This window comes from Cryptomeria japonica, chromosome 4 (assembly GCF_030272615.1).
Source record: "Cryptomeria japonica chromosome 4, Sugi_1.0, whole genome shotgun sequence".
Classification (NCBI taxonomy): domain Eukaryota; kingdom Viridiplantae; phylum Streptophyta; class Pinopsida; order Cupressales; family Cupressaceae; genus Cryptomeria; species Cryptomeria japonica.
The window spans coordinates 260,762,775-260,892,194 of record NC_081408.1 but is presented as its reverse complement, the minus strand read 5'-3'; the positions used below and the strand labels follow the sequence as shown (position 1 = coordinate 260,892,194).

At 34.8% G+C, this 129,420-nt stretch overlaps 1 protein-coding gene and 2 pseudogenes across 1 annotated transcript; 2 read left to right on the top strand and 1 right to left on the bottom strand.

Annotated features, from left to right (window-relative positions):
- Window positions 1-24,406: 24,406 nt before the first annotated feature.
- On the bottom strand, window positions 24,407-26,636 carry LOC131065446 (indole-3-acetic acid-amido synthetase GH3.5-like). The gene is made up of 4 exons (XM_057999952.1): window positions 26,323-26,636; window positions 26,097-26,198; window positions 25,205-26,007; window positions 24,407-25,002 (listed from the first exon to the last, which is right to left on the bottom strand). The coding sequence occupies exons 1-4, from the start codon at window positions 26,634-26,636 to the stop codon at window positions 24,407-24,409; spliced, it is 1,815 nt and encodes a 604-aa protein (XP_057855935.1).
- Window positions 26,637-35,054: 8,418 nt separating this feature from the next.
- On the top strand, window positions 35,055-36,072 carry LOC131065445 (indole-3-acetic acid-amido synthetase GH3.6-like; annotated as a pseudogene).
- A 16,519-nt stretch (window positions 36,073-52,591) lies between these two features.
- Window positions 52,592-69,055, top strand: LOC131065444 (indole-3-acetic acid-amido synthetase GH3.6-like; annotated as a pseudogene).
- Window positions 69,056-129,420: the final 60,365 nt, after the last annotated feature.

Here is a 129,420-nt window from a genome sequence, read left to right as displayed (position 1 = left end):
TTCTTATATGCAATCATTTTAGAATAACCATCCCAAGATAGCCAAGCACAAGAAAAAGAAAATGAAAGCCGCCAAAATAATAGATGAATATTCCATCCAAAAAGAGAAATAAATACCATGCATGGAGTAATCATTACAGTATCCATCCAAAATGAAGAAATCCCATACATCAAAAAACATGGTAGGCACCACCCCCAAGATTGCACATTCGAATGCCTTACATCAGAAAAGTGCTAACACATACTCATGCTTAGCATGATGTATGTGAAGAGCACCATCCCAAATGCAAGACAACCCAATATACCACCTCAGAGGGGTGCCAACCGAACTATTAATTGTAAATTACCCCCAAACAAGATGCTATAATAACAGAGGGGTCTACCTCCAAATAATTTGACTGAACATCAATTGCAGTGTTGGGAAGGAAATCAACAATATCATTAATCTCTCTATAACAATGAGAAATAGTGTACGAGTTAAAAAAATGTAATTGTTTAGGAATATGATCCAAGAGGTATTGTAATTGCCATGAGGAGAAATTCTTGTTAGAAACAAGATGGAAAGTTATCATAGAGTCACCTTCAATGATGATATCCATTATATCTAGGGACAAAGTTAGATCCAATCCAAAAGATAAAGCACCAAATTCAGCTACATTATTAGACCCAATGTCAATAAACTTACAAGAAGCCTTAGATATTTGATTTGTAGTCAATAATAACGGCACCAATCCTGGATTTCCCAGGATTACCTTTAGAAGCATCATCATAGTGAAGTTTAAATTTACAAAGAGGGGGAGGAATCCATTTAGCATTCATTCTTTTAGTAATAGAGGACAAACCCATAGACACTGACCCATGAGAGGGGATAACATGGAGGGCCTTCCAATTCCTATTCACCCTATTATCCCAATGGGAAAAGGAAAAAAGATTATCCAAATTCTTATAAATGAAAGAGAGTGCAACTTCAGATATCAAAGATTCAATTTTACCCAATACATCTTCTAGATTTAAAGAATTCTTCTTGAAGATTGTATTATTTCTCTCAAGCCAAATATTCTAGAAAATAATAGGAGCTATCGTCCAAAGACATACTTAAAATGAGGAAGAGAATAGTAATGACCAAGACATGAACTGGAATAGCAGATTAGGGCAGAGAACAAAATACCAACCAGGCTTGTTGAAGAGCCAATACCAACAGTCTGAGGCAAAGGAAAAGTGAACAAATAAATGTTCTGAAGATTCCATAAAGAAACAACAAAACACACAAGGAAAGACAATTGTAATACCCAATCTATCAAACCTCATCCCAGTAAGAACTCTGTCTTGGACTGCAAGCCTTACGAAATCTCCATCTTTTGGGAGAACAACGCAATGCCAAAAAAGCTTTGGAGGCCATAAAAAAACCAAAGAAGGGGGGGATAAAGACAAATAACCATCATTGACTATGTAAGATCCCGACACAATTTTAGTCCAAATAAACTCATCATCACAATCTTGAAAAATAATTTGTCTAACCTTAAGCTCATTAACAAAGGCCTCTTTAAGATATAAATCCACTGAAATGGAATCAATGAATTTCCGTTGTGCCACTGGGAAGGGGCTTGTTCTATCAATAAGAAAATAATCTTCCACAAATAGGCCACACCAAGATTTAAGTATGTCTATTAACAAAGACCAATCATGAATACTAAGCATAGATGCATAGCCATTCCAAACATCATCCCAAAACCTCTCATTTCTCCCACTATGAACTACCCATGATAGTTGGGGAAGAATGAATGACCGACAACTAGCCATAAAACTCCAAATCGCAAAACCTTTAGGAAGTGAGGATGCAGTAAAAATTATCTCCATAAAACTCCAAATCGCAAAACCTTTTGAAAGAACAAAGTAGTAAACCCATCAGGGCCCGACACCTTTTCCAAGGACATAGAAAAGACAACCTCTCTCAATTCAGAGCTCGTAAAAGGGGCCATTAGCATTCTATTATCTTACATGGAAAGTAAAGGGGGAATAGAATCAACAAAGTTACTATCCAAGGTCACATAATCCTTTGTAAGCAAAGGTTTGAAGTACCTAACCACCTTTAAAGCAATTGAGTCCTCATCTGTCAAACAATTACCAACAAAAGTATATATGCATGAAATCCTATTTTGTTGTCTTTTCAATTTAGTTGAGGAATGAAAGAATTTAGTATTCCTATCTCCCTTAGCTAACGAAAGGTCCCTAGACTTTTGCCTCCAATTAGACTCTTCACGAGCTAGAATCACCTCCAATTGGTCTTTCAAAAATTTATGTTTACCAAAGGAAGAAGAATCCATTCCATTAGAAATGAAAAAATTATTCAAATCCTTAATTTCACCTTGAATCCTAGCCTTCTCCCCAAAAATATTTTAAAATGAAGAAGATTCCATTCTCTAATCCGACTATCTAGAAAAGCAATTTTTTGACCATCTGAAACATCCAAGATCCTTCCACAAAGCGAGTAGAAATACACCAATCTCTTAAAAGAGGAAAAAATGACTTATCCCTAATCCACGTAGGTTTGAACTTAAAGGGAAGTTTGTGAGGAGCTTTATCCTCAAGGATGGAGAACAAGATTGGAAAGTGGTCCAACTCAACATTAGGGAGAACTAAAGAAAAAAATACCAATTCATTATCAAACCAATTTTAAGACACCAAAAGATGATCCAATCTCTCTGCAATTTGAGAAAAATCTTTTCTCATATTATTCCAAGTAAAAGGGCCATTCTGAGTTTTACAATAAACAAGGCACATATTGCCAATAAACTGACTAAAATCATCAATCATATGTATGTTGGGAAGAATACTCCCAACTTTCTCATCAAGGCTTGAAATTATATTAAAATCACCTCCAAAAATCAATAAGTTTCCCTTGAGAGTTGAAGCAATCAAAACCAATCTATCCCACAACCTCCTTTTATCCAAAATAGACATAGGCCCATAGATATTAAAAATACAGAACTTAACATTGAAAAAATTACTTGTAACCAACCCTAACATCCAGTTTGAAGTAGAAGCAACCAAAGAAAAAACTACACTAAAATCATTTCAAAGGAACACAAGGCCCCCCAAAGCCCCATTAGAAGAAGAAGCATAAAACTTCTACACTTTCCAGGAGGAAAACAAATATTCAGCAGATGACAAAGATAACTTGGTTTTTTGTAACATCAAAATCTCACACTTCATTAAATCCAATTGGGATTTAATCAAGCATCATTTTTTAGGGGTGTTTAAGCCCCTAACATTCCATGATATGACCCTCAATAACCTCGAGGGGAAAATGAGGTTTCCCTCTTCCCACAGTTATCAATCTAAGAGGTCTTCCCCTCATTAGAATCATTATGAATATTCCTCTTAGAAGCTAGAGACTTAGTCAGAGGCTAGCTAAAAACCTTATTTTTTGTACTCTTCCACTTCAAAGGATTTAAAGGTGAGATAAGAGTTGATTGAATCCCAACATCAATCTCCTATTGGGTCTTAAAATGTTTAGGTTTTCTACCCCTCCAAGATGGGGAAGTGAAAGGAGACCCTATTGAAAGAGGAGTTTGAACCAAGGGAGATTTGTCTATGTCAAGTTTGTTCTGCATAATAGAAGAAGGAACCTTTTCTATATCAACCTCCTTATCCAAAGAGAGCACATCAAAAGGGTTTATAGAAGGAGGAATGGAGATATCCTTTTTTAGTTTAACTAAATCATTGTCAATGGAATCAATCACTTTATCTGTCATTTCAGAATCTAAAATAATATTATTTTTGTTCACCAAGTTCTGAACTTGAGCAATAAGATGTGCCTCTAGGGAAAGAGGAGGCATGTCCAAACCCAGATTATTGCAAAGAGTAGCTGAGCCAATCATGAGTTCAACATGATTAGGAGAGGCTCCACCCTCAAGAGACCCCCCTCTATCACAACCCAACTTTAAGGAAATTTTAACTATTGGAGGGGGAAAATTCACTCCTGGATCTAGTATTGGATTATTCAAACCAACCTCAAAACAAATAGGAAGAGAAAAAGAAGTGATGTCCACAGTTCCAGAAGAGCTACACCCCCCAAATGCATATCTTGACCAACATTCAAGATAAAGTTCTTGTTAGTAACTATGGAACTAACTCCACCATAGTCAACCTCGAAATTCACAGATTTATCCAAAGATGTAGAAGACAAAGGATGCACAAAACCCCCTTTAGGACCATTAGAGATGTTATAAGATTTTAAAAAACTCTCCATATCCTGCTAGGAAAGAGATTCCAAATTAGTAAAATCCTTCTCCATATCAATAGGAGAAGACTTCCCATCCACGAAATAAGCATTGAGAAAAGAAGTCCCTTTTAACCAAAAAAAAAAGAGTAGAATCCATGACAATAGAGGATTTGCCAAACCAGTCATTATCTTTGAGGATATCTTGTCATTAGATACCATCTACAAATTTTATGTTACAAGGGGCTGATTAAGTTTAGGGTTAATCGACACACAAATTTTCAAAAGGAAATGATCATCATAAAAAACCAAATGCGACAATAAAAATTTCCCAAAAGAGTCTCCAATTTTTTTAAGAATAACAGACTCAACAAGCTCAAAGGGTAATTTTGGCAACTTGAACCAGGTGGCGCCTTGCTTAAAAGTATTAGAAGAAGGCACAAAAAAAGGTTTACAGAACTTGACAAAGATGAAATTAGTCTCTAACCAGAAAAAAGGGACTTCCATAGCCTTATTTCTGGCTTCCTCCGAAACAAAGACAACAATAAAGGAGCTAGCTAACATAACTTGAAAAAATAGAGTGCCAAACCATCTATCATGAATCATCTGTTGTAATTTAGAAAGATTAACATTCCCTCCCCAAACATGAATGACAACTACAAGAGAGTGAAGATCACAAGCTTTTTTCCCAAAATAATTAACTGTTAAATCTATCAAAGGAACCAAAAACCACACTGTATCCCCTGAGCTAGGGTTAGCACCCACAAAGTTATGAATATCACCTGAATTGCCCATGGTATTCACCTTCAATGGCCCCCGAGTCCGCAAGATCAACGACGACTGCTTATCATTGGTGGGCCTCATAGGAGAAGAAGCCCTAGATTCATGAGATAGACCTAACAAAACCTTGCAAACGTCATTCACCCCCTTTTGGTAATTAGTGTTTGAAGCAGCCAGAACCCTCACATGTACACTAATAATGTCCTTCCATGATTTTTTTTTATCAACCCCAACCCTACCATGCCTACGACGAGAGGATGATTTACCCCTATTCCATTGTCAAGGGTTCACGTTCCTGTTCGTTTTCTGAAACTGTCGACCATTGTCCCTTGAATGGAAGAAACCCCAAAAGTACTTGGAGACTAATCAGAGGGCTGCATCATTATGGTCCCCGTTCTGCACATTATACTGCGGTGCCACCATATCAACCCACTTTCCATCATGGAATACCCACTGCAGGGAGTGCTCAATTTATAGACTGAAGGAATCCAAATCATCAAAATCCTCAAAATCTTCATTTTCCCACTGTTTTGTCTGCCCTTTTTCCTTCATTGCAAAAAATTGTAGACCAACAAAGAAATTTGGAATATATTTGTTATTTAATTCTATTTGTATGTAATATTATATTACAGTTATATTTATTATATTTTATGAATTACAAATTATTAAAAATCATTCCATTTTTTAAATTTTTATATAATATAAATTTATTAAATATATTTTTAACATAAGATAATGGAATTATATATTTAAGTCTTTTTTTTTTTCAACTAAACATTAAATAGAATGATATTACAATAAGCTTGCAATATTCCTCCTCTTCCTTCTTCTTCCTCCTCCTCCACATCCTCTCCATACTCCTCTCCCTTCCTTCTTCCTCTTCCACATCCTCTCCTCCTTCTCCTTGTCCTCTTTCCTCTCCATCCTGCTCTCCATCCCCCATGGATTTTAAATCTTGGTGGCAATATCAACAATGGATATACTTCACCATCACACCATGGGGTTAAACTCTTATTTAATTTTAGTTATAGATAATATAATATTGTAAATATAGTTATATTTTCTTTTTTGAAATTATATAAGAAAAATTAAATTTAAATTAAACATATAATATTAAATTATTTTTAGTTTAGTCATCAAAAAAAGGGTTAGAATTATTATTTCAAGGTGATTGAATCCTCAAGCAATTAAAAATTAAATAATAATAAGAAATCATAAAATCTAATTTAAAATATTAAGTGAAATAAAACAATAAAAATGAGTTTACTTTTGACATATATGTTCATATATAAAAGAATACAAGTCTAGACCATCCAAATGAGATTTAGATTCTTCTTAGACTCTATTCTTTTGTACCCAATTTATATACATTTGCATGGGTTATCATCCTATTACCATTTTATCCAATGGGAGGATTGGATTCAATTAAACGAAGCAACAAAAGCAATAACTATTTGGATACTCAAAAACTACGTAGTTGAATCTTGATAGCAAATCATAATTTGACTTGCTATGAAAAATATCTCCTACATATCAATTGATATCTCTTTTAAACAAGCAACATCATTTATTAAATAACCTACCAATTCACTAACTCTACAGCCGACCCTTTTCTTACGAGAGATAATAACAAAGCTGATAAAACTGATATTATCTTGCTTGTTTTTTCTTCGATGTCTCCAAGAGTTGTGGTCCAGTATATCTGAAACATGATCTCTTTTTCTTTCAATCTGATCCATGTCAGCTAACACTACACAAAAATTTTATGGTGATGGCATGAACACAAGCCTGTTTGTGATGGAATTTGATGGTTACCTTTCTCTATTTTGTGAGAATTTGTTACTTAACTATTTTTTAATTGGAAGCATCATTCATTATTAAATGTCTGGTTAGTAATGAGGTTATGTCATTGATGATGTAGTAGAAGAAGTGTTTGTCAAGAAGTGACATATATTTAATTCTATCAAAATTTTAAACTATATAAAGTTATGAGGTTATGTCTTTGTGTTCTAAGGTACTAAAAGCAATTGAAGCTCTGGCTGGTAATAAAGTTATGTCATTCATGACATACTAGAAGTCGTGTTTGTAAAGAATTCATATATATTTGATATCTGTTATAGTTGAATCTATATATGAAGGTATGCTACAATTTACCATTTAATATATATACATTCAAATAAAACTAGAACACATGTTAGATCTTCTGGTGCTCATATGGTGCCATAATATTTGTTGACAAAATGTCTTTGAATATGAGAATATTAAATAACACAACAAAGCATATATGTATCTATATATTACTTATGTGTATACCTTCTATTTAATTTTTTTTAGTAAGTTGATTCCTTGGTAAGATATTTTGACTATTGTATATATTAAGTTAATTATGTGCGTGTTTTTTTTTCTAGTGTTTTTAGGAGTGTCATTAGTCTTTTGAGTTTATATTTACAACTTGTTTTGTTCACTATTATGCAAAATATAAAAATAGGTTTCCTAATCATCTTTCTTCTATACAAATGGTAGGTGATCAAGTATGTATATATAACATTTTTGTAAATTTATTTAATTTTAATAGATATTTTTCATCAAAAATAAAAATACAATATCATACTTTTAAAGATTTTAACTTTTAAAGATATGACCGAATAAGATTTGAATTTCTAATAATTTTAAAGAATTAATTTTCTTTGTTGGAACAGTTCAACAAAAAAATCTTAAATAACTAATTTTCTTTTTTGAGCATACTTTATAAAAAAAATATGAATAATTTTAACAAATTCTTTTTCTTTACTTATATATAACTAAAAATTATTTCTAATTTAAATATAAACTTAAAAATCATTTCAAATTTAAATATATACTTACCAACAATGTGATTCATTATAAAACCCAAAATAGTAATATCTATAAAATTTAATTATTTATAAAAGTATTTTTTTTAAATCCACTCCATAAAACCTTATACTAAATAAATGCCCTATCCTAAAATAAATGCCACCTTGTATAGAAATGCAAGCATAAGCATCATCTATGGGTGATGTCCCAAGAGTGTGAGGCCACTTTCAAAGCTATGAATCAATCATTGGTGTCCGCTCCTACCTCTGTTGTATCCATGCTTGTTCCCATTGCTCTAGTTTATCCATGCACATGCTTCATCTTCTCTATTGTTTCCACCCACTTTGGGGACCACAAACGAACCTTGCCCCAAAATGTATAGGTTTTTATTGCTCCCTCCTTGGAGCCACCCCTCATTGCTTCCTTTCCTAATGTTCCTCCATTTTCCTAGCCCAATGAAATGTTGCATACATGGGTTGTGTTTGGTGTAGCTTTATTTTATTTTCCTATTTCACAACCTCTTTTGCATCAAAGTTTTATTGGGGCTATCAATCTTATTATCATTGATTGGAAGCCTTCACCTCCACAAAACCCCAAGTGGAAGTTTGAGTAGGGCCCCATTCCTGAGTTTCATCTTTGGAAGTCAGCTACGACACCTTTAGTTTATGTTTCTTTGCCTATTTTAGTGTTTGTTTCTTTATCTACTTTTGTTTAAATTTTGAGGAGGTTCCACCTTCTCCATTGTTTATCTCCATCCGTCTTCTAAAGTTCAATGGTGTGACTACTATTTCTTGACCACAAGATAGGTCACCTACCTCTTCAATTGAGGGGCATTTGCTTGACTCTTTAGAGGATATTCTTGCACTATCCATTATCTTTACACGATCATTGAATCTCTCTACTTAGGAACTTTTCCATGAGAATGTGGAAGTTGCATCATCCTTTTCTCTTACTATTGGTGATGTGCTCGGTGCTTCCCTCATTGTTCTTACTCTTTGAGTTTATCCCCTCTTCCCATATGATCAAGATTGGGAGGATGATGACCTATTGGCAGACAACTTGTAGGACAATAGCTCATTTTCTTTATCTTCTATATTAGAGTGTGCATGTCTATGTTCCCCCATGCTTAGTTTATATGTTTGTTCCCTCTCAAAAGACTCGTGTTACTCCATTGGTGCTTGGAAAAGGGAGGTTATTTGTATTTATGTATTTGTTCTCTCCTAGAGGACCTAACTTTCTTTTTTGGTACTTGAAAATAGGAGATTATTTGTTGTATCTTGATTCTTGATATCAAGGACAATGCAAAGTGTTGTGGGAATTTTGGCTATCTTTCATGTTGACTCAATTTTTATTTATCTTTATTTTAATGTGATTTCTTCATATGGTTTGCAAAGTTTGACACCATGCTGAAATATTCATATGCAGCTATATACATTGTCTCATCTTACTGCTATGGGTTGTAATGGTGAATTAGTAAATCTCCTTGTACCTTGGTGTTTTGGTTGATGTTGTGGGTCTTATTTGTCATTCATCGAAGATGATATTCCATGAAAACATCTCATATGTTGACATGACTCAGCATCTATTTTCTTTAGAATGACATGCGTATCATGCATACCATTCTAATGAGGGCTTTTATATCACTACATCTCTAGATTTCATTTTTGCATTTGCATCATGATTATCTTATTATATTTATATATTGAACTTTTTATTTGTTGCCTTTGTGTGGGCCAATCCACTTGATTATCTATTGCCTTTATGGGGACAATCCACTTGATCTTTATTATATATTTCCTTTCTAGGGGCCAATCCACTTGATCCTTATTATATATCACCTTTGTAGGGGCCAATCAACTTGATTTGTCACCTTTGTGGGGGCCAAACCACTTGATCTTTATTTTTATCAGCTTTGTGGGGGACAATCCACTTGATCTCCTTCCTTTTGTGGGGGCCAAACAACTATCTATCTAAAGTCACTCTATCATATGGCTATCTAGCAGAACACAACTTGCTACCCATGCCGATGCAATCTTTTTATCTTAAAGATTTCTATATTGTTATCTCAATGATCAGTCATATTATTTTATTGTATTTTTTTATTTTTCATCTAATATGTTTGTGTACAACTAACATGTTTTTGATGAAATATCCTAGCAACATCTTACAAAGGTTTGGGTATCTTCCCTAGGGGTAGCTCGACATGGTTAGAGAATCCTACTTCCCCTTCATTTCTTAGTAAAATCTCTCTACATTATCTCACATCTTGTGATAATAATATGCTCGCTAAAGTGAGAGAGAAATGTAGTATCATAAATTACACCCCATACGATTTCATGCTACATAAGTGCCTTCACTTTAGATTGAATGAAGACCTTCTTCACCTCTTTGTGTTTTTTCTTATGTGGCTTTCTGCATCACCCACTATTTTGGCCTTTTGTCCAACTTCATTGACTGTATGACTCATGGACATCAATGCACCATGAAGACAACTACATATCACACTAATGTCTAGCAAATCTGTAGTTTGCAAGTGGCCATTTGGGTGTTACACCTATGAATAGCAGAGTTTGTAACACCCCTCTCAGTGACCAATGACATTGGTTTCACTTCCAACATACATATATTCCCTCGTTGGCTTTGTTTTAACTCTCTAGAAACTCATTTCAAGCCTCTCTAGCTTCAAGATCATTTTAAGTGTTCACTATTCATGCCATTGAAGCTATCTAGTCTTAATTTCCAATATTCTTGTCTCTTCTTTATGCTTGAGGCTCTCATTATTCTTGTGATTTGAGGAGGATTTGGTGCATCATCCTCTTAACTTGGAAAGCTCTTGGGTTTGGCTGTGGAAGCAGAGTTCTTTCCTCTTCTTTGTTATCTCCATTAGCATTTTTACATCACACTTTATTTTTTATTTCAATATCGGTTTATCCATCAATCTATTTCGTTGTCCGTGGAGGTGGAAACACCAAAATGGGGGTCGAACTATGGTAAACCTCTAAACACAATCCCAATACTTTCCCTCTATTTCTTGTGTGTAGATCTTATTAGCAAAGACATTGTTGGAGGGTTCAATCATGGACTTGTTGTAAGATCATTTTCCTTTCTCCCTTTTATTTATCCTCTTCCATTTCTATAGTCATTTCATTCTTTCTATTATACATTCATGTATTTTTATTTTATCTAGAACATGTATCTGTCACTTTGAGCTCTTTATACAAAACTCTGTACTCTGCCAATACAGGATGCTAGCACGTCGTGTTGTCATCTAATACCTATAGGAGCATCCTCAAACATAGAGTTGGTGGAGGGCATCAAGAATCCTTTGTGACTTATCTTATTTTATCTACATGGTACTTGATATTCTTTGGCTTTGTACTCATCCAGAGTGGAGAAGTAGACTACTAATACCCTGAGAGGTTATTTTCATATCAATGTGGTTTGCATTTTCCCTTCTATAATATTCCATCCAATCTTTGCAAGGAGATCTTTATTAAAAGGTTTGTTGAATAGGTTGAATATATAAGAATATTGAGAGGGGGGCTGAATCAGTATTCCCATAGAATCTAAAACTTTCCACAACATCTAAACCTTTTACTGATATATAAATTTCATAAATCAAGCTCATAAACTTGAAATAGCAAATATAGAATAAAGAAGAAACACAACCATGAATGAGACACCGGATTTTATATGTGGAAAACCCAAATGGGAAAAACCACAAAGAGTGTTTAGAAAATGGGGTGGCTCACTGCCAAATTACAAAAGTGGCTCATTGTCAGAATGTTCACTGCAATAGATAAAAATGAGCTAGGGAAAGTTGCATCTCCAATTGCATGAGATCATTTCTATATTAAGCTTAGATTACAACCTACAAAACTTAGAGTAGATCCGATAAAGGATTACTATACCATTGTCCATAAATAACTACAACAGATCTAGTAAGGGATTACTGCAACACTAACCATAACTTTGCACGCTCCTTACTTTGACACACAAGACATACACTGCTAAGTCATGCTCTGTACTTCTTATATCTTGCTTCCACACTCTTAACTTACATCTTCTACTAAATGAATACACATATATATAACATAAAGCTTATACACCAGATAGTATGCTGCTCGGATCAACACATTATCCAATAAAGCCTTAACCAAAAATATGATAATAATGTTGACATGCACAAGATCTTCTACACACTTCCTTCACACATTTTATTTACTGATGCATACACCTTAATTATTGAAAAGAAAAGGGGTCTACCAGACCTTACATATAGACCCATAAGCACAAAACTCAAAGCACATCAACTCCTAACTCCAAAATATAGATACCATATATACAACAGATGCCATAACATAAAACATGATAGATACAATTAGATACAACTGATATGACTGATGTCAGAATACACAAATGATACCGAGATAGAATATAAACCAAGATAAGCACAAATCAAGTTTGTGGAGATAAGGATCTTCCAAAAATAACTCTAGTAGATCATTTATGCCTTGGATCATATCTCATACCTTTCTTCCAACAATACTAGAACTAAAATAATAAAATTGTGATACCAAAACTATTTTCAACAGCATACACCATATGGTCCTAACTGGATAACCAAATTTGACATCAATGACAACAATGACAATATTCTAACAATGTCCCCCTTTTTCATTGATGGCAAAACATCCCAAAAAAAGAATAATGCATGAAACTCAAAACTACCCCTTACTCATATGACTGATATCTCTAATACCCTACCTATCTCTATGTCTTCATTTCTTTCCATTCTTGTTTCTCTCTCCCTTTGACAACAATGACAAAGGGTGCCTTCAATTCAAGAATATCAAATAATAAAATGTCAAAACTATATACCAACCCAAAAACAATTCTCAATTGCTCTTCTTATAAAATATTTGCTTGTATTTTTCCTTCACTTCTAGAAGAATCTCTAAAGAATGAACAACCAGTTTGATGCTAACTAATAAACTTATACATTCCACCAACAAGTCAACAACATGAGAAAATTTGTCTAGACAAAATGGATTTTGCTCATATTCAACTGCATGATTAAGTGATACTGAGAAATGTTCCAATTTTGCTTCAATAATCTCCTTAACCTTTCATAAAACACTCACATAATCTTCTCTTTGTCTTTGCAATTTTAACAATTCAGCCTAAAAATAATTCACCTTTTTTTCTTTTCTCTCCATCCTTGTCACTCCAAAAGTAAAATCATTTGCCCAAGGAACACAAGTCTTCTTCAACATCATCAATTTTAGCTTTATGTTTCACTGCAATAGCTGGCCATGAAAGACAATTTCTATACACATTTCTTGAACTAATGATAAAAGCTCTCATTTCTTCTATGCATTTAGATAAGGCCCTCTATACATCATTGTACCTTCTCTAGCATACTCTGCATATTATCACCTTCTTTTTCCAAATCTTCAATATCAACAGGTTGCTCAATCAATTTTTACTCTACAAGATCAAACAACGATTCCAAAAGCACATCACTAACATCCTCAATCTTGATATTATTTCGAACTAAATGATTTATCAGAACATCCTCAATCCTATCTACCTCTGGGTTAAAACACAAAATTGTGTCACGTTTCAGGCCAACTTATTAGCACAATTGAATTCAAGTAATTCTAACTAAAAATTAATTTTAGTCAAACACATGGTCTATAGAGATTCATGATAGCTATCTTATACATCGTCTTTTCCAATTGGAATTGTTTACTAAATGTTTATTTTATACCACTTTGGGTCTATTTACCACAAATATTTTTTTAATTAAAAAACTTGATGTTTCAACAACTCTTATTCTATTTTTCTTTTGAAATGTAAGAATTCCCTTTTATAGATCTATAAGTGAATTTTCCAAAATATATATCTTTTAATATTTTGATTATATTTAATATTTTATTATTTATTTTTATTGAAAGTGGGTCATCAACACTAAAATATAAGGTTGATTATCTTTTGAAGTAAAAATACAACCTTTTTTTTTGTATTTTAAATAATTGCACTAGATAAAAGAGTCTAGGTCAAGATGATATAACTCTTTTCTAATTTGGATAAATAATTAAGAAAAAAGGTGGTGCCAAATGGAAAGAGCTATATTTCAGTACATGCAACTTTTTAAATTTATTGAAAAATGTATATACATAAAAATATTTAAAAATATATTTTTTCACTAATGTTTCAAGTTATCAATATACACAAAAAAATTAAGGAATAAAAGGTATAATTTACTATATAAAGTGTGACGCCTCATGTAACTTCAATTTCAGCATTTTATCAACAACTAAATTATAGTGTTTATTTTATAAGAAAGTATATTCAAATAATTTTTTTAATTTTTAAAAAAATTGCAAACATAAAATACACAAAATAATATACATTTGATTAGTTTACATAATTTCAAAATTCAAAACATATATTTCACTTTCTATTGATTTTAATTAAAAAGTAGAATCAACATTGGCCATTTCCTTTATAAAAGTGTGACATAGCTTTGTGCTTTTACCCCTCTATAGAAGTAAGCCACAACTTTCTAATCTTCCTTATTACATCTTCATTGCCAATGATCTCTAGCAAGTTAGACTCATCATTAGATTCTTTTACTTCTCACTCTACAACAACCAACTCTCCCTTAGCCATAAGAGATTTCGAATCTCCAATTACAACAATGTCTTTCTCCTTCGGATCCTTCTTTTTCTTCTTAGATTTTGAGGCATTGGTAGGCATAGAGTCTCTCATTTTCCACTTTCTAAGGGAAGAACCTTAGCAAAACTGGTAGCAGGGGATATTGGATTGATACTCTAAATATCAAGAAAATATTTGAAATAAATCTCTCTTATCCAATCCATTCAAATACTTAAAGATTTTCCTCACAAACGGGACTCTAGATTCCCATATCATATTTTTTTTAGGCGGAAAGGATCCTAGAAAATACATAGATAAACATTCAAGCAGTGATCCAAATCGGAAGGGATAACCTTGCTCTTTTGACATCTTAATGTTCTCTAGGAATAAATCCCTTTAAAGTTCACACAAGTCAAACACTCTATCTTCCATAACAAGCATATGTGCCATGTATACAACAATAGCCAAAGTGGAACCTTCCCTATTTCTGAAATAAATATTATAAGAAATACCATACACAACATGCCTCACAACAAGATTGTTAATTTTGTTAAAAATCAATGCACTCTAATCACCCATTACATCAGTTAGGGTTTCAACATCTTTATTCTTTATAGACTTCTTAGCCAATACAAACCTGCTATTGCACAAACCAGTAATAACCAAAATAATCTCCTTCATGATTCGATAGGGTTTATCCAACATAATGCAATCATTCTGTACACAACTAAAAAATATTTTGATCAACTCCTCATCATCAAATTGGGGAGACTTAGTCAACAAATTCAATCCTTTATGCTTGAATTCCTTAATCTTCTACAAGTCTACATCACTCAAGCTCTTTTCCTCCTTTTTGATCTTTTTAGGGCTAAATTCATCTAGAAATACCTTCTTGACAATATGAAAATCTCTATCGCTTCATTCTACGAGACTTTGACGATCATCTTGGCTTCCATGATTATTCCCTCTACTCTTCTACTCTTCAACTACTCACAATCTCTTCAAACACTATTAACATGATAAATAAAAATGATTTTTAACTTTGATACTTATCTAGCGAAAAAATATCCTTTAGGGTTTTGCTGCCAAAAAATGTCTTGTCAATGATGTTAGCAAAACATATTGAACTACTAGATAGCTTCTCCAACACAGTCATGTCAGACCAACGAAATGAACCAAAATAGAAGAGAGGACCAAAATATTTTCCTTGAAAACTCCCCTTGAGCTAAGTCAATATGCTCAATTACTGGAGGAAGAGGTGCCTACGTTGGATTTCTTTATAACAAGCTCGCTACCATTGTTCACTTCCTTATTTCTCCAAACCAAAATTTCCTTTTTCTGTAATTCACTAGCCTTTATTAAATTATTCTCTATAAACTCCTTCATATTTCTCTTTTTACACTAATTAGCATAGTGTTCAAATTGCTTGCACATGTAACAATTGATGTTCTTCTACAATAAATTTCTGAATGTATTCTAGATCTACACTAATTACCTTTGTGACCATAACCATTTCATGAATGAAAATATTCATGAAAGTTATTATTCACTTTATTTGTTCCAACCAGATTATGATTCTGACTCATAGTATGATTTCTACAGTATTTTGCCTTATGACCAAATCTCTTGTAATTGTAATACTGAATGCTTCTACACTTTGCAACCTTATGACCAGATTTGTGCATTGAAAACAATGGCCATTAAATGATGGGTACCTTTGTGCATTTGGTTGATGAACCAATGGTTTCTTCACACTCTGATTCTAGATCTTGCCTACATCTTATGATTTCTTCTCCAATTCTACCTTATATTCTTTTCCTTTATCTTTGTCAGTCTGATTTGAACATTCATCGGGTTTAAATCCAAGTCAGGTCTTGTCTAAATGATCTTTTTGCATGTTGATCAATTCTTCCAAGAGCATACTGCTATCAACAACCTTACTCTCTACCTTTAGCTTCTTTAATTTTTGTTCTAGCTTCTCACATTCTCTAGTCTTCAACTTGATTGATTGTTTCAGGGTTTCTTCTATCTTGTTTTTCTCCTTAAGGTTTTGCATTAGATCTTTAATTGTTTCATTTGCCTACTTCAACTTATTGTTAACTTCCTTATGCCTCAATTTGAACTTTCAGATTTGCTCTCTCAACTTCTACACACATTCATTCACTACCTTCACATTCTTTTTCAATTCCTCATTCTAAAATCCAACACTTTCTAGATCTTCAAGGGCTGTCTTCAATTATTCATCCAGCTGATATTCTTCAATCAAACTAATTGATGCCATGATTCAACTAATAAGGATCTCCCTCAAGCAGTTAAGCTTTCAAGCAAGGGACTAAAGCTCTAATACTAAATGTTGAATTGGTTCAATAGAATAGAATACTAAGAGGGGGGGTGAATCAGTATTCTCATAGATTCTAAAACTTTCCACAACTTCTAAACATTTTACTAATATATCAATTTCATCAATTAAGCTCATCAACATGAAATAGAAAATACAAAATAAACAGAAAACACAACCACAAATGGAAGAGTAGATTTTATATGTGGAAAACCCAAATGGGAAAAACCATGAGGAGTGTTAGCTCTGAAGATAATATAACTAGTTATATGGTGTTTACAAAATGGGGTGGCTCACTATCAAATTCTAAAAGTGGCTCACTGCCAGAGATACAAATGAGTTGAGGGAAGTTGCATCTCCAAATGCATGAGATCAATTCTAAATTAAGCTTAGATCAAAACCTATAAAATATACAGTAGATCCGGTAAAGGATTACTATACCACTATCCACAAATACCTACAACAAATTCAATAAAGGATTACTGCAACATTGACCACAACTCTACACATTACTTACTCTACCACACAACACATACTTCGCTGGTTCACAATTTGCACCTTTTCTATCTTGCTTCCACGCACTGTATTTACATATTCTTCTAAATTCATACACACATATATATTAGAAAGATTATATACCAAGATAATATGTCATCCAAGCATAAATAATATGTTTCTTGAATTGAAACATTATCTAACAAAGCCTTAACAAAATATATGATAACAAAGTTGGCCTCCATGAGATCTTCTACACGCTTCTTTCACACATTTTATTTACCAATGCATATACCTTAATTACTAAAATAGAACAAGAGTCTACCAAACCCTTAGATATAGACCCATAAGCATAAAAATCTGAGCACAATAACTCCTAACTCCAAAATATAGATACCATGTATACCACAGATGCCAAAACATAAAACATGATAGATACAATTCGATACAATTAATATGACTGATGTCAGAAAACACAACTAATATCGAGATAGAATATAAACCAAGATAAACACAACTCAAGATTTCAAAGATGAGAATCTTCTGAAAATAACTCCAATAGATCATTTATGCCTTGTATCATATCTCATACCTTTCTTCCAGTAATACTATAACTGCAATACCAAAACTAGAATACCGAAACTGTTTCCAACAGCATACACCATATGGTCCTAACTGGATAACTAGATTTGACATCAATGACAAAAATGACAATATTCCATCAAGGTTAGATTTTTCTGAGCCCAAGACCCCAATAAATTTAGGGCTAGAAAGAGTGTTCCATTTAATGAGAATCTTTCTCTTTTATTCCTCCATTCCCATTCATACGAACTTTTTAGATTTGTTCCACTTTGTCAACTACAAAGTCCAAATTTTGAAGAGGGTAAAATAGATAACAAGGATATTTAGAGGGTAACCTCTAGCAATTAAAATTTTCTAACCTTTCTTAGAACCTTACTTTTCCATCCTACAAGTTTTTTTTGGATTCTTTCAAAAATTATAAACTAGTATTTTTGAGGTAGTTTTATGAATATTTAAGGTGTTATTATTTAATTTTTAAATGGGGATGAAGCCCCATATTTGTGACCTCACCAGTTCATAGCTCCTACTCAAAAATGTTTACCATTTAAAAATAAATACAAACTTTTTGTTGTGTAGAATTGGTGAAAATAGACACTTTTGTACAAATAATTATAACTTATAATTTTAAGAAATAGAAAGTATAAAAATAAAGATGATTTTGTGATCTACTAAAATCCTTGACCAAGAACCCCAATACATAGCATGGACTTCCTCAAGGCACATTTTCAACCTATATAAATGCAAAAAAGAGTTCTACAATATCTTATACTTTATGTCTACACAAATAGCAACAATATCATAGGCCCACTAAATGCAAATACATATACTAATAAATAATAGCAATTAAAGGAAAATATAATAATTGTTATATTTTTATTTAGATATTTCACATACAATATTTACTATTGATAATGACTAATGGTGTGGCATGCCCTCTCTATGGTATAGTGTTAGTAAGGTTATGAGTAGTCATATTTTTGTTACCTTAACTTTGAATTGAGTTAACTAATAACTATTATGCTCTTATTTATATATTTATTTTGACCTATTTGTTATAATTAGGCATGTACGTAACAATATGTGACATCTAATTGATAAATATGATCCATGTTCAATTTGATTATTAATTATTATCATCAAATTGAGTATTGTGATCTTGTTGAAGATTATTGGATGTATCTACCTTGGAGTGAATTGAAAAGATACATCCACAAAGTGGCATATCATGATCAAGTATTTGCATCATATTATCCTACTATATTTTTTAATGTAAAATTTATTTCATTATATTTAAAATACTAAGGTAATGTTTTTCCTCACTTAGGCACGAGATTATACAACTATTTTTATTTCTTACCATCATGTCCACTTATTGGAATTGAAATAAATCCTTCAATCTTATGTGAACTATTACAACCTCATAATATCATTACATCTTTAATCTCATTTAATGAACTAAATAAGTCTATCAATATAACTGTCTTATGATCTTCTTATTTAGGAATAATTTATTTTCTTTGATAATTTATTTTTTCTCAAAGGAACATATGATTTCTTAGACCATTGATCGTTCTTGAACACAATTATGACATGTGATAAATTTTTCCCTTCTATAATCATAGCTATGATTCTTCTGTTCATTTTCATCTTTATATAAATTATTCTTGTTTTGATTATCCTTTTTTCATTCAAACCCCTTTGATTATTTCTTGGCGAGTTTCATTTATTTATTAGAATTATGGTTTGAATTTCTTAATAGTTTTAAGTGTTTGAAGATTTTATTTGTTAAGGAAATAGAATTCAAAGTTTTTCATTATAGAATAGGTTTGGATTTTTTCAAATTTAACTCAACATTAAATCAAATAATAATAGAAGATATTAAATAAAATTCAAGCAATTAAATCTAATATTAAGATTGTCAAGTTAAGAAGCATTCCTCAAATTGACAATCTTAATTCCAAGACTATCAAAGTCTTATTGTGTATATTAAGTAAAAGGTTTTGGGCTCAGCAAAAGAAAAATTACACAAGTGCTCTAAAATTTGGTTCTTTCTTCTTCTAATAATCTAAATTTTTGAAATTGGATTTGGTGAAATTAAAATGTTCAACTAATATTAATCATAAGATTAGATATTTGAATAAGGTGACTAGAGACAATAAATGTTCTCTTCCTCTTTAAAAGTTCCATAAAATTAATATTGATGCTTCTTCATGAGCTAATCTAAGTGCTACTCAGATTGGTGGAATTGGAAGGGAGAGTAATGGGTTAGTTCATAATTTTTTCTCATTACCTATGGGGATTGCTACAAATAATCACATGGTGGCTCAATTTGTCTCAATAGTACAAAGAAAGCTTGTGAGTTAGGTTGGAAAAATGTTACTTGTGAGATGGATCCAAAAATTTTGGTTTCTCTTTTGAATAATGAAATTTTTTCTTAATTTTCTTGGAGATTGGTAGTGTTTATGGGAAAAATTATTCGCTTACCAAGAAATTTTGATTCCATATTTTTTACTTATGTTCCTCAAAAATGGAATGAGGCTACTAACTATTAGGCTAAATGGGCTTATGATGTTGACTATAGGTGGAATGTTATGGGCTGGGGATCTCTTTCTTCAACCAATTCTTCACAATTCTTTTCACTCCATGAAGATTTGGGTTGATAGCTTGATTTTATGTTCTAATTGTCTTAATTTTAATTTAATTTTTTCTCTTATGGAACTTGGTGGGTGTGGTTTTGTAGAAAAAATATTTAAATTTTTATTCTCTAGACTTTATTGACTATTAATGTTGTTTAGAAATATTATATAACACTTTTAGTCTTAACAATTAAAAAAAATTGTAAGATCTAATGAACTTTGCTCAGAATTTGGATAAGGTAAGAAAACTAAAGCTTATAGTGGAGGTCCATCAGCTTAGACTTGTGGACATCTCGAGAGAACTAGGGGGCAAGAAAACTTTTAATTACAAGATCTGACAAGCTTGGATTAGAATCTGCTTCTAATGAAAGTTGAGGTTGTTGGAGCCTTCATGAATTTGTGTTAGGTTTTTTGTTATCTTTTGTAGATTTTATTTGTTGAGAAGTGTAACCAAACTAAGGAATACAGTGGAGGCCCATCAACTTGGACTTGTGGACATCTCAAGAATAATAGGGAGAAAACAAAGTTACAATTGCAAGATCTAATGAACCTGGCTCAAAATATAGATTAGATGGAAGTTGAGGTTGTTGAGGCCTTGAAGAATTTGAATTAGGTTTTTTATTTTTTTTGTTGGCGTCTTGTTTTAAGGGTTTGTCTTTTGGATCCTTTTTGTTGTGGTTAAGTTGTTGTTTGGCTATGTATTTTATGTCTATATCTGTTACTAATCAAGATTTAGGGGCTCCTTCAAAACATGTTTTTCCCTCATTAAAAAGCAATTAAAAAAATTAATCCTCTTTGTCCAAAAAAATATATATGCTCTTTTAATTTTATATTTTTTAAATCATCTAAAATAAAATTCATTTCCTTTCTATAAATTCCTTTGAACTATCCAAAATTCATTATGTGTCTCTAAAAATATTCTATTAAAACTAGAAATACCATGTCAATTTTTACCTATAAGATTTTCTTAAATTAAACATATTATACACGAAATTGTTTTAAAGATCACTATTTTCTAAATTTTTGTTGATGTAAAGAAAATGAATATGGTTAGAGTCACAATATTTTTTCCTCTAAATTAATAAGAAAACCATTTGACATCTTCTGATAGGATTGCTTCAAACTATTGCATTATGTTTTTGATTAGGATAAAACAAGTTTTGATGGGATCCTGAAACCCATGCAACCAGAAAGCTACCAACAAGAAATGAGCTAGACTACTCAACAACAAACAACAAGTTTTAAAAGGACTTGAAACCTTCTGGACTTACAGGCGTCTAGAGCCCAAACCCAAAGACTACGCGAACCAAAATAACTAGTACATCCACATGCAACTGAACATCATCCAATCCTTACACTTAAGACATTACAACACAGGCTAGCACAAACATGTGGTCTAAACCAATAGACACTAGACCAAAAAATACAAGGAACAAGGGTTTTAAAAGGCATCCTTAGCCAACAAGAAGGATTTTCCTAGGCTCCCATAACCTGTAATAGAAGCTCCTAGCCACAAAACACCACATAGCTAAAACCTAGCCAAAAACAAATAATGGCCAAACTAGGCCTTTGAAAACTGCTAGCAACCAGCCAATCCCAAAAAGAAACAAAAACATAGGATTTTTTGAGACTCCCTCAACCTTGAAAGTGAGTTTAAAAGGCTACCACAACCTTCTAAGGCTCAGAAAACAACAACACTACCTATATGCACAATCTAGCTAAGATGGTTTCTATAGGCTCCCACAACCAACAAACCATTCTAGGACATAGTGATAAAACTATGAACCCAGAACCATCTATGAAGAACACTATGAGGGTTAAAACTAGCTTCCTCAACTAGCAGCACAAACTGTAGCAGCCAACAAGCTCCTCCACACTTACTCTCTACCTCAATAGGAGAAAGGGCCACCTCAATAGGATAAGGAGGAACATAGGTTGACAAGAAAGTGGGTTTTACAAGGCTCCCACAACCTACCAAGGCCTAGAAAATAACATCTTGTCCTGAAAGAATAATATGGCCAAGAGTGTTTTTATACGCTCCTACAACCAGCAAACCGTTATGGGAAACAAGGGTAAAACTGTAAACCTAGAACCTTTTGCAAAGAAAACCATGAGGCTTTTGATCAACTCCCTCAACCAACAACATGAACAAAAACAGTTGAGAAAATCTCCAACACCTACTCTCCACCTTAATAGGACATAAAAGAGAGCAACCTAACTTCCCTGAACACCCAAACTCAACCTAGAACCCATGCCGCCACTCCACCTCCATAGGAGAGAAAAAAACCTCATATAAAGATCCATGAGAATGGATAGGAAGAGTGTGAAAAACCCTCACCAAGAAATAAACCAAGAGAGAACAAAGGGTCCACACAAAAAAAGCAACAAGCCATCCAAAACAACCAAACCACCCACAAGAGTGGAAGCCTCACAAAACCTGAGCAAAGAAAAACTCGTAGTAGACCAACCACAAAAATAGAAAACACGAACCCTAAAAGACTAGGTCTTCCATCTCCAAAGTTGCAAAGCATTTTGCTCACTCCCAAAGCAAAGAGCATCCACCAACACAGCCGCACCTTCTTGTAACAAGACATAGTCCTGCCACCAACACCCAAAAAAAAATTGCAGTCCCCAACCCTTGCCAAGGAGATCAAGAAAATTGGAGGAAAAGATCACCTCCATCCCCACCACACCCCGCCCAGATCTTCAAAAAACTACAACCAAAAGCAAATCCAGAGTGTAGGGCTAAACAACAAGCACGGGTTGAAAAGACAAGAGCTTCTCCTAGCTCATCTGCATCATCGTCCTCATCCTCTTCACTTGAGTCGTCACCCAAAAAAACCCTATCTTGTCCATTCCCTACAGCTCGCGTGTTACTGCCCATCTTCACAACTATTGCATTGTGTTATTCATTGTGTATCTCTAAACATAGTTATTAAAATCTAATAAAGGTCCTAGAAACATAACCTTATAAATTTTTTGTCAATTTTTACCTACAATATTCTCTTAACTTAAATATATCATAAAGAAAATTGTTTAAGAGATTCGTATTTTATAAGTTTTCTCTCATGTAAAGAAAATGAATATGGTTAGAGTCACAATATTTGTTCCTCTAAATTAATGAGAAAAGCATTTTATTTGTTCCTCTAAACTCATGAGGTTTTCTTCGAAGAGGTTTTCTTCGAAGAGGTTTTCTTCAAACTACTGCATTGTGTTATTCATTGTGTGTCTCTAAAAATAGTTATTAAAATCTACTAAAGATCCCAAGTCCATAACCTTAGAAATACCATGTCACTTATTACCTAGAAGATTCTCTTAAATATATTATAATACAAAAATTATTGTAGAGATCATTATTTTCTCAATTTTCTCTTAGCAAATGAATATGGTCAGAGTCACAATATTTGTTCCTCTAAACTAACAAAAAAAAACATTTCATAACTTCTATTGAAACTGCTTCAAACTACTTGTTGTGTTATTCATTGTGTATCTCTAAAAAGAGTTATTAATATACACTAAATATCCCAAAACCATAACCTTAAAAATACCATGTCAATTTTTACCAATAAAACTTTCTCAACTTAAATATATTATACAGAAAATAGTTTAAGATATCATTATTTTCTAAATTTTCTCAACTAATAAAACAAACCAATATGATCGGAGTCACAATATTTGTTACTCTAAATTACGTCAAAACCGTTTGACGTCTTCTGATAGGAATGCTTCAAACTACTGCATTGTATTTCATCATATTTAACATCTGCTTCAAATTGTTACATAAACATCGAAATCAAAGCTTTATTCAAAATGAGAAACCCTAATTGTTGAGCGACTATGGGATGCAGATGAAAATTTAGAGAGATTTAGTATGACTTTCCCAGTCTGTGCGTGTAGGAGTCCATTTGGGACACATGGGGCTAAAATAGGAGGCTGTGACTCTAGAATTGAGAAGCTCGAGTATTGGAGCGAACTTCACGCAGCGGGGTGCCTTGTATTGATTGATAGATGCCCCTCGGCTAAGGGCATAATCCATCAACTCATCAAAAGTCCCAATTTCTACTATTTTGATCTCCAGAGGGCCAATGGATTTGTCGGCGGCTCTGCCTTGCCTGTAAACCGAATTTAAACACTCCTCCACAGTGAGACAACACTGCTGCAACACCTCAGCAGGCACTTCCGCATGCCTTGCACTGTTCAGCTCCCAGAACAGAACGTAATGTCCCGGAATGGTAGATACGTCTGCGTAGCTCGTGTACTCAATCACTCGAGCTCCATAACTCTCCAGATGCTCAGTTGCCTTATTCACCGCGTTCTGCAGCTCAACTTCGTCAGTTTTGTCCGAGTCAATGCTCAACATTACATTTTTCCGGCATACGAAGTGAAACTGCGGTGCTGAGTTGTGGAAGCCGGTCACTCTGAGCACGTCTCCCACCCTGTAACGATACAGCCCTGTATCGCAGCAACGAAAAAAATAATATTGATTATTAAGACATGCAAAAATAACTACGTTAATCAATCATTATATAACGCTTTTCATGTTTCTGATATACAGCATGTTCAGATAATCATTATATAACGTTTTTTGCTTCTTAGGTATAGAACCTACTGAGATAATCATTATATAACGCTTTTTATTTTTGTGACAATTTACCTGCGTATGTGGTTACCACAAGTTCATATTCTTCACCTACTTTGACGTCAGCGAGCTCCACCAGCTCTAGCTGATTGTTGATTTTTTCACTGTGATTGTCCCGGCGAAGGGGAAGGAATTCGAAGTAGCCCATATTGGGCATGATTGTGTACGACACATCCCACGGTTTGCTCAGCGGGTGGAGATTGAGGCCGAAGTAGCACTCGGAGGAGGCGTACATTGTGCACAACTGAGGGAGTCCACCGCTGTAAAAATCGAGGGTGGGAATGTACTGTGCCATGGCGCCTGTCACGATCACTTCCAAGTACTTTGTGTTGGGCCAGATCCGCTTGATTATTCCTTCCCATGATGCCTTTGAGCACTCGCTCTCCATGAGATCTGCAAGCTCAGGATTGGGACTCAATATGTTCATCACGACCTTTCTTAATGAAGGGTCGGTCACGTCTTCCTCACTCACGCTTCCCATGCGAATGTCATGGCAAAGTGACCGCCAGTGCTGTTCCAGGAAACGTATTGCTCTGAGCAAGCCTGAGGCGAAGACGGCTCCTGCTCTGAGAACTTGTTTGTTTTGGGCAAGGCCACAGAGGAGCTGAGCGTACATGCTCTGGTGGGAATCGGGGCACAAAATGGCCTCCATGGGGCTGGTGTAGACATTGTAGGGATCAAAAGGCTTTTCTCTGAAGTGCCGGCTCTTGTAGTAGCTCGTTAGAACCGGCCGAGCTACTAATCCGCCAGGAGTCTTGGTTTCAGATTTGATGAAGAGGAAGTACATACCTTTTCCCTTGTCCAGCCCCTTTATGTACCTGCCACACACCATTTACCAACTTTAAAACATGACCCTTTGACATATATGTATCTGTAAATATGAGAATTTGAGGGAGAAAGAACTGACTGGTTCATGACAGGCATGAGAAGGCTGTAAAGAAGCGTTCTCCGGTCTAACTCCTCTTCGATTGTGGGCATCAGCTTGCGTTCTCCAGCGGATGTTCCAGAACTGTTATAGCAAATCGGACAACAGATTTTTAACTTTGAATTGAACTTCCTCTAGAAACATACACATGACGCTATTTGATTCACCTGACCTTTAGGTGAAAAATTAAAATATATCTTTTATTTACCTGGTTAGAAATTCGGAGACTGGATGAGATGACAGAATGGGAGACTTATCCCCGTTAGCAATTCGCACAATATCAGGCAGCAAATCCTCGTATGTAATGACGGGCAAGAGTTTTTTGAAAGAGTCCCTATCAGTGAGACCATTGAGGTCATAGCGCTTTAGGTATTCGGTATTCGCGTTCCTCGTCAAAATCTCAGAAAGCACTTGGGCCTGCACTCGATCAGCATGTATGGTGACATTCTCAATGAACTCCAGAGCTTTCTTATCATTATCGCCGGGGATTACATTGTTGTCAGGAAGCATGGCTTTGGACATCCTGATCTTTTAAAATAGGCCTAGAAATATATCCTAGAGGACTTGGGTGAAGAGGAAAACTAGACTTGAGACTCAAATCCGAGGATGGGATGATGTGAGGAATTGGTAGTAAGGGGGTTGCATTTATAGCTGTATTCGGGCTACCGCGTGGCGTTAGTCCAAAACTTCCTATGGCATATCCAAGATTCCCATGAGATGACATTCGTTTAAAATAGTCGGTGGACAGAAAGATTAAAATTTTAGCTCTAAGATTAAATGAAAAATTTCACCCTTGCTTTTCAAGTTTAAATAGTCTTTAAACGTCAACGGAGGCATTTTCATATTTGCGTGTTGGAATCCAATATTGGAGTGTCATTCCAACAAAATCAAACAAATATGTAGGTGGAAGGAAGATAACGAAATTTCGATCATGAGAGAAGAGGTTGCATGCAACACCACGTCAGGGCGACGACAGACTATCAAATTTAATAGAACACCAATATATTATAAATTAATGTCATTCGATAAAATTATTTATTTTTAATGCAGCCAAATCGGTAGTCGGGACCAGGGCTTAAGTTATTCCAGCAGTAGTGGGCCACACGTGTCGGCTAAGAGAGGTTAACTGCGACTGGGACTCCATTTGTCTCGGCCCTGAGCTTGCCAGCGACCAAAGTAACCTTTTTCATTAAAAATATTTTCTTGCTTGTTTTTTTACGATATCTCCAAGGGTTGTGGTCCCCTTATTTTGAAACACGATTGTATTATTATTACTTACTATTAAGCTGAATAGAATGTTTTATATCCATCAATGTGAATAACTAAATATATTACTGGAAATATTTTATATAATAATAATATATTTTAATTTGTATTGATTCAAAGATTTGAGATTTTTTACTATTTTTTAATGTTTTGATTAGGTAAGCAGGAGAGGGTTTGGACACGGTATAGTTCAGCCATCAAGGTGAAAGAGACAAACAAAAAAGGGAAAAAATTATTAGAAAGTTGAGAACAACAAATCTCACAAGGAGTAAGTCTAATAAAATCAAAAGCTTTTAACTCGAGCAATAATTGGTGAGAAACAAGGGTCTCGACCTTGATCTAAGACTACATTCTGACAACCATGGGGTTCGGATAGGGAGCTTGAAACCTTAAACAAGTACCCTAAGTTGTAACGAGAACAATTGTGAAAGGAGCCAAAAAAGAACCCCAATACAAAGGAGGCATGAATCAGCTACCAATTGTAGTTAAATTAGGAGAATAAAGACACGAGTAAAAATCCAATCTCATAGTAGAAGAGATAGAAATGAACCCATTGAAGCAATGAATGAGGAAGATAACAAACCTAAACCAAAAGTTGTAGAAAATATATAAAGACCTTAGCTGAAAAATCCCACATAAGCCACTTGAGAATGAGAAAAAACCTTTTAGCCACATCCTTTTAACTTAGAGACAAGACCCCAACTAACCCTACTTTTGAAATCACCTCTATATGATCAACAATAGCAAAAAGCTTCACTCTAACAATAGTACTAGCCTGGTCGAAAGCTAAGAGAGAGCATGATCTTACATCACTAAAAGGCCCCAACAACATCAAGAATGAACTCCACCTCTGGGAGATGTTGGAAAGGGGTTTGGTATTGGTCCTCTCATGGAAATCCTAGACCTGCGGGAATTGGAGGTGTTGGTAGGGACCATATTGGTGTTATGCAATTCTTTTTTTTTAGTGGCAATAGGTTTTGGGATGAACAATTAGATGGAAGGTCGAGCTCTCTTATTTTCCTTACAACAGGCTCTTGACTTAAATTGGATTCATGTTATTTGTGAGTTGGATTCGTTGATTTTAGTCTCTCTCCTTGCAAATCTGTATTCTAAGAGCTCTTGTTGGCAACTTTCATCATTGGTTGCCCAAATTCGTCAGATTTCTCGTCGTTTTAGTTCTATCTCTTTTACTCATATTCCTCGGGAGTGGAATAGGGTTTCTGATTTGCTTGCCAAATGGGCATCACATGCTCCTTGTGGGTGAAGTGTCTCTAATTTGGACTCTCTTTCAATAGATAAAGTCGCTCAACTTTTAATTTTTCTTCAAAATGATGTAGGATGATGGTGCTTTATCTATGCTACTACTTCTCATTTTCATATGGACCATTTGATTATGCAAGTTTGTTAGGAGGCCTATTTGGCTCCTTCAGGTTCTTTGGGTGGTTATATCCACTATTATTTGGAAATCTCTCAACTTTGTATCTTGTACTTTGTAATTCTTCTATTTAATATATTTTTAGCTTTTTGCCAAAAGAAATTTAAAAAATGAGTAGAACTAGAGGATTACTACGATACGACCCTTTTCTTACGAGAGATGGTAACAAAGTTGATAAAAATGATACTTTCCTACCTGTTGTTTCTACGATATCTTCAAGGGTTGTGGTCCAGTATATTTGAAACACAATTTATATTTTCTTTTGATCTCATCCATGTTGGTGAACATGCACAAAATGCTTCTTATGATGGTATAAACAGAACCCTGAAATGGAATTTGATGGTTACCTTTCTCTATTTAATGAGGATTTAGTTAACTATATTTAATTGTATTATTCATTATTAAAGCTCTGGTTAGTGATAAGGTTACATCATTCCTGATGTACGGGAAGTGGTGTTTATCAAGAACTGACATATATTTTATATCTGTTATAGTTGAATGTATATATGAAGTTATGCTAAAATTTTCTATTTAATATATGCATTCAAATAAAACTAGAACAAAGGTTAGATCTTTTGGTGCCATAATAATTACTGACAAAAAGCCTTTGAATATGAGAATATTAAATAATGTAACAAAGCAATGAGATTATTAAATTGATTGCATCCAATGTGCAAGGTATATGGGTACCATACATGAAGCTATATTATTTGAATAACCACATTCAATTAAAAAGTGTTGAATTTTAAGTAAAACATTGGCATCAAAATAAGGTATAATAATTATGTTTATAGTAAAATATAAGTTGAATAATATAATGGAAGGTACAACTTTCATATGTAATTTTTTATAAATAAATATTTTAATATTTAAATATTGTTTCATTTTATCTAAAAAAACTTTAAAATATTTTTAATATCAATATTAAAAAGAAAGAGTCTTCAAACATGTAGCGTCATGGTTAAAACATTTTGTTGGTGAAGTGGCTACCAAGGTTCAAATCCTTATTAGGCCACTAAATTCGCATGCCTTGTTCTTTTGTTGGGATGTTGGGTTTGTGGGTTTGATCAAGTGAAGTGTTGGGGATGAGGCCCCTCATTTGTAACCTCACTGGTTCATAGCTCCAAGTCAAAAGTGTTTCAAGGTGTGTCATGCCAGCATCACCTGTCATGTCAAAAAGTTTACTAGGCATAGTATTTAAAAAAAGAAAATAAATTAGGAAAATAATAAATGGTAATTTGATAAAAGTAAATTTAAAATTAGTAAATATAATTTAAAATGAAATGAAATAATTTTAAGCTAAATAAAATACTTTCAATTGATATTTAATGCTGAGAGGCATTCTACAATAGCACTAAGGGGCGGAGTGAAAAGGTGTGAGTGTGTTAATGTTAACTTTTATTTTTTTAAGCAATGTAGATACAATACAATTTAAATATTTTTGTAGTAAATATAATTAAAGTGAAATAAAATAATTTTAAGGTAAATAAATACTTTCAATTGATATATAAGGGGAAAAAAACAATGTAGATACAATATACTTTAAATACTTTTGTTTGTATTAAATATAATTTAACGTGAAATAAAATAATTGTAATGTACATAAAATACTTCCAATTGATATTTCTCTACATTTCTTTAGATAGATGTATTTAAGATATCTATAACAATTAAATATTTATATTGTATTTCTATTAGTTTTATTTCATTTTAAAATTAACAAATGTAGTGAATAATTTGTTTATTTTAATTTAATTTTTTTTAAATTATTTAAAATAACTGTTAAAAGAAATTTATAAAGTTATGCATTTTAATATAACTTATTTTTATAAATATTTGTTACCAAAATACAAATATCCAGATCATAAGATACATAATTTATCAAATTATAAAAAATTATAACATATTTTCATAAACTTTTTATATAATTATAATATATAACATACATTTTAATATAACATATTTTCATAAAAAATTATATATTTAATATATAAGATTCATAATTTATCAAAATACATAGAGATATCTTAACAGACATCTATCTAACTTAAGATAAATTTGATATAAGCATTTCAAATTGAGATAAAAATCAATGTAGACAATTTCATGTTTTCTTAACAATTTATAATTATACACAATTAAATACAGTTAAATAAATAAATCCTCATAAAATAGAGGAAGGTAATCATCAAATCTGATTATGGGCTTCCTTTGTACTATTATTATAATAAACGGTTTGTGCAATGCTACCCGACATGGATAAAGATTGAAAGGAAATAAGATTTTCAAATTTAATCTTGGAGAAACAAGAGGCAAGATGACATATGTTTCATCAACATTGTTTTGGTTGCTCGTACGTACAGGGTTGACAAATAGAGCTGACGCCCATTGTGTGCAAAAAAAAAAAGGTAATAAGTATGATATTTGGAGGGTACCCTATAATATGATAAGGCTTTTTATAAGCAACATACCAAAGTAGGTAGGAATGCAATTTGAATTTTTTTTTTGTTTTTTATAATTCATAGTAACACTATTTATAATGCTTATTGACTTAAAATGTAAATACATGTATACATTCAATTTCTTATGGACAGTGCAATAAAATCAAGCATATAACTATTCTCATAAGATTGCAACAAAGACATATAATAGCTCTAGTTCTATTCAAAAATTTCTATTCTAAAATTATAAGAAATTAATCAATATTCTAAATACAAATTTTGTACACAAATGTGAAGAAAATTAGTACTTAGAATTTTTTCATTTTAAGTTAGTAATTATAATGAACCAACAAATTCATAATTTATTAGTGACCAAAGACATTATGAATGTGTTAAAGTATCTCGCTTAAGATATAAATAGATGAAATTTAAATTAATAAATATTTTGTTTTAAATTAATAGACCAAAAACAAGAACAAAAAATAAACTAAAATATTACATAGTAGAAAAGAAAAGTGTATATCATAATAATAATGTTTGTGGGTTCTATTACCTTGGATGACAATATCATTAGGTAGCAAAAATTTAGTATTTCTTTCATATGAACTAACTATATAAGACACAGTTCTCAAATAAGAAGAAATAAATGTAGTGGACATAACATCAAAATGTCTTTATCCATTCATTTGATGCACTTAATTTATCTAATATACAATACTAACCTACCAAGAAGACTATGATATAGTTGTGGATAAATAAAGGTTTATGAGATTGATATCTAATGGAATGTTGATGGATGGATAATGAGTAAGTGGTTTGATAATAAGAAAATGATTATAAGAACTTTGTCAATCTAATCTCTAGACCTCTTTATGAAGTCATTTCCCTTCAATCTTTTATTGAGTATTCTTATATGACTTTTAGTATCATTAAAAAAAAAAATCTATTGAATATATTATGATCCTTGATGTATAGGTAATTCCAAATTAGGTATGCAATGAGGTTAATTTATAATTTATTTTTAAGAATATGTTTCAATATAAATATGTAATTTCATCTCTTAGAGGAATCTTCCAAATCAATATTCAAAAATATATTATATCAAAATTTATCTTTTTCCTTTTTGTTATCTTCCCACCCAAAATTTTAATGTATTTCAATTTTATAATAAGAACCACATATAATAGATAAATATTAAACGTCTAATATTGAAATGATGAAACAAGTTTATTTCAAAATGAAAGAAATTTGTTGATTGAAAAATTCATTTCATATTTGATATATCTAGTCCTTGCAATAAGCAAGAGAGAACCAATAGATTTTTTGGCATTATCTTTTTCTTTACATTTGCAATTTTAAGTTAAGAGAAGTACAAGTTTTACTAACATTTTACCTTTTTCAAATACAAAAATAGGATGTAGAAATAGAGATGCACAAGAATAATCCTCTTTTACTATACCTACTACTAATGTGCTTGTAGAAACACAACCAAATATTAAGAGGTCTAATGTGTTTCTAAAACATTCAAAATTGTGATCATTGATGATAGACTTAACAATTTTGATAGCGACATTAATTTTTATTGTATGCTTTGTCTTAGCTTTTCATGTACCTTTTATCTTATTTGACAAAGGTGTGATTGTGACATATGTGTTACCATACATTCAACTTGGACCAAAATTTACTCAAATGGTCCAAATCATCTATCAAAATTATTATATGGGATAGTGTACATACACTTAGACTTTGTGGAATACACTTGAAGCCTTTTGTATTCAATTAGAATTGTGAATTATTTTAGTAAATATTGTTGCTCCAAATCTTTTCTAGTCTAATATAATAAATATTAATCTATTATTTTTATATTAATAACAAATTTTAGATGAATATGTTTAGATCATGATTTTATGATAGAATATAAAACATAAAAAATATTTATATTTATATAAAAATTAAAATTTATTAAGAATTATCAAATTATTTAATCCACACAAATTTAAATATATATACGTTGTTGTTAATATAGGGTATCCACACAACCTAATCTAGTGCCCATTTTGGGGCAAGTTGAGGTGAGACTAGTCCCTAAGTGCATTGGGTGATATTCAAGCTTCAGAGGCGAATCCAAGACCAATGGAAAGAAAAACCACAACCCAAACCAACTCTACTATGTGTGTGGACTACAAATTTAAATATGTTATTATTATACAAAATAGCATATAGAAATTGATGGAAAGAAAACTAATTCTATTCATCAGGCAAACATAACTAATAATAATATTGTGGCTTGATAAAGATCAACAAGATTTGGGCTTCCATATAGAAATCCTAGTTAAAGTGGAAAAGGGCACCCTTGTGGGTAAAGACATGGGTTCCTTGGCATTGGATATAGGGATCGGGGAGAAAGTGGTTAAGGAAGTCATGGATGGATAGACTAGTTTCTTCAAATGGGTGGTTGCAAAGATTTCAGGGTGGAAATGGAAGATCAATGACCTTATTGTTGAACAAAGCACCTTGAACACCCCATCATCGTACAATATGAGCAACCTGCTAGACCTCAACAAGAAGCTAGTGACAAATGTTAAGGCTATGAAGATTGATCATGAAAACAAAAATATGAACTTGGAGATGGCTATGGGTAAGATTAATGAGAAGCTGAGGGTTGTTATTGCTGTTAGAACAATTGTCATGACTAACAACATGAATGGTCTTTAGAGACTTAATGAAAAAGTGCAATCCCTCAATGTCCCCCCCTCGGCTACTCATGCTTCTCCCTCCATCTCGGTCGGTGACAAGGGCAAGGAGAAAGTGTCTATTCTGGAAGGTGATACTCAGGCCAATCAGGGTCCATTGTTTTGCACACACAACGAGGATAAAGGTAAGCGGGTGAATGCCAGTGATATGGAGGATCTTGTTGAGATTAATAGGATTTTTATTGATAAAAATGTTGAGACTCAAATGTTGAACAATATTGTTTAAATATCTGAGTTGTTTGACTGTTTTTTATGTTGTTTTGTTGCTACTGGCCTGTTGTGACTTAGCATCTACTTTATTTGTGTTGACTCGTTTTTTTTGTTTAGATTTTAGATCCCTATAAAACTTGTTTTACTCTAATAAAAATTGATAATATTGTGTTTCAAATTTAGTGGGACCACAACCCTCCTAGAAAAGAGAAACACGATAGTATATATTAACAATGTTAATTTGCTCGCTGGCAATCACAAGGCCGGCTGTATAGCTTCGGATTAGCCGAAACAAATGGAGTGAGAGTCGCAGTTAATTTCTCTTCGCTGTTGAGCGACCAGCCGACACGTGTGGCCCACCACTGCTGGAATAACTTACGCTCTGGTCCCAACGATCGATTTTGCGGCATCAAAAGTAAAGGTTTTAATCCAATCACATAAATTTATAACATCTTGGCGTTCCCTGTCTTCGCCGTGACGTGCTGTTGCGCTCCTGTTACTAACCCGCATGATTGAAATTTCATTATCGTCCATCCACCTATATATTTGTCTCTTTTAATTGGAATGATGCTGCAATATTTGGTTCCACCACGCCAATATGAAAAATGCCTCCGTTGACGTTTCTCTCTTTACTCTTTCTGGACACAGTTGTCCACCGAGTATTTTAAACGAATGGCATCTCGGTGGAATTTTGGATATGCTCTTCGATGGTTCGGAATTACGCCACGCGCTGCCCCGAATGTGGCTTTAAATGCAACCATTCGTAGGAATTGAGTCTGAAATCTAGTTTCCCTCTTTACCTGACATCCTCGTCTTCAACCAAGTCCTTTAGAATATGGGTTACTTCGGCCTCAATCTCCACCCGCTCAACAAACCGTGGGATGTGTCGTACACTATCATGCCCAATATGGGCTACTTCGAATTCCTTCCCCTTCGCCCAGACAATCACAGTGGAAAATTCGACAATTAGCCAGAGCTGGTAGAGCTCGCTGACGTCGAAGTGGGTGAAGAATATGAACTTGTGGTAACCACATACGCAGGTAAACTACCCAAAAAATAAATAAAAAGCGTTATATAATGATTATCTCGACACATTCTATACCTAAGAAGCAAAAAGCGTTATATAATGATTATAGGGTTATATAATGATTATCTCGACAATCTCTATATCAGAAACATGAAAACCGTTATATAATGATTGATTGACGTAGTTATTTTTGTACGTCTTAATAATCAGCATATTTATTTTCCCTTGCTGCGATGCAGGGCTGGATTGTTACAGAGTGGGAGACGTTCTCAGGGTAACCGGCTTCCACAATTCGGCCCCGCAGTTTCACTTTTTGTGCCGGAAAAATGTAATGTTGAGCATTGAGTCGGACAAAACTGACGAAGTTGAGCTGCAGAACGCGGTGAACAAGGCGACTGAGCATCTGGAAAGTTATGGAGATCGAGTGATCGAATACACAAGCTACGCAGACGTATCTAGTATTCCGGGGCATTACGTTCTCTTCTGGGAGCTCAACACTTCTGAAGTGCCTGGTGAGGTTTTGCAGGAGTGTTGTCTGACTGTGGAGGAGAGTTTAAATTCGGTGTACAGTCAAGGTAGAGCCGCTGACAAATCCATCGGCCCTCTGGAGATAAAAATAGTAGAAAGTGGCACATTTGATGAGTTGATGGACTATGCCCTTAGCCGAGGGGCATCTATAAATCAATACAAGGCACCCCGCTGCGTAAAGTTCGTTTCAATAGTGGAGCTCCTCAATTCGAGAGTCATAGCGTCCTATTTCAGTCCCAAGTGTGCCAAATGGACACCTGCGCGCACCAACTGGGAAATTTCTCCCAAATCTTTCTAAATCTTCATCTCGTCAGATTTATGTTCTTGTGAGCTGTTTTTAATTTACGAGTAAGTTTGATCTATAGATGAGTATGTTAAGATAGTTGCTGCTGGTAGCTGGGAGATTGTATGAGTAGTTAGAAAATAAATAAAACTGATTGTGGATAAGATATAAATAAATTTTTTATGTATTATTATTTTAAGTTATAATACAAAATCAATTTAGTTTTGTGTAGAAGGTATTATTTTATTTTATCATTTATGATTTTTACATTTTGAAAATTAGATAAAAAGAAGGCTAAAATAGTAAAGGATATATATTTTTTATTTTATATAAGAAATTTTATATGATTAAAAAATATATATTATTTTTTAAGGTAAACATAGTAAAAGATATATATATATATATATATATAGAGTTAAAATTATATAAAGAAATATTTAATTTTTGGAAGGTCAATATGGTCAATGACATTATTTCTTAGTTATGCAAAATCATAATAAGCAAATCAAATGATTTATGGAGTTATAAAAGTTCATATACTCATGATATTAGTGTTTTTATTATCTAGAATTTGATTGCTTCTCCAAATTACCAAGAAATGAATTAAAGATTTCATTGAATGTGTCGATCTAGTCATCACTTTTCAAGCCTACATGTTTTTGTTCTTGGCAAGATTTTATTCTAGTTATGACTTCATCTAAAAATCTAGTACAATTTTTAGAGAAAATTCTGACTATTATAATTATGTAAATTGGAAAGATGAAATGAAATTGATTTTATAAATCAAAGGTTTGTGAGAACTAGCAATAGAAGGAAAGATAAAATGGATATGAATACATGAAATTAAAATGCATAAGAGGAGTTGAGAAATCATGCTTTACATTCAAGATCTTAAAATAACAAAGAAATATAGGAAAAATATAAAAAATGTATGTGTAGTGTCCTAAATTGTATCCAATGCATTTATGTCACTTACGCATGGCATCCAGTGCATTAATGACAAACTCATGATCAAAACTCTACTATTTGGACATCATGGGCTTAGAAGACAAAGTGCCTCTGTATGCCTCAAAAACCCCTTTGGGCTTATCTTTGGTCGGACGCAGTTGCAACGCATGGACGTCCTCGCGTCGCGCTAACGTCGCGATAAACCTGCGGAATCTCGAATTTGGCATAGACTTGGACACTAGCCGATGCATGTCCTTTGGCTTGTGTGTTTTCCATAATGGGTCTCTGTTCCTCCTTCGAGTTTAGAAACCCTTCCTAGCTCATTTGGAGGGGTTCCCTTCTAGGGCTCTTGGCTCTTGGCTCTCATATTTTTCTCTTTCTCTCATATTGGTCTCTATATCCTCTTGGACACACTTCTACCAACATTAAGCTGCAACTATCTTGTAGAAAAATCTTACCAACAAGCACGTACCAAGGGATTCGTCACACTCGTATCTTGAACAAGAGGGGTTTGGCTACATACCTTGTCTTCTCTTTATCTTTTAGCATTGCATGCAATATACATTTTTCATATTTTGATTGTATCTATTATCTAGGTGCATTCATATTTCCAATTCACTTATCTTTACATTACATGCAATAGGGTTTTGCTTCCATTGAGAAGAGTATAGTTTATATTTGCATCTTTCCAATTTTCCAATTTACCAAGATGCCAATTTATTTTTCCAATCTATCTATCTAGCTATTCGTGGTAGTGGAAACACCTAAATAGGGGTATGACTGAGTCAAGCCCCTATACAACCCTCGACATTTTTTCTGTCTTAGTGTGTGCAGGTGGTGAACAGGTCTAGCACATCGAAAAACATGCATAAAAGCATTTATGAAACTTTCTATTCACAGACTGTATGGAAGACAACACATTGTCCTGGCGTCCATGCCCCATGTTGAAGTCCAAAACCCAAGGGCTCCTAGACTCAGATGTATATTTTGCTTTCAATCCTACACTATTCTATAAATCTAGTTTTCTGAACTTTATTGTTTTGACGTTGTAATTTGTTATTTATTTCCATATCATAGTTAGTTTAGTTGTTTGTTATCTGCTAGCTTGTCTTAGCGGCAGTCCAAAGACGTAGTGGAGGACTCATTTGTCCTCTAAGATTCATCATCTTAGAGGGGACAAATTCTCCTCCCCTGCATTTTGGTGAACCCGATGTGAATGCCTAATGTCGGATCTTTTCCTCTTAGAGGTTGATGTCTTCAATAAGGCATTCTCTAAGGATGACTTTGACATGTTGTATGAAGTTTAAGATAACTTCCTAGAAGAACCTCTTTCAAAAAGAGATGTAGAGGGAAAGTCATCCTCTACGACATCCTCTCTCAAAGGTGAAGAGTCCATGAATGTTATTCTTGTCTTTGTGGCTCTACAAAGGCCCAAGAGACCTTACATCAATGTGACTACTATAACTCCTTCTCCCAAGAAAGTTAAGACCATTAATGGGAAACGTTTCATAGGAGAAACTTTTGACTTGTCCACTAGCTTAATGCAATCCAAGCAATTGTCTCATGATACCATCACTCACACATACAATACTCGAAAGAATAAAAAATATCTTGAGAAACCATAATATTTTTTACCTCCTTCTCAGCCTATCCTTCCTAAGGCACCTTTTCCCACGGATAAGTGACCTAGTGACTAGGATCTTATCGAGAAACTTAAGGTTACTTTAGCAAAGATCTCACTTTGGGATTTACTTCAAACTGCTCTGGTGTACCAAGGTATGCTGTAGGAAGCCTTACAAAAGATCTTCCTACCTTCTTCTATGAGACCGACAGACGTGATTGCGTTGATGGATCATATTCATGCGGATTCATTGAATATTACTTTTCTATCCACATGAACTTCCACCTCCCAAAGTAAGAAGTTTACCGGATCCTCTAATGATAATTGTCCATGTAAAAGGTGTTGGTATTAGACGAACACTTGTTGATATAGGTTTTGCATTAAATGTTTGTAGTTTAGATTTGTTGCAAAGATTCAAGGTGGACCCAAATTCTTTGGCATCCTCCTCCTTATTCATTTGAGGATTTGAAAATAGAACTCTAAAATTGTAGTAGGGATAGTCATACTATCCTTATCATATAACGTGTCACTATCCCAAACCTTGTGCATGTGATGGCAGGCCCTTTGTCATATAACCTCCTTCTAGGCAGACCATGACTTCATGCTTTGGGAGTTGTTTCATCTACACTTCATGGATGATTGAAGTTTGTAGCTAATAATCAAGTTATCATAGTTAAGGCCGATCATGAGACTATGCAGTTATGTCAAATAGTGGTAGTTGGTCAATCCTATGTTGTACCTTCATTTCAAAACTATGTGTATAAAAGAATTAGTGGTGTCGATTGATTAATCAGAAAGACAATAAATTAACATACCAATGAAATATTAAATATAAAGAGTAAGTTAGTTAACTAGTTAAACACGCTAATCTTTCAAAAGGTGTCTCATTATTCTCTATCTCATAGGATTCCTTATACTATGGTTGCTCTCAAATCATTGAGCAACTGACTTTTTTAATGACAACTCCAATAATGAGTGATAATGGATTAAAATGACATATATGCAATATACACCTAAGATCTATGTAAATATGATAAGCCTACTAAGATAAAGATTAATGATGATAATGAAACTAACAAGCTATGCTAACATGATATATGCTAAATATGATAAAATGGTATACTAATATGCTTCTAAATGATTAAGATGATGATTAACAAAGAGAGGCAATGCTTGATGGAGTAGACTATAATTAAATGCATGAAAACTTGGATATGAATAATGAGAGAAATGAGGCCTATTTATAGAATAAATAGGCAATTGGATGGTTAAGATTAAGTAATCTTAATAACGGTTAGGATTGAATGATCCTCAATCTATATGATACTTTCAACCCAATCTCATGTTGACAAGTATTACCATGAGAAGGCTTGAGAGGAGATAGAAGAGGCATTAAATATCTGAAGCAACATGAGGGTTACCTTAGGAGGGTTTGGTTAGGGTTGAGTAGTGGATAAATTTTTTATGCAGAGGAAAAAGTCTTGTGCAAGGGTTAAAGGGATAACCACGATGAAAGCAATGAATGCTTGAAGAGACATGTCCATGAGTTAAAGGATTGGTTAAGTTAGAGAGAAAGTATCTAACCCAGAGTTGAGCTTGAGTTAATTATAAATGGTTATATAAGAGCCTTTAATAGTTTGGAAGAATTTAGAGGTTAACCATTTGAAGACATAAAACCTTTAATGGTTATTGAAGACTTTGAGAGTTTTTGAGAAGTGGCCTTTTTCTTAAGGAAGTGCAAATTATTATGATGGGGATTAGGGTAAATTGGAATTGATTATAAGGATATAGAAGGGGGTTTAGGCATGCAAGTGGATTTGGTAGGAGAATGCAAGTGGGAGGATTTTTAGGATTTGAATCAAATTTGATTTATTTCAATTATTGGTTGCAACTTGCATTTGATAAATTTAAATAAATATTGATTTATTTAAATGTGTGGGGGGTATTTAATTAATTTTGAAGAGGTATTTAAGCAAATAAATATGATTTATTTAATTATTTCCTTGAATGTGGAAAAGGGATAATCATTTGAAGACATAAGAAGACTCTAGAAGGAATCCATTAAAGGCTTAAATACTTTAAGGGAAATTATTAAAGGCTTGAGAAGACTCTAGAAGGAAGCTATTAAAGGCTTGAAGACTTTAAGGGTTAACTTGCAACTTGTATTTTCTTGAAAGTGCAAATGGGGGAGGGATTTTAGGAATTTAAATAAATAATTCATTTATTTAAAATAATAGTGCAACTTGCCTTTTGGATAGATATTTAAATAAATATTGATTTATTTAAATGTGGAAAGGGAATTTAATCAAATAAATATGATTTATTAAATTAATAGTATGAATTTGGCTAGATGAATTAAATCAAATAAATTGAATAATTTATTTAATTAATAGTTCAGAAAGGGGTGAATTAATTAAATATTAATTTAATTAATAATTGAAAAATAGATGATAGATTAACTAAATATAAATTTTATTAATACCTAGATGGAGGATAATTAAATAAATATAAAACATATTTAATTAGGTGGACAAAAATAGGTGTCTACATTTTGATTGAGTACATGCACACAATGCTTTACAATAATTTTGATTGAAGGTTTTGGCCACTTTAAGAAATTCTACTTCAATTTGTACAAATTATAGAAAACATGTCACATTCATACCTTTGTCAAATAATTTAGAGGAAATATGGCATGTTAAGATGCAAAAAATATCATAAAAAATTCTTCTAATTATCAAAATGATCGAGCCTCTTGTCAATAATCACAATTTTGATTTTTATAGAAACTCATAAAACCCCCTAATATTTGTTTGCATTGCTACAAGCACATTGGTAGCTAGTATGCTAAATAAATATTAATTTAGTACATCTTTATTTTTACATCTTTTTTAACCGTCCAACATTTTTATGATGGGTCATTGAATGTGAACCAAAAGGTTGAAGTTAAAATTATTGCACACATTTTAATTCAAAAATAAAAAATGATATCTCTATTGTTTCTTCCCATTTTTTCAATTTAAAAAGGTGAAATGCTTGTAGAACTTTGTATTTCTCTTAGTTAGCCTATAGTTTCAAAAATAAATGTTAATATACAAATTATACCCTAAAAATATATTATTTTTCTATCCCTTGTTGTGAGATCTAAATAGACCAATATGATATAAACTTGTGACTTAAAAAAAAACCTTGTTTTGTCAATTAATGTTGTTGCATCATTGTAGTTTTAGATCTTATATATTTATCTATGATATTTGTTTGGAAAATACTAGTAGGTAGCGCTCCTCAATATAAAATTTAAACATTTATTAAACCTTTGGATGGAGAAGATAACAAATGATGAAGTCAAATTCTACCACATGTGATGTGAGGGGAATAGGGTATTCTACAAATTATACCCTAAACATATTAAATTTATGATTAATATTTATATTTTGACATGTGAATGGTTGTCAAATTTAAGTTAAAAGGTAAAAGTTAACATTCACACATGCCATTTCACTCCACCTCTTGCTGCCATTGTAGAATGCCTCTCAGCATTAAACATACTTTAGATAATCCATTTTTAGTAATGATAATATTGACAAATTATAAGAAAAATAATTTGAAAGTTTTGCTCCAAATGCACAAGTACCTCTTGATGCATGTGCCATGATTTCAAATGGCATACACATTAATTATCTACAATACCAAGACTGCTTTTTTAGTTTTTTCTATTCTTTCCATTTCCTTTCCAAGTTGCCTAAGGTTGAAAGATTTTATTTTTGTTGATACCTACCACAATTGTTTTCAAACCTGTCACTTTCACATTGTGGCCTCTAGGTTTGCAAAGATGGAAGGACGTTTGAATCAAATTGAACCAGATTGAGTTCAAAAAGAATGGCGAGTTTTGGGGAAAGGTTGTCCAAGAAAATATAGACTCATATGTGGAGGGCATGACTGGACATGAACCCAAACTCTCTACGACCTTTTTCCAATCTAGGAACAATGACACTATGAAACTGGGAAGTATTACTTTTGAGGTTTCTGAGTAGATCATTGATGATGTTACTGGGTTGGCTCTAGATGGTGACGCCTTCCTAAAAAACCTAAGAGAAATTATAATGAGGATTTTGATCAATTTTTTCAACCCAATGAAGGGGTCTCTAAATTATAAAGTGGTTACAATCATGAAGAGCTCCCTGGTATATGGAAGGAGGTTCCCTTGCTCTTAATGAAATACTTCACACTTGATGGCAGAAAGAGGAGATTTCACCTTCGGCTCTTCCCTATGTTGAACCATCTACATCATGGTGTAAGGATGAACTTCCCTTACTAGTTTTTGTCTTCCTTGACTCAATCTATTTATAGGGTTGTTGCTAAAGGAAAACCCCCTTGCACCACAATCTTATTCATAGGTTGTATTATTTTCATTTGGACCAAAATCCCTCACATGGGATCCCTATTGGTGAAATTGGGTCCAAATTTGATCCCAATTTGTATGTTGACCTCATTGTGACTTCGTCCAATTCTATCAAAGTATCCCACTAGTGCCCTAAATTGTCCACTAGAAAAAAATCCTCCCTGCATGGCCAGATTTAGGGTCATTGACACTTCTAAAAATGACTTTATTGATGATACCTCATTTAACAAGCATAAGGAGGTAAAAATTGTTAAGGATTCCTAGATTCTGATTTCATTTCATCTGAGGAATCACAGTCCTCTAAAACCACACACTTTGGCTGGTCTCTTGCTAACAAGGTTGTCGATGATGCTAACCCTCTCTCGCCCCCATAAACCCCCCTCCCACTAAGGCTCTAAGATCTATCACAACCCTCACCAAGCTTGTGAAGGATATCCATGATGATGTGAAAAGGTGGGACGATCTGCTCAAGTGGCTTCTTGGGCAGATGAATGATTCTATTAGGAATATTAACAGGTTGGAGTTGCTTGCAAAGCCAAAGCTAAGGCTAACACCTTGGTTGAGTGTGTGGATGAGGAGAGAGTCTGAAAGGTGACCAATGATTTTTTTGGCCTTATGGACAATTGAGATAAGATGAAAGGGAAAATCGATGACCTAGATGCTAAGATGAGAATGACTAGAACAAAAGATGAGTTGGAAGAAAATTTGGCATGCCTAAGAGGCCCTTAAATCTAAAATAGAGGTGGCTAACTTAGCTTGTAAGAATGCATCCAACATGCATAACTCCTCTCTACAAGCTATCCAGACCATTCAAGCTAAGCTCAACATGAAAAGAGAGAAGAAGTGAAAGCAGATAGAGGCCTTGATCATCAATGTTGGTCCTTAAGATTCTATGGTGAAAGCCACCTCAGTCTTTAGCTCTAGTTTCTTTTGGCTCTAGGTTCAAGTCTTCTAAAAAGGTGTCTTTTTTCTAACAAAATTTTAAGTTTATGTCAAGATTGGCAAGATAAAAGTTCCCCCATGTATTTGGTCATCCCTTTGTGCTTTTCATGGGTGGTTTTGCTAGTTTTTGTGTTTCTTATGTTTTGTTTCCGGTTTTGTTCTTGCTAGTCTTTTAGTTTCTTTGCTGGTTCTCAAGTGTCCCTACTAGTTTTTTGCTATGTTTTAATGGGTTTTTTTGATTGGCTACGCATGTCTCATGTGTCCTAGGCATCGCTTCACCAATATGTATTGGTACAGGTGTATCCCTCTTTTATTAATATAAAAAAAGCCATGAGATATTGAAGAGGAATATATTAGTTTATGTTACCATAATTCATGATAAGACAAAGCTTAATCAAAATTTGAAATGGAGTGACCCCATGAAAAGGGTACGAGATTAGCTCAAGACAACATTCTTATTATCATCTTCTTTTCATTTTGCTACTTATTATCTTTCTATCAAGATTCTATGAGATCTCAAGAATGTATAAACACTTGTTAATCGAGAACTATATCATTCTTTTCTTGTTAAGATAGTATTCTATATTATTTATTAAATGCATCAAATAATTGGATAAAGGCATATTTAGATGTAATCTCCACCACCTTAATTTCTTTCTTTTTGCAAAGTATGTCTCATGTTGTTAGTTCATGTGCAGGAAAAACTAAATAGTTGCTACATGTAGATATTTTCATTTAAGATAATAGAACTCACAACATTGTTATTTTGCTATATTTTTTTCTAGGTATTTAAAGTGTATAATTTTTATCGTAATTTTTTCCTTCATTTCCACACATTCATAATACTTCTATTCTCTAATAAATTATCAACTTGATATATTTTTAATTATAACTACTACCTCAAAATAAAAATAAAATAATGTTATTTCTCTTATAATTTGTCAATATTATCATTAATAAAAATGAATTGTCTATAGTATGTTTAATACTAAGAGGCATTCTACAATGGCAGCAAGGGGTGGAGTGAAATGGCGTGTGTGAATGTTAACTTTTACCTTTCAGCTTAAATTTTACAACCATTCACATGTCAAAATATTAATATTAATCATAATTTAATATTTTAAAAATAAACACCATACAAAATAAAATATATCCTCGTAAAAATTATAAGTTTTTTTGTTTGATCAGTAATATTTTTATATTATTTATTTGTTTGATTGCATAAAAATATTATATGAGAGAAAAAATAAATAATGTAGATACAATATAATTCATACATTTTTGTATGTAGTAAATATAATTTAAAATGAAGTAAAATAACTCTAAGATAAAGAAATAAAATAATTTTAATTGATATCTCTCAAACTTTTTTAAATAGATACATTTGAGATATCTATATTAGTTTTAGACTTGCCTTTTTATTGAAAATGTAGATTGAAAGAACATAAGTCGAAGGGTTGTAGTCCAATATATTTGAAACACAATCTAATTTTCTTTCAATCTCATTTGTGTGGGATAACAATGCACACAATATTTAATGTGATAGTAAACACCAGCCTTGAATGGAATTTGATTGTTGCCTTTCTCTATTATGTGATGATTTAGTTACTTAATGATTTTTTAATTGAATTATCATCCAATATTAAAGGTCTGGTTAGTAATGGACGCATCTATTCTGGCTCCAAAATGATAGTACAGATTGACTAACACGCATGTTAGTCGCATGTTTTACACCGTCGATTTTGCAATAAACAACTGTGATTGACTAACACATCGCTATCACGCTATACGAAAGGTCTATTTTGGAGACATAATAGCTTTGACCGTTAGTAATAAGGTTACGTCACTCATGACGTACTGTGGTGTTTGTTATATTTAATACCTATTATAGTTCAATCTAATATATGAAAGTGTGCTACAATTATATATAACTAAAACATAGGTTAGATCTTCTGGTGCTGATATGGTGCCATAATAATTACTGACAAAAAGCCTTCGAATATGAGAATATTAAACAACAAAGCAAAGCAATGATATTATATTAGATTAATGGTAAGGGTACAATACAAGAAGCTGTTGTATTTGAATAACCAGATTTGATAGAAAATCCTATATAATTATATCCAGCTATGTACAAAAAATTGATATAATATATTTCATATCTTATTTTATGTTTAAAAATATTTATTTTTTGAAGAGTTGTTTTATTTTAAAATTCAATTTATGTTTTTCTTTCTATAATTTCATCTAATATGGATAATTATTTTAAATCATTTTTTATAGTTGCTAAAAATTTGATGAGTGTAAAATATAATTTATTATAAATAAATATTGTAATATTTAATTGTTAATAAGTGGAAATATATATTATGGAAGAACATATTGTTTCATTTTATTTAAATAAAAATAAAAAATAAAAAATATATTTAATATCAATATTAAAAACACAATATAAGAGTTATTGTCCTTTCCAAATTAAAAACGAAACAAAAAATAAGAAAATAATAAATGGTAATTTGATCAAAGTAAACTAAAAGTTATATACAAAAGTAGATAAAATAGCTTTAAATCTTTCTTTTTCATCTATTTACATATATATTAATATATTTGTAGCAATTTATATAGATATTAACATATAATATTTATATTAAAATATTAACTCATTAAACATTTATTATGTATTTCTATTAGTTTTATTTTTTTGATTGGTAATTTTGTAATTTTTTTTTTTTTTGATCAGTAAGAGGCCGAGGCCAAGATTTTTATTAATCATTTTTATTTGATTACATAACTCCACTCGTGCGAGCACCGGTAGGAAAGAGTGGAGGTGAGAAAACCTCCGGCCTTTCTTGGGACCGTAGCCCAGATAATCTCTACATCTATATACAAATAGTCACAGATTCTAATCATAAATTAACACCCTGGACTAGGGTGAGCAGGTGGGAGGATGTCCCTCTCCCTTACAAGCCCTTGATTACAATTTTCATTTCTCATCGAAACCTTGAACCATGGCTTTGGATTTGAGCTGAGATTGCTTATAGTTCCTGATCTTTGATTAGAGATGGCTCTGCTCCATCTGCATGGTTAATATTCAATAACTTACCCTGATTATTAGTAACATTTAATACAAGAGAATTTTATCTATCAAGCTAGGGAGCTCCCTCGGCCATTTATCCTGCAAGACCTGTCATTATAGAACATATACCAAGAGATATAGACAAAACATTATAAACAACGAGGTTAGAGATCCTTCCAAATTGTTTCTAAGTGCTTGACCTTATTTTTCTAAGTTATAAGTCAATATATCATTCATAAGCCAAGATTGTAGATAAAGCCCCCCTATTTGAGGTTTGGCCACCCAAAGTTATGAATCATCTGTCTACCACCTCTTGTTTATGTGCTCGGATACTATCCCTATTGCTGATGAATGAATTCCAAGATACAATAAGAATACCTGCCTGACAACACCCTGTTAAGATGTAGAAACTCAAGGAGTTAGTCTCAAAAAATAGCATAGTATAAATTCGATGATAAAAACCCTCGGAGATGTAGATAGATTAGTATTAATAGATGAGGTAGGTTCCTTAATAATTCTGCAAAGAGAACGCGGGGAGCTACAATTCTTAAAAGATTTTAAAATGAGAACTAAAGTGAGATAATATAGGATCAGCCCCCTCCCTATAGAGATTAAGCTAGAGAATGCTTATAGAAAGAGCTAAGTATGAGAGAGTAATAATGAAATAACCATCTGAGACTAATAGCTAAAAAGGTTGAGAAAGAGGCCAATAAAAACATCTGGGACTCTAAATGGATGCAAGATTGGAAATAATTCTAAAAAATAAAAGAAAAGGCTGAAGAGGAGTAAAGAATATATATATATATATATATATATATATATATATATATATATAAAAGAGAAAAAAGAAAAAATATAAATATATATATATATATATATTTACTTATATATATTTATATAAGTGGATATGAAGATGTATATATTTATATAAATATATATAAGAGTAAATGTAAATATAGATTTTGAGAGCCTAAGACCGAACAGACACAAGGAAAGGAAAGAAGCTGAGCAAAGACCCTATTAAACAGAGCCTCGGGGATAAGTTAATTCGACCCAGCACCAATATACCCTATTATTACTGAAGATTAGAAAATAAGATTGAGAGGGGGATGAGGAGAGAAATATACAACTGAGACTGTATATTTCAGATACTAAGAGAAGGGCAGGAGCAAGGAGAAAATAAATGAACATTTATTTTTCTAACTACAAGTAAATATAGTTATATAGAAGAATATCTATAAAAATCCTGAAAGATAAAAGAAAATATATATATATATATATATATATATATATATAGAACCAAAAATGCACTCATGAAGGGCCTAGGTTGCCTGACGATGACTGGCTGATCATACATAGAGGAAAATGTAGCAGAGCATAAATGCTTTAACGAAATCTTAAAGCTAAGTTGAGACTTCCCAAAGTAATTAAACATGAGGCATTTCAAAAAGATCGCAGCTGTAAGAAAATATCCTTAAATGCAGCTGCCTAGTTATTTACTTTTCAAAGGTAGCTAAATCCCTCAAGAAAAGCTAGCACTACTATTCATAATAGGTAAAGGACAGTTAAAAGAGAAATGAAAGACCTAAGTAAGCAAGCCCCGTCTGAGAGTACTGGAAAAAACTCAAAAGAAACAGAGATTGAAAGATCCACAATTTGCATTTATATAATCATACATACAAATATCTATATATGAATTATGGATATATGACTACATGTTACATATGTTCAAAAATATATGAGTCCCATAAACAACAAAGAGGCAATACCGCCTCAAGTCCATCAAAAAAAGTTTTGATAAATCATTTATGAAGCATTCCTATCCGAGAGAATAATAAGCTAGTAAATATATCACATAAAAGTATTCTAAAATGGCTGAAAACTAAAAAAGGTTTCTTCTGATAACAAAACAGAAACCTCGAAGCTTGCCGCCCTGTAGGGACTTCAACCTTTCTTGCTTGGCCTGCGGGAGGGCATGGAACTGGTGCTCGCTGGTGAAGCTGCTGAAGGAACATCAGGGGAGCGAGGGAGAGGCACATGATCAGGGAAAACTTTAATATTCTCTGCCTCCAGATAGTTTAGCAGCCATTTCTCTCGTGGGGGTTTCTTAACTTGGAGAAACTGGGAGAGAAATAGGAGATTTCTTCTTCTAATAGGACGAAGAACTTTGAAGGCTATAGGGTCATCAATTACCAGAATGGGGGAGCGAGGAACTGGGTTATTCTTCCTGATAAGGATGTCATAATCCCAAGGTTTGGGAGCTGTGAGTTCCTCATCTATATTGACCATCACCCATTCTAATTCACCGAGGATGTCTTTGATGAAAACCTTCTTGCATAATTTCACCACAATGTCCCTATCCTTCTCAAAATGCAATGCAAGGGCTAAAAACATTGCTGCAATGTCTGAATTTGCTCTGGTTCAGTCCTCATTCATAATGAATTCCTTCCCTAGAAATTTCATTACCGCTCTAGAGATCAAAGGGTTTTGTTGGGCAAGAATGCCTCTTAGCCTCTCGTCCTTGATCTTGCCAACAAAGGCCATATGGCGTTTCAACCCCAAAAGCCTGAGAGTAGTATCCATTGTAGCTTAGTAGAAAAATGGCAGAGAAGACCAACTTAGTATTCTCAAATAGAACTCGCACTCTTAAAGTTACATAATGAGAAACTTCTTAATGAGTTGATGAAATGCGATGAGTGCAATCTTCAAGGATCAAGATAATTATTACCACTGCCTTAAGCCAATAGGCAGAGGGTACCTCAACTGTCACATCACTGAGGGAACATCAACTCAACTATGCAAAAGAGTCGTCAAGAGGAATTGATCGAGAAAGGGAGCTGACGTGTGATGTCTGACACTTATATCTCATACGTCAGCTATTGCTCACCAAATATAGGGGATCGAAAGATGAAAAATAGAGCAGCAAATAGCTAGCTAAGCTTTAGTCCTAGAGGAAGGCCATATCTACGTTAATAATATTAGCTATATACTCATGATGCATATATTTAAATGCTAGATATGACAACATGTTTATATACCTAAGCTTATTAATGTCTGGTTTTGCCTCCTTCTAGTCCTAAAGCTTATCTAGACATAGCAATGAGAAGGAGAAAATGAGGCTTGCTAAAATGCCCATATAAATGCTTAATATATATAAAGGTGTATATGTGACTGAAAATATGTATATATATAAATATAATAAGTGAGAGAACAAAAAATTAAAATAAATAACTAAATATATATAAGTGAGAGTGAGTAGGTATATATGTATAAAAGTGAAGTATCTACATGAGTATCTAAAACCTATCTAGAAGAGGATGAAAGGAGAGAGGAGGTATACCTTGAAAAATAAATAAAAGATTGTATATTAAAAAATGACTCTAAGAATATATAAATATAAATAGAACAAATAAATGAGGGTTAAAGCAAATAATCATGCATGAAAGGGGAAATATTTAAATAAGAAAATGACTCTCAATATCTGGAAGTGAGGATATAAGGTTCTAAACCCACCGAGATATATATATATATATATATATAAGAGAGTATGAAAAAATAAAATTGATTAAAATATCTATATGAGAAAGGGAGATCAAGTCTGATATAGATATTTATATTAGAGAAAGTTTGAGACCGAAAAATATATCCTTATAGATATATATATGGATATATATATGTCTAGATATGATTATAAATGTATATATAAGATTAATAATTATCTGACAAGAGAGTAATAATATGAGCATCGGGGATGGGAGAGCTACTATATCTGAGATAGTTCTAAAAAGGGTTTTGGATTGCAGGAGTGAGAGATTTTGTTTGAATATATAGATATACACATAAATGTATATATATATGCCGATAGTGTGGCTGAATACGAGGATGAATGGCTGATTCAAGGTGGATATAAATGAAAATTACCAGGTTAGAATATAGAAATGTTATTAGAGGGGCCACTCCACGATCTCGAGGGTGGGAGGACTAAATGGGTGAAAAGGAGAGATGAGTGTAATTAAGATGAAAATCAAGGGATTAACCTTGGCTCCCTGAGTTAAAGTATGGGAGAAAAAGAATATGGGAAAACTTTAAATGCAAATTTGTCTGAATGTCAATGCAACACTGTAGGGTTTAGGGAAAGGTTTGACTATGGGGGCTGATACGAGGGTCTAGGCAAGAGACACATAAGGGAAGGAAGACCAAAAGACGAACACTGGGACATGAAAAAAGGAGGGGCTAGCCTTAGGTTGGCATAGAAAGGAGCTTAATGCCATCAGCTCCCATGTTGGCAAGCTCATCCACTCTTTTATTGCCTTCCCTATAAATATGATTGATTGTATATCTATCAAAACCTTTGCATAAGTCCAAAGCTTTTGACAACAGGGTATTAAGTTTCCAGTTAGGCATGCTCCCTTTCCTTAAGGCATTGACAATTATAGCCAAATCTCCTTTGATTTCTAAGAATTTAACTTCAAGTTTCCTACACAAGAGCAAACCTTCCACCAGGGCCATTAGTTCTGCCCAAATGTTGGTGTTGATGCCAACTGGAGAAGCCAAGGTTGCTATTTCTTTGCCTTCCTAGTTATGAACAACGCATCCTATCCTAGTTTGTCCTGGATTGCTCCGGGATGCCCCATCAAAGTTTAACTTCACCCACCCTTTACCTAGGGGCTGCCAACTGCATGCCACCCTTGATTGAAGGCTAGCAGTAGGGCCAACTCCTACAAAGGGAGGGAAGGATAAGCCCTCCCAACTTTTTTTCATATTTTCATCCCAATAAGAAATAGAGGCATTTTTTAATGAGCTTGAGGAAAGTCTATTGTTCATGAGCTCAGTGACAGTTGACTCTATCTTATTAATGATTCTGAGGACCCCTAGCTTTTCATTCTTAAAGAGACATCTATTTCTCTCTTCCATAGTTCCGACATTATGGATGATGGGAGAGCTATCCATAAACCTTCAAAGAGATAACCCCACCTGAGGAGAGGCCAGGCTTTGAGCATACCTAAGATGGTGTGGGAAAGGCCGCAGACCATTCAAGTTTATTGGTGAGCCATATCCAACATTGGTGAGCAAAGGGGCAGTTAAGGAGGATATGTTTGGTATCCTCCTCATCTGCCTCACACAGAGGACATCTGCTAGGGCCTTCATATCCCATTCACCTAAATTTGTCCGTAGTTAGGAGCTTGTTTTGAATCGCAAGCCAGGAGAAGATGCCTGCCTTGGGCAGATAGTTTCTATCCCTGTAGAGATTTAGAGGGAGATCTGTCTTAGGTCTTAAAAATGCTTTGGAGATGTGAGAATACCCATCCCTGGAGTTGTATTCCCCTCTTAAGGAGCCCTCCCATATGAGCTTGTCCTCATTATGACCTAAGACAATGTTCCTAGATTTGAGAATTGACATAAGTATATGCTTGTCCCTTTCTGGGATAGCTTCATCTTCCCTTTCAATCCATTGCCATTCAACCCCTTCCTTTGAAGGGGAGAGATAATTGTTTAACAAGGGTCCTCTATGTGATTCAAGAAGGAATCGGGTGGCACCAAATTCATGGAGGTTTTCAATGGCCTTATACCCGCCCCAGGAATCAGACCAGAAAAGGGCTTTATCCCCGGAGCCCAGGTTCCAGGTAAGCCTGTCAGAGATAATCTTTCTATAGTCCAGCATAAAATTCCAAAGGCAAGATCCTCTGAGCAGATTGGTCTCTTTGAAGATTTGGATAGGATCTTCTCCATTGAGGTAATTGTGGTTCAGTAATCTTGCCCATTTGAGGTGAGGAGTTTTGAACAATCTCTAGACCAGCTTGGCACCCAAGGCTCTACCTTGATCCCAAAGGATTCTGATGCCAACACCACCATCTTCTTTAGATGTACATATCTTTTCCCAAGAAATAAGTGAAATTTTGTGGCTACTATTAGGACCTTGCCAAAAAAAAGGACCTAAGATGCTTGTTGAGCTCAGCAAGTTTGGAAGAAGACAAATGTTGGCAGGAGAGCTGGTAAATGGGCATAGTTGATAATACCGATCTAACCAGAGTTGTGCTGCCAGCCGATGAAAGCAATTTCCCCTTCCAAGAGCTAATCCTAGACTTGATTTTGTCCACCAAGTTGTCCCATAAATTTGAGGATCTCCTGCCCCTGTCAAGGGGGATGCCTAGATATTTGCAAGGAAGGGTTCCTTGACTAATTTCCAGGGCATTGTAGATCTCTTTTCCTAAATAGGGGTCTATGTTGAACAGAAAAACTACAGATTTAGCCAGATTCACCTCTTGACCCAAGGCTAACATGTAGGAATTGAGGATGCCTTTGAAGGCACAAGCTTCCTTCACACAACCTTGCCCAAAAAGCATTGTATCGTCAACAAATTGCTGGTGGGTGAAAGGAGGGAGGCCATTGGTGATGGGGATACCTTGGATCCTCCCCTCCTCTTTGGCCATGGAGATGGATCTGCCTAGGGCTTCAGCCATGATGATGAAGAGGAAGGGGGACATAGGATCTCCTTGCCTGAGCCCTCTCGAGCTGCTAAAGAAACCTTCCATAGAACCATTAACTAGAACTGAGAATTTAGGGGTGGATATGCATTCAAATATAAGGTTGATCCAAGTTTTGGAAAAGCCAAAGGCCTCCATGCATTCGCATAGGAAGCGCCAATCAACTTTGTCATATGCTTTACTAATGTCCAATTTGATTAGCATGCTTGGGGCCCTATTGAGCTGGACCAAGTGAATGGCCTCTTGGGCAATAATAACCCCATCATAGATTGATCTATCCGCTACGAAGCCAGTTTGTTCTTCGCTAATAATAAAGGGAAGTAGATTTTGGAGTCTGGCTGCTAAGGTTTTAGTTAAGAGTTTATACAGAGTGTTGCAGAGAGAAATTGGTTTGAAGTCATTAAAGCTATCAGGATCCTCTTTTTTTGGAACGAGGGAGAGGAAGGTATTGTTGATCTCTTTGAGAATCTTACTAGAATTCCTCACACCTTCTAAGGCATCTATAATTTCTGTCCCCATAAAACCCTAGCATTTTTGGAAAAAGCTGGTGGGGAAGCCATCTATGCCCAGAGCCTTATCCGGATTCATCCTGAAGAGGGCGGATTTGACCTCCTCCTCAGAGAATTTCTTTAACTGGACTATGTTGTGGTCATCGGTAATGAGTTTTGGGAGATTCTTAATTATATTGAGTTGGCCCCTAAGGTTGGAGCCTTCAAAATTATTTAAGGTTTTATCAAAGAACCTGACTGCCTCAGAGACAACCTCATCTAGTTCAAATAGGATGGAACTCTAGCAATTCTTGATTTTAGAAATTTGATTGACTCCTCTCCTCTGCTTGGCACTATTGTGGAAGAACTTGGTATTCCAATCCCCATCACTCAGCCAAGTCTCCCTAGATTTTTGTTTCCAGAAGATCTCTTCGTAAGACAGTATCTTCTCATACTTAGAGAGTAGGTCCTTTTCCTTAAGGAAGAGGTGTTCATCCATCCCCTTCTCAAGAACCTCAATGTTAACATTATTGAGACCATTCTCTATTAGGGTTTTTTTTATCAAAATGTTACCAAAATTGATCCTATTCCACTCTAAGAGCATCCTTTTAATAAGCTTTAACTTACTAGCAACAATAAACATCTTCGAACCTGAGAAAACAGAGCTGCTCAACCAATTCTCAATTAAGTTTAGAAAATTGTCATCTCTAAACCACATGCACTCAAATTTGAAGGGGCACTTTTTAGGGGCGAGGTCAGATAATAAGTTTAATTGGAGTGGGAAATGGTCAGATCCTTATATAGGAAGAGGCTCTCCCTGTAGGGAGTAATTAAGCTCTGAGAGCCCCCCATGGATAAAGAACCTATCGAGTTTCTTAGCAATGTTACAGAAACCAGATCTTCTATTATTCCAGGTGAAGGCATTCTTTTCCGTCTGGATTTCTAACAGGGAATTCTTATTGATCCAAAGATTGAAATCTATAGTTGATGGTGGTAGTTTGCTATTGCCTCCTCTTTTGTCTGTTACCTTGGTGATGGCGTTGAAATCTTTGCCAATGATGCTGACCTCATTTGGGAAACTTCTTAGGAAAGACTCAAGTTCCAACCATACCTTAACCTTATCCCTATTCTGGATAAGGCCATAAACGTTGATTAGTTTGAATCTTAGGCTATTTTTATAGCTTACTACTTCTCCTCCTATCCAATTTTTCTTAATTTCTAAAGGTGTAAATGAGAGGGATCTAGAATCCCAAATGATAGCTAAGCCCCCTAAGGCGCCTATGGCAGGGGAGTGTTTTAGTTGTCTAGCACCTAGTTTTTGCTCAAAGAGGGAAACCTCAGAGGAGTTCACTTTTGTTTCTTGGATTAACATTAAGTTAGGTTTAGAATCAGAGATGCAACGCTTTAAGATGTGTTGTTTGTTACGGGCATTCAAACCCCTAACATTCCATGTTATGATTTTCATGGCTCTGTGGGGAGGAACTTCCCCTCCCCTACATTAAAAAGAGTAGATATTTTAGACTGACCTCTTGCTTCTCCATCCTTTAATCTTAGTTCAGCGAGGGATCTCCTGCCTCTTCTCTTACTAATTCTAGCACAATCAGGAGAGTCTTTGCTTTTATCAGAGCATAGAATGCCTAGGGTGTTAGGATTATGATTTTCTAAGTTATCTAATGCTATAAAGAGTTCATCTGTTTCTAAGTCGACTCTGGTAATATCTACTAGATTTTTGACAAGGAGATCCCTTTGTCTTTCCAATTCCTCATCATCACAAATTTCATCAACCAGTTGATCCATAAGGTCATTTACTACTTCTTCCCCTACAAAATTGGCAATGATGTTAACTTCCCTAGCCACACGATCACTCTCAGATTCTACAATTGAATCTGGAACATCTATCAAAGATGGAAGGCGAACTCCTGCCTCAATAGGGGCCGTAATCCATAAGGCTTGAGAGATTGGTTGATCCTATTGAGGAGCCATTTCTGGGTCCTGGAGAGGATTATCTGTCTCCTCTGATTGTGCTTGGGAGGTTAGATCCAACAAAGGGGGGGGCACGAGGGATTCCCTTTCTCTGGTGGGGTGAGAGAGAAAGATGGTGGCATAATTGTCATACCAGGCTGCTCTTTTCAAGGGAGCCACTCACTGATTTCTCCCTCTTCTAGGTCTTGATCTCTAAGAAAAGAGTTAACTATAGGAGGATTGGTAGAAGGCAATGGTTGGAGAGGAGAGCTAAAGGTCTTAACGGGGGATCTTTGAGGACATAGGTTCGTGGTAGGATGATTAGTGCTAATATTATTAAATCCTTCAAAGGTGAAACCCCCTCCTTCCACAAATCTGATTGGAATGACTCTAGACTTGGGAGATGATTCAGGGAAAGAATTTTTAAGGGAGATCTTCCTTGGCATATTAACTTTGAAAGGACCATTATAGAAGGGTAATTCAAGGGTTAAACATAGATTATCGCATTTTAGTGTTATGGGCTCTAAAGATTTAATGTTAATATTCATGTTAACAATCAGAAGTTGGTTAAAGAAGCTTAGGGCTGATTTTCTAACTTCTACAAATTTACCTATTTTGTTACCTATAATTCTTAAAAAATAATTGTTTCGCAATTCTATAGGAAATTTTTTGAGTGAAATAGCTCTATTAACCATGCAGGAATTTAATTGAGATGGATGAAAGAGGGGTTGCTATCCTTGGAAATCAAACCCTATGCCCTTGAACGTTGATAGGCCCCCGTTTAGCAAAGAATTTCTCAAATTTTGATTACCGCATTCAATAGCTAAGAAATTATCACGAAGGATATCAATTTTGACTTGGTTATTGAGAGAGGACACCACCCAGTTAGAAATTTGTTTAGACGGGATCCCCTAGCCTTTCCACCGAGCAAAGATCATTCTGTTGTTGCAATGCATTTGATACCTAGCCTGAGTTTGGGTATCTATTTCAATGACCAGCCTGTTGGGAGAAGCTGGAGGATTTGATGGTGAATCCGAAACCGGTTACTTAACTTTCTCCAAATTATGAAGATTCCTGAAAGAATGATGGCCAGGGGATACCATACCCTTGATGATTTACCCAAGGATTTTCGAGGAAAGAAAAGGGTAGTAGGGAAACTATTTGACTGATTAGGTTTTACAGAACCCTCCTTCCGACCCAGGTTGGGATTTTGCTTGAGGCTATGTGATTGCCCTGTTGCCTTTTTATTTCTACGCCTCACCACATGCCAGTCTTGATCCCAGCCATTGAACAGAGGAGGGGGAGACCTAACCATATCAACCAGAGAGTATTTTGTTTTTGCAAAGAAAGGTTCTTGTTCGAGGGTTCGTGATATTACCCTGCTAGATTCCCCTGACCTAGTGTGATTAGCTAGAATAGCGAACCGATTTACATAACCTCTGTGAATACCACACATTGGATAAGAGTGCTCATGACAAAATGGTGATGCATTGCATCGGTTTTTCACACACAGAGCCATCAAAACCCCAACTTTAGATATTGTGATTAAATTTCTTACAAAATTTTTTTTATTTTTTTTTATTTTGTAATTTTATTGATATGGAATAGGAACTTTACATTTAACTGTCCAAACATTCTAACAGTCCCAAACCACCCTCCAAAAAACCACCTCTAAAAACCATCTTCTAAACCACCTAGTATTCCCAAACACTAACCCATCACTATATTATCAAACAAAATAAGTAGCTTGAGCATCCAAAAATGGCTCGTAATAGTCTTAAACATGAAATCTAAGAAATAAAACAGTTCAAACAAAATCTATAGTGGACCAAAAATAGGGAATTAACCCCCAAGTCATCAAAAATAGTAAAGGATTCCATTAACAAGAAGACCAGATGAGGATCAAGGTTCCACCCACCTCTATTTCCTCGCTCGGTCTCCTTCGTCAACACTTGTACAACATCATCAAGGGCTCTGGTCCCCTTGATGGCACACTGCAACTCCTCATCTACCTCCATCATGTCCACAAACACCTTCAAGGCCTCCCATCCAACTTGTGCCTCCTCTCTGAAATGAGCATACATCTGGTTGTCCCACTACCTCAAGAAAGGAGTGTAATTCTTCTCTGGTAAACAACAAAAATTAACAATGCCTTCACACAAATAGAACCCTCTTCTAGGGACTGCCCATTTCAAAATTGATGCCAGATTTAAACTATAATCTTCTGGAATAATTGCACTCGCCACCCTCTTTACCGACTCCAATGAATGCTCCAATTCCAACACCCATGAAACAATTAGGGAGCATGCATCCATATTTGTTGTGAAATGATTCTCTACAATCCCAAGGCTCTCCTCCATTAATCTCTGGATGCATTTCGTCAACATTTTATCTTTGTGTAAAAACATCCCATTCAAGCTTGTTTTCGTGAACAACCTAGGTAATGGGGAAAGCTGCTTCTTGGTCTTAAGCATGAAGTTAGCTTCCATCTCTTCCAACACCACCATACTCACCATCACCTTAAACCAGAGTTACTCTACAAGCTTTCAACGAAAAAAGAGGAGCAGAGAAGCTTTCTTTTAAAAAACAACAACTGGAAAGACCATTTAAGGCAGCACTGGAATGTTCTCAGAGCACCACCTTTCAAGCCCGATGTGATAGCGTGCATGCTTCCCAATGAAATGAAGAGGGCTTGCATTAAAGGCTCATACTTCTTCAAGAATGCAGACATTAAAATGGATCACTTTCACATGTTCCCCATTAACGTACCAACCTTGACATTTAAATGAGAAATCAAGACATACGACAATGATGGTACAACTTCTAATCACTAAAATTTTGAATTGAAAGATCTAGCTAGGTATCCCAATGCATCTCTTCATCTGCAGACCCCCACTGGACTTAGTTATAAAATGGATCAACTTGCAAGCCACATTTGACAAGTAATCCATCACCCCTATTCCCAACTTGCAAAATGTGTGAAATTCAAGTGTCTTGGAAGGTTTTTATTTTTGAATAAATGATAGAAACAAACTTACTGATTCAACAACACAGAGAGGACCCCTTAACAATTGCATCCACAACTACTTGAGAATCTCCTTCTAAATGGACCTTCAGAACCTTTAGATTCCTTGCCAGTTCTATCACAAGTAAAGCTGCTTGCGCTTCCGCTTAATTGTTTGTTCCATCTTGCAGACGCTGGGCACCTTTAAATGAAATTTGACCATCTTCATTGCATGCAACACTTCCTGCACCTTAAATACCTGGATTACCTTTCGAAGCTCCATCAAAATTAATTTTGATCCACCCTTGCTCTGGTTTAGTCCAAACACAATCCGAGACCCTCGCATCTCTAAGATTAACCTTAACCTGCCCATGAATGAGCCAGTATTTCTATTAGTTTTATTTCGTTTTCAGGTTAACAAATGAAGTGAATAATTTATTTACTTTTATTTAATTTTTTAAAAATTATTAAAAATGACTATTAAAAATAAATAAATAATACATTTAAGAAATAAAATAACTTTTGATCTAAATTACTTTCATAAAAATTTAATACCATTAATATAATTATATACTTAATATATAAGATGCATATGAATTAATACGGATATCTATCTGACTGAGGATAAATTTGATATAAAAATTTCAAATTGATGTAAAAATCATTTAAATATTTTTACATCTAATATATCTAAAAAATTATATGTGTTATCATAATATATCAGCTAAAAACTGTTAAATAACTAAATCCTCATAAAATAGAGGAAGGTAACCAACAAATTCGATTCCGGGCTTCCTTCTGTACCATTATTATATAAACGGTTTGTGCAAGATTACCCGACATGGATAAATATTGAAAGAATATAAAAGATTATGTTTCAAATTTAATCAGAGAAACAAGAGGCAAGATGATATACATGTGTTTTATCAACATTGTTTTCCCCGGCTATACAATTGTGAAGTCGGACCACAGAGCTGGCCTCCTTTGTGAGAAAAAAAGTTGGCGCCGCAGTTAATATTCATTGATATTTGTAATATGGTTGAATTATTTTAAATACGCCCATCATGTATGTAATGTTGTCTTGGATCTTTATTTATCCATTACGCATAATTGATATGAGATATTCAAGAGATTCAATTGATCAATTTCTATCATATGTTATGCTTTTTACTTCTCTTAAGAACTTAGATTTTTTAAGGACGATCAATGAATTTTCATTAGTGTTAAGTTTTTAAATTTGGATATTAAAACTATTTCACATTTTTCATTTTTTATTAATTTATCAGATGATGTTAAGAACTTATCAACATGAAAGGTTGGTCTTTGTTGACAATAATTAAGAAAAATAGTAATGAAAGGTTGGTCTTTGTTGACAATAATTAAGAAAAATAGTAATAAGTTTAAAATGTGTAGAGTACATAATAATGTGATATATCTTTTTAAATATAACAAACCAAATTAGATAGAAATTTAAACTGAAAAGAAATTTTATAATTCATAGTAACAATATTTATACTAGTTATTGACTAAAAATGTCAATATCCATGTACATTTAATTTCTTATGGATAGTGCAATAAAATCAAGCATATAACTACTCTCATAAGATTGCAACAACGACATATAATACCTCTAGTTCTCTTAAAAAATTTCCTTGCTAAAATTACAAAAAAATAATCAATATTATAAACACAATTTTGCACATAAATATGAGAAGAAAATTATACTTAGAAAATTTTCATTTTAAGTTAATAATTATAATAAGGCATCAAGTGAATGTGTTAAAATATATCATTAAAGATTAAAAAAAACAGATGTGAAATTTAACTTAATAAATATTTTCTTTTGAATTAATAGACTAAAAACAAAAAAGATAAAATATTATACAATAGAAAAAAAAGTGTACATCACACTGATAATATTAATATTTGTGAGTTTTATTACCTTGGATAACAATATCTTTATATAGCAACTACATAAGGTATAGTTCTCAAACATGAAGAAATTAATGTGGTGGACATAACATCTAAATGTCTTTATCTATTCATTTGATGCACTTAATTTAATCTAATATATAATACTAACCTACTAAGAAGAGTAAGATATAGTGGTGGATAAATAAATGTCTATTTGATTGACATATAATAGAATGCTGATGGGTGATGGGTGGATAATGAGAAAGTAGTTAAATCATGAGAATATGATAATAAGAATGTTGTCCATCTAATCTCCTGGCCACTTTATGAAATCTCTTTCCTTCAATAAAAAAGATTTTTCGAATTGAAAACTTCATTTCATACAATATATCTCGCCCCCACACAGAGAGAGAGATAGAGAGAGAGGGAGAGAGGGGGGAAGAGAGGGGTACAAGATTTACACGCCTCCTAGTCCAAGTGCTACTTCGGCCTCAATCTCCACCCGCTCAACAAACCGTGGGATGTGTCGTACACTATCATGCCCAATATGGGCTACTTCGAATTCCTTCCCCTTCGCCCAGACAATCACACTGGAAAATCGGACAATCAGCCAGAGCTAGTGGAGCTCGCTGACGTCAAAGTCGGTGAAGAATATGAACTTGTGGTAACCACATACGCAGGTAAAATACCCAAAAAAATAAATGAAAAGCGTTATATAATGATTATCTCGACATGTTTTATACCAAGAAAGCAAAAAGCGTTATATAATGATTATCTCGACATGTTCTATAACAAAAAAGCAAAACGCGTTATATAATGATTATAGCGTCATATACTGATTATCCGAGCATGCTCTATATTAGAAACATGAAAACCACCGTTATACAATAATGGATTAACGTAATTATTTTTATTTCCCTTGCTGCGATTCAGGGCTGTATCGTTACAGAGTGGGAGACGTGCTGAGAGTGACCGGCTTCCACAACTCGGCGCCGCAGTTTCACTTTGTGTGCCGGAAAAATGTAATGTTGAGCATTGACTCGGACAAAACTGACGAAGTAGAGCTGCAGAGCGCGATGAACAAGGCAACTGAGCATCTGGAGAGTTATGGAGTTTGAGTGATTGAGTACACCAGCTACGCAGACGTATCTAGCATTCCGGGACATTACGTTCTGTTCTGGCAGCTCAACACTTCCGAAGTGCCTGCTAAAGTGTTGCAGCAATGTTGTCTCACTGTAGAAGAGAGTTTAAATTCTGTCTACAGGCAAGGCAGAGCCGCTGACAAATCCATCGGCCATCTGCAGATAAAAATAGTAGAAAGTGGGACATTTGATGAGTTGATGGACTATGCCCTTAGCCGAGGGGCATCTATAAATCAATACAAGGCACCCCGCTGCGTGAAGTTCGCTCCAATAGTGGAGCTCCTCAATTCGAGAGTCACAGCGTCCTATTTCAGTCCCAGGTGTCCCCAAATGGACACCTGCGCGCACCAACTGGGAAACTTCTCCCAAATCTTTCTAAATCTTCATCTCGTCAGATTTATATTCTTGGGATCTCTTTTCGATTAAGAGAATGTTTGAACTTTGATCTATAGAGAAGAATGTAAGATAGTTGATGTTGGTAGCTGGGATATTGTATGAGTAGTTAGAAAATAAATCAAACTAATTGGGCATAAGTTATAAATAATTTTTTTTATGTATGTAAATTTTAAGTTATATTGCAAAATCAATTTAGTTTTGTGTATAAGGTAGTATTTTATTTTATCATTTTGGGTCTTAAAATTCTATAGTGAGCACCACACTCTTCCATTATTTCCAAATACATACCATAGAAAATTACAAAAAACTTCTAAAATTACAATGACAAAACAACCTTAGCTTGCAAAGAAAGAGATTATTTGAATTCAAAAATTATTTAATATTGATCAATCTAGGTCTCACATCTTATCAAGTACTTAAGATTCCTATCCTAGTATGCTACATAAATTAATCATGGCTACTCCCGCTCATTATTGATTCCAAATGCTATATTTGTAGTCATCATTATGGTTTAGTCCTTTTCTGAAGATCCACCTCAACCGGATCTAATGGTAGATCTATTTTATCCTGTTTGTGGTTCTTCTTGACGTGTAGTTGGTAATGTGGGGGTTATGGTTGGGGTTCTATCTATAGGGCCTCCTAAGTAAAATGCTTTTGATTTGGGTCCCTTTCTAGCTAGTTTTTATCTATTGTTGGTGGGACCTCCTCTCCCAAGAAGAGTGTTGGTTGTGTTTTTGATAAAGATAAACGATTTTTACATGGACCCGAAACCAAAAGTTTTATAAAACCCGGCCATCAGCCAAACAGACAGAAACCAATAGCAAAATAGGGGAGCATGCCAGAACAGACACGAAAGAAAAAGAGACACAGACAACAAAACAAAAGTACTCAAATAAGAGAGTGCACTGGCTCCTTGCTCTTCTAGATGGTAGTCTTATTGATTTCCTCTAGTTCTTCCATAATGAATCTGGAGGTTCCCTTATTGCTGCTCTTTCTTCTGGTCCTGGAACTAGGGCCTGTGGTTTTGTTGCCTCCAGCAGCAATGTTTTCACCTCCATGATCTTTCTCAGGATCACTATGGATGGATCTCTACTTCGCAACCATGACATTGATCTTTTCGAGATCCTCCATACTATTATTCATGGCCTCCTTGCTTATGTCAACCAGGTTCTTGAGGTTTTTCTTTATCTCTGCCATAGACTGTTCCACCTTTTCAATTCTTTGTTCATGGTTGGATTTCATAACCTCAACATCTTGGGAGAGCTTATGGGTCATAATCATGAGTTTCATAGACTTGCTAACCTCTGGCAAAGATGTGAATATATCTATTATCTCCTTAACCCCCACTTTTAAGGTATCAATTTCTCTCTCCATCCACTTCTAGCACCTCTCCTGGCTTCTGGTCGCTTCCATCACCAGGTTCATCAGAGTACCATTCCTTTGTAACCCACTATCTGCTTCTTTAGGCATGGTCTCCTTCTTTTCCTTAGGACGTTAATAGGAATGTCCAGTTTAATTTCTTGGTCCAAAGTCTTTGGACTATAATCCTTAGCCACAAGCTTCTTCTTTTTATAAAGAGGCTTGACCTTAGAAATCATCTTGTTGGTAGATTTATATTTGCTAGCCGTCCATCTGGAGGACTCTTACTACTAAACATACCGAGGGTGACCACCATCTCACCTTCTTCCATTGGTTTATAATCAAGGTCATCAAAAGGAATGGCACCCCCACTATCCTCCAAATCTATTTTCGAGTCAGACTTCCTGAATATTAGTATGTTGGCCTTTCTCAGATAGAGAGGGCTCAAGTTCAAGGGTCTTAGCGTACTCCATGATGAGCACAATGAGCCCTTCATGGAGAATGGGATTATTTGGATTCTCCATATGTTTTTCAAGACTATTCTCTAGAGAGGAGGCCAACTAGAAAGGAATAGAAATGATTTTACCATGCCCAAAATGGTTCAAAATGGTAAAATGGTAGGAAACAATACTGACATATCTACCATCAAGCGCATTATATCTGATGATGAACTTGACCATGTCTGCCTAGGGAGCCATAAGATCTTTCCTATTGTAGCCACCATCAGCCATTTTGTTAACTCTTGAGCGCTCCTTTTTTTTGTCGAAAAAATTTGCCAAGTCTTCCTCCCCCATTTTCTTGTCTCTATAGAACCTTCTGCCATTCATCGCCAGACCAGTAATCGTCACCACCAAGGTTTTGTCCAACTGGTAATCAGCACTATAAGCCCTCAGGACCCCTTTCTTCCACCCATTGACAAAGGTTTCCGTGAGAAGAGAAAAAGGGCCATGGAGTCTTTTCAAGAAGGGGACAATTCCCTCATCAACGATTTCTTGCCACACCTCCTTGCTTTTCTTCCATTTCTCATAAGTAGGCGGTTCTTTCCTATTCTTGTCCCCACCTATAATGTTCTGGGTCACCAAAAAATAGGAAATGGGCCCCACCAGAAAAGTCTTCGAATAGTAGCAGGAAATGGGCTACACCAGAAACGTCTCCGAACTGTAGCAGGAAATGGGCCACACAATTAGACAGAAAATCTAGGCACAAGGGAAGTTTCTAGATCTTTAGATAGGGAAAACAAAAAGAAGCTGTTTCCCCAACAATTCAATCAAATCATGATTAAAATTCATTGATTACGATAAGTGGGTGGAATCAACACAAGCCAAATCACACAAGTTTTTTGGTGAAAGAGTCCCTACTGCTCTACGATTTAGCCACCACGTAGCCCACCTCCATATTGGCTAGTACATATGTCTCTTTATTGCCTTCCTCAAAGACGTATGGAATTTTGAATTCATCCAACTCATTTATTATATCCTAGCAATCCTTAATCAGATTAGCATTCATCCAGCTAGGATCCGTGCGCCCATTCAGACAATTGACAATGTTTAGTGAGTTAGACTCTAGCCAACCTTTCTGAAACCTTCTCTTTTAGCCATGTGTAACCCAATGTGAGTGTTGGTTGTGTTGCAACCAGTACTCCCCCTATTTCATTTATCCCCAAGCAAGGCACATCTTATGATATTTATTACAAAAAATCTTTTTATATTCTACTTCAAGGAAATATTCTACCACTTTTGGTTCTTCTAAGAAAGTGAAATATTTTTTCAAGATGGTTGTTCCCTCTACTTTTACTGCTCCTATGATTCCTTTGGGAAAATAAGTGCTTGAATGTGAGGATTATTTTCTAGGAAGGGCCTAATGTATAAGTTTCTTCTTTTTTGGCCTTCTCTTCTTGATTTAGGAGCTTTTGTCTCCTTTGGTCAAGTATAAAATAGAGATTTACCCTTCTACCAAGGAATTTTGTGGTTTTCTTTACCTCTTAGGATGATCAAAAATTTATTCTTGATGGTGGTAATTGGAGGTAGGATACAAATCCCCTATCAATGCACCCCTAGGGTTTCTTCTTTCAATCCTTTGAAAGATTATGTTGATATTTTTCTTACGTAGGCAATATTGCTTATCTTTCCCTTCTTTTTTACATGACTGTTGGCATTTTCAGTAGAAAGAAAGATTGTGGATATTCATTAAGGATATTGAGAAGGTTGTTGAAGATGGTTGATATAACTGAAAAAGGATGATAACTATCTTTATAACATTATTTTGTCATTGATGTCAAGAAATTGATTTTCTGATTCAGTATGATGTTGCCATATCTTAAGAAGTATGTTTTGATGAGTATTAAGTGGTCGGTAAGTGACATAGAAAGAATGTGATGAATAAGGGGAGAAATAAGATATTCAGTGGGCAACTATTACTGAGTTAGACAATGATGAGATCATGATGTTTAGATTGTTTTGATATCCTACATATGTTGTTGATTGTAAGGTTAATACTACTATGTCATCGAGCAAAGAACCTCATCAGTAAACCCTAAGGAACCTAGTCAGTAAACCCTAAGGTTATCGATATCAGTTAATGAAGGCGGAATGTCTACAGAGTAAAGTTTAGTATTTACCGAGTTTCAACCAAGTTATGACAGTGCACATTGGATGTATACAAGTATTATTTAATGAAGGACAATGATTAGCTAGAGATGTATAAATGATTGGTATGCCATGCATGAAGTTTGTTAAGGATCTATGGCAATGAAAGATTGGCAGGAAGATCTACAGCGTAGATTGAACCGCAATAACCTTGTGCAAGTTCCTAGAAAGGAATGCAAGTCCCAAGACAAGGTAAAATGTTTTCAGATCGGAAGGATACATTGAACTTGGTCAAGTTTGAAGATCTAATGGCTAAGATTGATTATGGGAAATGTGATCAAGGAGATTAAGTGGTTAGCAATTGTTTATAAATAAGGAATTGTTGATAAACAATGTATGTGAGCAAGTGTAAGCACAAGGATGCTACATAGTGATTACCGAGCATAGAAGCTTGAAGACCTGTTTGAATAACAGAGTAGAGAGCCTAGCAGAAGGACAAGATAAGTCCTATGACAAGATTGTTTTGAGCAAATAAGAATCTACTTTAGCATTTTAGATGTAAAGTTGCAGATATATTTTATTACTGTTATTTTGTAAGTGACAGAAAATCTCTTAATTGAGTGGACTTAACAGTCTTATTTGTAAACCCTCTAGCAAGGTAACATTCTAAATGAGGGTTTGAAATCCTGTGACAAGGTCACTTCTAACAAAGTGAAGATCCTAACAGATCTAAGGGAAATCCCTTAACCGAGTCACATCTAGCAATGTGTTTGTAATCCTTAACATGATTTGCTTTTAACTGAGCATACTTTAGAAGAATATATTTCTTAGTGGGTCCGAAATCCCACATTAGTTTTTCCCTATTTAAGTTTCCACATTAAATCTGGTGTTATGAGTTTAATGATGATTATGTCTTTATGAGTGTACATGTTTAGCAGTTTTGGTTATATTGCAGAAGTATAAGTTACCGAGGTTGAATCTGCTGATTTTATGGATTATTAAGTTTGTATGATTCACCCCCCCCTCTCATCTTGTTAGCTATTAGCATCAGTACTTTACAATTAGTATCATAACTATCAATTGGTATCAGAGCTTTGGACTCCAGAAGAAAAAGTTTAAAGGCACTTGAGGCAAAGATCCGAAGATGTATAAAAGGGATGCACAAAAGCTGAACAAGTCAAGTTTCTCCACATGGTAGAAAAAGATGAAGTTGCACTTATCAAGAATTGGAGAATATGCAACATATTATTTGGAGAATGATTAGATTCCACCGAGCACCAATCCATTGACCTTGGAAGAGACAAAGGCAAACCAAGAACATATTCAAGCTATGATTGAAATAACACCAGCATTGACCGACTCAGAGTTTAATGATCTAGAAGGCTGTAATGATGCAAAAGCAATGTGGACTAAGCTCATATCTATGTATGGAGGTGATGAACATGTTCAAAGAGAAAAAGTAGATAGTTTAAGAGGACAACTTGAATCCATGAGAATGAATGAAGGTGAGAACATAACCCAATACAGTACAAGGCTAAAGGTGACTGTCAATCAAATTAAAGGAGCTAGAGGAACTACTGAAGAAAAGGATGTAACAAGTAAGTTGTTGAGTACCCTTCTACCAGCTTATGCTATTCGAGTCTCTGCTATCAATGAATTAAGGTCTGTACCTAAAATGCCATTTTCTTTGGATGCTACTATTGGTAAGCTACATGCTTTTGAGTTAAGTAATTTTGATAACAGTGGGTCTTCAGTAAATAAAGTAGAATCTGCATTCAGTTCTTTTCATATTGGTGAATCTGATGATTACAATGATAGAATGAGTAAGTACTTTGAAGGGGATCACAGTGGAGCAAGTGAAAGATTTCGCAAGAACATGGAAAAAGTGCACAAACTGTATGAGGAAATCAAGAAGCAAGAAGAGTTTGAAACACTATTAGCCAGAAGGTTACCGAGAGGAAAAGGTAAGTATAAAGGAAAGCGACCTTTAAAATGTTTCAATTGTGATAAAATAGGACACATGGCTTCTAACTGTCCTGATAAAGAATCTAGTGAAAAGAGAGATTACCGAGAAGACAGACAGAAAGATAACCACTACAGAGGACACCGAGACTTTAGAAGGAGAGACTAAAAGACATGCCTAGTAGCTGATGAGGAATCCAACGATGATGAATCTGATGAAATTGATATTGAGGAAGTTCTTTATGTGGCTATTAAAGATGGATCTGATGAAGAAAGGTATGAAGAAAAAGCTCTAATATCTCACATAAATAATAATGATTCTTGGATCATAGATAGTGGATGCTCACATCACATGATAGGTGATAAACACAAATTTGTTAAATTAGAAGGCTGTGATGGAGGCTATGTAAGATTTGGTAATGATGCACCATGTCCGATGAAAGGTAAAGGATCTATAACACTTCTTAACAATGCTAAATGTGATGATGTATACTGGGTTGAAGGTTTGAAATATAATTTGTTGAGTGTAGCACAGCTAAACAATATAGGATACCGAATAGAATTTCAAAAAGGAATTGTCAAAGTTCATGACAAGCATGGAAAGTTAGCTGCTACCGGGACACAAACAAAAGGTAATACATATCATCTCGACTCAACTCGAAACAAGTGTCTTTATGCAAAGATAGATGATACTTGGTTATGGCATAAAAGGTTTTGTGATATAAATTTTGATAATCTGATCAAAATAAGCAAGAAGCACCGAGTAAGAGGTCTACCGAGTCTTGAAAAACCTGAGAATGCTATGTGTCGAGGATGCCAAATGGGTAAGATGACAAGATCAGGCTTTACAAGTAAGTCCTACACTTCTAAAGGAATTTTAGATCTAGTACATACTGATCTTTGTGGTCCTATGAAAGTTCAAAGTTATTATAGTGATAAATATTTCATATTATTTGTGGATGATTACTCAAGGATGATGTCAGTTATGTTTTTTAAAGAAAAATCATAAGCTTTTCAAATGTTCAAATCGTACAAGGCAAGAGTTGAAAATGAAACAGGAAGACAATTGAAATGTCTTAGATCTGATAGAGGAGGAGAATTCACTTCTGATGAATTTAACCTATTCTGCAATGATCATGGTATAAAAAGACAAGTATCTGCACCAAGAATACCTCAGCAAAATGGGATAGACGAGAGAAGAAACAAATCAATTGTTGACTGTGCATGAACCCTAATTATAGAAAAGAGGGTACCTCAAACATTTTGGAGAGAAGCAATCAGCACTGCAGTTTACACCCTAAACCGAGTTCAATTGAAGAAAGGAACTATGAAGACACCATATGAAATCTGGTATGACAAGAAAACTAATGTAAGTTATTTTAAAATCTTTGGAAGTAGATGCTATGTTCACAAAGATGATAGAAATAGAAAGTTTGATCAGAAAAGTGAAGAAGGAACATTTCTTGGTTATTCTTCTAGAAGTAAAGCATTTAAATGTCCGATCAAATCATCTAACAAAATAGTAGAAAGTGCAAATGTGAAAATTGATGAATTTATAGAAAGAAATGATGAAGGAAATTCCAAAGAACCAGAAGATTATGAATAATTTGTTTATGTGCAACCGAGAGGTCCTACCGAGAAAGCTGCTGAATAAAATGAAGATAATGTCTAGTTACCGAGTGATGAAGTAGATCATACAGAACCTACTGAGCATATATTAGCCAAATATGTCAAAAGACATCATGCATCAAGTCAGATTATAGGAGATAACGATGATCCAGTAATGACAAGGAACAGACTGAGACAGAACACATGTTTGATATCTGAATTTGAACTGAGAGTAGTAAAAGATGCATTTAATAGTGAAGATTGGGTAAATGCTATGACAGAAGAGATTAATGAAATCAAGAAGAATGACACATGGACACTGATCCCAAGACCGAATGACAAAAATGTAATCAGTACTAAGTGGATTTTCAGAAACAAGCTAAATGAAAAAGGTGAGGTCATTCGAAACAAAGCAAGACTAGTTTGCAAAGGTTATGCTCAAGAAGAAGGAATAGATTATGGTGAGACTTTTGCACCTGTGACTAGACTTGAGGGAGTAAGAACATTGTTGGCATATGCTACTTAAAAAAATTTTAAGGTATATCAAATGGATGTTAAATCTACATTTTTGAATGGTACACTAGAAGAAGAAGTCTACATTGAACAACCTAAAGGATTTGTTGAAGACAAGAGTAAAGATCAGGTATGCAAACTGAACAAAGCTTTATATGGTCTGAAACAAGCACCTAGAGCGTGGTATGAAAGATTGCACTCTTACTTAATCAAGATTGGTTTTACAAGGACAAGTGAAAACAACAACATGTACATGAAGAGTGATGAGGATAATGGAATACTGATCTCAGCCATATTTGTTGATGATATTATATTTTGTGGTAATGACTCCTTATGCAAGAACTTTGGAAATGAAATGAGCAAATAATTTGAGATGTCATTAATCGGTGACATAAAATATTTTATAGGTTTACAAATACTGCAAATAAAATATGATATTTTCATTACTCAATCCAAGTACATAAAGGAAATTTTGAAGAAATTTGGAATGGAGGATTCTAAACCGGTAAGTACTCCTATGACTACCAACTGTAAACTGTCAAAGAATGATGAATCTGCATCTATTGACGAGACACTTTACCGATCTATGATTGGAAAGTTGCAATATGTTGTTCATAGTAGACCAGATATAGCACATGCAGTAGGTATAGTTTCAAGATTCTCTACAGATCCCAAGGAAACCCATATGACAGCAATCAAAAGAATTTTTTAGATACTTGGGAGGCACTGAAGATTATGGCTTAGTATATGAAAAGAAGAATTATTTTGATTTGAAAGTTTATACTAATGCTGATTGGGTAGGCAACACAAATGACAGGAAAAGCACGAGTGGTGGAGTTTTTTTTTTAGGAAGCAAACTTGTAAGTTGGCTTAGCAAGAAACAAGGATGCATTTCATAGTCAGCAGCTGAAGCTAAATATGTTGTTGCAACATTGAATTGTACCAATATAGCATGGATCAAACAACTGTTGGAAGGTATAAATGAGAAAGTTACTGAGCCAGTAACTATATTCTGTGATAATACTAGTGCCATTAACATTTCAAAGAATCCAGTAATGCACTCTAAGACAAAGCATATATCTATAAAGTATCATTATCTCAAAGAAGAAGTTCAAGAGAAGAATGTTATGCTGGAATATATCAGTTTAAAGGAGCAATTAGTAGACATCATCACAAAGCCACTGCCAAGGGACACTTTTGAGTATCTCAGAAGCAAGTTAGGGGTCTTACACCTATCTTCTACTCACTGATCGAGTTCGGTGAAAGCATCAATTTGATGAATCTACAGAATATTATGTGTGAATTGATGTTGATTTACGTACTTTAGAAGGTTTTCTAAAGGTGTGCGGGAAATAGTGAATAGAGACAAGTTGCTCTGATCGAGACTGAGATGATACATAACAAGGCAAATCACTTCACACAAGAAGAAATCATGATTTAGTTCTTTTACTTTTTTGGTATTTTTGTCAAAGGGGGAGAAGACTAAATGGTTGGAAGACTAAATGGTTGACTGAATGGTAAAGCCCTAAATGAAAAAGACAATAGAAGACTAATGACAGGGGGAGAAGACTACAAACAGGAGAAGACTGCAGGAGATTTTAACAACTCAAGGATAACAGGAGAAGTCTAACAACAATCGAAATCCAAATCAATTTGAATATCTTGTGGTATTACCATTTAATTGTTGGTTTTGCCATCAATGCCAAAGGGGGAGATTGTTGGTGTTTTCAGTAGAAAGAAAGATTGTGGATATTCATTAAGGATATTGAGAAGGTTGTTGAAGATTAATGATATAACTGAAAAAGGATGATAACTATCTTTATAACATTATTTTGTCATTGATGTCAAGAAATTGATTTTCTGATTTAGTATGATGTTGCCATATCTTAAGAAGTATGTTTTGATGAGTATTAAGTGGTTGGTAAGTGACACAGAAAGAATGTGATGAATAAGGGGAGAAATAAGATATTCAATGGGAAACTATTACTGAGTTAGACAATGATGAGATCATGATGTTTAGATTGTTTTGATGTCCTACATATGTTGTTGATTGTAAGGTTAATACTATACTATGTCACCGAGCAAAGAACCTAGTTGGTAAACCCTAAGGAACCTAGTCGGTAAACCCTAAGGTTATCGATATCAGTTAATGAAAGCGGAATGTCTACCGAGTAAAGTTTAGTATTTACCGAGTTGCAACCGAGTTATGGCAGTGCACATTGGATGTATACAAGCATTATTTAATGAAGGACAATGATTAGCTAGAGATATATAAATGATTGGTATGTTGTGCATGAAGTTTGTTAAGGATCTATGGCAATGAAAGATCGACAGGAAGATCTACAACACAGATTGAACCACAATAACCTTGTGCAAGTGCCTAGAAAGGAATACAAGTCCCGAGGCAAGGTAAAACATTTTCAGATCAGAAGGATACATTGAACTTGGTCAAGTTTGAAGATCTGATGGCTAAGATTGATCATGGGAAATGTGATCAAGGAGATTAAGCAGTTAACAATTGTTTATAAATAAGGAATTATTGATAAACAATGTATGTGGGAAAGTGTAAGCATAGGGATGCTACATAGTGATTACTGAGCATAGAAGCTTGAAGACCTGTTTGAATAACAGAGTAGAGAGCCTAGTAGAAAGATAAGATAAGTCCTATGACAAGTGTTGGTGTAAATAAATATTCATTTTGGATATTATTACACGTACTTAAGTTAACTTAGGATAATGCATCTCTTCGTAGTTTGGATGTGAGACACTTAGGGAAGTGTGCACATAGGGATAGAGCTTGTAGGAGAAATTCCACCTTTTGTGGTCTTATTTTGCTGTTACACTCCACATTCGGTGGGTCATCCACCTCTTATGGAATATTATATTATTTCTCCTACCTACCCCTAGTATTTCTTACCTACCCTTGTTTCTCATTGAGCCACATGTCATATTTGTGTGCTCATACATCCATATGGCCTTGCCTATATAAGCAGGCCTATATTCATTGTATTGGTTAATCCGGTTGATCATTTTGCATATTGATGAGAATATAGTTTGTTTTTGTCATTCTATTATCTCTTACATGCTTTTCATTGTGCCCTTGATATTGGCAAAATCCTACATGGTATCAAAGCTATTGGGGCTTCATTGATTGGTTTTTGGAGACATCGTGGAAGGCTTCTATTTTTGGATTTGGGGATCTTCATTTTTTGGGGCCATCATACAACGATTTGGACATCACCATTGAATCCGGGAGGCTGTTTCCATAAATTTCGACTATAAATTCGACCTATTTTGGTGAGAAATTTTTTTTCCCATTTTGGCTATTATTGTACGGATTTCAAAAAAAAAAATTATTTTTCAAAAAGTGAAAATTTTTCGAAAAAGATAAAATAAAATTTTTTGGCGCTGTGTTTGGGGGTCCGCAGACCCCCCGGTACCCGCGTGTGCTGTGTGTTGTAGGACGTACCTACTGTCAGAGCCATGACCCATGCCACAAGTCCACATCACCCACTGCCGCCACCCGTGCAGGTCCACGCCGTCGCCGCCCGTGCAGGTCCATGTCACCGCCGCCGACCGTCTCACCACGCCAGCCTCCTCAGTCCTCGGCTCCGGTCGCTCCCAACTCTCCGGCGACCACGAAAACTGACGGCCCCGCATCCACCATGTGGCAGGTGGCCACTGGCCCATGGTCGACCTCCGTAGACACAGTCACCGCGCCACATCATCCGTACAACCTACACAGTCACCTGCCCAGTTAGCAGTCCGTACAGTATGGACACCCAGTCAGTAGGGAGGTGAAGTTTTCATGACGGTCATACGGCCATCAAATTTAACACAGTGAATTGCTGACATCAGCACCACATTAGCATTTTTTGAAATTTTTTTGACCCCTCTCCATTGGGCTTTTCAGTTTTGCAGTCCAACTTTGAAAGGCCATATCTTGCTCATTTTTGCTCCTTTTTTGGTGCAATTTTTTTTGAAATGGGCTAAAATTTTGTGATCTTCACAGTGGTGTGGTTATTTTCTAATTTTGGTGCATAGGTTTTTTGGAATTTTCAGATTCTCTCAGCTGTACCTATCCAATCCTCAATTCTACAACTTCAAAGGCCTCGTTTGAGCTCATACGACCTCCTTTTTAGGTGCCATTTTTTTTTAAAGTGCTTATTTTTTTGTCTACTTTCATAATATATGATCAGATTTTAGATATTTTGAGTGAAAATTGTACTTTCAGATATTGGTCTTATTTGGCCTATTAGGTACTTGTAAATTGCTTGGATCTTAGTTAGTTCTCTTGCATTATCAACTTGAGTCTCTTTTGGCCTTATTAAGGCAGTTGTAAAATTGTAATCAGAAGTCCACTTTGCCATTTTTTTGCAAGTGGCCCATTGTATACGCACTACTTATAAAGTGCCAAAATCATCACATTTGGGGGGGTGTCTTGTGTGATTGTCCCTCTATTTGTACTCCTTCCATTTTTGTTGCAATGAGTCCTAATAAATTTCCACCTTTAACTCCACATAATTATGCATCATGGAAAATTAAAGTATGGAGTAAATTAATGGAAAAGGATCTCACACATTACATAGATGGAACAATAATAGCACCACCTGATCCTAAGGCTAATCCAAATGCTCAATTAGAATGGCTCACAAAGAATTGCATGGCTCTTGGAACTTTGCACAAGTATGTATCAGATGACCTCATTTTTCACATTGAGAAGTGTAAAACAATCAAAGAGGCTTGGGATATGTTTCAGAAATTGTATGGTCAAGTTGATGAAATTAGAGGCTATCAGATTGACAATGAACTCACCAACTTGGATCCCAAGAGTTTTGATACAATCCAAGATTATGTCACCAAAGAAAATGAGCTAAGAGCAAAGCTTAAGGATTGTGGAATTGACAAAAAGGATGCTCAGTTGATATTCAACTTGTTGAACAAGCTTGCACTAGAATATGCAGCATTTGTGTCTAGCTTCTAAACTCATCGTTTGATAGTGGGGAGTTCTTATGTTATGCCTTCATTTGATGCTTTCACAGAAATGTTGATATTGGAACAATCTAAGTTGTTGAACATGGGGTTTCTCAAGTCATCAAAGTCCAAGGCTTTGGTGGCTAATCAAGGGAATCAAGGAAGTCAAGGCAAAGATTCCAACAAGAAGAAGAAGCAATCTAAGTCTAAGACACACCAGGAAAAAGGACAATCATCCTCTCCATCACAAGGCAATTTTTCATCCTCTTCCAAGAAGGGGACACCACCTAAGAAGGAGAAACCAACTTGTGCATATTGCAAGAAGTATGGTCATGATGAGCATCGATGCCACGCAAAGCAAGTTGATGAGTTAACCAAACTTCTCAAGAAAAACAACATCAACTTGCCATCCGCCTACACAAATAAGGATTTATCTCCTTCCTCTTCCTCACAATCTAAGGGAAAAGGGCAAGTATTTGTGGCTACAACAGGTTCTTCACAACAGTGGATACTTGACTCGGGTGCCTCATATCACATGGGTTCTACAAAGGAGCAGTTTTCTTCATTGGAGCCATCTAAGGTACCTCACATTTACATAGGTGATGATACACAGGTAGAGGTTGAAGGGAAAGGTTCAGTTGACATGGATGATGGAACATTTGAGAATGTTCTCTATGTTCCTAACTTGTCTACCAACCTTCTCTCCATCTACCAAATCACTCACTATGGGAATGGGAAAAAGGTTGAGTTTACACCAGATTCAGTGGTGGTAAAGGAACTTGATGATGATGCCTTGGTAGCAGTGGGACAAGTTAATGACAACTCAAGGCTTTATTCATTCTCCCACTTTGTGCCAAGTTCACCTTCTAGGGCCTTGCTTACTCATTCAAATTCAGAAAGTAAGCTATGGCATGAGCGGTTTGGTCACCTCAGCTACCACTATCTTCAGCAGCTAAGCACTAAAGACATGGTCATATGTCTACCTCAAATCAGCTTTTCAGAGGGTGTATGTTTAGGTTGTTCCATGGGCAAGCATCCTGAAGAGAAGTTTGATAAAGGAAAAACTTGGAAAGCTTTGAAAGTTGTTCAACTTGTTCACAGCGATGTAGCAGGTCCATTTCCAGCGCCTTCATTTAGTAAGGCTCGATATGTTCTCACCTTCATTGATGACTACTCTCGCTTCACTTGGGTCTACTTTCTTATTCATAAGAGTGAAGTATTTGATAGATTTTAGGACTTCAAGACTCATGTGGAGAAGCAATCAGGGAAAGTGGTCAAGATTCTTTGCACAGATAATGGAAGGGAATATGTGAACAAAAGACTTGAGGATTTTTGTACATTTGAGGGGATTGATCTTCAGCATTCTGTAGCCTACACTTCATAGCAGAATAGGGTTGCAGAACGCAAGAATAGAACTCTCAAAGAAATGGCTAGCTGTATGATACATGCACGTTCTCTTGATCCTGCCTTTTGGGCAGAGGCTATCAGTTGTGCCACACACATCCAGAATTGGGTTCCTCACAAAGCTTTGCAAGATATTACTCCTTTTGAAGCTTGGGCTGGTAGGAAACCGATTGTGAGACATTTCAGAGTCTTTGGGTGTCCAGCATGGGCTTGCATACCTCCGTAGAAATGCAAGGCATTGGAACCTCAGAGTCGGCCTTGCATATTTGTTGGATATCCTGAGGGTGTTAAGGCATACAGATTGATGGATCCAGAGACACATGAGGTGTTCATTGAGAGGAGTGTTCACTTTGAGGAAAGCTCTCCTAGCTTAGCCTCACTACCTCCTCCACCTTCCTCCATTGTGGATAGTGATGCTAGTGATTCAGATGATGAGACTCCTTCAACTCTGACTCATAGGGTTACACCTCCGCAGGGTCCACTTGAAGTTGAGGAGCCTCGTTCTCCACCTCCACCTAGACCTCGATGGGCTCGACAAACACTTGAGTCTGTAGGTTCTCTTGTTGGGGATCCTTCAGATACATGGAGAACTCGATCACAACATCAGGATCTTCCACATGCATTCATTGCTACCGCTTCTGATCCACAGACATTTAGGGAAGCATCAGGGGTCCTGAGTGGGACCAAGCTATGGAGGAAGAGTATAGTTCCTTGATGAGGAACAACACATGGGATTTAGTCCATCTCCCTAAGGGGAGAAAGATGGTTCGATGTAAGTGGATCTATTGGACCAAGGTTGTAGCAGATGGTAGTGTGGATAAGTATAAGGCTTGGCTTGTTGTGAAAGGTTTTTCTTAGGTTGCAGGTGTTGACTATATTGAGACCTTTGCACCCGTAGCCAAGATGAACTCCATTCATTTGACACTTGCTATTGCTGCAGCTCATGGTTGGGTTGTACATCAGATGGATGTGAAGAGTACTTTTCTTCATGGTAATCTTGATGAGGAGATTTATATTGAGTAGCCACAGGGTTTCATCCAGGATACTTCCTTGGTTTGTAGACTAAGGAAATCTCTCTATGGCCTTAGGCAGGCCCCTAGGGCTTGGTATGCCAAGATGGATTCCTTTCTTCTCTCCGCAGGGTTCACCAGGTGTCATTCTGATCTGAATGTCTACATTTTGCGATAGGATGACTCTCACTTGATACTTGTGCTCTATGTTGATGACTTGATCATTACAGGGAGTACTTCATCCATCATTAGTAGGGTCAAATCTGCTTTGCATGATAGATTTGCTATGACTGACTTGGGTCTTTTGCACTACTTTCTCGGGATAGAGATTTCACAGTCACCTTCTGGGATTACACTATCGCAGCCCAAGTATGCTCTTGATCTACTTGCACACTTTCATATGGTTGATTGTAAGCCTGCCTCGCCTCCCTTTCTTTTAGGAGTCAAGCTTGAGGCTCAGTGTTCTTCTCCACCAGTTGATGCCATTTTGTATCGTCAGCTTGTGGGTAGTCTCATCTACTTGACTCATACACGCCCTGATATTTCATTTGCAGTTGGCATGGTTTCCCGCTTCATGCAGGAACCACATGAGCTTCATTGGAAAGCCACCAAATGCATCCTTCATTACATCCATGGTACACATCACTATGGGATTCACTATGCAGCAGGCACAGGACTTCGCTTGGTTGGTTGCACAGACTCCAATTGGGCTAGCGATCTTGTTGATCGTAAGTCTACTTCTGGTTACAGTTTTCACCTTGGTTCAGGCCCCATTTGTTGGCAGAGAAAGAAGCAACATGCTATTGCTCTCTCTTTTGACTGAGGCTGAGTATCGAGGTGTTGTTAACGCAACGACTAAGACCATTTGGCTCCAGCAGATTCTCACAGAGTTTGGTTTCACCACTCCACGGCCGACAGTTCTACATTGAGATAATCAGAGTGCTATTGCAATCTCGAAGAACCCGGTCTAGCACCAGCGGACTAAACACATCGAGATTCATATGCACTATATCCGAGAGCTCATCAAGGAGTAGGTCATTTATTTACAGTATTGTCCTACAGCAGAGCAGGTTGCTGACATATTCGCGAAACCTTTCACCGAGTGTAAGTTCTAGTAGTTGCGAGCTCTCTTGGGGGTGCGGGATGTGTCATTAGGGGGGTACAGCTGACTTCTCCTTCCTCTCTTATGGGGGGGACTTTTTCCTCTTTGAAGTTTTGTCCTTCTTCTTTGAGAGTCTTTTGTACATTCATCTCTCTTTTGGGGGGGAGTTTTTTCCCACTGGGTTTTCTCCCTTTCTCTGTTTGTGAGAGATTGCATTTCATAGTTTTGCTTGCTTTTGCATATTGTACATGGGTACCTATCATGGCCTAGTAGCTGGGACCCATCTTGCATTGTTGACTTGAGTTTTCATTCCCCTAAGTTGCACTTAAGGGGGGGTGTTGGTGTAAATAAATATTCATTTTGGATATTATTACACTTACTTAAGTTAACTTAGGATAATGCATCTCTTCGTAGTTTGGATTTGAGACACTTCAGGAAGTGTGCACATAGGGATAGAGCTTGTAGGAGAAATTCCACCTTTTGTGGTCTTATTTTGCTGTCACACTCCACATTCGATGGGTCATCCACCTCTTGTGGAATATTATATTATTTCTCCTACCTACCCCTAGTATTTCTTACCTACCCCTATATCTCATTGAGCCACATGTCATATTTGTGTGCTCATACATCCATATGGCCTTGCCTATATAAGCAGGCCTATATTCATTGTATTGGTTAATCCGGTTGATCATTTTGCATATTGATGAGAATACAGTTTGTTCTTGTCATTCTATTGTCTCTTTCATCCTTTTCATTGTGCCGTTGATCTTGGCAAAATCCTACAACAAGATTGTTTTGAACAAATGAGAATCTGCTTTAGCATTTTAGATGTAAAGTTGCAGATATATTTTATTACTGTTATTTTGTAAGTGACAGAAAATCTCTTAATCGAGTGGACTTAACATGATTTGATTTTAACCAAGCATACTCTAGAAGAATATATTTCTTAGTGGGTCCGAAATCCCACAGTGGTTTTTCCCTATTTGGGTTTCCACGTTAAATCTGGTGTTATGAGTTTTATGATGATTATGTGTTTATGAGTTTACATGTTTAGTAGTTTTGGTTATATTGCAGAAGTATAAGTTACCGAGGTTGAATCTGTTGATTTTATGGATTATTAAATTTGTATGATTCACCCCCCCTCTCATCTTGCTAGCTATTAGCATCAATACTTTACAATTAGTATCAGAACTATCAATGAAGGTTAAGAGGCTATTGATCCAATACTTTAAGAAAAGTTTGATGGTGGATTCTATGACCAAATACTTTAGCTATGCTTCCTTTTCTCACATCTTAGTTGAATTTGATCATTTAAAATCTCTTTAGAGTAAGGTTATTGCATAGGTTAATGATATATCTTCATGTAGTTGGTGGACTATGAGGGGATCAGGCTTTACACTATAGGTGCTATTTTGCTACCAAAAATTTGGTTTCTAATTGCTCTTATAGTTTTTGCAAGAAGTCTTACTCAACTTTGAGGAGGAATTCCATTTGTGACTACCTTACTATTTTTACTAATTTTGTTTCTATGAATGATGTTGCTTCTAAGGATATAGAATCACCCATTCTAGTTTCTTCTCCTCCTATTTCAACTAATGTGTTTGAGGATCTAGGGTCATCTCTTACTTTGATTTTTTTATTCTTCGTTGTGTTATAGATTGAATTTTTGGCGTTTCTAGTAAGTCTAAATCCACTTCTAGCAAAAATGATAGATGTTTGGTTTAAGGTATTTTCTACTCTATCTCTTGCTAATATAGACTCACTCTACTTTAGATAAAATAATGATTATTTCTAAGGTTCACAACCACGTTAAGAATTCTTTTATTGTTTGTTTTGTTAAAACTATTGTATCTAATGATGTTTTTCTATCCAACTATATTTTTACTAGCCCAACTTGTTCTTGTGTAGGTCAGTGCTGTTTTGATTGTGATGCTATTTTTTCTTTGAAAGTTGGTAATCATAATAAAAAAATATACCACTAACAAGTCTTTACCTTCATATGTAGAATTTTTAGATAAGTAACTGCAAAGTTTTGATTCAAATCTGGATGTTTCTTAATTGGTTCTAGCTCTATTGTTACTTTGTTGGTTTCCCTATTTTTCTACTTTGATTACTATTTTTGTTCCAATATTGATTTTTTCATGGTTTTTATTTCTAATGTGTAAGGGTTGGGGCCATCCCCAATTTATATCAATAAACAAATGGTAAATATAACTAATATATTTTATGGTGTATTATGTATTTGACTTTTTATCTACAACTTTCATTTTAAAAGGAAAATGCAACTTTACTAGAATTGCACCTTTTCAAATTGAAGAAAATGGGATTCAATAATATAGATGCACTAAGACTAATCTTATTTTAGCATAAGTACTATGAATGTGTTTGTAGTAACACAACCCAATATTATGAGGTTTTATAAGTTTCTATAAAATTCAAGATTGTGAGCATTGACAAGAGGCTTGAGAATTTTCATAGTTAGGTTAATTTTTATTATATTTTTAAATATCTTAGCTTGTTGTGAACCCTTTACTATCTTCGATAGATGTATGATCATGAGTTATTTTCTACCATAGATTCAAATTAGAATAAAATCACCTAAAAAAGGCCAAAATCTTTAATAAAAATTATTTTATGTGATAATGTTCATACACAAACTATTTGTAGAATACACCTAAAAATAATTATGTAAAAACTTAAGAAACCTGATCCTCTTTGGTGAATAACGATGTTATCGATCCTTTTTAAACTAATGCAATTAATATTTTCCTTTCATTTTTATATTAATAACTAATTTTCAATGTATATATTCAAATAATGACAAAAACATGCCTCAAAACATATTTTATGGTGTATGATAGATAAATATGGAAGAAAATCATTATACGTATTTAAATATTTTTTATTAAAGTGGGGAAAGACCCCAACACAATATAGATTAGAAAGTAACCATCAAAACAATGGGCTGTTGAAGGATAAAATAGAAAGGTTACCCAAAAGTTAGCCAAAATACAACACAACAATGTTGAAACAAATCAATATAATTTGAACCAAGATATTGTACATTAGAGTTGGAACCCAAGAGTGGGCCCAATGATATTTTTTTTTTTGGTTTCAAGAGGGATTGAATCCTTTTATTGCATCATACCATTGTCAAAGAACAAATATATTTATCCAAGGAAGTCAAAGGAGAAGTGTTGGTTGAGCCATTAGAGATAGAAGATGAGTTCGACAAGTAGGTCGCAAAGCATAGAGGGGGAATTGGGGATATAGAGTTAGGAATCATGCACAGATTGAGGTTTGAACTCAAAGGATCATTAGAAAGATCCATAGGAGGGGCCATAAGAGAAAAAACAACACAATCCTATGAAATAGAGGTTGTAGGAATAGGCATTGTAGGAACTAGAATTGCACAAGCCATCAATGTAGGTACATTAGATGAATAGTGAGGTACATAGTCTATGAGTTATTTTGATTTAGATTTTAATTCCATAGGAGATATGGTGAGATGCACAGTTGGACATATTTCTACTAGATACTGAGAAGAGTGAAAGGGGGAAAACAAAGGCACAAATAGGTTAAATTTCTTAGAGAAAAATATAATCTACATCAGAAAAGGATCCTTTCATACTCTAGAATTTATCTTCAAGGAATCTCACTAGGCTTAGCTATAATCTCAATAGGAAGTTGCTTAGAAAGGTCCAAATTCACCAAAAACCTAGTGTAGGAAGTATTGGAGAAAAGGATGGTTCTAGGGTAAAATTTAATGATGTGGCCCAGCTATTACTAATAGCTTCATTGGAAGCATTGCACTAGATGTGGAGGCGAAGGTGGGCTAGCCTTACCCACATAGTGAAAAACTCAATTGTATCCACTAGAGGGTTGAAATAGGAAATCCTATTGGCAATATGTTGGATATGGTTAAGTGTTTTCCTTAATCTCAACACTGTATCCTGGTTGGATCTATCTTAGTTAGTCTTGGTGATCCTCTTGGTTTAGGTTATGATTCTGATCCGGTATGATCAAATCTTTAGAATCGGTTTTGGATGCTTATTAGGATGGTTATATGCTTTCTATATTCTATTGGTTTCATGATTTGGTTATCTCTTTTGGTATCTACTGGTTCCTGACTTGTTCTTGGTGTTCTCGACTAGCTTTTGGCTTTACCGGCTTCTAGCATTCCCGGTTATCTTTACCATTATGCACTATTTGGTGACTTCATTGGTGGATTTTGGGTCTAGCTTATGGAATTGGTTTCTATCATGTTGTTGGTACTTCTTGATCATATCTTGAGTATTTAATGACTTTGCATTGGAAGGTGTTCTATTATGGTGGTCCTATTTGTATCTAGTAAAAATTTCATAGAGTGTTTCTACCTACAAGTGAAGTGTATTTAATTTTGGTCTTAGCGGAATTCCAAAAGGATATAATTGTTTGGTTACTTGATTTAGGTCCATGATATGTAATGTAAATCATAATATTGGTCTAGTGGTATCGTATGATGTAGCTTTTTTAATTATGGGTTTAGGGTTTAGTCAACCTTGTTAATAAGGTTAATTATTTGTATTTATAGGTAACTTATTCATGTAATTGATGATGGATCAATGGTTATGGTTGGTTAAGTCTACATTATCAAAAATTGGTTTATGAGAAAACAAGGTTATATAATTCACTGAAGGTTTGAGGAAGGTTTTGTATTGCAGAGTAGCTATCAGTGCTTAACTGGAATTGTATTAGGAATTTTTAGATGCTGCTTTCATAGTTCACTTCTTTCCATATTGTAGTCTGATGAATTTGTAAGTCAGTGAGACTTCTCTTTGTGATGCACAGTGCACTCTAGGCTATTGGCCTTTTTGCATCTGCAGACCCCATTGTAATTATTCACAATACTACTACAAAGTCTTCATCTACTTGTGGGTAGGGTTTTCCACCATGGTTTTTCCCTTTTCAGGTTTTCCACTTCAAAATATTGGTGTTATGTGTGTTATGCTCTGGTTTAAGGTTCATAATTGAATTAAGCACTGTTACTATTAGAAATCCGATTCACGCCCCCTCTCAATTTACTCTATGTATTAGAACATTCTAACAATTGGTATTATAGAAAGGTTCTCTCTCCAAAATCTTAACCACTTGAGGAGATCCGATGTCATTAGCATTTAGCTCTATATTTAATCCCTACAAAAAGGAGAGTCCCATATTTGATGGTACAAATTACAAGATATGGAAGGAGTGAATGAAGATTCAACTTAGATGTCTTGGAAAAAGAGTTTGGTAGATAGTAGAAAAAGGGTATACACCTCATGATCCTAAATTTGGTACACCAATACCTGCTGATGAACAAAAAAGAGCTGAAAATGATGTAAGAGCAAAATAAGCTTTTTCGAGCGCCCTATATGATGAAAAGCTATTGAATGTCATAGAATTGGAAAATGCTAAGCATATTTGGTTGAAACTTGAAACTACTTATGAAGGTGACCAGACAATAAGATTGCTAAACTTGAAGGTTGCTGGGTAAGGTATGAAACTTTTAAGATGGAAGAGGATGAGAAGATAAGTTCTCTCATCGATAGAGACAATGAGATTGTCATGGGTATCAAAAATTATGGCAGATCTATCAGTGAAGATGAAATAATGTCAAAAGTTCTAAGAGTTCTACCTCCGGCTTACAAAATGAAGGCTACTACTATCAATCAACTCCAGATAATGTCAAGTACCCCTATAACTAGAGATACATTACTTGGGAAATTGACTGCTTTTGAACTTGAAGAACTTGGAGATCAGAGTGCTGCTAAAACCGAGACTTCATTTTAAGCATGTGCCTCTAATAAATAGAAGATAGACTAGAAAGAGATGTACACTAATGATATGGAGGAAATTGAGAGAGAAGAAAGAGAGCTTGAAGGGCTGGAAGCCCTGATTGCTATAAGAATCTCTAAAGGACCAGCTAGAATTAAGTATGAAGGAAAAATACCTTTTAAATGTTTTTCATGCAATAACATTGGTCATTTTTCTTCTAGATGCCTTGAAAGAGCTGCTAGGAATCATGAAATATTTGTGAGGAATTATAAGCCTAATTTTGAATATTAGATCAAACCTAGATTCAGAAAGAATAAGGATAAATCATGTATTATGTTGGTGATGATGATTTTGGTATTTCTGATGATGATGATGATGATGATGAACATGTGAGTGGATTTGGTAATGGAGCTTCCTCCGACAAAGATTAAGTCTTTATTGCTATCAAGGATGATTCTTTGGAATCTTTCATTGAAGAAATACATACTAAGGAAAAGGCCTTGGTTGCTAAAATTGAAGAAAAAGATGAATGAGTTATAGATAGTGGATTCTCACATCACATCACTGGCGACAAAAGAAAGTTTCTAATACTACAAGAATTTGATGGTGGATTGGTCAGATTTGGAGACAACAAGGCATGCAAGATAAAAGGAAAAGGAACAATATCATTGGATGGTAAGAATAATACTGATAATGTTTACTATGTTGAAGGCTTAAAGCATAATCTTTTGAGTGTAGATCAGATGGTGGATAGAGGATTTCATTTGTAATTCATAGATGGAAAATGCAAGATCATTAATAAATCTGGATTGGAGATTGTTTCAGGAACTCTGTCTAAAGGGAATATCTTTCATTTGAACTCCAGTGAGAAGGCTTCCTTGATTGCTCAGATTGATGAAAGTTGGTTATGGCATAAGAGGATGCATCATGTAAATTTTGATTGCATGGTAAAGATCAGTTCAATACCGTCAGTTAGAGATTTGCCTAAAATTGGTAAACCTTATAATCTGATATGTAGAGAATGTCAAATGGGTAAGCAAGTTAGAACTTCTTTCAGAAGTATACATGATAAATCTACCGCAATTCTTGATCTTAATCATACTAATTTGTGTGGACCAATAAGGACTAAAAGTTTTCAAGGTGATAGATATTTTATTTTAGTTATTGATGACTATTCTAGAATGATGTGGGTGGCATTTTTGAAAGAAAAAATTTAAGCTCTTGAGAAATTCAAAATCTTTAAGGCTAAAGTTGAGACTGAGATAGGACTGAAGATAAAATTATTGAGATTAGATCATGGCAGTGAGTTTACATTTGGTGAGTTCAACAACTTTTGTGAGAGGAATGGTATTAGGAGACAACTTTCTGCACCTAGAAATCCATAACATAATGGATTGGTGGAAAGGAAGAACATAATAATTTTGGATGCAGCAAGGACTGTGATGACTAAAGATAAATTACCTGATATATATCAGAGAGAGGTTATCAATACTGCTATATACACTTTTAACAGAGTACACATTAAAGGCAATATCGATAAGACTCCTTATGAATTATGGTTTGGTCATACTCCCACTGTCAGATATTTTAGAATTTTTGGAAGCAAATGTTACATTAGAAGAGATGATGCATTAGGAAAGTTTGATCCTAGAAGTGATGAAGGAATATTTTTGGGTTATTCTACTAAGAGAAAATCATATAGATGTTATAACAAAAGATTGAATAGGATAATGGAAAGCATAAATGTCAACGTGGATGAGCATGGCAGTAACCAGATCAAAGCTTATGATTATGGATCAGAAGATGAATTTATCAAACTTGAACTGGTAATGCAAGAATCACTTTAGAACAATAAACCTGTGACTCCGGTAACATTAGAAAATTCAACTGTGATAGAGGAACACCAAAATGAGTCAGCAAATCAAGAAAATTCAAATACTTCCATGTATGTAAAGCTGAATCATTTTGAAGATCAGATCATTGGAGATTAAAAGAAAGGTGTGATGACTAGGAAAAGGTTCGCTGCTAAAAAGGCATGTTTAATTTCTCAAATAGAGTCACAATATTTTATTGAAGCAAGTAGGGATGAAAATTGGATAAAAGAAATGGAGGAAGGATTGGATTATATTGAAAAGAATAAGACATGGGAACTTGTACCTAGACATAAAAACAAGAACATTATTGGAACTAAATGGGTTTTCAGGAATAAATTTAATGAGGAAGGTAAAGTTGTAAGGAACGAGGCTAGATTGGTTTTCAAAGGCTATTCATAGGAAGAAGGTAATGATTATTGAGAGACTTATGCTCTGGTTGCTAGATTTGAAGTGGTAAGAATTTTTCTTGCTTATGCTCCACACAAGAACTACAAAGCATATCAGATGGATGTTAAATGTACATTTCTGAATGGAGATCTTGAAGAGTAAGTTTCTATTGAGCAACTTGATGGATTTTGTTTATCAAAAGGCAAGGACATGGTTTGCAGGATAAAGAAAGCTTTATATGGACTCAAACAAGCCCCTAGAGCATGATATACTAGACTGGATAAGTATCTTTCAAAACTTGGTTTTAGTAAAGGTAATGCTGATAGTAACTTGCATTATAAACTTGAACATGATGACATATTGATTGTTGAAGTCTTTATGGATGATATCATTTTTGGAGGAGAAGAAGGTTTACTCATGAAATTTACTAATGATATGAAGAATGAATTTGAAATGTCTATGATTGGTGAGATGAAGTTTTTCTTAGGTTTGTAGATTACTCAAACTGATAAAGGTATTTTCATTTGTCAAACTATGTATGTGAAGGAGTTACTTAAGAAATCAGCACTTGAGAATTCTAAAACTATTGGTACTCCTATGATAACTGATTGCAAATTGTCAAAGGATAGTGAATCACTTAAAGTTAATTTGAGCATATACAAATCAATGATTGGTGGATTGTTGTACCTAACTTAGAATAGACTTGATATAATGAAGTTGTTTGTATTGCTCCTATATTTCAATTAGATCCTAGAGAAACTCATGATATTTTTATCAAGAGAATATTCAGATATTTGGAAAGTACAATAGACTTTGGGTTATGGTATCCTAAGGATGATGACTTCACATTATGTGCATATACAGATTCTGATTGGGCAGGAGATGTGGATGACCAGAAGAGAACTACAGGTGATGCATTCTTTCTTAGGTTGAATTTGGTTTCATGGCTTAGTAAGAAACAATCATGTGCTTCATTGTATACTAGTGAAGCAGAATATGTTGTAGTTGCTACCAACTGTACTAAGATTTTATGGATGAAACAGATGTTAAAGAGCATAATGGTAAGTTATCATGAGCCTATTGTTATTCACCATGATAATACTACTGCTATTGATATGTCAAAGAATCTAGTATTTTATTCCAAATCAAAACACATTTCTATAAGGTATACTTTCTTGAAGAAAAAGATTGAAGCAAAGGAAGTCAGATTGGTTTATGTGCCTACTAAGGAACAAATTGCAGATATTGTAACTAAACCATTACCTAAAGACACTTTTGAATATCTTAGAGATCAGTTAGGGGTTACCAACCCTCCAGAAGAGACTTAGAGATGTAGGGATGCATCAATCCGATGAGCTCATAAAACTTAATTTTCTGATCTAGGTTGATGAATATGGTGCTACTACTCCGGGGGAGTAGTCAGTTGTTTGGTTCAGTATTATTGGTTTGGTATCCACCCTTTGTCATTGATGTCAAAGTGGGAGAGAGGTATTCATGTGGAAAAATGTCAGATCTTTTTGGGTGAGGTATTCATGTTAATCTAAGGGGAGATACATTTCAGTTAAGCTTTTGGGAGATTGCTGGCATTCCTTGGCACTTGGATGTTTTTCACATTCAGTGTTACCATCAATTGAAAAGGGGGAGATTGTTGGCAATATGCTGGATATGGTTAAGTGTTTTCATTAATGTTAACGTCATATTGCAGTTGGATCTATCCTAGTTAGTCTTGGTGATCATCTTGGTTTTGGCTATGATTCTGATCCGATATGATCAAATCTTTGGAATCAATTTTGGATGCTTATTCTAATGGTTATATTCTTTCTATATTCTAGTGGTTTCATGATTTGGTTACCACTTTTGGTATCTACCAGAACCTGGCTTGTTCTTGGCATTCTCGGCTAGCTTTTGGCTTTACCAACTTTTGGCATTCACAGTTAGCTTTATCGGTATGCAAATTTGGTGACTTCATTAGGGGATTTTGGGTCCAGCTAATGGAATTGGTTTCTATCATGTTGTTGGTGCTTCTTGATCATATCTTGAGTGTTTGATGGCTTTTATTTGGATCTGGTTAAACTTTCACTGAGGGTTTCTATCGACAAGTGAAGTGTGTAGGATTTTGGTATTAGCAGAATTCCCGATGGATATAATTATTTTGTTACTTGATTTAGGTCCATTCTATATAATTTAAATCAGAATATTGGTCTGGTGGTATCATGTAATGTAATTTTTTTAATTATGGGTTTATGGGTTTAGGGTTTAGCTAACCTTGTCAATAAGGTTGATAATCTATATTTATAGGTGACTTATTCATGTAATTGATGATGGATTGATGGTTATGGTTGGTTAAGTCTGCATTATTAGAGACTTTTTTATGAGAAAACAAGGTTATATCATTCAGTGAAGGTTTTGTATTGCAGAGAAGACATATGTGCTTAATTGAAACTGTATCAGGAATTTGTAGATGCCACTTTCACAATTCACTTCTTTCTGGATTGTAGTCCGATGATTTTGTAAGTAAGTGATATTTCCCTTTTTGATGAGCAATGCGCTCTAGGCTATTGGCCTTTCTACATGTGTAGACCCCATTGCAATTATTCACAATACTACTACAAATAACTCATCTGATTGTGGGTAGGGTTTCCCACCGTGGTTTTTCCCTTTCGGAGTTTTCTACGTCAAAATATTGGTGTTATGTGTGTTGTTCTTTCATGTTACATTCTTAATTTTGTTGTGCTCCACTTTAAGGTTCATAATTGAATTAAGTACCGTTACTGTTATTAAACTGATTCACCCCCCTCTCAGTTTACTCCCGATATCAGAAAAATCTAACACAACCAAGGGTGGAAGGATAGAGCATGTGAAATCCCATGGTTAGAACAACATCCCCATATTTAATAGAGTCAAAGAAAATAATAAAGAAACCAAAAGAGTGGGGGTAAGTTTTAGCTTTACCAAAAACTAAAGAGTTCTAACGCTAAAGACTCTAGCAATACAGTTCAAGGAGTGATGACCACAAGTGATTAAATCTACCAATAAGTGCCAACTTTTAGAAATAGAAAATTTAATCCATCAACTCTTGATAGAGAACAACATGTGAAATAGAGGAGGCACATGCAAAATATGTTCCAAAATAGGTTGAAGACCCCATCAACAAATCTATAGAGGAATTTTTGATAAGATAATTGATAGAGGCATCCAAAAGGTAGTAGTCTCAATAACAATTGCTAATTTTTTTAGAAGGGAATGTAGGGTCCAAGTTAGAGAGGTTAACCAATAGATTGTAGGTAGGGGAGTCACCTTTCCTAGTAAGCAAGAGAAAGAGATGAGCACTTGAAATTAAGGAGTGAGAGGTCATGAGTAGGAGATTTGTAAGTATATTTTTATCCCAATTTATTAATTATAGTGTTGTAAATTTTACAAATTTATTAGTGTGTCTAATTTCAAGCTCTCCTAGCACCTATTTTAGTATTTCCCTTTCCTCTATGTAGTATACAACATTTATTGTAATTAATTAATATTTAATTTAATTTGTCTTATTCTACTTTATTACATCATCACACTCCTATTTGGGCCCTTAATTATAGGTGTGCCCTTTATCATTTTATCTTGATTATCCTTAATCCTACCCTAATTTCAAATCTCAAAGAATATTTCATATATCTACATATTATTGTTTGAGACACCAAGCTAGAATTTCCATTAGAATCTCATTATCTCCCATCCCAAAGAAATACAAATAAATTTGATAGGACCAGGGTGCTTTGATTCGTCATGGTCCCACACTTTTTTCCTCGACATTCAAGAGCTTAATAAGATGGTCCTACCCTATTCAAATCTATATCAATGTGAAAAAATATCAAATCTAAGTTGGCCTAAAGATTATTTCAATTATAGGCATTCTTCTAAACTCATTTTCATCTAATCAATCTAAGAGACCTAGAGTAATTTGTGAAGCATTCTTTAAGCATTTTCAAAGATCTTCAAGGTTACATATTCATCCTTCAACCATTGTGGATCAAAATTACATCAATATTAGCAATCATGTGTGTGTTCTTAGGGTTTTATGTTTGTCATACCATTTGACATAAAATTTATGATTTCATTCAAAGAGAAAAGCATCATCATCAACCATTGCAGATCTGAGTTAATCTATTCAACTTTTATTTATATATTTGCATTACTTCATTGAAGGTTAATTCCTAAACTGGGGTTTGACCTAGGAAATCCCCTATTCCAAATAATTTCCCCTTACTTTTTGTGTGTAATAAAAAGGTATAGAGTTGCATTTGAGAGGATCGATAAAGTTCATAGAGACAAATAAGTTCAACTTTTAGAGGTAGAAAATTTGAAGGACCATGATGAATTGATGCACCTTGATCCCAACAAATCAGGTCAAACTTTTGGGAACAAGTTTGAAAAATATTTTTTTTCTTAGATATATCTTGGTATCTCCTTACGATGACTTTACCTCACTTTTTATGCTTGATCTCTTCGATAATCACCTATTTTACCATAATTTCAACATTTCATAATTCAACTTAGAATGAGGGAACCAAACCATATCCTATGAATGTAATCAATGATCTCAAGGCTTTCCTTAGTTATTTTGAGGATAAATCTATTGGATTCACCCTTGTTTCAATGTATTTGCTAATTTGGTTAATTGGTGGTCTTATCCTACTTGTTGAAACCCTAGGTCCAAATTACACCTCTATATTTTGGTGAAGTTGACTTCCTACATCATATTTTTTAATTTGTATTCTTAGATTTGATTTGTATGCATTTTAATTTCCAATAAAAAATACATTTAATCTAGAGTTTAAACTCATAAAACCCCTAATTTATTTTCCTAAAATTGACTTATGGGTTGCATAATTATTCAATTGTATTTTTATATATAGTTCCTTCTTCCATTTTATCTTCTAATTTGCATGTTTCAAAATGGTAAAAGTAGAAAAAAAGAATAGTTTTTTCATGCATTGTTATGTGTGTTTATATTAGTTCATGTATACTTTATTTCATTACATTCACTTCTTTCATTGCAAGTATCTTTTTTCTTAATTTAGAAAAATGTCAAATTTATTTTTGCAAGAGGATGCTCTTAAGTTTCTAGGATTTAAGATATATGAAATTCCCCTTTATGTGCCTTTCAATTATTCCTTTCCCAAAGTTCCTCTCTGTAAAGAGTCCATAGATTGATGCAAGAAAATATTTTTAACACTTCTCTCAATGATCTCCATCTTTGGGATGAACCATTGGAGAATGGTGTGGATTATTCTCTTGATATGTTCCTCCTCTATGAGGGTACCTTGATGAAAGAGGATGACACTATGGTAAAAAAAGTTGATATTATTGAGAATTCCTTCAATATCACCTCACCTTCTATTCATTTCAATAATATTTCTCCTATAGATGAAGCATCAATGGTACATGATTGTCCCTTTCCTAAGGTTTGTCATGAAGATACTTTAGAACAAGAGGATGATACTATTTCCCATCATATTTTTAATTCTCTATCTCCTAAAGATGAAAAATATTTAAACCAAGATATAATAATTATTATTTATGGTTTTGAATAACCTAAGGGTGTTGTCCATCTCCATCAACATGTCTCTCAACCTCACCAAAAATCTAAAATTATTGTTAAGGATGAGGTGAATTGTCAACCTGATTATCAAGCAGTAGCTTACACATATAATAATGAAGTATTTATTTTAGAAGCTAACAAGAACATAAATATTGAAGCACATTATAATTCGTTAGTTCCTTCAATCCTTTCTCTAATTTTGACAAATACACAATCTCCTACTAAAGATGTTCGTAAAGAAGAACTTTTAGAGCATGATTGGGGGTCATTAGATTTCAGAGCTTCTTTTTGTAGAAAATATAAGATTCTTGAATTTGATACTCAAAATATTTATCCTATCTCATGTTTAGAAATTGATTGGGCCTCTTTAAACTTCAATCTAATTCTACCTAAGAGAAAACCCTTTCCTAATCCTACACATGGATACAATGGAAAAGTTTTAGGATGTGTGTTAAAAAAATATTGAAAGTCATGGTAAATCACACTTTTCTAATTTTAAGAAAAATTTCCAACCTCTTTATTTATCAACATCCCCTCCTACATTGTCTATTGAATCCATGTTTCCTCATTCAAATATGACATTAGAACAAGATTGTGTTTTATCCAACTTTGTATATGTCAACTTGATTTAGTTTCTCTACCTTAAACAAAGATATAAGCTTCAACTTGGTACCTAAGGATTAGGGCACCCAATGTCATGGTCCTCTCAGTTTAGATCCAAATTTTAAGATTCCCTTTTAGACTGTTTCAAATTGTAGATTACCAGGTTACACCTCCAAAGAGTAAAAAAATAACATATAAGTAACATGTAATGATGGATGGCATATTTTTCACAATCAGTTTAAATAACAATAAAGTTCCTATAAAGTATAACAATAGACAAACACAAACATCTATGGACGGGATATTTGGTGTGAGTGCTAGGGTTTTGGGGTTGAGGGATGTAGACAAGGAAGAAGATGACAATGAGATGGATGGAGGGGATTTGACTCCCATTTTTGCATGCTTTCGACGTCCTTTATTTTGGGTTTTTCTCTACTCGGTGTTTGCAATATTTCATTGTTGATGGGATTTCATTATGGGGGTGGCCCTGTTTGTTTAGTAGAAGTGTGGAGGCATGCACAACTTCTAAGGGGTTTGGGATATTTCAGGATGGCTATGCTCTTTGTTGTCACTAGTCTTTTTGGTGTGCAAATCGTTATCTTTAATGTCCAAACCCATTATTGGAAGTGGTTCTTTCCTCCACACCTATTTTACTTCCCCGATCCTTGTGGGGTCTGGTTCTATCTCGTATATATTATTCTTCTTTGGAAAATTTGGTGTCGTAGTTGGAGCTCCCTATGGTGTCAAGTTGGAGGTATTCTACAGGTAGCTCTGGGTCTACTATGTGACATGTATGAGTGGAGAGATCCTCTCTAATCTCTCTCTTGTTGGTACTGGGGGTTTGGCTTGGAGTTGGGGGAGGATTTGGGATCTGGGTGGTATCCATGATGGAAGAATTTTCTCTCTCCTTCTAGAGACCTGGTGCGTTGTTGTGGACTTGGGGTTATCTAGTTTTGGAAGATATTTTTGTTTGGATTATGTGCTCTACTCGTTCCTTTTTAGGGATTTTCCTTCTAACTCCATTCCTTCTACCCTTTCTCCTTGGATCTCTGGTGGAGGCTATTTTCTAGGCGGCTATGCCTTATTTGTCTATCTTCAGTTCAAGTTGACAGTTTTATTTTTGGGGAGATTCTCTGTTAAGGGGGTTTTCTTGTTCGTGGTTTCAAAATATGTCGATGGTCCTCTTGAATGGTGGAGGTGCCTTTTTTTTCTTATTATTCTCAAGAGGATCACTATCTATTCAAGTTGCATCTCTCAGTTCCTCTCATCCTATCCTATTGACGTGGGTCATTCTTCTATAGAGGGGAAGAGTTGTTGGCTAGCTGGTATTAGATGGAACCCGCTGGGAGTTGGTTGGTTGTTCAAAGATCTCTCCATTCTTTTGTGCTTTTGAATTGACACTTTTCTCCTATAGAGGTGAAGAGATGGAAGGTGTTCACCTGCTTGAAGCTGATTTGATTTAGGTATCTCAATCAACTTACAGTTCCAGGGTTTCAGGTTATGGGAGCCTATCAAAACCCATTTTTAAGGACCTCAAGATTTTGATGGATGAGTATGTTTTATGTATTGTTATTCCTTCTTTGATCCCTATTGAGGTGGTGTTTGTGGAGGGCTTCAATTTTTAGCCATGTTCTTGTTCCTCCCGGTTGAGGGAGCCAGTGAAAACCCTCCTCCATTAGTTACTTTTTTGATTAACTGGTTATTTGTTGCCAGTTTTAAAGGGCACACCTTGGTTTCTTCTAGTTCTTATTTTTGGTTAACGTGTGCTGGGTTTGGGAGCCTAATATCAGGTTGTGGTAGCATGGTTAAAACCCTCTTGTATGGTTGTGGGTGCTTGTCGAAATACTCAATGTCTTTCAGGTTGTGGGAGCCTATCTAAAACCCTCTTTTGAGGTTGTGGGAGCCACTCAAAACTGTTAGAGTCTTGTCTCTTTTCTTAGGTGTAGCCTAATATGTAATGTTTTTTGTTTTCCTTTGGTTGGTGTTTCACTAGAGGTTGGTTGTATGGAATCTTTGTATATCTATTGATTAGTTGTTTCTTACTAGGTTTTGGATGTCAGTTCATCTAGGGGGTTTCCGGTCCCCTCAAAACTTGCTTTTCCCTTAATAAAAAATATTCAATTTCGTATTATGTTTCTCCTCACCCTATAACACTACTATTTAACTTAATTGAGGGCTCTTTTTCATAAGAGGTGATGCTTTTTCAATTACAATCATCTTGTTAGAGATTAGTGTTCAGATGGGTGTTAGTAATATTAAATTATTTGTTAGGTTTTTTACATGTTGTTTTAAGTTAATATTAAGTTGTTAAGAAACAACTTAATATTAAACTATAGTAAGTATTTCTTTGAGTTGTTAAAATAACTTAAAAAATTTAATGGAAACTTGCAGCCAACTTTATGACAATCATAACCTAATTGAGATCTTAATCAAATCAACACATATAATCCACATGCAAAGAATAGAAAAATACCCATGAAAAATGTGACATAAGATATACCTTGGGAAAACCCTCATGAGGGAAAAAACCAGCCTCTGAAAGCATCATCCACCATGTATTATCAACAACACATCCATTACAATACAACTATGAAAAGCCTTCGAAAACCCAGCCATAACAAGCCATCAACAAGCACTTGATGTGACCAAGAATGAATCCACACATCCAATGTCATGCTTCATTCCTTAAAAATGCTAACCTGTCTAATTGACGAAAACCAAATATCTACCCTTGTGGTTTCTTTTATCAACACAAGCTCCCACAAAACCACCAAGTGGTATTACATCAAAACTATGTGCCCAAAACCATGTGATAATAAAATATAATATTTTCCTACCTACCCTTGACCCATATTTAATATAGGGTACTTCATCATAATTACATTCCCCAATATTAATTAAATATAATATAATAATGCCAATGTGTCAATACAACTCATCAAGTGGTTACAAGAATATTCGAAGGGAATCTCTACATGTTGCACGTCCATCTAGGTGATCCTAGGTACACCAATATAATATGATATTACAATATAATTCCATGTCCACATCATACAATAATAAAACATTATTATACAAGGTGTACACCACCATTTTCCTAGCATTCTCCCACTTGTTGTATACATTACATAAGTGCCAAGAAGTAATTTGTCAAATGAACAAGTGACTGATCTCTCCACACACATATACCATCATAGAATCCAAGTGCTCAATATGATCCATCAAGATACGTGCAACAAGAAAAAAGTGACCACCATCTCATACATGAATGGTCCCACCCTTCACCATGTCACTGTTAGTGGACATGAAAAGGCCATCCAAAGAGAGAGCCACTGAACTTGTCACAATGACTGATAAGTTCTACACCAACTGATATCTGAACACAAACACTATCCAAAGGTAGTTGTTTACATAGCTGAAATAACACCCAGAACAAGTGATAACACATCAACTATACATGCCTCCAATGCATACAAACCAAGTGAATAAAATCTCATCAACATATGCAACTTGTAACATGCAACCAAAAGCACCAAGTGCAATACTTGCCATGCATGTATACCAAGGAACTCCTACTACATAAGTAATGTCAATATCAGAAATGAATCCACTAACAACATATCATAGACGTGTAACTATGTAGTATCAAGAACATCCACATCAATATGAACATAATGCAAACCGATAACCTGCAAGTACCATTCTCACACCATGTCTCCAACATTCTCCCATGTTCTCCACACCAACAAAAGAAATAGATAAAGGAACCACTATGCCATCTCCCACATGAAAAACATGCACACAAAACCAGTGAACACATAGCTCCAAACAACCTCCAACCAATGCAATGTGAATACAAATATCCAAGAAGATAACCAAAACAAAGAGAGAAACACTGCAAATCAAAACCTATAGCATCTATGTCAAGCATGATCTCCTCCATAAAACCCCAAATGAAAAGAATAACAATACCCAAATATTGTTCAGTTCCTTGGACAAAGCCAACATATATAACATGTAAACAACACAAGGATGTAAGCCTCTCAAGAATACCAAACTAATATCCATTCCCAAGCCTAGGGAATACACCCAATAAACCATCTCCCAAACTAATATCAATGGCTGCCACCATCATAATAATAACTTAAATGCACAAGGAGATAATCAATGCCATACATTGAACCCTTTATAACTAAACATCTATCCATGGCTCAAGATCCATATCTATGAAAGATAAGCATAAATATAATGTACCTAAAATAAAACAATGGGTAGTACCCCTCAATTAGTAAACCACTAAGTAGAACAAGAGTGGAGAATGAGAATGCTCATCCAAGATATCCAAATCATCATGACTCATCTAAGAACAATCTCCTCTCAAGTCTATACAAAGTGAAAGCTCCTCAGAATTTCTATTGAAACCATCAACCATCTCAACACATATCTCTAATAACAAGAGAATATCACCATCACCTATGTCTCCATGTATCAAAGAGTAACTTGTAACCAATCAATCCATGCCAAAATCCAAATGCAATATAGCACCACCATGAAGTAATAAAAAAAATTATCATGTACCCAATATAAAGAGAACTACCAAGCTCAATGTCAAAGCTCCAACTGCACAAGTAGGAACATAAACAAGACAACATGATCTAATCATCTCCTCCAAAGAGATAACATGATCCATATGAACATATCAAATAACCATATCAAGCCAAAAATCTAAGCTAGACATCAAGAGAGTATCATGACATAATATCAACCATCCTATCAAATAATTAGATAACTTAGATAACCGATGGACAACTGAGAATGGGGGGGTGAATCAGTTGTCAATAGATTAAGGAACTTTAAGCTTTAAAACCTTATTACCGGAATACATAAACCAAATACAAGAATAGTAGATGTAGTAGTCAAGCACAAATATAAGCCACATAACATTTACTAACCATCCACAAAAGATGACACAAATATTTGTACGTGGAAAATTTGGTAAAGGGAAAAACCATAGTGGGAATCCTACCCATAGTAAGATAACACTTTTGTAGTAAGTATGTGTTTGCAATAAGACTAGCTTGCACATGCAAGAAGTCCAACAACCTAGATCATACTGCTCATCACAAAAGGAGCCTCACTAACTATAAAAGAAATCCAAACTATAATCTGGAAAGAAAAATGAACTACAAGAATAGCATCTCCTATGCCTGAGTACAGTTCCAGTTAATCTCAGTACTGGAGGTCTTAAACCTCTTTTATAAACCCAATTCATTCACCTATGATTGACCAAAACCTTTGCATATGATTGCAGAATTATTCACACACAGATAATCATATAATCCCTTAACCCATAACCCATAACCATAACCATGATCTACAAAGAGATCTTATATCATATATATAACAACCCAAGACCTAAACAATTAGGTCGGCCACCTAAAAGATAATGCAATAAACTCTTAATATAAACCCACAATCCAATGATTATCCAAGTCAGCATAGGACAAAAACAACATATACCATTCAATAAATCCTACTGGTAATACATCAGGATCATCCACCAACACACTACATAAACTGGTCCATAACCTATCAGAATAAGACCAAACCCAAAATAAGTTGCCATAAACCAAATCCAACACCATTGATCAATAGGAGCATGAACAAGATAACCAACAACATCTGATGAGCCATCTAGAAGCCACACCAACACCACTTATCAATTGCATCACAAGATCTTTAACAAAGATCTGTCGGTAAAACCCTTTCAATGATCAATAGTCTTACTAGAGCAAATTATAGCATTCAAATCATCAAATCCTAAACCAAATAATCATGATACACATCTAAATAGCATGAATGGCATATCTAAACCCATTCCACAACCCAAAGCATACTGGAGCATACCAGATGAATATCATAATCCAACCACTCTACCAGAAACTGGTAAACAACTGAAACAACTAGTGTTGACATCAATGAAAAAATGTCAATGCAACACATGATCAATTCCTCCAAGTTGCCAACAATATCTCCCTTTGGCATTGATGGAAACACTAGATGTGAAAAGCATCCAAGTGCCAAGAAATGCCAAACAATTCCCCCTATGAATGATATCTTTGCTAAGCTCTGGTCTCTCCCCTTTGACTGATGTTATAGTTAAGATCAATTTTTCACATGTATATCTCTCCCCCTTTGATATCAATGCCAAAAAATTGATATAATAATCAAAGATAAATCATAAAACCCTTGAACGACATAGCTAACTACTCCCCCTGAGTAGTAGCACCACCACATCAATCCAGAATAAATAGTTACTCTGTAAACGTAAACTAGACTAATGCCAAGCAACATCACTCAGGTCTTTACTGGAGGGGTAGAAACCCCCAATCTATCTTGAAGTACTCAAATAATTCCTCAGGTAAAGGTTTAGTGAAAATGTTTGCAATCTTCTCTTTAGTGTTCACATAAACTAGTCTGACATCATTTGCTTCCACTTTCTCCTTCAAAAAGTTGTATTTGATAGATATGTTCTTTGTCTTAGAATGAAATACCAAATTCTTTGATATGTCAATAGAAGCAAAGTTATCATAGTAAATAGCTAGTAGTTCATTACAATCCACCCTTATATCCTTCAACATTTGGTTCATCCATAGAACTTGTGTACAATTAGTAGCAACAACAACATACTCAGCTTCAATAGTAGATAAAGTACATGACTGCTTCTTGTTGATCCATGAGACAAGTTTCTTTCCAAGAAAGAAAGCTCCATTGAAAGTGATTTTCTGGCCATCAACATCTCCAGCCCAATCTCCATTTGTATATGTACATAGTGTAAGAACACCAGATTCTTGAGAATACCACAAACCATATTCATTTGTTCCTTGTACATACTTGAAAATCCTTTTCATTGCACTCTAATGATTCTCTCTAGGATCACTCTGATATCTTGATACAATACAAACTGTATTCATTATATCCCATCTAGTCTGACTTAAATATAACAAACCTCCAATCATAGACTTTAACCTTGTAGGATTTACTGGAGTTGATACATCTTTCTTTGTTAGTTTCTCACTTGTAACCATAGTAGTACCAACCGGTTTAGAATTTCCCATACCAAATTTCTTCAGCAACTCTCTAGCATACTTAGTTTGACAGATGAAGATACAGTTATTAGTCTGAGTAATATATAAACCTAAGAATAATTTCATCTCCCCAATCATAGACATCTCAAATTCATTCCATATTCTAAGAAAATTCCATACACAACTTATCTTCACCTCCAAAAATGATATCATCAAGAAAGACTTCAACAATAAATATGTCATCATCAGTGATCTTATAATATAAATTACTATCAACATTACCTTCAAAGAAACTAAGTTTCAAAAGATATTTATCCAATCTTGCATACCAAGCTCTAGGGGCTTGCTTCAATCCATATAAAGCTTTTCTTAACCCGCAAATAATTTTTTGTCATGTGAAAATCAAAATCCATTAGGTTGCTCAATATAAATTTCCTCTTGAAGATCTCCATTCAGAAATGCACACTTGACATTCATCTGGTAAACCTTGTAGTTCTTATGTGCAACATAGGCAAGAAATAATCTCATAGCTTCAATCCTAGCTACCAGAGAAAAGGTTTTATCAGAATCAATTCCTTCCTTCTGAGAATATCCTTTACAAACCAGTCTAGCCTTATTCCTCACAACTTGTCCATCTTCATTAAATTTATTCCTAAAAACCCATTTAGTTCTAATAACATTCTTATTTTTAGGTCGGGGAATTAAAGTCCATGTATTATTCTTTTCTATGTGATTGAATTCCTCTTCCATAGCTTTCATCCAACAATCATCTTTACATGCTTTAATTATTGATTCTAGTTCAATTTGAGAAATTAAATATATCTCATCAACTGTCAATCTTCTTCTTGTCATCACTCCTTTGTTCTTGTCTCCAATGATCTGATCTTCTGAATGATTCAACCTTACATACTTAGGATTCTTCTGATTTTCTGTTCCTTGCTCTGATCTTCAGTTATTGTTGGAATTTTTTATACTGTCTGAGTAACTGGTTCAACATTATGTTCCAGTGTAGATGCTACCAATTTAGTTATGATCATTTCCACTATAAGTTCTCTCTCATAAGTTTTTATTTGACTTATGATCTTCTCATCCACCTTGACATTAGTACTCTCCACAATTCTCTGCAATCTTTTGTTATAACATCTATATGCTTATATTTCATTAGAATAAGCAAGAAATATTCCTTTATCACATCTAGGATCAAAATTTCCAATGGAATCATCTCTTTTGATATAGCATTTACTACCAAAGATTCTGAAATACTTAATTGTAGGTGTATGACCAAACCATAACTCATAAGATGTCATACTGATTTCTCCTTTGATATCAACTCTATTGAATGTGTATACCATCATGCTCATAGATTCTCTCCAATGGATATGAGGAAAATTATCTTCCATCATCATGGTTCAAGGTGCATCTAGGATAGTTTTGTTCTTTCTTCCCACAAATTCATTCTGTTGAGGTGTTCGGGGTGCAGACAATTGTCTTCTTATCCCATGCTTCTCACAATAGCTGTTAAATTCACCAGATGTGAATTCTCCACCCTGATCTGACCTTAAGCATTTAATCTTCAATCCTCTCTCTATCTCAACTTTAGCTATAAACATTTTAAGCTTTTCAAACGCTTGACATTTCTCCCTTATAAAAGTAACCAACATCATTCTAGAATAGTCATGAATGATTAGCATAAAATATCTATCACTCTGAAAACTTTTTATTATAGTAGGATGACACAAATCAATATGAATAGGATCAAGAACATCATTATATTTGTCTTATATACTCTTAAAAAGAAGTTCCGACTTTCTTTCCCATTTGACATTCCTTACATATCAGATTATAAGGCTTCACAATCTTAGGTATGTCTCTAATTGCCTTAGTGGAACTGATCTTTACAATGCAATCAAAATTCACATGACACAACCTCTTATGCTATAGCTAACTTTCATCAATCTGTGCAATCAAACATTTCTTTTCACTAGATTTCAAATGAAATATGTTACCTTTAGTCTGAGTACCAATTGCAATCTCCAATCCAGATCTATTGATAATTTTGCATTTTCCATTCTTGAATTGTAATTGAAATCCCTTATCCACCAATTCTCCTACACTCAAAATATTATGCCTCAAGATTTCATCCTAGTAGATATTATCCGTATTATGCTTACCATCCAATGATAGAGTTCCTCTTTCCTTGATAATGCATAATTTGTCATCTCCAAATCTAACCAGACCACCATCAAATTCTTGCAAAGATAGAAACTTCCTTTTATCTCCATTCATATGATGTGAACATCCATTCTCTATCACCCATTCATCCTTGTCTTCAACTTTAGCAGCAAGGGCCTTCTCTTTAGGTACCAGATCATCTTCCTTGATAGCCAAGAATACCCATTTCTTTCCATTGCTAGATCCACTAGTAGAATCTTGTGCTGGTCTATCATTAGAATCACTCACACCTTCCTCATCCGCATAGTAGCATGATTTTTTTTTGTTTCTCCTATACTTATGCTTTTTCTGATAATGATGGATAGGCTTAAAATATCTTCTATCTCTTTCTTTAAATCTTGAATTCCTTTTAGGACATCTAGATGCAAAATGACCTATCTTATTACATGCAAAATATTTAAAAGGTCATTTTCCTTCATACTTACTTTCTGTCAGACCTTTCAGTACTCTTCTAGAAAATAGGGCTCCAAGTTGCTCAAAATATTCATCTTCTTTCTTCATTTCCTTAAGTTCCATCACATATAAGGGTTTCCAATCACTCTTGTCGGTAGATGATGCAGATACATGAAAAATAGATTCAGATTTTGCAGATCCTGAAGGTCCAAATTCCTCGAGCTCAAAAGCAGATAACTTTCCAACCAAAGTATCCCTATTAATAGAGTTGTTTTACCATTGTTCTCAACTAATTAACTATGGTAGCTTTCATCTAAAATCTGGTGGAAAATCTCTCAGTACTTTAAAAACTATTTCATCATCTCTTAGAGATCCACCACAACACTGAATTCCCATGACAATTTCATTGATTCTCTCCATAAAAGTAGTAATTCTTTCATTTTCTTCCATCTGTAGGTTCTCATATCTTACCCGGTAGCCATCAAGTTTAGCAATTTTAATAGTAGGGTCACCTTCATTCAAAGTCTCCAATCTATCCCATTTAGCCTTTGTAGTTGCTTTGTCAGTTACTCCCATTATTTGTTGATCAAAAAGTTCACATAAAAGGGCTTCTCTAGCTCTATAATCATTCTCAATGTCCTTATGCAAGGCTATCAGAGGAGGATTTCCAGATGCTAGATTATGAGGTGTATATCCTTTCTTAGTGATCTCCCAAATATCATTCCCAAGACATATCAGATGAGTCTCCATCTGAATCTTCCATACCCTATAATTTGTTCCATCAAGCCTAGGAATTTCTCTCTAGAAAATAGGTGCAGATGAACTTGATGAACTTGAACTATTAGATGACATAGGATCTTCCTGAAGCGGTTAAACTTCTACTGAGAAGACTTGGCTCTGATACCAATTGTTAGACAACTCAGATAATTGGTGGACAACTTAGGAGGGGGGGTGAATTAGTCATCAACAGATTAAAGAACTTTAAGAATTAAAACCTTATTACTGGAATACATAAACCAAATATCAGAATAGAAGATGTAGCAGTCAAGCACAAATATAAGCCACAAAATATTTACCTACCATCCATAAAATATGACACCAAGATTTGTACGTGGAAAACCCAGTAAAGGGAAAAACCATGATGGGAAGCCTACCCACACTCAGATAATACTTCTACAGTAAGTATGTGATTACAATAAGAGGGGCCTTCACATGCAGGAAGGCCAATAGCCTAGAGTGCACTACTCATCACAAAAGGAGCCTCACTGACTACAAAATAAATCTAGACTACAATCCGGAATGAAGAAGGAGCTACAAGAATAACATCTCCTATGCTTGAGTATAGTTCTTATTAATCTTAGTACCAGAGATCTTAAACCTCTTTTACAAACCCAATTCGATCAGCTATGACCAACCAAAACCTTTGCAAATGATTACAACATTATTTGCACATAGATAATCGCATAATCCCTTAACCCATAACCCATAACCATAGCCACAACCATAACCATAACCACAACCACAACCACAACCACAACCACAACCACAACCAAAACCATAACCATAACCATAACCATAACCATAACCATAACCATACCCACAACCATAACCATAGCCATTACCATAGCCATAACCATAGCCATAGCCATAACCATAACCATAACCATAACCATAACCATAACCACAATCTACAAAGAGATCTTACATCATATATATACCAACCAAGGACCTAAACAATTAGGTCAGCCACCTAAAAGATAGTACAATAAATTCATAGCATAAACCCATAATCCAATGATAATCCAAGTTGGCTTGGGACCAAAACAACATAAACCATTCAATAAATCTAACCGATAACACATCAAGCTCAATCACCAACACGTTACATAATTTGATCCATAACCTACCAGAATAAGATCAAACCCAAAATAGGTCACCATAAACCAAATCCAACACCACAGATAATTAGGAGCACAGACAAGATAACCAACATCATCCCATGAGCCATCTAGAAGTCACACCAGCACCACTTATCAAGTGCATCAAAATATCTTCAACAAAGCTCTATCGGTAAAACCCTTATGGGTGATCAAAAGGCTTACTAGAGAAAAATATAGCACCTGAGTCATCAAATCCCAAACCAACTGATCGTGATGCGCATCTGAATAGCATGATGATAGATCCAAACCAATTCTACAAACCAAACCATACTGGAGCATACCGGATCAATATCATAATCCAACCACTCTACTAGAACCTATCGAAAACCAATCAACAACCGAAATAGCTAGTGTTGACATCAATGACAAAATATCAATGCAACACATGATCAATTCCTCCAAGTTGCCAACAATCAAGGATGAAATTTCAAATGAAAACATAAACCACACCTCAACCAGGGAATCCTTAAGCTCTCAAGATGTAAACATCCTCAAATATCATGAAGATCACCATCTCCTACAAGTGTACCCACAAATGTGAAAGACCCTTCTACAACAATAGGATATAAGGCATCCTCCAAACATTTTCACACTAAGAAGATCATCCACCATCTAATGGAGAATATACATAACTTCTACAAGCACTCACTAAATCATGAAACCAAGATCTCCATAGAATTGTGATAGCCATCTCCTGAATGAAGATCATCTAGGTCTACAAACATACAATAGAAATGTCAACAATATCGAGTAAACCATGAACTCCATCTCAAGAAGATATAGAACCACAAAATAACAATCAAGATCAAATCCTACACTGCCACATCATCAGTGTCAAAATCTCCCACTGAAAGTGTATACAAGTTATAATGGTGGGAAATTGATGAGTGATGAATCAAGAGGAAAACTACTCTTTCCCTCAAACAAAGATGAGAGTTTCACTATCGATTATCCTTCAAGCAGTTTCCCCCATTATATTAGGAAGACAGGGGATAAGATTCACTAGATTCAATCTCCACACAAAGATGATAGATTGAATTTTGAATAAATTAAGAATGTTATGATGACCCCTTCTTCCTTTGTTTGATTTAGAAAGGATTTGATTAAATTATGTAGTGCAAAAGTGACAAAGAATCGATTATAACTTGGGATCAGAATATGGGATGAAGTTGTGCACCTAGATTTGGAAGTAAAATATTGAGATGAAGTCACCCTACAAATTTGATGAAAATTTGCCTAGATGATGGCGGGAATGTACATGGTACTCTAAGAAATCCGTGAAACAAAAAGGTTTTTTCTGCCTCTACAAATGAAGCCCGAATCTGAAAGTACAGTTGTGCACCTGCAACCCACACACAAAAAAGAGAGGGAAATGTGTTGGGATTGGGGGTTTGCCTTTAGGTCAAACCCCAGTTTTGGAATTAACCATGTAATGAAAGAAACTACTTGTAAGTAGATGTTAATAGAAGATTGAATTGTAAATCACCTCAAGGGAAGCTGTAGTAGTAATATTGATAGAAATGCTTATATGGAATTGTATGTTGGAATCAATCTCCTCTTCAATGGTTGAATCCTTGACTTGAATGCAACACCTAGCCTTGAAGAGAGACTTGAGAATGATCAATGTTGGAAAAGAATTCTTGAATGCTCTTGAATGCTTGATCGCAAGAAGGAAAGTATGAGAGGAGTGTATTTCACCACGTTAAGGAGCTCACACGCGCCTTATCGGGAGCAATTTCTTTAAGGTAGGATACACCCAAGAGAGAGAAGGAATGGAGAATGCTATTGCAAGGATTTAGCCCCTAATCAAAGTATAAACCCAAGGACAATGAACACAAAACATGAGCTAGTGTCACTTTCCTCAGGGTCAGTATGTTGTATGATAACTCATGTATATCATGTATGTATATGCATATAATAATCTTCATTTCCCAAAGAAGGACACTACCTTAGAAGAAAGGGAAGAGATGATGTCTTTTGAGTCAAAATGAAAGAGACCAATAGAAGATCTAAATACTTTGTATCATGCCCAAGTAGACATTGAGGAAACAATAGAAGAACACGGATACACATAGAAGAATGGTCACAAAAGAGAAAGAGAGAGAGAAACATCTACAGTGCTAATATTGCTAATCTAGCACGACATCCACCTCCCAATCTTGTTGATCACTATTTTGGGAAGGCGAGTAACATGCCAGAGGAGCGACATCAAGCACATCAGATGGAGCTATCATAAGATCCAAATAAGGACTATCCTCATGTTCTAAGTTACTTTTTTTGATTCTAGGAGCTAGGATCAGGGTTTGGAAAAACTCATGTGATAAATGTTTACCCACATCAATATACTCATACTCACTATAAGAAGCATTAGGAGTTGTATTACTATTATGAATAACTTTTTCACCCATTTCTTCATCAAAGTTTAGAGAAAGAGGAGCAAGAACACAAGTAGGACAAAAACCATCACATGTTTTATGCAACTAATGATTTAGAGATGTTGGTTGAACATCTTGCTTAGGAGAAAAGGGAATCATATCAGCAATTGGTGTTCGAGGATATTGAGTATTTTGAGGGATAACTTCACGAGCTTGAACACGGTGTCTTCATCAATGTTCTCTCACATAAAGATTCCATCCAGTCTTAGTGGAAGGCTGGGAATAAGGAGGAACATTCAAAGAAGTAGGAATTGTCTTCTCCTTTATAATGGAAAGTTTAGGTTGAGGTCTTTTTGGTTCAACAATAGGAGATGCAGGCCTCTTCTCTTGATAAGATGAAGGAGGTGGAACTAAGCCACAAAAAGGAGGGATATTAGGTGTAGGAAGGAGACCAAGTCCATCATGAGGAGGAGGGATAGGTCTAACCTTAGGAAGAGTATTGATGTTCTCCTTAAGAGAAGGTAAAGTCACATCCATAGGAGTAGGTGGAAAATTTTCCTTAGGAGGGATATTAGTTTTATCCGAGAGGGGAAGAACCTCATCTTGAAGAATAATAGGAATGTTAAGTGTTGGCAATATAGGTTGACTTAAGGATAAGATCATATCATTCTTCCATTTTTTATAAGATTGAAAAAGAGCATCACTCCTTGATGGAAGAGATTGAAATTTTTTAGGCCAAAAGAGATCAATAGGAATACTAGGGCTTATGTGAGATGAAAAAAATAAGGTATGGTTCATGGTTATGATTTATCTATATTGTGAGGAAATTTAAGACACTTGTGGATTGGAGAAGCAATAGCCTTCATGGAAGATAGCTGAGGATAGCCCAACTTCACACAGAATTTCTCAAAGGAAGGTATGATAGCAAAGTCAACATCCATAGATTTAGCATGAACCTCAACAGGAAGGGTGATAGAGCCAACGGTAGGACAAGAGAAGCCATCAAATAACTTCACAACTACATTAAAAGTATCATATAATTTTTTATGCAATCGTAAAGTGAAAAGATACTCTTCGGTTATGACATTAACCATGCAAGAAGGATCAATCAGAGCACCATGGCAAGGAATGTCCTTAATCTTTGCAACTATGTATAAAGGGCCATCGGGTCCTCTAATGGTCTCACAAGGATCAAATGCAATACAAGGATCCCTAGGCGTATCTTGTGTTTCTACCATATTAACCAAGTTTGGATTCATATAGATGAATGATATAGAAGTGAGAGAATTAGGCACAATATCAAAAACATTAGAGGTATGAGATGGTAAGGTATTAATGAAAATATTAAGATTTTGATTAGGAGGAGCTACTGATGTATTCCCTTTATCATTCACACTTGGCACAGATATAGTATTATTATCAATCAATTCTTGAACCTTATTTTTTAATAAAAAACAATTCTCAGTATCATGACGAGGTTGACGATAAAATTGGCAAAAGGATTTGTTATCAAAATAAGGAGATAAAAATTTGGAAGGATTAACTTGTTTTATAGGAGGAAGTTTGATAACATTTCTATACAATAACTAAGACATAATACTATGCAAAGATTCATTCAAAGGAGTAAATTATCTTTATCTTTGGAAAAATTTAGAAATAGGAGACACACCTATTGTAGCATTCACATGGTTTTTATTGATTGGATCATTGAACTCGATGAAGCTTTTTGTTGCTTTCAACCTCACAAACGGTTGTTGAAAATTATCCCCCTTATCACTCGGAGCCATAGGAGTAGATTACTCCATTTGACTCACAGCCAGTTGATAATTGTGGAGTGTTGTGCACAACTATGGATAGGAAGTAAACTCAAACAAAAGAAGCTTTTGCCTGGTGTCTTTTTGTAAATCAGAAATGAAAATTATTTGAATATCATTACTAGGCACATGAAAAGAAATTTGAGCACACAAATTCTTATATCTACCAATGAAATCACTCACTTTTTCTTTACTACCTTGTTTACAATGCATTAAATTAGTCAACATCATTTTAGGACCAATTTTTTTTTGAAATTGTTGGATGAAAGAATTTGCCAATTGTTAAAATAAAGTGATAGAATAAGAAGGCAAAGAACAATACCATTGTAAGGCCTTATCTCTTAGTGTTCTTGTAAACAATTTTGCAAGCAATCTTTGATCAAAAGAAAAATCGGTACACAAAGTTTGGAATGTTTTGACATGCATAAGAGGATCACCTTTTCCATTATAGAGTTCTAATTGAGGGACCTCAACATGCTTAGGTTGGACAAATTTAACAACATCAAGGGAAAGTGGGCTCGCAACATCAAATATGGACACACTAAACTTAGATTGACTCATGGAAGCAATTTGTTGTTGTAAAGAAGACACAGTTTGAGTGAAATCGTTAATTGTCATTTCGATAGAATAATTTATATTGGACACGGGTGATTGAGAAGGTGGTGTGATATTGTTGAAAGAAGGCATGAACTGAGAATAAGGTGGTGGGACATTATGATAAGTAGGCATTGGTCATGATTGGGTAGGAAAAGGGACACTTAAAGGAGGAATAAAGTTGAAGAAATTGCCCCCATGACCTATGGTTGTAGGAAGAACATTTTGAGTTGAAGTAGCCATGATGTTATATGTGAAAGTAGGAATACTAGTCATAGGATTGGTCATAGGAATAGATGAATTGACTTGTATTGAAGGTTGTGAGTAACCTAGGATTTTGACACAACTCTTAATAGGAATGACATTAGAATCAATAATATTTGCAATGCCACACAATATACCAATTTCATTCTTATCACTTTGAAGCATGTGCCTAAGACCTTCAATTAATGGAAGAGCTTCATTATTAGGGTATTCTTGGGACATCCATTATTGAAAGCTATCAAATTGATTGTCCAATGTAGAAAGTTGATCTAAAGAAACCCTAGTTAAAGCTTCTTCTTCTTCATGAGATCCATAAATGGGGTGCATAGGCACATTCTTAAGATGAGAAGTATTAGCCTGATCCTCATTAAAGAAGTCACCCAAATTAGGCTCCATCTCCTTGGTAATTAAACCTTAGGAAGCCTTAATTCTAATGCTTCGTCTAACGGGGATAGGATAGGTAGGACTAATAGTGGTAAAACTCATGCACTAGAGGGATATTTTGATTTTTGAATTGTGAAACAAAGCTTACAAATTTGAGTAATGGAAAATTTAAGAAAATAATTATTACACAATTTGAACTTTGTTGGAGAAAGGGAATGACACAAGTTCCAAAAAAATGAAAGGAAATTAGAATTTTTAAAATGAGGACCAAGGAAATACCACTTAATTTTAAAATTAAAATTTTTAAAATTAGGACAGATTATAATTAACCTCTTAATTTAAATTTTTTTCTTGAAAGTTGAAATGTTGAATTTTGAAGGTATTTCCGATACTAGAAGGTTCAAAAATCAATAGAATCAACTAATATTTTGGCTTTAGGTTATTAAATATACTCGTAACAATCTCCCGAAATTTTAAGAAAAAAGTCAAAGACCATAGCGGGAACGCACATCGTCCAACCAACTTTTTTTGAACTTTTTAGGGATGAATATTACAATGATTTTAAAGATAAGCCCCCCAAAATGGCAAATTTTACTATCTCTAGATGGGGTAAATGAAGGCACAAAGGTGAAAATAGGACCCTATTAGGGTTTTGAAGAAAAAGAGGAATTAAAGTGCAATTTTCAAAAGGGTCAAACCTAATGGATAGGGACACCTTGGAAAATGTTTAAGAATCTGAATGTAGATGAAATTGATTTGAAATTTACACAAATTCCAATTAATTTTTAAAATTAGGGTTTGATGACCTAACCACTTAATTTTGAAATTTGAATTTTGGGAAAAAGGGGATAAAATTGAAATTTTGAATTGTTAGATTGGAGACAAATCTGAAAACAATCACAGATCTAAGAATTAAATTGAAATCCAATTTATGCACAAGTTCAAGATGATTTTTGAAAATTAGGGTTTTAACAAGTAACCTCTTAATTTTTTAATTTTTTAATTGCAAATTGAACAAGGCAATAATGAAATTGAATCTAAAAAGCAAAGCAATTTTCAGATCTAAGATAACCACAAGGAATTTTTACAAATCACAAGTTCAATTTTCATTTTAAAAACTAGGGATTTTAATGAATTAACTACTAAGTTTGCAGAAATTTGAAACTTGTAAATGAAAAATATGAAATTTTGTTCAAAGAAAAGCATGCAAGATGTTGGTTTCACAAAAATGTAATGGTGGGAAATTGATGAGTGATGAATCAAGAGAAAAACTACTCTTTCCCTTAATGAGAGATGAGAGTTTCACTATCGATTATCCTTCAAGCACTTTCCACCATTATATTGGGAAGATAGGGGATAAGATTCACTAGATTAAATCTCCACACAAAGATGATAGATTGAATTCTAAATGAATTAAGAATTTTATGATGACCCCTTCTTCCTTTGTTTGATTTAGAAAGAAATTGATTAAATTATGCAGTGCAAAAGTGACAAAGAATCAATTATAACTTGGGATCAGAATATGGGATGAAGTTGTGCACTTGGATTTGGCAGTAAAATGTCGAGATGAAGTCGCCCTACAAAATTGATGAAAAGTTGCCCAGACTGTGGCGGGAATGTGCATGATCCTCTGAGAAATTCGGGAAATGAAAAGGATTTTTCTTCCTCTACAAATGAAGCCCAAATATGAAAGTACAGTTGTGCACCTGCAACCTACACACAAAAAAGAGAGGGAAATGTATTAGAATTGGAGGTTTGCCTCTAGGTCAAACCCTATTTTTGTAATTAACCAAGTAATGAAAGAAAATACTTGCAAGTAGATGTAAATAGAAGACTAAATTGTAAATCACCTTAAGGGATGTTATAGTAGCAATGTTGATAGAAACTCTTGTATGGAATTGTATGTTGGAATCATGTCCTCTTCAATGGTTGAATTCTAGAATTTAATGCAACACCTAGCCTTGAAGAGAGGCTTGAGAATGCTCAATGCTCGAAAAGAATGCTTGAATTCTCTTGAATGCTTGATTGCTTGTGCACTTCCCACCTATGCAACTTATGAAAATGAGATTAGAAATGCCCCCTTAAATACATGTTTGTGGATTTGATTTTCATCATGATCCGACATCGGGGAGGTTTCTCGCCTGAGGCACAACCCACAAGACCTACCCCAAAATAGGGCAGGGACATGGGTGCCTATCCCACCCTTTGCTCTAGGGAAGAAAGTAGTCGCGGTGATGCAGAGGCTAAGGGAGAAGTTATTTTTTGCAAGCCAAGCACTCTCTTGTCTCTGATCAGGCCAGAGAATTCAAGTTCACATGTGCGAGGAACCTAATGCAGTTAAAAATTACTAGGGTCACAATTTTATGATAGTACACAAACTATCCATGACAATATGAAAAAACCATCCTCTAACCATGAGAATGAACCAAAATAATATAGCAATCAATAAATTCAAAGTGCACATTACGAGCTCTCAAAATTAAAAGTAACCATGATCCTCAAACAAGAAGATACATCGCCATATCAATCAAGATTCCAAATTAAATAATTTGATGAATAATGATGAACAACTAATACCCTAACCGGTACTGAGAGGGGGGGTGAATCATTACACACAAAAACTTTCTTCAATATTTTGACAAATCAAAACAGATAACTAGTTGTCATAAACTCTTGTACTTAACCATAGATATACCGGTTAACAGAAATACTTAAGACAGCTAAACCCGATTAAAAAAAAGTAATTCAAATAGCATTCAATAGATCTCAGATCTTGATAGCTACTTTACCAGTTTAGTCATGCATAAGTTGTATTATTAATATCACAACCATTAGCTTTGCATGCATATACATCTGAATAAAAACTACTCAATCATCACATGAAAAATACACACCCCATGACACACATATTTTTCACGTGGAAACCCAAATGGGAAAAACCATGGTGGGGATGAATACCCACAAGATTTTTTTTGAACTCTTTTGAAGTCCACTCTGTTAGGAGCGTAGTCCGGTTAAAGAGTTTACAATAAAGGTTTTGTTAGGAACCGATCCTGTTAGAGATCACCCGGTTAAGGGATGGCTATATATCCCGTTAAAGGTTGAAACCCTATTAAAGGTTACCTCACTAAAGGATTTAAAGAACTCAATGAGCTTGAGTCACCTAGTTAGAGGGTTTATAACAAGCTTGTTAAAGTTGGCCAGTCAAGGGATTTTCCTTCTATTGAAATGGTTAGAAGACAACAAGTAAAACTTCGATCCGATAACAACACTACTTTGCTAAGGCAAATCCTTTTCAGTTCCTCTCTTTTGCAATTACACTCTGTAGACTCCTCACTTTGGTTTGGAAAGTATCAAAACATGTGGACACTCACAACTTTTTCCAACAATAATAATAACAAACTTCATCGACCTTATGGAAAATAATTAGGTCGGAAGCATAAACTCTAAACCCTAATCATTTAGGTTTACAGCTACAGGCAGTCCAATCCTAACCATTAAGATGCATTGCATAGAATAAAACAATCTAAGAAAGATCTCAAGTCATTCTACATCGTCCAATCTTCACCGCAATTGGAAAATAGTAACCCATCACACGCGTTTCGCATACGTCTAAGAAAAATACACATTCCCGAGGTAGCCATTCAATGCATTTGAGATTTCATGCGCAAGATCCTCAAATAGATTCTTCACATGCATATAGCTGACATGGTATCTCGATCTCATCCTTATCACTTAACTAACTCAATATAGAATGTTATCGGTTGCATCGCACAAATCAGATCGCCAAACTAGAAACCTTCGAGCTAAACTGAGACTACAAACTGGTGGTCAAACTGTGAACCCCGTCACGGTTCATTCCATCCCGGTTGACTGTAGATGCTTTTAGTCTTCACACTGATTTATACTGGTTCACTTATTGACATCAGTGACAACATACATTATCACCACTTCATCATATGCCAACAATCTCCCCCTTTGGCATTGATGGCAATACTTAGTGAATCATTGCTCAGTTAAAAATGTATACACACCAGTTGACACTATACCTGTACAACTTAAAAGATCACCATGACCTGAACTGGTCAGTGTGTAAATGCTCAATATCTTCTCTCCAAACAATATATCTTCTCCCCCTTTGATAGCAATGTCAAAGTGGAGGCACAAGCTTCCAATCTCCACCATGTTGCCCCCCTTATGGAGTAGCATCCTTCATCATATCAATCTTGTAAGATCTGGCATGGTAGTACCTAACTAATGTGGAGCACAAAACCTTAGTTTACTTCATGATGGGGTAGAACCCCTAATTCACCTCTCAAATAGGTAAATGTAGTCTTCGGTAAGGGCTTAGTGAGTATGTTTGCTAGCTACTCCTTACTTGAAACATGTTCTAATACAACCTCTTTATTCTAAACCTTTTATCTCAATAAATGATACTTGAGCTCAATATTCTTGGTCCTAGAATGCAATACTGGATTTTTGGAAATGTTGATTGCACTAGTATTATCACAGAAAATACTCACTGGTTTAGATATAGTCACCTTGAAGCCATCCGGTATGTGCTTCATCCAGATTACCTAAGTGCAGTTCATAAATTCTGCCACATACTATACTTCAGCTGTAGACTAGGAAATACAACTCTTCTTCTTACTTGTCCACAAGACTAGTCTTCCACCAAGGAAGAAGGCTCCAGTGGTTGTGCTTTTCTAGTTGTCCACATTACCTGTCCAATCTGCATCAGTAAACACTTTGAGATTAAAGTTGTCATTATATGGATACCACAATCCATAATCAATTATTCCCTTCAGGCATCTAATAATCCTCTTTATTGCTACCAAGTGGGATTCTCTTGGATTTTTCTGAAAACGGGCCACTATGCCCACTACATGAGCAATATCTGGTCTGTTGTGCACCACATAGTGCAATTTACCAATCATTGAACGATACTCCTTTTCATTTACTAACATTGAAACATCCTCCTTAGTCAGTTTACAGCTGGTCACAATCGATGTTCCAACCGGTTTTCTCTCCTCCATGCCAAAGGTCTTCAATACCTCTTTGATATACTTGGACTGGGTAATGAAGATACCCTCCTTCATCTGTTGAATCTATAGACCAATGAAGAACTTTATCTCTCCAATTAGAGACATCTCAAACTCTTTCTTCATTTCATCTGCAAATGCATGACTCATTTCATCATCTCCTCCGAAGATTATGTCATCTACAAATACTTCACAGATCAGTATCTGATCACCTTCAGATTTTAGGTAGATGTTGTTATCCTCACTTGTTCTCTGAAATCCTATCTTCATAAGATGAGAGTGTAACCGTTCATACTGTGCCCTTGGTGCTTGTTTCAATCCATACAGAGCCTTTTGTAATCTACACACCATATTACTATCCTCTGATAAAGAAAACACATCTGGTTGCTCAATATACACTTCTTCTTCTAGGATTCCATTCAAGAATGCAGACTTCACATCCATCTTGTATACCTTGAATCCTTTGAATTCTACAAATGCAAGTATCATTCAAACACCTTCCAGTCTAGCTACTAGGGCAAAGGTTTCTCCATAGTCTTCTTCTTCATAAGTGTATCCTTTGCATACAAGTCTTGCCTTGTATCTTACCACTGTGCCTTCTTCATTCAACTTATTCCTGAAAACCCATTTGGTACCAATGACATTCTTGTGCTCTAGTCTAGGTACCAAGGACCATGTTGCATTCTTTTCTATCTGGTCCAGCTCCTCTTCCATTGCCTTTATCCAGTCCTCATCAGTAAGTGCCTCTCTAGTGGTCTTAGGCTCAAATTCTGAAATCATGCAGGAGTTTTCTTTCACCTTTCTCCTCGTTATTATCCATGTATCTTTGTCTCCAATGATTTGCTTCGGATCATGATGCAGTTTTACATACCTAGGAAGGACCCTAGCTAGTGGCACTTTCTTTTCCTCTTCTTCTTCCACTTCATCTTTTTTTTCTCCTCCTGAAGCTTCTATCGGTATAGAAACACTGAGGTCTTTGCAGTTTTTGTCACTTGTTTATTTCTTAACCGTTCTTAGAAGGATAAACCCGGTTCATCTTCTATTTGATTGTTGTAGGTTTCCTTAGGCTTCTAAGGGGGTTCATCAACCCTGACATTGATAATCTCAATAATTTTTTGAGTCCTATTGTTGTAACACTTGAGATCTTTTCTTTTAGTGGAATATCCTAGAAATATTCCTTCATCACACTTAGCATCAAACTTACTCAGATGCTCACCTCTCCTAATATAGTACTTGCTACCAAATACTGTGAAGTAACTTACATTAGGAGTTCTCCCATTCCACTACTCATAGGGGGTTTTGTCTTTACCTTTCTTCATGAGTACCCAGTTCATAGTATAGACTGCAGTGCTCACCGCTTCTCTCCAAAATGTGTGAGCTACCTTTCCTTAGATCAGCATAGTTTTGGCTGCTTCCACTATAGTCTTGTTATTCCTCTCTCCTATGTCATTCTGTTGTGGTGTCCTTGGGGAAGACAACTGCCTCTTGATGTCGTTCTCTTCATAGTACTTGTTGAATTCATCAGAAGTGAATTCACCTCTCTGAACGGTTCTAAGGCATTTTATTCTTCTGTTGCTCTCCTTCTCCACCAATTCTCTAAATTCTTTGAACTTTCCAAACACCTCAGACTTATCTTTCAAGAATGTGACCCACATCATTCTTGAGCAGTCATTGGTAAAAATCATGAAATACCAATCTTCTTGAATACTTCTTGTTTTCATCAAACCACATAGATCGGTGTGCACTAGATCAAGTAAGTTCTCTACTGAAAAAGACTTACCTTTAAATGTTGAGGAAGACATCTTCCCAAGTTGACATTCTCTACACAATGCTTTCTCTGGTTTGTTCAGCAAAGGTAATCCCCTTACTGCCTTGATCTTACTAGCCTTTACTATATTATCAAAGTTTATAAGACAGAGTCTCCTATGCTATATCCAACTATCATCAAACTTTGCCATCAGACACTAACTGATCTGGGCATTTATCTAAAACAAGTTTCCTTTGGTTTGTTTACTAGTGACAATAAGCTCACCACTCTTTCCAATTATTCTAAAGACTCCACCTTTGAACTCCAGAATAAGTCCTTTGTCGTTCAGCTAAGCAACACTCAAAAGGTTGTGCTTAAGGCCTTCCACCCAGTAGACATCATCTACACTTCTCTTTCCATTCAGTGAGATGGATCCTTTTCCTTTTACCATGCAGGGTGCATCGTTGCCAAAATGGTCAACACCTCCATCATATTCTTCCAGAGTCAGAAACTTTCTCCGGTCACCAGTCATGTGGTGAGAACACCCGCTATCAATTATCCACTCATTAGAGTTGTCAATGCGAGAGACAAGGGATTTCTGATTCAACACCTCTTCCTTGATAGCTACAAACACTATATCCTCACTCTCTTCATCCTTAGATTCTTCATCAGTAACACCTTCATCCACTGCAACAAGAAAATTTATGCTACCTCCTCCTTTATACTTTCTAAACCTTTCTGGTTTATCTTTATTGTCATTGTTAGGATAGTTAATAGCTATATGACCTATCTTATTGTAGGAAAAATATTTTAGAGGAAGCTTACCTCTATATTTTCTAGTGCCTTTTGGAAGTCTCTTGGTGAGAATATCTTCAAACTCCATCAAAATCTCCTCATCATCCATATCTCTGCTTAGCCTGGATTCATAACTAGTGCTAACCTCTTTTCCTCTCCTCGTACGTGCAGAGGAAGCAGATGCTTTGAAGGCTGAATCAGTCTTCTGAATGCGATCATCATAACCATTCAATTCATATGCAGTTAATTTAGCAATAATAGAGTCTAAGGATACCTTTGTTTTGTCGATAGACCTTAGCTCTTGGATAGCAGCAACTCTAATTGCATAGACTGGTAACAATGATCTTAAAACTTGCCCAGTTTCTTGAATCTCTCTTTTTTGATCATCGGTCAGAGTCCTAGTAGGAATTACATAGGTATTCTCAACAGAGCTCAAGTGTTCAGGACTCAAACTCTTGATATAAATCTTCATTCTGTCCTTCCATATTTTGAAGTTGTTCCTATTGAACTTAGGACCTTCCCTCTTCATCATTAGAGAAGGATCTTTTGCCTCAAGTGGTTAGGCTTATATCACTGAGGACCTGGAGGTGCTCTGATACCAAGTGATGAATAGTGATAAACAACTAATACCCTAACCAGTACTAACAGGGGGGGTGAATTAGTACACACAAAAAATTGCTTCAATATTTTGACAAATCAAAATAGATAACAAGTTGTCATATACTGCTATACTCAACCATAGCAATACTGGTTAACATAAATTCTTCAGACAGCTAGACCTGGTTAAACAAAAGTACTTCAAACAACATTCAACAGATCTCAGATCTTGATAGCTACTTTATGAGTTTAGTCATGCATAAGTTGTATTAGTAATATCACAACCATTAGCTCTGCATGTATAGACAATTGAATAAAAACTACTCAATCATCACATGAAAAATACACAACCCATGACACACAAATTTTTCACGTGGAAACCCAAATGGAAAAAACCACGGTGGGGATGAATACCCACAAGCTTGTTTTTGAACTCTTTTGATGTCCTCTTTGTTAGGAGCCTAGTCTGGTTAAAGACTTTACAATAAAGGTTTTGTTAAAAATTGATCCTATTAGAGATCACCCGGTTAAGGGATGGCTATATACCCTATGAAAGGTTGAAACCCTATTAAAAGTTACCTCGCTAGAGGATTTAAAGAACTCAATGAGCTTGAGTCACCTAGTTAGAGGATTTGCAACAAGCCTATTAAAGCTACCCAGTCAAGGGATTTTCCTTCTATTGAAATGGTTAGAAGACAACAAGTAAAACTCCGATCTGATAACAACACTACTTTGCTAAGGTAGATCCTTTTCAGTTCCTCTCTTCTGTAATCAGAGTCTATAGACTCCTCACTCTAGTTTGGCAAGTATCAAAACATGCGGACACACACAATTTTTGCCAACAACATTAGCAAACATCATTGACCTTATAGACAACAATTAGGTCAGTAGCATAAACCCTAAACCCTAAACATTTAGGTTTACAGTTACAGGTAGTCCAATCCTGACTGTTAAGATGCACTGCATAGAATAAAACAATCTGAGAACTATCTCAAGTCATTTTGCATTGTCAAATCTTCACTGCAATTGGAAAATAGTAACCCATCACGTGCTTTTCGCATACCTCTAAGAAAAATGCACATTCCTGAGGTAGACATTCAATGCATTCGAGCTTTCACACGCAAGATCCTCAAAGAGATTATTCACATGCACATAGCTGATGTGGCATCTCGATCTCATCCTTATCTCTTAACTAACTCATCACAGAATGTCATCGGTTGCACCACACAAATCAAATTACCAAACCAGAAACCCTCGAGCTGAACTAAGACTACAAACTGGTAGTCAAACTGTGAACCCCGTCACCAATTCACTCCATCTCCGTTGACTGTAACTGCTTCCAATCTTTACACTGGTTTACACCTGTTCACTTATTGACATCAATGACAACTTACATTATCACCACTACATCATATGCAAACATAATCATCAATCAAAGCACCTGCAAATCCAACCATTTCATGCCAAAGTCCCTAAATACAAGAAATGTCCATGACATCAGGATCACGTCCAGGGAACAAGAATCTAACTCAATGAGTCCAACCTGTTAGCATGACATATATAACCATGTAGGTCACCCATCATGACTGTATCTGGTAACAACATATCTCCTCCTTACCATAAGAACAAAATCAACAAACGATGTGACTAAACCAAGCCACTAATATGAATATGCATCAACAATGAAAGGTCTTTGGGCATAGACAACCCATATCCAAGATATAAATGCAATCTTGTAAGTATAGACCGCCTACAACACTACAAACCTTGTAGACCCAACAATTCAACGTACATACTCAAACTAAAATTGATAACCATGTCAACATGAGAGGAATGAAGATACAACATCGAGTGTACAATGATATCAAATCAAAATCTCCAATATGTAGCATGTCATAAACTCATAATCTCAGCATAGTCAAAAGAACCCATAAACAACTCAAATCAAAATATCAACAAATAAATCATATTAAAGTTGCTCTAAATCTGAACCAATGTGTAGTTCTCTCCAAGATATTTTTCACTATTCGAAGTCCAAAATCCGACTCCATATGCTCAAGTTATGACCTCTCAAATCCATAAAGATACCTATCACTTCCAAGTCACATTTCACTACCCAAACAAAAAAATCTATAAACACTAATCATATATCTATAAAGTATGCCAAGTCACCTTTCCAATGACTATAAGAAGTCTAAAAAATGACTCCATATGCCCAAGTTATGTTTCGTGGAAGAAAAACAACCAATTAGGCTATAAATGCAAGCTTGGCCTCCAAAATAATTTTTGCTATGCCATAATAAATCAAATTTTCAAATTTTTCTCCCCAATATACTATTTCAAAATATTCTCATTTATAAACAAATTAACTTCCAGGTAGGACCTACTGATTGGGCCCACCCACTATACATGGCATATAAAATAACATTGGTAGGCATTTTAATTAATTTCCAAAGTTTTAATTCAAATTTTTTTATAAAAAATGATTTTCACTTTTTTCATTTTCGGGCGGAGTATATTTTTTAATTTGTTTGTTGCATTTAAAAACAAATATATATACCCACCACACAGAGGGCGAGGGCCACCAGTGGGGGCTGACTATGTGCATAGTACATAGTGCTGAGTACGCAACACTGTGTATTATGTACACAGTCTACACCTACATAGACCGTGGGGTATAGGAGGTCTATAGGCCTCCCTCCCACACTAATATTTTTTTTTATGTTTGGCTTTTTCAAAATGAAAAAAACTCGTACACTTTTTAATTTCTGATTTTTCAATTGTTTTTATTTTCTTAAAAAAGCTAACGGGTTTTAACATGCAGGGATAAAATAATATTACTTTTTGGATGGCTATGCAGGTGGTACGGTCGTACCGTCTAATTTTTTTTCAAAGTCATTCTTTTGTCACCAAAATAGGGTAATTTATATATCAAAATCCATCTCCCGACCTCCCTAATCACAATATGGGGTCTGTTTTGTCCCGCAGTGTCAAATATAAAACTCCAGCCCCAAAACCCCAAAATACAAATCGAGGGAAACCCATTTTGAAATAAACTTTTATACACCGGATCTTCAACAAATGCCCACAAATCTACAACTCACAACCTACAACAAACCCTCATATGTTGTCTTATCTTTCATTCTTACATGAATTCATGGATTCAACATCTAGGATTATAAACATCATTAAACCATATAGCTCTGACACCATTTGAAAGGAAACTTGCAGCCAAATTTATGATAATTTACACATAACATAATTGATATCTTAATCAAATCAACACATAGATTCCACATGCAAAGAATAGATAACATACCCATGAAAATGTGACACAAGATATACACTAGGAAAACCTTCATGAGGGAAAAATCCAGCCTTGAAAATCATCATCCACCATGTATTATTAGTAGTGCATCCATTACAATACAACTATGAAAAGCCTTTGAAAAACCACCATAACAAGCCATCAATAAGCACTCCATGTGACCAAGAATAAATCCAAACATCCCATGCTATGCTTCCTTGCTTCACAAATGCTAACCTAGCCAACTGACCAACCCAAACAACTACCCTTGTGGTTGCTTTAATAAACAAAAGCTCCCACAAAACCACCAAGTCGTATTACATCAAAACCATGTGACAATAAAATGTAATATTTTTCCTACGTACCCTTGACCCACATTTAATATTGGGTACTTCATTACAATTACCTTCCCCAATATTAAATAAATATAATATAATAATACCAATGTGTCAATACAACTCATCAAGTAGTTACAAGAACATTCCAAGGGAATCTCTACATGTTGCACGTCCATCTAGGTGATCCTTGGTGCAACAATACAATATGATGTTACAATATAATTTCATGTCCACCTCACACAATAATAAAACATTATTATACAAAGTGTACAATACTATTTTCCCAACAAAATTTAGAGTGGTTATAGAAGGTAGAATAACCTTCCTATATTTTAGGTTAAGAAAACACCTATATATATGTATGTAGTTTGTATTATGAGAAATGAATTGAAACTTCATATTTTCCTATGTTCTAAATTTACTCCCATTTTTTTGTCATGGTATTAGAGTGGGAGGATATCATGGGATTGTTTTTTCTCTTTAATTTTGTATTCGTTAATTTTCTTCAGACTTTAAAGTAATTTGGTAGCAATACTGTGCCTTGATTTGAGGATTTTTAAGCTATAGTGTGGTGTGTGTGAATTATTTCTAAGTTTGAGGTCTCTTCTTCTTGTCTTCAAGGAACTTAATTCTTTTCTCATGTACATTCTATTGGGTGCTCTTTGCCTTGGTATAAGTTGCAGGCTTCTTGGATTCACTATAGAATGTCATGGAGTATATATTAAGGGTTTTGTCATATTCTTTAGTCAACGATCCTTTCATTTGCAAATTGGAGCAACATGGGAAATTTGTGTTCGAGCAGGAGAAATATAGTGTTCCTCCTCAACTTGTCCTTGATTGATGCATGGATAGACTTATCTAGATTCTTATATGATGTTTTAGTTTATTATTTTGACTCTATCTATATCTTGGATTCTTCGATGATGCTGGACATTTATATGAACATATGATGTATCATATTGTATCTCGTGATTGCTTCATTAACAAATATAATGGCATTGGATTCAATGTTGTGTACTTAGGATTATGTGTTTGTTATGATAATAAATGAAATAGACTAATTATGTGATTATATAATAATAGAATGGATTCATGATGATATGGGACTTAGGAATATTTGGTATTAGTGTTTCAAATTAATCTTAATGGAATTAAATGGTAATTGCATTGTTAAGGTTGCATTCATAATAGATAGATTGGAAATGATCTTGCATATATGCAGGGAAAGAATAATTGATATTAGAAATGATATGCTTTGGATTAGTTGTGTTATGATGTTATTGCTTATGGTTAGAAGTGTATGTAATGACATTGATATACCCTAGGAAAGATAGATGTGGCATTATGTTTATTTTGACTTGTGTTATAGTCTAGATGTGATTATGCTTAAATGTTCATGTTGTTATGTGGATATAATGTAAATGAATGTTTAATGCAATTGAGTAGATGATTAAATGTATTGCATTAGATGAAGCTTTTAAAAAATGATCTCTATTAGTATGTTAGTTTGTTTTATTTCTTTAGGGTATTTTGGTGGGTATTACAAGTAATTTCATATACAATTTGAATTGTATCTACACATTACTCATTCAAGAGGGTTGATTTCCATGAATTAGGCATTGATAAGCATAACTGAAGCGATTAGGCTAATATTAAAGAGCATCTTAGGATCAAATACAAGATGGTTATATTTGTCATTGAATTTTATGGCAGCTTCAAGGCATACAATTTTTTGGATTGCTAATAAAAGACTTCATAAATGGTTTGAGGAGATTGAATTTATGAGCACTCTTTTATAGAGCGTTTTGAGTGTGTTGACTTGCAAAGCTACCTATAGAGGTGTATGCATTTTCAGTTGCCTTGTTTAGAGTAGATTTTTATGCTTTTGTTGTAGAGTTGTGTTGTACATCATGCATAATATAATCGAGACATTTATTTTGTTGCTATATTTAAAAATTAATAATACATAGGTTTGTTAAGAAGATACCTTCACATCTTGGATTCCTTTGTATAGTTGATTATTTTATGTCATAAAGGTCAAAATTATATCAATGTTAAAATAGAGTCCATTTTAATGAGTGTTAAATTGTAATATAATAAAAACAATCTATTTCTATATAAATATGTTAAAAATAAAATTAAAATTATTTTTTATTATAATTGGGTGCATTATCGCTTGTACATGATGTCCATTTAGTGGGAGAGATATATATTCTTATCTCACAATTGAAAAAATTGAGCTTCAAAGTCAAATTTTTTAAGTAGCAAATCAATTTATGGATAGAGGCATAGGAGGCTGGAGGACATTCAATATTCTCTCGTCAATCACCAATGATAGGGTCACTTAGTAGCTTTGGTGGAATTTCATTTTTTAGTGTGTGGTAATGATAAGTTTTCTATGTTATTGGAGATTTAGTTTCACGATCAACAAAAATGATTATTTATGTTCTTGTATGTGTGAGTTTCCTATGTAATTTCCTAGTATAAAAAATTGTAGTGAACAAATGCACTAGAGCAATGTAGTTCAAGGATCTTGAAAAGGTTAGCAGTAATAAAAAAACCATATGAGGTAAAAATATTAGTGTGTTCCTATTTGTGTCTAGGTTTGTGGTAAACCTATGTGAAAACCATTAACGGTTGTTGAGATGTGCCTTTCATTTAAATCAAGATCATGATCCAAAATATTTGGCTTACTATAGTAGAAGTACTAAGGTGGAGAATACAAACATCATTGGTATTGTAAATAGTTGTATAGGAAAGAAATTGACTATAGAGATCCTTTGACTATCAAACTTCTTGAAAGTATGGTTGGTCGGTGATAAGTTCACTAGAAGTGAAAGCATACTAAGTTATCGTATGTAGGTGATCATGTGCAACAAGATCTAGATAGCAGTATGCAAACCTAAAAGTATGCATAGACATATGATTCTATTTCCAACTTGTGTGATGTTCTTTCTCCCCATGTTCACACTAAGTGGGGTCTTAGAGATTAGTGTTCAGACGGGTGTCAGTAATATTAAATTATTAGGTAGGTTTGTTTCATGTTGTTGTTTGTTAATATTAAGTTGTTGAGAAACAACTTAATATTAAACTATAGAAAGTATTTGTTTGAGTTGTTAAAACAACTCATAAATTTAGAGGTGTGGTTATAGAAGGTAGAAAAACCTTCCTATAATATAGGCTATGAAAAACACACATATATATGTCTGCAATTCATATTATGAGTGATGAATTCAAACATAATATTTTTTTATGTGCTAAATTTACTTGCATGTTACATCTTGGGGCAACAACATAATACATTCTTGCCTCTATTCTTGGGGTACAATAATTTTGTCCTATTTCTTCTCTCTATCTAAGGTTTCACTATTGCCTTTAGGGGTTGAATTTTTTATACCCTAATGTCCTTTCTTGCTTGAAATGGTATGTCTTTTATGAATAATCCCTCCATAGGGGGTTGTGTGATCCTCCATATAATTCTTCCTTTCTGTTTTTGAAGATTACCTCTTCTTTAGAGTTGCATTGTGTATTTTCTTATGTATAATATCTCCTTAGAGGTTGTGTAATTTTTCCCATTGTCCCTATGCTTAGGGGAATTGATCTTTCTTATCCTTTCTTAGGATCCACTTTTTCCTTTATTGAGTGGTGTTTGCTTATGATTTTATGTCATTCCTTATATGAAGTTGTTTGTTTGATCAAGGATTTTATCTTATGCAAGAGGTGTGTATCCTTGACCATATAATCTCCTCTTCACTTGTCAATGTATATCTATTATAAACATAAAACTCACATTAGTTAAAAAGTGTGTCATCCTTCATCAAGAATCACTTTACTTAGCAATAGGAGAAAGGTAGGCATTCTTTAACTCCCCTTCATTTCTTTTGGTAGAAGATGCTATTTTTGTTCAATAAATCCTCTTGGAGTTAGATGTCTTTTGAGAAAAATCTATTCTCCTCCAAGGATCCTCTTTACATGCTGGTTGCAAGATATCTCTTTTTCAACTATCTTATCCTTGCTTATAAGAGTATTACCTATTTATCTTGGATTAATGAACATCATTTCCTAAAATTATATCTCTTTGGTGTTGAAGGTGGTTATCCTTCCTTCTAAATTCCTTAAGATGTCAACATAAGGCTTTGTTTACATCTTGAGGGTGGGTAGAGCATATCACCCTCTTAAAACTATATTGTACTATATTTTTTCATGTCTTAAATGGAGTGTTCTTTCTTGAAACCAGAGAAAATAAAATCTTACAAAAAAATTGCTTCATTCCCAAGACCAAACACAACATTTATATACGTCTTATATGAGGTTGCACATTTTGGACACCGAAGAAAAAAAACTCTTAAATTAGATGTCTAAGAAACTAGGCATATATTTGTCTTGCCTTGGGCTACACATACTCAAAAGAAGTTAAAGAAAACTCTTACATGAGATGTTCCCAATACCAAAACCACATTTTTGTTTTCATTTCATGTCTTACCTAGGTTGTTGCATTCTCGAAACTAGAGGAAACAAACTCTTATATGGGGTGATTAACACCAAAAACCAAATAGTTGCATACATAGCAGAATGAGTGCAACTAGCAAAACATAGCTAGACTATTCCTACTCTCCTCCCCAACATGGATCAGCTAGAAAAAAACAATTAGAGTGTGTATCCATGTCCTCTATCCATCTTCTTCTTATGGATCACTTAGAAAAACATAACTAGAATGTGCTTCCATGTCTTTCCTTTCTTCTCCTCATGAGCTCATATCTTTTTTATGTGTAGTGCATGATTTGATGTGTGCTCTTGCTCTTTTTATGTTGATAAATTAGTTCTTGAGACATTTTATTTATCAATGTCTCTTCAACTAGTTGACTTGAGGTTTTTTTGGGGGGGCTTTATCTTTTGTGTCGTGTGTATTTTTATGTGATTGTGTGAGTTAAGATCCTAAGATTGGGCGCTTCATTCCTCAAAATTAGTCATGTCTTATCTCCTCGTGATCTCTCTCATAATTTTCTCATGTCTCTTATCTTTCCATTTTATTTAGAATATCATTGTAACATCGTACTCTACTAAAGTGGGGGTTAAATGTAGCATCATTAATTGTACACCTTTATTAGTGTGTCCAAATTCATACTCTCCTAGGACCTATTTTAGTATTTCCCTTTTCTCTATGCATTATAGGACCTTTATTGTAATTCATTAATATTTAATTCAATACTATGGGTCTTATTCCACTTTATTATATAATCACACTCATACTTGGGCCCTTAATTATAGGTGTTCACTTTATCATTTTGTCCTGATTTACCCTTAATCTTACCCTAATTTAAACTCTGAATGAATATTTCATATATCTACATATTATTATTTGAGCCACCAAGATAGAATTTTCATTAGAACCGCGTTATCTGCCAGCCCTCAAAATTCAAAAGAAAGTTGATAGGACTAGGGCACTTTAATTCACCATGGTCCCACACTTTTTCCTTGACTTTCGGGAGGATAATAAGATGTTTCTACCTTATCCAAATCTAGATTGGTGTGAAAACATATCAAACCTAAGTCAGCCTAAAGGCTTCACAACTCATTTTCATCTAAGCAATATAAGAGATCAAGAGGAATTTGTGAAGCATTCAATACCAAGAATTTTCAAAGATCTTCAAGGCTACATGTTCATCCTTCAACCATTATGGATCAAAATTATATCTATTGTATGCAAGAATGTGTGTGTAATTAGGGTTTTGTGTTTGTTATGCCATTTCATATAACATTTAACATTTCATTCAAAGAGAAAAGCATCATCATCAATAATTGCAGATCTGAGGTATATCTATTCAACATTTGTTTCAATATTTGCATTATTTCATTAAAGGTTAATTCATAAATCGAGGTTTGACTTAGGCAAACCCCTATTTCAAAAAATTTCCCCTTTCTTTTTGTGTGCAAGAAATAGGTGTAGAGATACATTCAAGAGGATTGATAGAGTTCACAAAGATGAAAATGTTTAAATTTTGGAGGCAAAATCAAAGGACCATGGTGAATTGATGTTCCCTGGTCCCAACAAATCAGGTTGAACTTTTGGGAATAAATCTGAAACATACTCTTTTTCCTAGATCGAGGTTGGTGTCTACATACAATGACTGTAGCTCACTGTTTATGCCCGATATCTTAAACAATCACCTATTTTACCCTAATTTTACCAATTTCACATTCTAGCTTAGAAAGAAGGAAGCAAACCCTAACCTGTGAATCTAATTAGATATCGCATCCCTTTCCTTAATTTGTTTGAGGCTATATCTATTGGATTCACCTCACTTTCAATGTATTGGTTAATTTGGTTAATTGGAGGTCTTATCCTACTTGGTGAAACCCTAGTTCCAAATTAAATCTCTACAACAACATTAATAGGAGAAGAAGAATGGTATTGAAGATGGTAGGAACATCAAGGATAACTGATAATGTTGTCTCAAAAGGGGAGACTATAGGTATTTAATTCTAATATAAAAATAAGATAAAAGTATTAAAAATATGGAGAGAGTGAGATGAGTAGGAGGAGGTGTTAGGGTTTCTATAGAGGGAGATAATTCAGGTGAGGATGGGGAAGAAAGGGTGGATGGTGAAGGGCTAGTCCTTGGTTGAATTATTTGTCCTCTTTCCCCTTGAGGTGAGATTGGTATGACTTTTGGGGGTGTATTTGGCTAGATGGAATTCTTGGTTTTACTCTTTTTGTTCATGCCATCTCTAGTAGGGCTATGTCATGGTTTCTTTCTCAATTCCTTTGGAGATAGACAAATCTAAACAATAGGATTTATAGAGATGAGAGCTTCTATTTGGCTACCCCTATGTTGTATTTTAGTGACCTCTTGGGTCCTATCTTTGCAGAGGTTAGAGGGCTGTGCATTGCAGGGGCCTCTACCTTTTTATAGGTTGGTGGTTCATTTTTTGGGAGCTATTTCTCTCCCACTTGGGAACAACTTGGACCTTCTCATCCCCTACTATTTTCTGCATATCTAATGTATTGACAAATGTAGCATTCGTGTGGACCGCATGGGTTGTTGAGGTTGTTTGATTTTCTTCAATGCATGGTGCTAGGGTTATTGTTGGAGGCTAGTTGGGGGTCTCTAGGAGGTTGGACTTGGATCTTTCCCCTCTATGGCTGCTAATGTTGCATGCCACATGGCTTACTAGAGTGCAATTTTTGGCTTGGTTTCCATCCTTGGCCTTCTTACTCTTAACATTAAGGCTATTTTTTCCTAGCCTTTCCTCATCTCACTCCTCTACTTTTGTGGAGACAAATGGTTTTCAATTGGGTATTGTATCA

What these genes read in the sequence shown, in the direction of transcription:
- LOC131065446 (XM_057999952.1), bottom strand. Translation starts at nt 26,636, where the DNA reads ATGTCCAAAGCCATGCTTCCTGACAACAATGTAATCCCCGGCGATAAT. An exon ending in GTCTCCGAATTTCTAACCAG is followed by an intron (nt 26,199 to 26,322) that starts GTAAATAAAAGA and finishes TTGCTATAACAG; the next exon opens with TTCTGGAACATCCGCTGGAG. An exon ending in CTCATGCCTGTCATGAACCA is followed by an intron (nt 26,008 to 26,096) that starts GTCAGTTCTTTC and finishes GGTGTGTGGCAG; the next exon opens with GTACATAAAGGGGCTGGACA.